Here is a 142174-nt window from a genome sequence, read left to right as displayed (position 1 = left end):
ACACAGGCAAGCAAAACAACAACACGCATGCAATGAAAATAAATTATTTTTAAAAATATAAACTGTTACTATATCCAGTAATATTTGGGAATTTAAAATCAAAAGAGAAATTTAGAAGAGACAGCATAGGAATTAAGAAGCCATCTGGAGGGCTGGAGAGATGGCTCAGCGGTTAAGAGCACCCGACTGCTCTTCCAGAGGTCATGAGTTCAATTCCCAGCAACCACATGGTGGCTCACAACCATCTGTAAAGAGATCCGATGCCCTCTTCTGGTGTATCTGAAGACAGCTACAGTGTACTTATATATAATAAATAAATAAATAAATCTTAAAAAAAAAAAGAAGCCATCTGGAAAAAACTGAAATGGCTAAGGACTAATATTTTAGATGTAATTGAAAATGGAAAAATTTAAACCCAAAAAGTAAGCATTTTCCTGGTCATGGAGGTGCATGCCTTGTAATCCCAGCATTTGGTAGACCAAGGCAGACTCCAGTTTGAGGCCACCCTGGTCTATATAACCTAACTTCATCTCAGAAAAAAAAAAGAAAGAAAGAAAAGTGACCATTTATCCATATGCCAAGTCCTATAGGGTTATAAACATAGGCATAAAGAAATTATAGGCAGATCTTGCTTTTACCATCACACAGTTTAGGGCCATTATAAAAATTACAAGGGTTGGGGATTTAGCTCAGTGGTAGAGCGCTTGCCTAGCAAGTGCAAGGCCCTGGGTTCGGTCCCCAGATCTGAAAAAAAGAAAAGAAAAAAAAAATTACAACAGAAGATAAAGTGTGTCTGCTCATAGAGCATCTCAGAAAAGATTCAACCACGCACTTAATACAGGCACGTGCACAAGTGAGAGGCCGAAAAACTTCTTCAAGGATTGTTAGGAGAATATTTTAGATAAAATACATTGAGTTTAACCTTGAGGAGTAAGTATTTTGGTGGGTAGAAATTTAATGTAGAGAAAGGAAGAAGCCATTATAGGAGCATTCCCAGCTTATGAATGTCAAACAGTGTTGGTCTGAAGGAATAGACATGCGGGAAGAAAGGGTATCTTGTGTGAGTGCTCAGAATCAGGGAACGATATCACAGCCTGGGAGGAGAAACTGCTGGGAACTGCATTGTGGAAGAAGTCGGTCTTGGCTTGAGTTCTAGACGCAATTTTAGCAGAAAAGTAAGAGCAGAAGATAAAAGTATCCCCAAACCACGAAGAAGAGAATTAAGAATTACCGTGCGAGCTGGGCGTGGTGGCGCACCTTTAAGTCCCTCTCTCTCAGGTGGCAGAGGCAGGTGGATCCCTGAGTTTGAAGCCAGCCTGGTCTACAGAGTGAGTCCCAGGAAAGCCAGGGCTACCAGAGAAACTCTGTCTCTTCCTTAAATTAAATGTGTGTAAGGTGGGACTTGAGCCGAAACAGCAAGTTTAGAAAGTACTGTGCCCCAGGCCCATAGCTGCCACCCTGCCACCACCTGCTACAAACCAGAGTTGTCTGGAAAGAGGAAACTCAATTGAGAAAGAGCCTCCGTCACGTTGGCTTGTAGACAAGGCCGTGGGTCATTCCCTTGATTAACATTGACGTGGGAGGGTCCAGCCCACTGTGCTCTCGTGTGAGTAGACATGAGATGCTACCCAGCGAACAGCATTCCTCTGTAGCCTCTGCGGCCATTTCTACCTTTGGGTCCCTCCCTGCCTTGGCTTCCCTCATTGGACGGACTGTGACCTGGAATAGGTAGGAAATAAAACCCTTTCCTATCCAAGTTGTGTTTTGGTCAGTTTTCATCATGGCAATAGAAAGCAGAGAATGTGCTGTTTAAGTGCCCTAAAGGTAAAAGCAATCCAATGGCCACTGCTATATTACTAGATAAACAAAGAGTGCTGCGCACACACTAAAATGTCCATTTCAGCTGGGCAGTGGTGGTGCAGGCCTTTAATCTCAGCCCTCAGGAGGCAGGGGCAGGCAGATATCTCTGAGTCTGGGGCCAGCTTGGTCTACAGAGCAAGTTCTAGGACAGCCAAGGCTACCCAGAGAAACCCTGTCCTGAAAAACAAAACATATATATTATATTATATGTGTGTGTATATATACATACATACATATGCTTTTATTAGATGGGGACATTTTGGAAATTAGTTGTATACAAAGTGACTAAGGCAGGCACTGCTGAACTGTGCACCTGAAACGGTTCATTAGAAAGGTTGACTCTATGCTGTATGTGTATTTTATCACCATCAAATTTTAAAGATGCCTGGCAAAAATTTTTTTTTTTGGTTCTTTTTTTTTCGGAGCTGGGGACCAAACCCAGGGCCTTGCGCTTCCGAGGCAAGCGCTCTACCACTGAGCTAAATCCCCAACCCCACCTGGCAAAATTGAAACCTGTTAAATTTTGTTTTTTAAATGTACATAGACGGGGTTGGGGATTTAGCTCAGTGGTAGAGCGCTTGCCTAGGAAGCGCAAGGCCCTGGGTTCGGTCCCCAGCTCCAAAAAAAAAGAACCAAAATAGACATAAAAAAGATGGAAGGAAGGAGCCCTGAGGGCCAGCTAGTGGGTGCACGCTAGAACTAAGTCCCAAAAGTAGTCCTCTGACCTCCACACACAGGCGCGCACGCACACACACACACATTCACTGAATGAATGAATGAATAAATGAATGAATGGGAATATGCAAATTTCAGCCTTCGTAAGCTACTGTCGGTGTGCTAAAGTTTGTAATGTCCTCCGATGACTCCAGACTGGGGAGAGTCTGCCCACGAGGTCTTGTATATTTACTCATTTAGGCATCTATAAAGTTTGGGCAGCAGACACTGAACAGAACATATCACGGCAATGCTTGGTAACAATGACTATCGGGCCAGCACTCAGAAGACAGAGGCAGGGGGAATCATAGTTTCAAGTCAGTCTGTTCTACAATACAATCAGTTGGAAGTCAGCCAGCTTTTACAACATGGAGACCCCTGTGCCGAAAGCCGCTTGGTAAGCCTGAATCTCAGTAACAGAGCACTGCCCAGCATGTGCACTGGAAAAAAAAAAAAAAAAAACGAAAAGTAGGGAGGTATAACAAAAAAGGAAAATTTAAGTTGATGTGGACTTCCAAATAAAGTTACCGTTTAGGTACACATTTAAATCAATATTATAGACCTTAAACTGTCTATCAGGGAATGCCACTTTGTGTCTATTCTGAGGAAGGCGTGCAAACAAGGCTCTGTGAGGGGGCCTCTGGCTTTGAGAGGATGCACATCACATAGGGACTTTATCTTTATAAACTCACAATGAGCTTTAACACTTTTCTTTATCGTTTCCCAGACTGAGCAATGGAGTCTTTCACTGCTGACACCAACTCAACTGACCTACACTCACGGCCTCTGTTTAAACCCCAAGACATTGCCTCCATGGTCATTCTCAGTCTCACGTGTTTATTGGGACTGCCAGGCAATGGGCTGGTGCTGTGGGTCGCTGGCGTAAAGATGAAGAGGACCGTGAACACAGTCTGGTTCCTCCACCTCACCCTGGCCGATTTCCTCTGCTGCCTCTCCTTGCCCTTCTCCGTGGCTCACCTGATTCTCCGAGGACACTGGCCCTATGGCTTGTTCCTGTGCAAACTTATCCCGTCCGTCATTATCCTCAACATGTTTGCCAGTGTCTTCCTGCTTACTGCCATTAGCCTGGACCGCTGTCTGATGGTGCACAAGCCGATCTGGTGCCAGAACCATCGGAGCGTGAGAACAGCCTTCGCCGTCTGTGGATGCGTCTGGGTGGTAGCCTTTGTGATGTGTATACCGGTATTTGTATACCGTGATCTGCTCGTTGTGGATGATTACAGTGTATGTGGCTATAACTTTGATTCCTCCAGGGCATATGATTATTGGGACTACATGTACAATTCACATCTACCAGAAATCAACCCTCCTGACAACTCCACTGGACATGTGGATGACAGGACAGCTCCTTCCTCTGTACCAGCAAGGGACCTTTGGACAGCTACCACTGCTCTCCAGTCACAAACGTTCCACACATCTCCTGAAGACCCATTCTCTCAAGACTCAGCAAGTCAGCAACCCCATTATGGGGGGAAGCCTCCTACTGTGCTCATAGCCACCATACCCGGCGGGTTTCCTGTTGAAGATCATAAATCCAACACACTGAACACTGGTGCTTTTCTCTCTGCCCACACAGAGCCGTCCCTCACTGCTTCTAGCAGTCCTTTATACGCCCATGATTTCCCGGATGATTATTTTGACCAACTGATGTATGGCAATCACGCGTGGACACCTCAGGTGGCAATCACCATCTCGAGGCTGGTGGTGGGCTTCCTGGTGCCCTTTTTCATCATGATAACCTGTTACAGCCTCATCGTCTTCAGAATGCGAAAAACCAACCTCACCAAGTCGAGGAACAAAACCCTTCGGGTGGCCGTGGCGGTGGTCACCGTCTTTTTTGTCTGCTGGATTCCATACCATATTGTTGGAATCCTGTTAGTGATTACTGACCAAGAAAGCGCCTTGAGAGAAGTTGTGCTACCCTGGGACCACATGTCCATTGCTTTAGCATCTGCCAATAGTTGTTTCAACCCTTTCCTTTATGCCCTCTTGGGAAAAGACTTCAGGAAGAAAGCAAGACAGTCCGTAAAGGGCATTCTGGAAGCAGCCTTCAGCGAAGAGCTCACGCACTCTACCAGTTGTACCCAGGACAAAGCCCCCTCAAAAAGAAACCATATGAGTACGGATGTGTGAAGATGCTGCACTGGGGACCTAAGCAGATGTTCTGAGGTGAATACTGGTGATGGGTGACCTGTGAGCGGGACACCTTAGACAGCCTGGCCACCCTCAGAGAAAGGTCTCTTATTGACATCAGCATCATTTGAAAACACTAAAGGCACAAAATTTCAAGCCCCATCCCAGATGTGTTGACTCCGAATCTCTGGCCCGTGGGGACCAATGTCTTAACAGGCCCCCTTGTTTCCACCAATGTTAAGTTTTATTCAACTCATTCTATTCCCATCCCTGACTCGGCCATGTGCAATGAATAACGTTCTCATCTGTTTCCAGTATTAATCTCTTCTTGCATAGCATCATCTAAATCCTCTAGTTTGTGCGGGAGGCTGCTATTGTCCAGAGTGAAAGATATTTCTTTATTGTACATTTGTGTGGTGGTAGCAGTGATTTTTTAGTGGGGAGGCAGGGGAGAAAGACACAGAAATAAAAGGTCTCTGGAAGCAAGGAGTGATGAGTTAGACTTTGGACAGAACATGGTGCCAAATGCCGCCTACTAGAATCATCCTGAGATCATTTCAGTGTCCATGACTACTCCTAAGTGAGCACAGAGAACACATAAGCCTGTTCCTATCCCTGGAGTGTTTCGGAAGTTGTAGCCTGGAGCGCTCTCTTCCCTGTATATTCTGTGTGTTCATACAACCATCTATGTCTCATCTCCTTTTTGCTTGTTGGTTGGTTTGTTGGTTCATTGTTTTTTTCAAGACAGTAAACCTGGCTGTCCTGAAACTTGTTCTGTAGACCAAGCTGGCCTAAAACTCAGAGATCAGCCTGCCTCTGCCTCCCAGGTGTCTTCTTAAGCTCCTGAATTCCTTCTTTTTGTTTTCTACACAGGATCTTGCCATCTCCTGCTGTGGTTAGGAGTGTGCAGCACATACCCGGCCCCGCCTTCTTCTTCGGCTTTTCCTGCGAGACTTTGTGCCTCACATAAAACAAGACAGTACTCTAAACGTACCTTTCCTTTCTCTCCAAACTCATGTCAAACAGAAGGAGGATGGGATGGGTGAAGCTACAATTCTTCAATTCACTGCACACTCCGACAGCAGTATCAAAGGATTTTAAACCTGAGTCTAGGTATTTTACATGCCAAACGTGTCAGGCACACTCTCTTTGGGATTTTTTTTTTCAAATTAATTTTTTTTCGGGACCATGGTACTATAAAGTACTATATACACCCAATTTTAAAGGAACTAGTTAATAATGAAATGCAGAAGGGCTGGTTCTCCAGCACCCAGTAATTCCCATCTCTCCCTACTTCCAAGAGATAACCTTTGCAAGAATTTTAGCTGTTTCTTCTGATACATGATGTGCCTAAGACATGTGCCCACGCTGCTGGTCACTGTAGATATGAAGAAAAGGTTGTCTCGAAAGATTTTACCTGCTTACCTACTTTCATATTTGCGCCCGGCATCCCAGGGTTGACTGGTATCATGTTTTAATCTGTTCGTGACCGTTCCACTTTTTTTTTCCTTCCTTTTGTTGTCAGGTTTTGCTTGGCTTTGTTCCAGGGTCTCTGGGTAGCACAGTCTAGCCTCAGACTCACAGGTTTCTTGTTACAGTACCAGAGCTGAGCACCGCCACCACCACCACCCCCAGCTGACTACACAATTTTCCTGTCAACACATTTCAATAGCATACAGCTTCTCTTCTGCCCTCTTACTTCGCATGCTAACATATATTCATTGTACATATTAGGAAGGTTCGACATGACTGATCCGTACATGCACACAACATTCACACGTCCACCCCAGACTCTTCCTAATCATTCTTCTTCTTACTGGTTGACTTTTAAAAAAGGGGGTGGGGGGCACTGGAGAGGTGGCTCAGAGGTTAAAAGCACCAACTGTTCTTCCAGAGGTTCTAGTTCAACTCCCAGCAACTACATGGTGGCTCACAACCATCTGTAATGGGAGCCGATGCCCTCTTCTGGTGTGTCTGAAGACAGCTACAATGTTATTCGTGTACATTAAATAAAAATTCTTTAAAAAAAATAGGTCTTAAGAATCCCACACTGGCCTCAAGATTATTATGCAACCAAAAATGACTTTGAAATTCAAATCCCCCTGCCTCCACCTCCTATTGGCTGGGATCATAGGCAGGGAACACTATGCCCAGTCTTATGTGGTACTGGGAATCAAAGCCAGGGCTTCGTGCACGGTAATTAAGCATCCTGTCAACTAAGCTACTACCCTAGCCTGCTCAGGTTGACGTGTCTGGCCCTCAGATATGAGACTGCATGGCACTTCTGCGTCCACTCACATAATGTCCCCGTCATCCACCCAACTATTAACCAACGCCTCAGCAGACTCTGTACCGTAGCTATTATACATAGTACTACACTCAACCCTTGGTTTAAAAAAGGAAAACCAGCAATCTCCCACCATAACCTATCCTCGTGCGTACATGTCCATGTGTTAAATCCCTGAGAAGTCAAGCTTGTTTGCGTAAGTGGGCATGTCCAAGATGAATGAGTTAATCTACATAGACAGAAGATGGAATGTAGATCAGTCTTGTGATACATGCCTTCTGTCGTCGAGGGAAGGACCTTAGGCTACAACTGCTGTACGAACTATTATGCAGAAATTTCAAATCACTAAAAAGATCTTTTTTGTGGTGAGGTATTTTGAGCGTAAGACTGCAGTTCCGCCTTTCCAGTGTAAGCTGTTTATCTATTCCCCATGAATAAATGCTTTTATCTACAAAGCTCAGGAACTCGGAGATCCTTTTCGTTCTTACATTTTATACGTCTGAGCATTTTGCTTATATGTGTGTCTGGACATGACACTGCAAGCCTGGTGCCAATGGAGGTCAGAAGAGGGTATCAGATCCCTTAGAACTGATGGTCACAGACAGTTGTGAACCAATATGTGGGTTCTGGGAACCCAATCCTGGTTCTCTGCAAGAGCAGAAAGTGTTTATAACAACTGATCCATTTCACTACTTGGGTTGTTTTCTGAGCCCTACAGGGGAGTACTACAGGGGAGCACAGAAAACCCAATAGGCAGCAAATAGACTCATGGTGAATTACTGCAGACCTGCTGTGGCAGGCAAGGATGTCAGCCTTCTGGTCCTCCGGGGCTCTGGGTGTCTGGTTACCTGTCCTTGGGTTATATAAAGAGCATCAGTGTGAAGAGTCGGCATGACGTAAAGCCTGAAAGAACATTAACTCTGGCAGTAACTGATTTCTTCCAAGACTTCTACTTACCTGGAAATTCTGCTCTGAGTGAAGCTTCATAACCGCATCTCCTCATTTCAGATTCTAAAACTCTGATGAGTGCCTTCACCAGTTCTGTACTCTCATCTCTAGAAGGTCTGAGGTAAGGGCCCAACCTCTCCCCTACAGTGTAGTGTCCTGAATCCTTTTTTAATTAGATAATGTACACCAAAAGTTTTAAAAATGAAATAAAATTTAGGCAATATATTTTGATCATATCCTCTCTCCTCTCCTAACTCCTCCAAGATCCTCCCCACCTCCCTACCAACCCAACTTCATGGTTTCTCTCAAAAAAAAAAAAAGAAAGAAAGAAAAGAAAAAAGAAAGAAAAAAAGAAAAGCAAAAGACAAAAAAATCAAAACAGACACTCAGATTAAAAAAAGAAAATTAGTCCAAAAAGCCGCATATTATAAAAAAAAAAAAAAAAAAAAAAAAAAAAAAAAAAAAAAAAACGAGGGCTGGAGAGATGGCTCAGGGGTTAAAAGCACTGACTCTTCTTCCAGAGGTCCTGAGTTCAATTCCCAGCAACCACATGGTGGCTCACAACCGTCTGTAATGGGATCCGATGCCCTCTTCTGGTGTGTCTGAAGACAGCAACACTGTACTCATACATAAAGTAAATCCTTAAAAAAAGAATATAAAATAAAGATATTTTAAAAAAATGAAAACCAAAAATTATGAGATCTGTTTTGTGTTGGCCAACTACTCCTCGGCATGGGGACTGCACTGGAGTGTGGTTTATATGCCCAGTGACACTCCATTGAAGAAAAGTCATTTTTTTCCCCTTTTACTAATTACATCTTGGTTAGGGGTGGGACTTTGTGTCCACTCTTTAAACTAACATGCAAATAAGGTGGGCCTGTTCTACCCACTAACCTTCCAATTCTTCCAATGCTACTACATTCCATAGCATTTTAAACACAAAATACTAAATATATATATATATATATATATATATATATATTTCTCTTTTTCCATCACTTAGAAGCTAAGTAAACCCAGTTGTAGGGATGAATGCTTGGCTATAGGGAGTGGCACTATTAGGAGGTGTGGCCTTGTTAGAGGATCTGTGTCACAGTAGAGGCAGGGCTTTGAGGTCCTAAATGCTCAAGCCATGTCCTGTGTGAAACACGCACGGTCTTCTCCTTGCTACATGAGGGTCAAGATGTAGAACTCTGAGTTCCTCCTCCAGCACCATGTCTGCCCGAATGTTGCCATGCTCCCTGACATGACTATAATGGACAGAACCTCTGAACCTGTAAGCCAGCTCCAATTCAATGTTTTCCTTTATAAGAGTTGCTGTGGTCATGGTGTCTGCACAGCAGTAAACCCTAACCATGATGGGTTGATAGAGTACTAACAAGAACACCCTGTTTCACATTTCTCCTCTCCCAACCTGGCAAAAAGTAGTGAGAAGCGCCAAATGAGATAAAAACTAGAAACGTTCTTTTCTTTTTTTATTAAGAAAGCATGCAAAAAAACAAAAACAAAACAAAAATAAAAACAAAACAAAAAAAAAAAAAAACCAAACAAGTTGTGAGCCCATACACCCCCCCTTCCCAGCCTGCACCAATGCAAAGCATTATGGGTGGTGTAAAGAACTCACCAAACCAGAAACATGGGGTTGAGGAGAGGAAGCCTAGGATAGGTGAATCAACACAAATGACTTCTCCTTTGTCCTGCTCCTCTGCTGTCTCCCCTGTTTCCTCTTACAGGCAGTGACCCCTACAACTGTGCACACATCACCCAAGACAACAGCAATGACTATACTTCATGTCCAGCAACATCGGACCAACAAAATAAGTGTAGTTCTCTTTCCATGTCACAGAGGGCATGGGAAACTGAGGCCCAAGGGGGACCAGGTTTGAACTGCCCCATTCTGCAAGCCTGACCCAGGAGAGGCTAGAGCCTCAGGGGGCCCTAAAGCCACCCTCCAGTCTCCAGCCCAAGGCAGCTGCTCAGGCTGCCCACCAGGGAGACTGGCTCTCAAGACATGGAGAAGCCAGGGGCATCTGGAAGTATGACTCAGCCTATGCCCCCCAACCTGGGACAGATCTGACCAGGAAAGGTGCTTAGGAAAAGAGGTGGTACTGTGCAAGGGCAAGACCTTGAGGAAACCAAAGGGAAGCCGTGTAGAATACACCTGAATGGAAGGAACAGCAAGAGATGTCTAGTAGGACACCAGGCAGGGTGTGTGTGGGGAAACACCCCTCTCCCGGGAGGGAAACATTGCGTCTGTCATGCATCGGCCCTACCAGATGCTCTCCAGTACACTGCACACTGTGCTGGAGCGCACTCTTTTTCCTTATACTCCCTTTTATTTTCCTTACAAAGAAATAAAGTGCTCTTCAGTGAACTGCCCCCATCTTGCCCCCTTTACTTCACTGGACTCCACCAGTCTCATACATAAGCCCCCTTCTAAAGAAAGGAAAGGGGTTGATGAGGGGAAGTGAGAATGGGAAGCTCAGTGTCTCGGAAATCGTGGATAAATAAGAGAATATGAACAAAAATCACAGAGGTTGGCCCTGTGGAAGATACAACACATTTTGTCTGTTCCAGAAGGTTTAGTGAAAATACGATGGAAGTGAGACTGGACTTCTCTCTCGCAAGACAGCCACACACGTGCTAAGAACTCTGCAGCCGTAAGTCATGGCTGCTCATTTTAGTGGAGACTCCTCACTCCGAGCCTACGGGTGCGCCTTGCCCTCGCTGAGCCCTGACTCTGTATTAGTCATTTCCGTCTTACAGTTTTCATTGCCTGTCAAAATCAAAAGCTTCCACCCCACCAACAGGAACTTCAAGAGAAGCATCTCCCTGCGCAGTGACAGGTCCCCACCCAGGTCTACGCCAGCTCCCTAACTTCCCCACCCTCCCAGCAGCAGGACCACAGGTCTGCCAAGGCGGGAGGGAAAGAGGTTTCCACAGCATGTCTACGACATGAGGGGACTAGGAGTGAGAATGGCTTCCTTTTGTCTTTTTGAGAATCCCAGAAAATGGGAGAACAAAAGATAAGACAGGTGGATGATTTGGACAAACAGCTTTAGGAAGACAAAATAGTATTTGCTGAAGAAGAAGAGATGATGGAAGGTCATTGATATATGCAGAATAGTCAGTTAACTCTCAGAAAGAATTCCTTTTCCAAAGCCAAAATGCCTTAAATTGAAATTGTTTCCGAGAAGCTAAACTATGATGGACAGTGGTCTTTGTGCCTGAGCAGACAAGCAAACCTCCTAGAGCAACGGCTGGGAGAAGCCAGGGGTGCTTTGGCATGGCAGTGCACACCCAACCTCACGCTGGGTTATACCGACTCCACCGAGCCCAGCTCTCCAAGTCCAGCCGTCATGGCATGAGGACTGCCGAACATAGTAAAGATTGGGTGTTTAATAGGCGAGCTCAGAGGACACAATTAGCACCATTGAGTAAAGCTGCAACATTATGGTTGCCAAGCAGTGTCTTAGACTCCCCTCTACTGACTGAGGCCTCTGCAGGCCAGCCTGAAACAGGCAGGACCAGAACACAATTCAGAGCTGGAAGGTGGGATCAGCACTGAGCTTCTCGGACAGAAAGGTGAACTAGAATGTAAAGCCTTCCTTGACAGCTATCATGGCCTCATCTTGAGGCCTGAAGATTTCAAATGGGCAAAGCCCAGGGTAGGAGGGCAGGAGACTGGGCAGCAGATAACCAATAACAATATAATTAGAATAATAATAAAAGAACTAAAAGGGAACGAAGAATGAGGAGGGAAAGAGGATTATCCTCGGCAGCATCTTGCAGTGGCTTCTCTGACAGAGAGAACAGAAGGAAGCTATATATCTATATACAGGTTTGGGGAGGATGGACAGGACTGTTCTTCCCCCGTGGCTAGAATTCACCACCAGGTCTTAGGCTGATGTCCACTGTGATTTGTTAAGTGATCAAGTCCCAGTCGAAGTCATCAGTGATCTCCTCATTGGCACCAGGAGGTGGGACAGGTGGCCGGGGAACCATGTGGTGTGCTGTCAAGAAGAAAGACAGATCATGAAAGAAGCTGAAGGAGAAGCAAGTTCCATCAGTCTGGATGGGGAGTGAGTGCTCTACCCCAATGACACCATGAAGAAAGCTGGAGATAACACTGGTACAGTCAGCCTACAGTCCAATCAGTCAGCCTACAGTCCAGTCAGTCAGTCTTCAGTTAGCCTACAGTCAGTCAACCTAGAGTCAGTCAGCCTACAGTCAGTCAGTCAGCTTACAGTCAGTCAGTCTACAGTCCAGTCAGACTATAGTCAGTCAGCCTACAGTCAGTCAGTCAGCCTACAGTCAGTCAGCCTACAGTCAGTCAGTCAGCCTACAGTCAGTCAGTCAGCCTACAGTCAGTCAGTCAGCCTACAGTCGGTCAGTCAGCTTACAGTCGGTCAGTCTACAGTCCAGTCAGTCAGCCTATAGTCAGTCAGCCTACAGTCAGTCAGTCAGCTTACAGTCAGTCAGTCTACAGTCCAGTCAGTCAGCCTATAGTCAGTCAGCCTATAGTCAGCCAGTCAGCCTACAGTCAGTCAGTCAGCTTACAGTCAGTCAGTCAGCCTATAGTCCAATTAGCCTACAGTTCTTTTTTTAACTTTAAAGAATTTTTTATTTTATGTGCATGAGCGTTTTTAATGCTTCTCTCATACATTTTATCCTGACTATAGTTATTCTCTCTCCTAATCCCTCCCTCCAACTCCCCTCTCCCCCAGATCAACTCCTCCTATTTCCTTTCAAAAAAAAAAAAAGAAGGAAAGAAAAGAAAGAAAGAAAGGAGAAAAGAAGAGAAGGAAATAAAAGAAAGAAGAAAAGAAAAGAACAGTCCTCCCAGGATATTCATCAAACAAGATACAATAAGACTGGGCTCAAACCTTCATATTAAGGCTGGACATAGAAACCTGGTATGAGGAAAAGTATCCCAAGTACAGGCAAAGGAGTCAGAGATACCACCCCCCCGCTGTTGGAACACCAAGCTACATAAGTATATGCAGAGGACCTAGCTCAGACCCTCTACCCCCTGGCTCCTATGACCCTTCCTCTCCATCTTCACAGGGTTCCCCTGGATCCACATGCCCAGCGTCTGGCAATGGGTCTCTGCTGGATGACACCCCTCTGATGACAGCTGGGTTCCTTCTGTTGCAGACTAACAACTCAGTGACACCCCAGGAAACACACTGGAGCAAGTGGTGATCTGGCACTATCCTGCCATAAACTCTGCATCTGTGAAGGGTACCTCACAGTGATAAAACACCTTAATTAGGTGATAGCATATGAAAGAGCAGTGCAGAAAGTCACATCTGCTGCTCCCGGACAAAGAAACAGACATCACCTTCAAAACTGAAAATACTTGTGACCAGAGAAGATGGCGACGGTGAACCGCCTTTTCAACATGAGGAGTCTGTTCCTCTGCACTGTCTGCAGTGGTTCAGTGCCTCCCTGCACTCAGCATCCCGACCCATCAAAGACGGTTCAAGCCCACGCTGAGGAAGCAACCCAGTGGCACCACGCTTGCCTAGCATGCGAGAGACCCTAAGTTCAGCCCAACAGATGACAATACAGAAACAAAACAATGACAACACAAAACAAACCAAAACCGACGTGTTGGCCCCAGACATCTGACGCTAGTGATCAGGTGACAGGAAACCAGACATGGGTAAAAGCCATTTAGGTGAAGTGTTCACTTCACTTGCCCATCTTCCCTCTTGGTTCCAAAGCTAAATATCCCTCACAGCTGCCCTTCACTTACATTCATAATTTTACTTCCTTTCGATATTGTAGTTGCAGGATTTTTTTTTTAATTTTTTTTTAAAAAATCACTTTGTTGAACGTGTGTGTTTTGCCTGCATGTACATCTGTGCATAACATTCATGAGTGCCAGCAAAGGCCAGAAGAGGGCGCCAGATCCCCTGGAACTAGAGTTACAGACCACTGCAAGCCAGGTAAACCATGTGGGTGCTGGGAATGAAACCCAGGTCCTCTGGAAAAACAGCTGGTGCTCCTGACCACTGAGACATGTCTTCAGCCCCATAAGGTAAATTTAAAGACAAGCTAGCAGGGGGGAGCTCAGAGGTAAAGCCCTTGTATAGTGTGTGTGAGGTCCTGGCTCCATTCCCAGTACCACCAAACAAAGAGAATTTAATTAAGTAAAAGTGCCTTTCTTAGTCGCACCTATGCACACCTCCCTAGAGGGTAGCTCATCTCATCCTGCAGTCTTGGAGACCATGACGCCTCACCCATTCTAGCAGGTACAGACAGAAGGGCAGAGAGATGTCAGAGGAAAACAAAACAACACTGAGAGGTGAGTGTGCTTGTCTGTGAAACACTCCCCAGGGCTTACTTGGGCGACTGTATCCTGCTGAGTCTTGGGTGGAGATTGGGTACATTGGTGCTGGGCCAGGGTAGAGATGAGAGGCTTGCGGGTGCCCATAAGAGTTCACTACCAAAGCAAAACAAGAGTCACTTTAATGGGGGATTACTGTTGTCAACATGACAGGAAGGGAAAACATGTCTCTGTCTCTCTTCTTGTCTTGCTTTATAGATTCTACATGCAGGAAGCATTCTGCAGAAGCCACCGGCCTCAGCTCTTAGGGTGGGAAAGGCTGGATCAAAGGTGAGAGAAAAACCAGACACTTGATCAAGTCTCCATTTTCACTGACTCGAGTGGGATACAGGTGATGGTTATTATGGGGACAATTTAGAATAAGGACTTTCTTTAACAAGTCCCCTTTCCTTTCAAAAAGTAATTCTTATCTTCCAAATTGAGGTGTAAAAGGAACTTAGTCTACGGCTTCTGCAAAAATCCTTTATTCAGTCAACAAGCTGGTCCCGGGACTCAGCCGGATCACTGCCTAGAAAACTGATTGGCATTTCTCTTTCCCTTCCCTTCACCCTTCACTTAGTTCAGTCTCCGCTTCTCTGTCAACTTTGCATCTTACCTTGGTTCATAGATGGCTCCGGTTTGCCACTGGTGAGAGCACAGGAGTCAGTGATCCGGGAAGGGGCAGGTGGTCGGTGGGAGCCCCCTTGCGGGGGCATGTGACCAGTCTGGGTGAGGAAGTGGTTGAGGGAGTCACACAAGTTGGCGATGTGATGCTGATCGAGGGTCCAGTTCCTCTGCTCTGCCTGCCGTAGGCTCTCCATCAGCTCTAGAAACAAGAACGCCAGCCATGGTAACCCCGAGTGAGGCGCTGCCAAAGCCCGCACCACACCCGTCCCTGGTGCACGGTCTCCTCACATCTTGTACCACTAATGTCACGTACTAACGATAATGATTTATACCTTTCTCTTTTTTGCTTCTATAAGCATTTATTGAAATGAGATATGGTAACAAGAATCATTAAACGTGCCAGTTTTTAATTAGAATTTTCTTCTGTACGACTGCTTACATTAACCTTATGCTGCACGACACTTTTAGAATAAAAAACACAGACTAGAAGCAAGTCTACGTTTTGCACTCTAGCTAAGGATGCTTCTTGCAAAACTTGAGACTACTTTCTTTTTTGCTTAACGGGAGTCCTAACGGGAGTCCTCTGGGTAGTCACCCAGAGGCCACAAGTTACTTCTACTATTATTTGTTCCTTGCCAAATTCTTATTTTAATTTGTATCTCCTTGATGAATAAAAATGTTCAAAGTGACTTAATGAACTCACTATCATCTCTCTGCCAAGAAGCAAAACTGCAAAATGGTGGCCCAGAGTCTCTGAATTCCCAGGGGCCTTTCCTCTTCCCCAGAAGACAACTAGCATAAAACATTGCAATATTTGAATAATAGCAAAATTTCCAGTCAAACCTAAAAATATCGATAATATGTCTATCTTGTATAATATGCAAATGAAACTCTGTCCCAAACGCTCTTGGCCAAGCACATGGGTTCTAGCACAACACCCCTCTTCCCTCTCCCGGAAGCGGTCCCCCCTTCCCTCTCTCAGAAGCGGTTCCCCCCCTTCCCTCTCCCAGAAGCGGTCCCCCCTTCCCTCTCCCGGAAGTGGCCCCCCTTCCCTCTCCCGGAAGCGGTCCCCCCTTCCCTCTCTCAGAAGCGGTCCCGTAAGCGCCAACCTGAGAACTGGGATTGCTCGATGCTGGACCAGTTGAGCCGGTTCACCATTTTGAAGCTTTCCTTTAAGGAGTCAATATTGGAGCACCAGTCTGGAGGAAAGGCTGTGAAGAGAGCATGAGGTGGTGAGACAGAGAGAGAAGTCTACGCATGCAAGGTTCTCACGGCGACCCAGCTTAACAGCTGCATCAGCACCAGAGCTGTGCGCACTCCCTCCCTGGAGATGCAGGAACGGAAACGTGCCCTGTCCATTAGGCACCACGGGCAGAGATGTAAAGCCATCCTAGTTCATCTGCGAATATGGACCGGGAACAAGGAAATCCCCAACCTCAATCCTCCAGAGTACAGGGCTTTCGGTAGTGACTTCCATGGGCTGAGATGAGGTAGAAAGGCAAGAGATTGACCCTCAGAGACCAACTGTTAGCTTTTTCACCCATGGTACCTCCATGCCGGTCAGGAAACAGTTCGATCCTGCTCCTCCCAGCTTTCTCTGTACCCTTCTTACTCACCAAAGCCGGTGCTGTTGATGGGTGCCTGGCTCTGTGCCTGCTGCTGTGGTGGCTGCTGGGCAGGGTGGGAGTGGGGATGGTGCTGATGAGGGTGGTAGCCTCCATGCTGCAGTGGGGGAGGGTGCATGGCCATCCCAGTGGGGGGGCCGTAGACTTCAGCTCCTGCCTGTTTTCCCCCTGGTGTAGTACAGCCATCGGGGCTTGGGGTGTGCAGTGGAGGGGCACCCCCTACATTTGAGGGGCCCTGAGTGGGTGCCTGCTGCTGCTGCGGTTGTGGTTGCTGGGGTGGGGGCTGAGGCTGCGGCGGTGGCTGCTGCTGTTGCTGCTGCTGCTGCTGCTGCTGCTGCTGCTGCTGCTGCTGCTGCTGCTGCTGCTGCTGCTGCTGGTACATGTAATAGTTGTTGGAAGGTGGCATGTCTCCAAGGAGTGAGGAAAAGCCTGCAGGGAGAAGAGGAAGCCGGCAAATGATTTGGGCTACACGGTTTCGCTAAATGACATCTTCTCTCAGGATGAGAGCTCAGGCAGGAGAGTTGAAATGACACGAGCTCATTCTCTGACGGCAAGAGAGAACCATGTGTTGCTTCTAGTAGATAAGAGACTGGAAAAAGCAGTTAGGTCTGCCCCACTGGTGACCACGGGAATATTAATAAAAATTTTTAAACTTCACTAGTGACAATTCATACTACTTTTAAGGGATTTCAATGTAGGGCTGGGATTGGTTTCAAAGGAACTCACATAGTAAGTGAAACTTAAAACTTAAACTCTAATTAAAACGCAGCTATTGGGCAGACACTGCTGCACCTGACTGTCCCTCGGTCCCCTACTTGTATTCAGTACCTAGGGAATGCAGCTTGGGTGGGAAGCAGCATGCGGACAGATTAATCTCTCAAGCCAAATGGGCAAGGAAGAGATAACATGCAGGGGTGTCCAACCTTCAGCCCCAGGCCGAATGAATGCAGCTCAGGATAGCTGTGGATACAGCGAACACAAAATCATACTCACTGAATCTCTCTGAATCACTGAGTCTCTTAAGAAATTATGAGGGTTTTTTAAAGATTTATTTATTTATTTATTTACCTATCTATTTATTATGTATACAGTGTTCTGCCTGCATCTACACCTGCAAGCCAGAAGAGGGCACCAGATCCCATTACACATGGTTGTGAGCCACCGTGTGGTTGTGGGAATTAAACTCGGGACCTCTGGAAGAGCACCAGTGTTTTTAACCTCTGAGCCACCCAAGGTGTTTTCTTACATTTTGTTTTCTGTAGCTTAACCACACAGTGCTCATGTGTGAACTCTGAGGGTGACATGCTGTAATGTCAAAATGCTGGACAAACCTGCAGCTGGCTATTGTCGGAAGCCTGAGTAAATGTTCACAATGTCCTCACTGCACACAATCTGATTTCTGACTTGTTTCTGGCAGTCTCTCCAGGTCCCCTCCCTCCAATCCATTTGCAATATGAGTTGTGCTAATCTCAAGCAAATGCTAACACCTTAGGCCACACTCTAGACACTGATCCCTTAGGTTATAAAAGAAGAAGTTAATCGCTGGCCACAGAGCCCAGTGCCCACACTCCCAACTTTAGGAGGCCAAGGTGGGAGGATCATGATGGGCCCAGCACTCCAGAGGCAGAAACAGGAGCCTCTCTGAGGTGGAGGCCAGCCTGTGCTACAGAAGCCTTGTTACAAAGAGAAAAGAGAGACTGAAACAGGAAAGGAGGATGGCAGAAGAGACCTGGGAGGAGGGAGCAGAGGGAAAGGGGAGGAGGAGGGAGCAGAGGGAAAGGGGAGGGAAAGGGGAGGGAAAGGGGGGAGGACCAGGGGGAAGGGGGAGGAGCAGGGAGAGGAGGGAAAGGGGAGGAGGAGGGAGCAGATGGAAAGGGGAGGAGGGAGCAGAGGGAAAGGGGAAGGAAAGGGGAGGGAAAGGGGGGAGGACCAGGGGAAAGGGGGAGGAGCAGGGAGAGGAGGGAAAGGGGAGGAGGAGGGAGCAGATGGAAAGGGGAGGAGGGAGCAGAGGGAAAGGGGAAGGAAAGGGGAGGGAAAGGGGGGAGGACCAGGGGGAAGGGGGAGGAGCAGGGAGAGGAGGGAAAGGGGAGGAGGAGGGAGCAGAGGGAAAGGGGAGGAGGAGAAACTCAAGACAGACCTTATCAGTGTTCACAGTTTCTCTCAGCTGAGATCACAGACCTCAGAGAGAAGAGTTAATGTGACTGAGGCCCTGTGTCCCTCATCACTCTGTGTAGCCCACGCTGCCTACACTGGACTACCAAACAGAACCACAAGGTCCAACAGCTCCCGTGAACTCTCAGCCCCACCACTTCTAACTTCCTTCTTAAGAATTCATGAACCAGGGTTGGAAAGATGGCTCAGTTGGGTAAAGTGCTTGCTATGTGATTGTGAGAACCAATGTTCAGATCCCCAACATTCATGTAAGCAGTAGGAAGGTGTGCAGCCCACCTATAACCCCAGTGCTCAGGGCGGCAGAGACGAGGGGGCTCCAGAGCAAGGTGACTGGACTTGTCTAATGGGCAAGCTCTGCGTTCAATAGAGCAACCCTGCTTTAATACACAAGGTGGGGGACGGCTGAAGAATACACTTGAATTGACCTCAGGCCCCATAGGCATACATATCTACACATTCACACACACAGACACCTGAACATGCAAACACACACACAGGAACATGCAAACACACATGCAAAAATGTGTGCATATGTGAAAGAGCTCGAGTATGCGCATGTGTGTGTGTGGTATGTGTGTGAGCTTAGTTTTTTTGTCAACTTAACACAAGTTAGGATCATCTAGAAAGAAGGAACATCCATTGTTCAACTGAGAAAATGCTTCCATCACACTGGGCAGTAGACGAGTGGGGACATTATCTTGATTAATGATTGATATGGGAGAACCTAGACCACTGTGGGCAATGCCAACCCTGGGCAGGAGGGTAAGAAAGCAAGCTGAAGCCCAGCATGGTGGCACACAGCTTTCCCAGCACTCAGGAGGTGGAGACAGGCAAATCTCTATGAGTTCAAGGCCAGCCTGCTCTGCATAGCAAGTTCCAGGACAGCCAGAGCTACACAGAGAAACCATGAAACTCAAGAAAAGAGAAGAGAGCAGGCTGGGCGAGCCATGAGACAAGGCAGTAAGAGCATCGCCATGGCCTCCGATCAGATCCCGCCTCTCTCCCCTCAAGGCTCTCTCAGTCATGGTGGCTACCACAGCAACAGAAAGCAAACTAGAATACTACACAGATATGGTCATAGGGGAGGGCTGAGCCACGCCATCTCTCCCACCCAATGAGGACTCTAAGTCACTCTCGATAACTGTGGAGTTTGCAAATGGGTAAGATCTTGGCTGCTGTTGGAAAAGTACTTTATTAACTGTGTTGGGTGTGGTGATGGAGTGTAGAAAGGTAAAGGAGAGGCTCGCATTGCTTTGTGATGCAACCACATTTACAGAGTGCAACACGATGCCTGGGAAATCCACTCAACTATTTCCTCTTCGAAACAAGTTCAGTGGTGAGTGAAATAAGTTCAATGAAATAAGGGTAACGGAGGCCAGGGGCTTCCCTCAGCCACCCTGTTGTGGCTTCTATTTGCAATGTTTTACAATAAAAACTAACAGATAAAAAAAACCACACTAGCTTTAATCCCAGCACTCAGGAGGCAGAGACGGCCATCGCTCCAAGTTCAAGGCCAACCTGGTCTACTTAGTGAGGTTCAGGACAGATAACGCTACACAGCAAGACCCCGCCTGGAAGGAAAGAACAAAACAGGATAGGGCAGTAGGCAGAGTGAGGGTCAGTGAGCAGCCTTGGTAGCTAAGCACTTGCTCCCACTGTACAGCCCTGGCTTCACCCCCAGCACATGTAATGGAGGACAACTGTAATCCCAAGCAGTCAGCATAAGAGGAGGAGCAGAAGTTCAAAGTTATCCTTGGCTACATAGCAAACTCGAGGCCAGCCTGGGATATCTGTAATTCTCTCTCACCCTAACTGACTGACTGACTGAAGAAAGTTAAGTCGTTCTTATTACAAAGCGTAAGGATTCTTGAGGAGAGGGCGTCAGCACTGCCCCCTAGTGGTCATACTCTGAATGGCTCCTGAGTGGAGCTGTGGCACTGTGGTAGAGCACTCGCCTAGCACACGCAGCCCCTGGGCGGGATCCCAGAATCCGGGTAGAGGGTGCCGGAGAAATCACTGCCTCTGGATGACCCTCCAGTTCGTTTTCTGAAGGTAATAACCTAGGGAGTCAGCTGCCTGTACCAATAGTTCAGTCCTTGTGTCTCCTCTGACTAGAGACCAGGTCCATGTATTAAAACAAGAAATCGGGGGCTGGAAAGATGGTGTATTCAGGTAAATGCATTCACTGCCAAACGCAATGCAAGTTTGATCCCTGGGACACTATATGGTAGAAGAAGAGAACTGACTCCCACAAGCTGTCCTCTGGCCACTTGTGTGCTATGGCATGTGCAACACACACACACACACACACACACACACACACACACACACACTGTGAAAGGTAATCTCAGAAAACCAATGAAGACAGAAAGCAGGGAGAGAAGAGAATGGTAGCACTTATTTGACAGTATGAGGAACTTTCAGTCCCAGCAACCTGAAGAGGGAGACATGCAATGCAGAACTCTGTAAGTTCAAAGCCAGCCTGATCTACCTAGCAAGTTCCAGACCAGCCATAAAGATGTCACACGCCTGTCCCCCTGCAGACTCACCGTGCTGGGAGGAGGAGGACCGCTCCAGCATGGACTTGTAGAGGTTTCGGAAGGACCAGCTTAGGTCCTGAAAGTTGATCTCGGAGTAGGAGAATTTGAAGTCATGGTTGGTGTTGTAGAGGGGAGGGGCACCCTCTGTGCTCTCCTGGCCTGGGGCCCCTGCTGCCACTGCTCCACCATCCACAGGCCCTGGGCCCTGCAAAGACAGCAAAAAAAGTGACCTATATCCCTTCTGAAGCAGTATAACCTTCCAAAGGCCACAGGGGCTCCAGCCTATGACACAGGATCACCTGCTCTTCCTGATCTTGTTGGCTCACCTTGAACCTGGCCATCACTCTCCACCTCCACGCACCCTTCTCTAGTGCACCCCATGCCTCTCTGTCCCTCCTTCCTTCTGCCTGGCTTTCCCTCTTTTGTTTTTTCCTTCTTTCCCAATCTATCTGCCTAGCATACCACAGGCCCCAAATATGCCATTGTGAACAGAGAGATAGCCCAACCCACTGAACCACCCATCCAGTCACCCTACGCATGTCACCTCAGCTCCCTACCTGGCTGTAGCTGGCCATGGAGGAGGGGCTCTGCAGTGACATCTGAGGATTGCCCTCATGAGAGAGTGAGGCTTCTCCACTCCCTGGAACACCTCCCCGGGGGCTCTTGCTGGCCTCCTGCTCTGGGGAGTCTTGGGATAGCTGAGAATTGTGAAGGAAGAGAACGCTGTATGCAGGGGTGAGACACCCGCCCACGATCCATGCTGCTTCACCTCGCTGGTGTGAACCCACATTTATCACAGAAATGACTAAAACCCAAGACAGGGATCTCCCAAAGAAGAGAGAACTTACGTCATCATCTGGAGGGTGTCTTCTCTTCCGGGAAATGTCAGGGCAGGTGTCAATTGTCCAATAGGAGCCCTGGAAGGGGAAGCCAACCCCAGAGGGAGAGAAGCATTACCTGTACGTTCCTATTGGAAAGTCTCTAATAGCAGTCATGCTGAAGATGGGGTGAGGCTGGGAATGTAACTCAGTGGTAGAGTTTGCCCAGCACAGAAAACGCCTGGTGCTGGATTCCCCAGGACAGAATAGAAGAGAGGAAGAAGGAAATGAGACCAAGCAGGAGAGGACAGAAAAAGGAAAGGGAAGGAGGGGAGAGAGAAGAAGCCGGGCTGGACCTCCTGACAGAATCGGGGGAAGCTGAGTACTAGTTAGGGGTAAATCTGACCTCAAAGGTCCCGGATCAGCAAACACAAGCTTTAAACGTTCAGAAGGGGCAGAAGAACAATGGTAATTAGGTCAAAGAGCTGGGAAAGGCCAGAAAGCCTGTTCCTTTCCCCAATGACCTGAGGCAAAAGTGCCTTGGGTGATAAAATCTGCCACTCAGAGAGAACCTCTCCCTTCTCCCTTTGGAAAGGAAGACATGAGACTGCATAGAAAAGCTTCCAAAAGGTTAGTAAGCAAAATGGGGATGTTGGCACAGACCAGTAACCCAGCACTCAGGAGGGACTAAGGCAGGAAGATGGCAAGTTCAAGGCCAGTCTGGGGTTACAGTAAAACCCTGTCTCCAAAAAAAAAAAAAAAAAGTGACTAAGCCAACATTTTACATGTAGAAACAAGTGTTTCTCAAAAGAAGGGGCCTCAGGAGCCTTGACTACTGAATGTGAGACTCTATCTCAAAAAATAAAAATAAAAAGGCTGGGCATAAGTACATGCTTTGTTATTTGTTTGGTTTTGGTTTTTGTTTTTTTACTTTTTTTGAGACAGAGTCTCTCTCTAAAACCCTGACTGTCTTGGAATGTTCTACATACTCACACAAATTCACTTGTCTCTGCCTCCTGAGTGCTGGGACTAAAGATGTGTAATACCACACCTATTTTGATGCATGCCTTTAATCCTGCCTCTTGAATCTCTGAGTTGGGGTTAGCCTGGTCTACATATTAAGTTCCAGGTCAGCCAGGTCTACATAGTGAGACATTGTCTCAAAACATAGACAGAGAGAGGGGAGAGACAGACAGAGACAGACAGACAGACAGACAGACACACACACACACACACACACACAGAGAGAGAGAGAGAGAGAGAGAGAGAGAGAGAGAGAGAGAAGGAAAGACAGAGAAGAACCTCAAAGACAACTCTATCATAAACATTTCCATTAAAAGAAAAAGATTTCAGAGTCTTCCTTAGTCACCCATTCTAGAGAAGGCCCAGCAGCTTGGCAACCATGCTCTTCCTTTGAGGAAACAACGATGCTTCTAAAGCTAACATGGTTTCCTCCTCCGGTAATTAGAACAGCCACGGGACTCTGAGTGTCAACTCTCCTTCCTCCTCCCTTTGATTCCTGTAGCAGCAGCTCACCTTCCCAGGATCATCCCGAGGTCTGGGCACCTTCCGGAAACACTTGTTAAGGGAAAGGTTGTGTCGAATGGAATTCTGGGGAAGCAAAGAAGCAAGTTAGGTCTGAGCATTGGGTAAACCACAGTTTTCCCCAAAGGGACACAGAAGAACATTCAGTCAAGTTCCAGGGTGCGTGCAGCACCCCAGCACTGTATTGCTGGAGGGAGGAGAACACAGAGAGCGGAGGGGTGAGGGAAGAAAACCACCAAAGTTAGAGGTGATGGTGACCAGATGGTCATGAAAAGTTAACTTTATAGCTTGCAGCCTTCCTACCAAATTGACAACACATATATAAATGCCTCAAGCCAGGAGGATCTCTGAATTAGAGGCTAGCCTGGTGACAGCAAGCTCCAGGATAGCCTGAGGTACATGGTAAGACTCTGTCTCAAAAGACAAACAAAAACAATAATAAAACTGGTCAGAGGTGGTGCCCCATACTCAGGAGACACAAGCAGAGGAAGAACCACGGTCACAGTGAGTTCTAGGGCAGCTGGGACTGCATAAAGACCATTTCTCTAAATAAGCCAGGTGTAGTGCGTGCCTTTAATAATCCCAGCTCCCAGGAACAAGAGGCCAGCGTATCTCTCTGAGCTTAAGTTGAGGCCATTCTGTTTTACACAGTGAGTCCCAGGACAACCAGAGCTACATGGTGAGGTTGGAGGCAGTAGGGAAAGGCTGCTGACGGGTTGATGAGATGATTCAGGGGGCAAAGTGCTTGCCACACAACCCTGGGGTACCCGAGTTCAATCCTTGAAACCCATATGCAGATGGACGGGAAAGAATCAACTCTGACGTTATCATCTGACCTCCACATGCACATCCTGGGGCACGCAGACAGACACACACACACATAATAATCATAAAAATTTTAAGTAGGAGCTGGGGAGATGGTTCAGTGGGTAGAGTTTGGCACCTAAGCGTGAGGACCTAAATTCAAGTCTCCAGAATCCACATTAATCATCCCAGAGGTCTTAGGATTAGATATGAGGTAGAGACATAAGAATCCTGGGAGATCACACTAGCCAGTCTGCCCGGCCTCAAATCAGATGCAAGATAACACTATACACCAGGCTGTCCTCTAACCTCCACAGCCACATGTGGTAAGCATGCACTCACGCTTGCACACACGTCCTAAACACACGCCAACAAATATCACACACCTCAAAGTCACCTCTACCTCATTTCTCAATTCCTTATGAAAAGCAGGAGAGCCTCTACTCTGTGCCTCCCTCTCTCTCTGTCTCTCTCTGTCTCTCTCTCTCTCTGTCTCTCTCTCTCCCTCCCTCCCTCTCTCCCTTCCTCTCTTCCTTTCTCTGACTTTATTACCTTCTTAAATCCCCTCCCCATGCCCTGAATAAACTCTATTCTATACTAAAACAACAGAAAAGCAAGAGAGCAATATTTTATACTGTTTATAAACATTAAACAAGTCAAAAGCCATGCATGTTCTATGGGGAGGTAGTCAGGGAGTAAAGCTCACAGGTGTGCGGAATAAGTTAACCCTTCCAGAGCCCACATAAAGCCAGGAGCGTAGCATGGTCTACAATGCTAAGCACTGGGAATACTGTGTTGTCCTACAGTAGACACGAGACAGTGCCCAGAAGCCAACGGGCCTGCTCTACACAGTGCTTAACAACAGAGACCCTGTCTCAAACAAGGTAGAAGGCAAGGACCAACACCCGAGGTTAGCGGTCGGAAGACGGTGCTGGAGCACACAAGCTTATGGTACTATTGCACCCTCACTAACACGCAAGACACATAAACGCATACAACAAAGACTAAAACAAAACTAATCTCAGGGCTGAAACAAAAGTACAGACAACTTTCATTTTCTCAACAACAGATGGACATGTGGGGACGGAAAAGCCGCAGTGCGCATGTGTCAGTCAGTGAACGACCACATCTGGAGAAAGGAAAAGCCGCAGTGCGCATGTGTCAGAGAACGACCACATCTGGAGAAAGGAAAAGCCGCAGCGCGCATGTGTCGGCGCCCAAAGAGCTGTCGCCTAGAGGGACACATTTACCACCGGAAGACTGAATGCTTTCAACAGCCCCAGTTCATCATCTGGTTTGGAAGTCAACTGGTGATTTATAGAGTGAGAAAACCACATTTAATTCCCATTCCTACTCAACAGTTGGCAAATGAGTGGCTGCTCCAAATGATTACAACGAAGCCTGGCTTAGCAGTACATGCCTGCCATTCCAAGTATACGGAGGTCAAGACAGGAGAATCAGTAGTTCAAGGTCAGCTTCAGCTACATCGTGAGTTCTAGGCCAGACAGCCTGAGCTGTGTCACAAAAGAGAGAGAGAGAGAGAGAGAGAGAGAGAGAGAGAGAGAGAGAGAGAGATATTGATAGCTACATAGACAGATCTATCTTTGTGGTTTGTGTGTTTTGGTTTTGGTTTTTGGTTTTTGGGGGTTTTTTGGTTTGGTGGTGGTGGTGGTGGTGGTGGTGGTGGTGGTGGTGGTGGTGGTAGGGGAAGGTCTCACTATGTAGCCCTGGCTGAACTGGAACTTGCTGTGTAGACCAGACTGGCCTTGAACTCAGAGATCCACTTGCCTATGCTTCCAAAGTGCTGGGGTTAAAGGTGTGTGTCACTACACCTGGCTAAAAAAGATATAGTTGGGCTGGAGAGATGGCTCAGTGGTTAGGAGCACTGACTGCTCTTCCTAGAGGTCCTGAGTTCAATTCCCAGCAACCACATGGTGGCTCACAACCATCTCTGATGGAATCCTGATGGGATCCTGAGCCCTCTTCTGGTGTGTCTGAAGACAGTGACAGCATACTCGCCACATATTTATATATGATATATCATATATAAATAAATTTTATACACACACAGATATATATATATGTGTGTGTGTGTGTGTGTGTGTGTGTGTGTGTGTATAAATGAGATATATACCAGCCTTCTTTCTCCTCTTTAAAGAGGGCTCCTATTGTCTCCACCTAACAGCCTCATTACTTGCCAGTGAACCAGCTACTGGTAAAGACCCTAACTATTCTTTTTTTTCTTTTCCTAAGTACACAATGCTTCAAAAGACGACGATTATCTGCAAGGAAGCTATAGAATTTGATGAGTTTCCTACCAAAGTAGGAGTCATACCTTTCCTTGCTCAATGACTTGAACAGAGCAGAGCGGCAAGAAAGACATGAAATCAAAGACTGCCCTTTTGGGGAATCGGACAATTAGAAGGTGTGGCACACAGCATCCTGCCACTTCCTAACTATATTTAATGGCCTGGCACCCCTAGTGTCTCCATGATAAAGCTTCTGAGGCTGATGAGCTCTACAGTAAGTAGAAGCAAGGGGGGGCTGGGGATTTAGCTCAGCGGAAGAGCGCTTGCCTAGCGAGCCCAAGGCCCTGGGTTCGGTCCCCAGCTCCGAAAAAAAAAAAAAAAAAAAGGAAAAAGTAGAAGCAAGGGTAGGCGATTAGGGATCTTGAGTTCCCGTATCCCTGAGACAGGTCAGAGTGAACCAGACCAGGAAGAGACAAAAGCAGAGAAGGGTGCTAAAGGCTGGGTACAAGCCCTGCTCACAGAAACAGTCCCACCTTCCAGCCGATGCCGGCGTTCTTGTAATAGGGGAAGTTGTCGCAGATCCAGCGGTAAATCTCACTGAGAGTCATCTTCTTAGCTGGAGAGGAATTGATGGCGTAGGTGATGAGGGTGGCATAGCTGTACCGCGGCTTGCCATCTTGGTGGACTGATGCCTCATCTTTGCTGAGGGTGGCGTTTGGATCTGTCGGGGAGCCTGGCGAGCACTTCCGGGTGCCCCCTGGAGGCCCAGCCTGAGAAGCACTCCCAAGCTTCTCAATAGTGGCTCTGAGAGTCAGCTGTGGCAGCCAGTCTATGGAGGTGAGGCTACTCTCCAGGTCGGAGGCCATTGTACTTCCAGGTTCTGCAGAAGGACAAAGTAGGAATGAATTTCCTCTGTTTACTCCATTTCTAACATGGAGGGCAAGCACCCTCTTTCCCTTTTAATTCCCATTTAATAACTCTCTCCTGGGATGACTGAGTGCAAGTACCAACCATCCACAAGATGATTGAGTGCTTCTTTTTTATTCATTCATTCATTTGTTTATTTATTTACTATTGTTATTTGAAACAGGGTTTTCCTGTGCAGCCCTGGCTGTCCTCAAACTCACAGAGATCTGCCATCTTCTGCCTGCTTCTGCCTCCTGAGTTCTGGGATTAAAGGCGTGCACCACTGCTAATGTATGTGAGTACACTGTGGCCGTCTTCAGACACACCAGAAGAGAGTGTCGGATCCCATTACAGATGGTTATGAGCCACCATGTGGTTGCTGGGATTTGAACTCAGGACACCTGGAAGAGCAGTCGGGTGCTCTTAACCGCTGAGCCATCTCTCCAGCCCCTTACCCCACATCTTAATAGAGAGTATGACCATAAGGCCTCTCCCTTCACAAAGGATCAGATATCAAACCCCACAGAAAATGAACTATTCCCTCGATTCTTTTTATAGTCCCGCAACAACAATATTTTTAAACTCAATATAAGAATAATTAAAAAAAAAATCAACCCCACTTAGACGGCAGGTAAAATTAGCCAATATCTGTTCTCTGATTACCTGACACTTGTATGTTATATATAGCATCCACAAGTACAGAGCAATAGCACATGGAAAGAGAGCAAACGAAAGTGTGCACTAATGAAGCCCACGCTGACACCCTTAAAGATGGTTCACACTCAACATCAGCTCTTCATCACACACGTGCCTAACATAACTCGTCCTGAACACAGCCCAAGCGCAGAGTCTAACAAGTGACTGGGCCTGGAAGCACAATCTCAAGGACTCCAGAAGCTGAGGCAGCAGGATAACAAGTTCAAGGTCTGCCTGGGCTACACAGTCAGTTCACTGGCAGCCTGGGCAATTCAGTGAGATCCTGTCTCAAAATAAAAAGTAAAATCGGGGGAAAGAGATAGCTCAGCAGTTTGGAGCACTCTTTGCTCTTGCAGAAGGCTCGGGTTCTATTCCCAGCATCCATATGGTGGCTCACAGCCATGTATACACTCCACTTCTAGGGAATCCAACACCCTCATCTGACCTCCTAGAGCATAATGTGCACACGCATGTACACACACGTGCGCACGATACACATTCATACATAGACACATGCAGGCGAGAGACACACACATACACACACATATAAAATAACTTTAAAAAAAATTTAAAAACCAAAAGTGGGGGGGAGGTTGGGGATTTAGCTCAGTGGTAGAGCGCTTGCCTAGCAAACGCAAGGCCCTGGATTCGGTCCTCAGCTCAAAAAAAAAAAAAAACCAAAAGTGGGACTGCAAGTGTAGCTCAGTATAGATAGAGTACTTGCCTGAGTCCCTGGATTCCATCACCAGCACCACAGTAAATAAATAAATAAATAAACAAACAAACAAACAAATAATTGATGACAACCAGTATCAGCAAGGTACAAGGCTGACGCGTGGGCAATGGCGCACATCCGGAGATCACAACATATACACGGCATACATTACCAACACAGCACAAAGTCACACAGAAGATACAGATCCTAAGTACATCACCGCTGCCCTCACACCTTTAAAGCTCCCGCTAGCAGGTTCCTGCCCACAGACACCAGCACCAGGAAGAAGTCATCAGCAAGGCCCTCCCACCTCCCCGGGCCTGCTGGGCTTTACCGAGTCAGGGAGACACCCAGCTGTGTGCACACCGGCAACAATCAGATAGCCTGGCTAAAAATAGCCTCCGTAGGGCTAAGAGCTGGCTCCCCTTCCCCGCCCTTCTCCTCCCTCCTTCCTTCCCAGTCAGGCACGCAGGCTGGCTGCACCTCCATGCAAACTCCTAGAGCTTCGATTCCGCCCACGCCTGATGTTTGCCAGCCCTGCCGCCAACCAAACCGCCTAGGCTCTCACCACCAGGGAGGTGTGACAAGTTTAGTGGAGGAGGGTGAAGAATAGGGATAGAATATGTTTTGTGGCGGCAGGGTCTGGTGAGGCAAACAGGAACCCTCACGTAGCCATCCGGCACTTCCTCGGAGCTGAAGCCGGCAAGCCCCCCTAAGCCCTTGCTGTCTAACAGGTCTGTGCCTGCACAGCCGCCGGATTCCAGCGAGCATTTCTTGCTTAGTACCACCAGATCAGTGCTCTGCACGAGCCAAGGCTACCCCCTCAGAATGCTTGGAAGGCTGCCAATCAATAGCCAAAAGACCCAGGACCAGACCACACCAGACCAGACACTTGCAAGGATGCAGACTTGCACACTTGGCAGGCCCAAACTGTCTCAACAGGACCCCTACTGTCTCTCTTTACCCCAACACTGCCGACATACCGTTCTCAGGCGCTCACTTTCTCATCCTAAACTGTAGTTTCGACACAGACACTTGCCCTTTTCCTACAGGCCAGAATGCTCATTCACTCCCCTCCTGACCAGGTCCCACCCTTGGAATCGACCTGTGCTCACATGTACCTGGCCCAGTGCGCCCAACCAGCAGCACACCTAGTCTACAGAGCTGAAGAGAACATCTTCCTTGCCTCAAGGGTCGAGGAAGCAAGAGCCTTAACTACACCCCAAGAGTTGTTTGAGCGGAGAAAAACAAAGGGGCCACGTCTGTAGCTGGCACCAAGAAAACCTACCCATTCAGCCTTAGCTCTCTCACCAGTGCCCTCCTTTCCACCCTCATAGCACCACCTCGCCCCAAACCATCAACGTGGAAACTTGGGAAACAATAGGGACACGTCATCTTTCCACGAAGCCACACACCTCCTAGCATTTTGCTGTGTCAAAGCACCCCGGCCTCTGGACTACAGTAGGGAGCCTGAGCAGTGTCAGTTTCATAGGTGGGATCTCCAAAACCAACAGTGAAATACCAATAGGCAAATTCCCAAGGACTGGGCTCATTCCCAGGAAGAAGCCTGGAAAGGCTCGTTACCCTTCTCCCTAGTTAGTCAGCGCTGCCCTCCTCAGCTCTGTGTGTGTGTGTGTGTGTGTGTGTGTGTGTGTGTGTGTGTGTGTGTGTGTGTGTTAATGAGTCTTCACTGCCCATGCTTGTCTCAAACTCCTGGGTTCAAGCAATCCTCCTGCATCAGCTTCCCAAATTGCCAGGTCTACAGACATCAGTTCCCTAACCTCCATTATCTCCCAGTAAAGAACCCCAGAAAATCTCATCTCCAGAGCCAGAAAATTTCAGTTATTCCCTCTGAAATACTCTTGACCCTACCAGGACTGTGGAGATGGATTTGAAGTGTGTAGAGCCTCATAGAGCCCATTTGACATGTGCCAACCACCAGGAATTTCTAAAAGGGAAGCACACACAACACACATACCTGTCTCTTGCCTGCACCCTTGCCCCACAGGACACTGAGATTAGACACTAACCTTTCTCTACCACTCCCTCCCCCAGGGCAGCCCTCCAAATGCAAACCTCAGTGCTCAGAACATATTCCAGCGTACGCCTACAGAGCTCCCAGGGCCTGGTCCTCCTGGTCTCACAGCACTCCTCTGCTCCTTAGCCTGGCCTTACCCCCTCACTTCCCCATTCGTAAAAGGCAGTGGAGATTGACTGAGCTTCCTCTGTCCTATTCCTCACCCCAGCACTGACTCATTAAATGCCTGCCCCCTAGGGATCCCTCGCTCCCTGGTGGAGTCTTGATGCCTCAGTTTCCCCCTCCAGTAAAAGCGATGAAGTCATAGCCCCTACCAAGGCTTCATCCCTGGAGGGACAGGAAGGAAGCTAATCAGCTCGTAGCTGCCACACATTCCATGCTCCCCAAAATAATGGCACAAAGCTAATGTCCAGGGCTATTATTAGAAAAGCAAACGAGAGGTAGTTCCATTTCTCGGGCCAGCCAACCTAGTTACCCAGACCTCTCTCTCCAGGTGGGCCTCGTGCCACTGGCTTGGGCAGAACCTGAGTCAGGCCACATTCTTCTCTGCGTGCTGGAAGACTGGAAGGAAACACAGAATCTGGGAAAGGCAGCCAGAGGGCAGACTCCATCACATCCACCGGACAGCTAATGACGGACTACAGTGCCGGACTACAGTGCTGGGGAAAGGCAACAACCAAAACAGGGCCAAACAAAGTCTTCTTTGGGGTATGTGCAGTCAAGGGGTGGGACCTGTAAGATCCACAAGAACCTGCACGTTTACTGCCCATATTACCCCAACAGCTAGGAACTGCTCTCCACATGGTACCCAAGTCAGGTATCCAGGAGCAAACTTCCCCAGCCAAACTAACCACCTCGCGATCCGGCAGGCTGCCTGGCTTTCAACCCAGCTCTGACAGACAAGTCATTTAACTTCTCCTGTATCCTAATTTCTATCTCCGTAAGAGAAGACAAAAGTTCTAAAAAGTTTGTTCTGGTGGCACTCTGGGAGGTTGAAGCAAGGAGGGTGACCATGAGTTTGAGCGAGCCTGAGCTACCCAATAGTAAGCTTAAGGCTAGCCATGGCTATATAGTGAGACACTATCATGGCTATAGTGCGCACGCGCGCGCGCGCACACACACACACACACACACACACACACACACAACCTAAAAAGTTAAAAAAAATATATTTTTTTCTTTTTGGAGACAAGGTTTCTCTACATCTCCCTGGCTACAAAGATGTCCTGGAACTCACTATGTAGACCAGGCTAGCCCTGAACAAAGAGATCCACCTGCTTCTGCCTCCAAGTGCTGGGATTAAACATGTGTGCTACCACCGCCCAGTTTAAGATTCTTTGAAATAAAGATTAACTTTCCTACAGGAGTTGTGAGGATTATGTACTATGTCTTAGTATGTTTAAAGCACTTAGTAAGTGAGACTTTGCTTTTGAAGGAAGAACAGGAGTATCAGTCGGCCGGGTGTATGTCTCAGTGTGTTTAACACGCAGATGCAGCCCATAGTTCAATGCCAAACACCAAAGAGTTTTAACGAAAAGAGAACAATAGGGCTGGAGAGATGGCTCAGCCGTTAGGGACACTGACTACTCTTCCAGAGGTCCTGAGTTCAATTCCCAGCACCCACACGGTGGCTCACATCCATCCGGAACCTTAGTTCCATGGGTTCTGTTTGATGCCTTCCTCTGGTGTACATATGTGTAGAGAAAATATTCATATACATATCAAACACATGAGAAATAAATCTTTCAAGAAAAGAGAACGTCAAAAATTACAGCGGATCACAGAGCATCAGACGTGCAGCGAGCGTGTTGCCAAGTCTGTTGCCGTGGCTGTCAGGACATCAGAATTTCAAACATTTCCCTTGAGTTCATCAGCCCAGGTCTGATTAAGATCAAGAAGCCTCAGAGGATGTAGGAAGCGGGGAAATATCATCACCTGTCTTTCAGGGGATTTGGGTGCAGTCATAAGATACAGGCTGGGGAAAAAAGCAAGCAGCCCCTCACTGACTACTGAGAGGCAAGAGAGTTACGGAACTTGTAGCAGAGCCAGCTGAATGAGTGGTCTGCCTGGAGTAGCGACACCACAGCCCACACTGTGCCTGCCACTCAGAAGTCGTACTCCAGCATCTGGTAAAGTGCTTTGTAAGAAACAGACCGCTGCTATGGCTGACACATCTCTCAAAAGTAGGAGAGGCCGTTCTAGACATGGAAGTAAAGGATCTCAGGATGAAGCTTTCTTACCAGTCCTGGAAGAAAACAGGTCCAACCTGAGAAAGGCCTGCCAAGCTGCTTGGGATGACTTGGCTGGGGCTGGGGCGGGGGTGGGGTGGGGGTGTCATGGGAATTCCCACTGGTGGGTGAGGGGGACGGCTTTCCTCCCAACTGGTTATCTGCACCCTCACCTCTTCTAGGTTTTGGCAGAGAGTCTCCTGCTTCTACAGGCCTGCCAGAAATGGTTCTAAGGGATCAAAAGCACGGTCTAAAAACCACCAGGATAGCCTTCTCCATGTACATACTCAAAACACAGACACCAAGCCACAGTCACTCCCACTGAGAAATGTGCACATCACTCTACAGCATAGCCATTGAAACTGTGGACTACATCCCTGTTTCATGCATCGCCACTACACAGACCTTCCAAGATCAAGTAGGCAGGCAGAGACTTGGGCAAGCCAGGTAATCCACCCATGGCCCATAAAGGGAGGCAGAGACTGAAAACCCAAGGGGAGGAAGCCCCATACAGAAGATGAGACATGGTCCAACCACCAGACAGGAAGTGCAGAGTGACCTCAGGTGAAAGGTCAGAGCTCTGTTACAAATAAAGCCCTGGCTTTATTTCTTAGCACCCAAGAAGATTTCTTAGCACGTTTTCCCCTTCTTTTTCTAAGGATTCTGAATTTTGAGGATTTCCTATAATAGGGAGAAAAAAATTCAACTCAAGTTTCCTGAGACCCAGAACTAAACAAGGGAGGATGGGGCCAGTAGGTGTTTTCCTGAAGGAAACTCTAAACACCTCAGAGGTCAGACCTTCCTGGTGGTCAGTTGGTGCAGACAGAAGGACAAGTGGAGGGCAGCTGTGAAGCACTGTCCTCTCTTCCTCCAGACATCTGACTTTTTTTCCTGAGGAACTGTCAGCAAATGGCATTAGGTGCTAAGGCAGATTGGGTATCTAGAAAGACTCCAGCCCACCAATGTCATTACCCTGACAGTCTCTTCTCATCCCGGGACATGAGGATTCGCATTTCCCCTTGGCTTTTACACAGAGAGGCAGATATCCAGCCTGAAGTAGGGGCCTCCCTCCTGGCATCCAAGATAGAGTGGGTAGGGACCGGTTGCCAGTCAGTCAGGCAAGCAGTCATTGTGATAGACTGGAAAGAAGGTTCCTGTTGAATATTAAACCGACCTAGGCATGCCCTGGAAAATACAATACAATATATAAAATGTCCGCCACGACTGCAGGTCATTTACTACAGGTCCACTCACCAGAGGGCAAGACCCAAAAATGGACAGTGCTGTGGGATTCTGGCTGTGCTGTGTCCTCAGTTACTAACACCACGGCGTCCTGAAAACGCACCTGTTGTCTGTTCTCAGTTCAGAGCATCAGCTTCTCTAGGGACTGCAAATGACCCATCCCTTTGGACTCCAAAATCTAAAAAGGCCACTTCTCAGAGTCTCTGAAGCAACATGTGGCCTCCAGTGCAATGGCTCCATCAGAAGACATTTCCCCGGGGTCTGGGCTTTTACTCTACCTTCTCTTCCAATGAACCCTAAGATCCACCATTTCAGCTCCCCATACCTACTGGTGTCTAAAGACTACAGAAGAGAAAGCACTAACCTGTCTCCAAGGTTCCCCCGGCCGCTGGAGGAAACCACCTGGTACTGAAGTTTGAGGTTGCAGGGACTCCCCTCTTTAGTGGCAGGTGACAGGTGACATCCTCAGTGACTCTTCCAGTGCCTGGCGGAGCCTCCCAGGCTGGAGCGGGGAACTGAGTCCCCTGAGGACGAGGAATCGAAGGAGGAGGAGGGGGAGAGGGAGGACCTACCTGGGGAAGATGGCACACCCCCCACACCCTGCCTGCTACCCTAGGGAGGAGGGGAGGAGCCTCTCCCAGCCAGGAGTTGTCTCCTCCCCTTTGGGGGAATCCCCCTCCCCCCCAAACTGGATCTTTCAGGGGCTGAGGGCTCTTTCTGTCAGTTGGTGATCTGAGCGGAGGGGCTCGGCCCCGGTCCACTGTCTGGGTGCACGGAAGTTGAGGGGCGAGGTCTTCTACTCTCCAGCAAACTGGAACCAATTCCTGGCGGTTCCCTGGAGGGTCCTGGCTGTGCGTGTCAGGACGCCTCTCCGCGGTGAGTCCCGGGTGGGACGCGGGGTGCCTACTCCACAGGCATGGCTCCCTTTCTCTCTGCCTCAAAAGTCCCGAACTGTCTGGCGTGCGTTGAGGCGTGAGGTCTCACTCCAGGTCCTTCAGGTCCGACTTCTAGGGGTCTCCTCTAGAGCCACCGTGGGAGGGACAGCCGCGTGCCCTGCGGCGGTCTCTTCTGGCTGTCCCGGGAGTGGGGAGGGTCCCCCCTCCCAAGGGAGAGGGGCAGGTCCGGGCACTGGGTGCCCCAAGGGTGGGGTCCTCGCACTCCCGTTCCCGCCCGGCCGGCCGGCCTGGGCAGCAGGGTCCCGGAGGCCGCGGTCCCGGCTCCGGTTACCAGCTGCCGGGCGGCAGCGCCTCCCTGGTCGCGTCCCCTGTCCGCCGCGCTTCCCGGCGCGTGGAACTCCCCGCGCTGCCGCCTCTGAGGCTCCAGCCGGTCGGGGCTCCCAGGAGCCGGCAGGCGGACGGAGCGCGTCGGGGCTCGGCTCGGGCTCGGCTCGGCTCCGCTGCAGGCCCCGGCTCCTCCCCGGCCTCGGCGCCGCGCTCCGCGCCCCTCCCCCTCCCGCCGCCGCGGCCGCCGCCTCCCGGCGCGGGTTAAGGAGGAGCGCAGAGCCCCGCAGCCCGCGGGTCGCCCGCCCTCGGTCCCGGGCACTGGCGGGGCCAGCGTCCACGCTAACTGCCACGCACACCTCTCATTGTGCTGTGGTCCACGCCTAAGACAAGTATTCCCAGTTTTCTTCGAAACGCATTTGATGGTTCCTCTTTCTCTTCCAGACAGCTTATAAAGGGTTATGGAGCCGGGAGTGAAGTTAAAGTTTACTCTTGTCCTGGAGGGTCAGTGAAAGATTGGATCGTAGATATATAAAAAGATAGATGAGTCTGTCATAGGGAAATGAGCATCGGGAAATGGGGTGTTGCGTTAGTTTCGGCTCTGCAAATGTGCAAGGCCCTAGTTTCTGGAAGCATAGTCTCTGAAGAAGGGACTATGATACTCTGGCCTGCCTACTAATATGGATGTCGCAGTCACCAAAGGAAATGATTTGCGAGATGACTTTTTAAAACGGTACAGTGTACGAAGGGTGCATAGCATAATTATTCATTTCCCTCGGCATGCCTATAAAATGTCATTTTTTTACCTTTGTGCCAAAGTCAAGTGATATTTCTGTAGAATATGTTATCCTGAGTGCCACAGGGAGATAGAACGGTCTCTCAGCACATCCCTCTACTTCTTACAGAATAATCTCCATCCCGGGACAGGAAATACAACCAGAGTAGCCCATCTCTTCTTAACCTCTCCAGTCACGCTATTCCGGAACAAACCCTTAGGTATATCACCCTCCGGCTTACTTTTCTCCAATTGTGTTCTATTATAAAATGGTGAGGCAAAAGAAATTGTTCGCTTGATATTTGAATTACTCAAAAAGATTGCAGTTTGACGTCTCCCTTTAGATAGCAATGTCATTTGTCTTCTGGCTAAATATATGCTACTGCCATTTACGTAAGTTCTGTGTACATATAACTACATTACACATACAACGTGCAGGCATAAAGTCTTCACACTCTTCATATGTTCTCACATCTGATTCTTCTGGCCATTCCATGCAGCACTGTCATGCCTTTTAGAGTGTATGTACAGCTCGAAGATATTGTTTGTGTCTGAGTTCATGTAAGTCACACCATTATGTAATTAGTACTGTTACTTTGTATCAGGTGTTGAACCCAAAGGGCCTTAGAACCAGGTTCTAAACCTCTTATATATCATTGGCTTGAACTGGGAAAACATGTTATTCTCAAGTTGCCAGTCAGTGAACACCCCAACAAAGCCGCTTCTCTCCCCACACTTCCAGTGTCCATGTGAAAAGATTCATGGGCTGGAGAGATGGCTCAGTGGTTAAGAGCACTGACTGCTCTGCCAGAGGTCCTGAGTTCAATTCCCAGAAACCACATAGTGGTTCACAACCATCTGTAATGGGGATCTGATGCCCTTTAAAAAAAAAAAAAAGGTTGGGGATTTAGCTCAGCGGTAGAGCGCTTGCCTAGCAAGCGCAAGGCCCTGGGTTCGGTCCCCAGCTCCGAAAAACAGAAAAAAGAAAAAAAAAAAAAAGAAAAGAAAAGAAAAAGATTCATTTTCTCCAGCCTGGTGGCACCCACTTGTGATTACAGAGGAGGATCTTGAGTTCAAGACCAACTAGACTACATCATGAAAAAGATGGGGCTAGGGTTATAGCTCAGTTGGTAGAGTGCTTGCCTGGCAAGCATGAGGCCCTGGGCTCCAACCCTAGTACCACAAAAGCACAAACCCTATATAAGGACAAGTATTTATAGTCCCAACACTGGGGAAGAGGAACCAGGAAGATGAGGAGTTCAAGGCCAGCCTACACTAGGTAATGAGTTAGGGAAGGGGGTCATTGTTATAAAATAGGTCTTCTAGCCCAGTCTAGCCTCAAACTCTCTATGTAGCAAAAGATGACTTTAAACTTTTGATCCTGGGGTGAAGCTTTGGCTTGAAGTTCAGAGCACCTGTTCTTCTGGAAGACCCAGGTTCAATTCCCAGCATCAACATGCAAGCTCACAACCGTCTGTAACAGTCTTAGGGGAACCAATATGCTCTAGTGACCTCCAAAGGCACACGGGTGGTTCACACACACACACACACACACACACACACACACACACACACACACGCACACACTCATGCAGGTAAAACACTCATATAAAAATAAATAAATAGATAAGTTTCCATTTCTGACCTTCTGCCTCCACCTGCCCAAGTGCTGGGATTGCAGGCCTGTGTACACAAGCACTCTGCTGTTACTGGTTTTGTTTGGTTTCAAGATGGCTCTTTGTTTTTTTAGTTATGCATCTCTATGGGGGCTACGGATGTTTTTGTGGGGCAGAAGAGGGTATGGGATCCCCTGGAGCTGGAGTTACAGGCGGTTGTGAGATGCCTGATTGTGGGTGCCAGGAACCGAACCCAGTTCCTCAGCAAGTGCAGCAAATACTGTTAGCTACAGATCGTCACCCTGGGCCTGCACAGTCAAAATACTGAGGCAAACTTTCCACCAGCCGAGCTAACGAGGGGCTTTCTGAGACAGATCAGAAGAGCTGGACGCACAGATGGCCACGCCTATAATTCCCAGCACATCTGAAGCTGAGTTAGAAGGGTCGCCAACATTGAGGCTAGCCCAAGCTACACAGTGAATGCCAGGCCCAGCCTGGGCTTCAGAGTCAGAAGGCATTTGTAAACGTCTCTGGGTCTGTGTTGGATGGTCTGTTTAACTTTCCAACACTTTCTGGTGTTTCTGGTATTTGATATTTGCAGGGCAGGAGCCAGAGGTAGAAATGACATAAAACGGAATGGCGAGGGCCTGGAACACGCCACTCTCACAGAGTGGGGTTTCCAGCACCCAAGTACAGCGCTCACAACTCCCTGTGACTCCAGAAGGACCCGGCACCTCCGAGGGCACAGGCACTCATGTGCAAGACCCACATACGTGCACATAATTGAAATTTTAAATAAAAAATCCTTTTTTAAAAGTGGAAAACTAAAAATTAGAATCTCTTTTTCTAAAAAATTGGCAAAAATTAAAAAGCTCAAATATTGTCTCATATATACAAGACATTGGCTCTAGTATTTTTATAGAAACAAACTAGTCTCCAAAATAAGGCAAATATAGAAGAAGTTATACAATTCCACATAAAAGAATATTGTTTGGTATTTAAAAGAATAATTTTATTTAATTCTATGTGAGCCCAAATAAACCCTTCCCAAAAATAAAGAGTAATTATATTTAATCGTGGAGAGAGAATAATTGAGTTGTTTTTATTTCTATATACCAAGAGCTGGGATCAAAGGCTTGTACCACCATGTCTAGATAGATCATCATTTAAATATTTTGAAGTGGGTATGATAACTTTAACCAGTCATTTTTATATGTCTGTATTTGAGTTAAGAAAATTTCATTTCAGGAGCTGGGGAGATGACTCTTCAGGTAAGAACATTTCTCTTGCAGAGGACCTGGCTTCAGTTCCCAGCACTCACATGACAGCTCAGAACCCTCTCTAACCCCAGCTCCAGGAGATCCAATCTCTCTTCTTCTCTCCTCGGTCACCTATGTGCTTGTAGTGCACATACACTCAGGCACATACACATACAGGTAAAAAATTTAAATAAAATTGCATCATAATGATTCATCTCATTTAATCAACTAGGTGCTTTTTAAAAATATGTATGTGAGCAGCTGTGGCACTAATAGACACGCCATTGGAAGGGACAAAGCTCACAAGGCCTCAACCCTAGACAAAGGACTATAAGCAACCACGGAAAGCTGAGAGCAGGAGAAATGATCTTCCCCAGGGAAGGACACAGTGATGAGTTATCCAAATGGTCAGCTCTGAAAACATGTACATACGAGCTACATTAGATGGACTGAAACTGGGCGTTTGTGTGTGTGTGTGTGTGTGTGTGTGTGTGTGTGTGTGTGTGTAATATATAGGTTATATAATATATATGGGCCATACATTTGAAAGAGATGAGGGAGGAGTGCATATGGGAGCCTCAGAAGAGTGGAAAAGGAAAAGATAAATGGTGTAATTATATAAGCTCAAAACATGTTTAATATGTGATATTTATTTGTGTGCTATCTACACGTGGGTAGAAATGCACTAAATAATTTAGGAGTCATTTTAGTTTTCTTCAGTTTTTTACTGTTGTCTCTAGTTAGTGTTTATGTGGGTTTTGCTTATGTGATTATTTGTAGTTTGGGGGCCAGTGAGGATGGCCCAACAAGAAAAGGCACTTGCCCATAGGTCTGTTGATCCCTGGAATCCGTGTGATAGAAGAGAACCAACTCCCACAGATTGTCCTCTGACCTCCACACACGCATTGAGGCCTGGGCATTGACACACTTACCCACTGAAGAAAAGAATGTAAGAAGAGGAGGAGGAGAAAAAAACACTAAGCCTGGCTTGGTTTGGTTTTGTTTTAGTTTGGTTCGGTTTGACCTAAAACAGGACAAGGTACTTACATTCGTCCTTCCTTTACTTTCTGCTAAAAAATGATGTTGATTAAAACAGAAAATGAGGAAGACATTGAAATGGCTCAGACAGTAGAGGCATTTGCCACAGAAGCCTGGTGACCTGAATTTTGATCTCTGGAAAGAGAACAGACTCCACAAAGCTATCCCCTAACCTCCACATATGTGGCACCCATTCCCCTCTACACACAATAATTCTTTTCTTTTATTTAATTAGGGCCTGGCAGGATTGCTCAGTGGTTAAGGGCACTGGCCACTCTTCCAGAGGCCCAGGATTCAATTCCCAGCACCCACATAGCAGCTTACAACCATCTGTAACTCCAAGGTCTGACAACCTCATGCAGACATATGTGCAGGGAAAACACCAATGCACATAAAGTAAAAAATAAATGAATTTTTAAAAATTAAAATGTGGGAACTCATCCTCTGTGATAAGGCACACATCACATATGTTTAGTTTTAGTTTTGATGATGTGTATGATATGTTGGTCTGTGTACTTGTGTCCAGAAGAGAGCATTTGATTCACTGGAGCTGGAGTTACAGATGGCCGTGAGCCTCTGTGAAGTGAACCCAGGTCCTCTGGAAGAGCAGTACTTCTTCCTAACCACAGAGTCGTCTCTCCAGGTCCTGCAAGTCTTCGTTCATAATTAACATATCACAGACACATTTTACAAGCCTTTTCTTTTTCTTCTTTTGGAAAGGAATTTTTCTGTAGCCTAAACTGTCCTGGAACTTAATTATATAGCAGAGAGTGACTTTGAACTCCTGATCAAATGGTCACTTTTAAAGACGATATATTGCATGAAACATGATAAGTAATGTTTATATACTGAAACATCCGCTTTGAAACGTAATAACTCAATTCATCACTGCTTTTGTAACTGCCTTCCTGTGCAGTTTCCTCATCTGAACTTGAGGGGTAATAATACATATTTCATTGTTTTCAGAAGGCTCGGATGACTTCATCCATGTAACGCCCTTAGATTAGAGGAGTGGGCTAGAGAGCAGGGGGCTTAAAACTGAATGACTGTGGCCCAAGAGGTATGTCCATAAAATACAGGATGGGACCCTTCTTGGGGAATCCTGATCGAATCAACTTGGTAATATCAAGAATTCCAGTTTCTTTTGAGTCTCGCTATGGAGCCCTGGCTTGCATTAAACCCACAGGTATTTCCTGCCTCTGCTTCCCAAATGCAGTCGGTAGAGAGATGAGTACCATTGCACGCTGCTTAGTATCCAGATTTCCTACATTTTTAGAGATGTTAAATGAGCCAGGTCCAACAACACATACTTGTAACCCCAGCTCTCAGGAGGTTCAGGCAAGAGAACCAGTAGTTTAAAATTATTCTCAGTTATGTAGGTAGTAAATTGGAGGCCAGTCTTTCTTAAAAAAAAAAAAAAACCTAGATAAATAAATAATTATGGGGCTGGAGAGATGACTCGGTGATGAAAGAGCACATGGTTTTCCAGAGGACCTGAGCTCCACTGCCAGGACCCATGTTGGACAAACAGGGAATCTGACACTTTTTTTTTTTTTTGCCGGAGCTGGGGACCAAACCCAGGGCCTTGCGCTTGCTAGGCAAGCGCTCTACCACTGAGCTAAATCCCCAACCCCGAATCTGACACTTCTAAACGCCTGCCTCACATGCACAAATCCATATACAAACACATACACGTAATTTAAAATAAAATAGGTCTCTGTCTCTCAGGAGCAGAGGCACACCATCTCTAAGTTCGAGGCCAGCCTGGTCTACAGAGTGAGTTCCAGTACAGCCAAGGCTACACAGAGAAACTCTGTCTTGAAAAACAATCAGAGGTGGATTAATGAAGTTCCATTATTTTAAAGGGTTTTTTTTTGACAATATGTATTAGAGTGCTTAAGCATGAAGTGTCTGAAATTTGTCTCAAAATAATCAAGTGACCAGGAGAAAAGTATAGATGGCAAAACATTGGCCAAATATTGCTTATTGCGACATTTAAGGATACATGTTATTCTCAAGCTGGAGAGATAACTAAGATTACTGCTCTTGCACAGGACCAAATTGAGTTCCCAGCACACAAGTCCAGCCCTACAACCACCTACTGTAACTCCAGCTCCTCCCTCCTCTGGGTGCTGAGGGCATGTGTAGTCACATATGTACTACTCTGTGTCATGCTCACATACATGTACAAGATTGGAAATAAAGTTAGGGCTGGAGAGATAGCTCAGAGATTGAGAGCGTTTGCTGCTCTTCCAGAGGAACCCACCCCAGCCCTGCTGTCCACTGCTCATAACTGCCTGTAAACCCCCAGCTGCAGGAGACTAACTCCCTCTTCCGACCTCTGCTGACTCCTGCATGCACAAAATGTGATCTATACACATACACAATAAATAAATATTAATAGGATTAAAATGTAAGACATCGTTCTCTCTACGTTTGTGTTTGAAATTTTACAACAGAGCTTTAAGATATACTAAAAAAGAAATAAGGTGTTTGCTATCCTGTTTTGTGTGTATATTGTTGCCTCGTAGCTGCACCTTTCATTTACACTACATTCCTTTTTATTATTATTATTATTTTATTTACATTGCAAATGTTGCCCTTTCTTCCTGGTCCCCCTTCCCAGAGTTCTTCACTCATTCCCCCCAACCCTTTGCCTCTTTTTTTTTTTTTTTTCTTTTTTCTTTGTTTCGGAGCTGGGGACCGAACCCAGGGCCTTGCGGTTGCTAGGCAAGCGCTCTACCACTGAGCTAAATCCCCAACCCTAACCCTTTGCCTCTTAAAGGGGCTCCCCACCCACCCCTCTCACTGCCCCCCCTTCCCTGGGGCATGAAGTCTTTACAGGATTAGGTGCATCCTCTCCCATTGAGCCCAGACGAGGCTGTTAGTCTTGTGTTACATATGTGCCATGGACCAGTCTTTGGTTGGTGGCTTAGTCTCTGGGAACTCCCAGGGGTCCCCGTTAGTTTATACTGTTGGTCTTCCTATGGGGTTGCAATTCCCTTCAGCTCCTTCAATCATTTCCCTTACTCTCCCATGGGGGTCGCCAACCTCAGTCCAATGGTTTGTTGGGTGTAAGTATCTGCATCTGTCTCAGTCAGCTGCTGGTAGAACCTCTCAGAAAACAGCCATGCCAGGCTCCTGTGTGCATCCAAGCTCCTGTGTGTAATAATATCGAGGTTTGGTGCCTGCACATGGGATGGACCCCAAGTTGGGCCGGTCACTGGATAACCTTTTCTTCAGTCTCTGCTCCGTTTTCGTTCCTGTATTTCCTTTAGACAGGAACAGTTTGGGTCAAACCAAATCCAGAAAGCAGCAGGTTTTCATCCATTTTACAAAGGCCTTGAGATAGTGACACCTCTGCTCTTTAGCTCCCTCTAGGAACCCTTGGCCAACTACGAGGGATAGCCTACAGCCACCAGACTCAGAGGTTTCTGCTTCTTATTGTATTGGTCCTTGGGGGCGTGTGTGTCGGGGGTCACTAAGCCAACATACAATGATTCTTGTGTATGTTCATACAAGCAAAATGTGAGTTCTTATTTGAACATCTGAAAGAGGGAGAGAAAAAAACTGCTACTTAAAGACTAGTCCCTGTAATAAAGAACACAAGTAATTCAATCACAAAAGTTCTCTGAGTAATTTACAATTCTTGACATGACTTTTTTTAAGTTTATGCATTCATTTTACATCCTGATTAATTTCTAAAGTATGTGGAGAACCGAGGTTCATAGGGGAAACGAGAGCAAGCGTTTGGAGCAAGGCTGGAGGCGGGAGTCGAAGAGCCAGGGAGGCCCAGCAATGGTTCCACCTTAAGAGGCGCCAGCCTCTCCCCTCTCAGAGCAAGCGCTCGGCTCCGCCCACCCCGGTGTCAGCCTGGCCCGGAACGCGAAGGAGAGGAGGGAGGAGAGCGGCGGCGGGTGGAAAGATCCGCGCCCCCGGCTGCGGGCCGAGCGTCCGGGACAGTGAGCGCAGCACCGGCTCAGAGATGGGCCCACGAGCCACTGCAAAGGCGGCTGGGTCGGGGACCGCGGGGTCATCCCGGGTGGGCGCCAGGGGACCAAACTGGATCCGAGATAGACCCGGAGGCTGGACTGTACGAAGTTGTAACTTCCCTGGTGCCCGGCGCCAAGGGTCAAGGCCTTTCCAAAAAAGGGGGGACGTAGGGGGGTGTCCCCATGCCTCTCCTTTGTCCCGATTGGTGGAATTGAGGAGGGGCTGGGCCGTGGAGTTCTCGAGGATTGGCCACCTGGGTAGTCCATCAAAGGATGACGCGATGAAGGGTGGCCATTTGGGGAGGAAGTGAAGATTATTTTGGTACCTCCTCTCCCAGTTACTGATTGGTGGAGGTTTGCAGTGAAGTAAAACAGGACATAAAAATGTCTGTAAAGGTACGGGGCCTATTGGCCAGTCTTTCAGGGAGGAATTCTAGGGTGGACTGTGAAGAACCAGCCGATGCTGTTTTTGTTAAGGGAGGACCAAATGGGTTGACACCCGGAAATGAGTTAGGAAGGAACTCAGGGAAACCGAGGGAAGCCGGCTCACCTACTTTTGCCCTCTCAAAGGTCATTTCCTGCATGGGATCGATAGTTTCCTGTTTACTTACTCCTGGGGAGGGAACGTGTACACTCGCTTCCTGGAATATAACCGGTATTCGCACTTAACTTTTGAACCCAGGCTTCCCTCTTCGTCACGGTAGCGATGAGAATGAATGAGATGGAGAAAAGGAAATCAGGGGATTTAGCTCTATGCGGAGAACGAAAAAGGAGTGGGGCCGGAGATTGTCTTCACGCAGGCAAGAAGACAAAGCTAGACGTGGTAGCGCCCACCTGTTATCCTAGCATTTAAAGAGATGAAAACAGGGTGTTCAAAAGTTCAAAATCATCCTCGACTACATAGAGAAGCAAGTCTGGATTAAATTTGACTTGGGGAGGGAGGGGAGCTGCTGATGGATGAAAGTGAAAAGAGCTGAAAATAACGTAGCTTGGTGACTCACCCCTTTAATCCTGGAGTTTGGGACACAGGCAGGTTAGTGTCTGAATTTGAGGCTAGCTTGTTCTAACAAAACGAGATACAGAGGGGGTTGGGGATTTAGCTCAGTGGTAGAGCGCTTGCCTAGCAAGCGCAAGGCCCTGGGTTCGGTCCCCAGCTCCGGAAAAAAAAAAGAAAGAAAGAAAGAAAAAAAAAAAAAAAAAAAAACGAGATACAGGACAGCCAAGTTAGATTTTTAAAAAGGAAAGAAAAAGAAAAAGATTTGAAAAAAAGCGTTCCTCTGAAACTTTTCTGCATAGGCAGGCACTTTACCCTCTTGTGAGCAGCGACAGGCAGTGAATACACAGGTGGTGTACCCCTGTTGAAGTGAGAAGTCACTGTATAAGGAGGGGGGAATATTTTTAAAGGTGTTTTTGCATATCTTATGAACCCTCCCTCATTTTAAATTCTCACTTAACCACTTGAGCTAATTCAACCATAACTTCAGAAATGGGTCTCTTCCGGAGTCTTCCGGGAAAGCTGGAGGAGAGGGGGGTTGGACAAAATGCTTGTTTTCATGGAAACAGTGTCACCAAAGCCCACAGGTCTGATCTCACTGTGCAAGGGAGGCGGTGTTTCAAGGGGCCACCTCCCTTGTCCACAGTTACAGGCTTATACCTCTGTGCCTCTTTTATTTTTTTTGCTTTTTTTTTTTTTTTTTCAGGGCTGAGGACCGAACCCAGGGCCTTGCACTTGCTAGACAAGCGCGCTACCACTGAGCTAAATCCCCAACCCCCTGTGCCTCTTTTATAAAGTGCTGGAGATGAAACCCGAGGCTCCAAGCATGCCAGGAGGCACTTTACCGATCCAGTCTCAACTGGTTTGGGTTTTGGTTTTCCTTAATACCTAGAATCCTTTAAATTTTGAAGCAAGATTGCCCACCTCCCTCCTTAAGCTACTTTCCCGGAAAAAAATGGAAGGCACAATGTTATGAAAAAGCTGCCCTCTACAGTCAGTAAGGGAATAATAAACATGTTTAACCTGGAAAAGGATAGAAGCTAGAAAGAACTTACCATCTGAGAAAAGTACCCATGCAGTGTTAATATGGGTAAAAGCATGAATGGTCCCAGACACCACCAACTAACTAATGAATAAATATCCACATGTCACAGAACCATAGGACACTGCAAGGGCTATCGGTCGGGACTCTAAAATCGACATTTTCTACTAATCCAAAGGGATCCCATATCTGCACGATTCTTCTAGAATCTTCTAACCCAGGTGGTTTCAAGACTGTATACTGAGACTGGGGAAGTTAGCTCATTCAGTAAAGTGCTTGCCTCAAAAACATGTCTGAGTCTGATATGGAGAATACACATTATAAACCAGCCAAGATGGTGGATGTTTGCAGTCCCCTGCTTGGAGGCAAAGGAATGGAAATACCTACCACTGACTAGAGCTTCAGGCCAATAGTAGACAACATTTCAAAGGAGGTGAGGTGGATGGCATTTCTGAGGATGACACCCAAGAATGTTGTCCAACCTCCACTTGCACACACACACACATACACACACACACACACACTTGTGCACCCTCAGAAACATGCATACACACCCACGCATGTACGTACATTAAACAACTAGAGTATATACTATGCTTTTCTTCAGCATCATTATAAAAGTCGTTTAGAAGCATGGTCATTTCTAATAGCAAAACTGTCCTGGGGAAATTATTATGAGACTACAGATAATTATTGCACATGTTTACGCCAGAAGGAAACAAAAATGTTGGATTTTTTCAAGAATTTTTAAGAAATACTATATTCCTTTTGGGTTAATTATAAATAAACCTGGTCTGGAGAGATGGCTCAGCGGTTAAGGGTACTGACTGTTCTTCCAGAGGTCCTGAGTTCAATTCCCAGTACCCACATGGTGGCTCACAACCATCTGTAATGGGATCTGACGCCCCCTTCTGGTGTGTCTGACACCAGAAGCGACAGCGTACTCTCATATACATTAAATAAATAAATCTTTAAAAAAAAAAAAAAACTACTCCTAAAAGTAAATAGATAAACTCAGCCTAATCACTTTCACTTTCACTTTTACTGGATAAGTAGAAGTGGAAATTTTTTTTTTTTCTTTTTTCTTTTTTTCGGAGCTGGGGACCGAACCCAGGGCCTTGCGGTTGCTAGGCAAGCGCTCTACCACTGAACTAAATCCCCAACCCCCAGAAGTGGAAATTTTTTAAAATGTCAGGACAGAAGAGTAGAGTTAGCAACTCAGAGCCAAGAACCAAGCCTAAGAGAATTGTTCCAATGACAAATCCAAGTCCACCGACATGGGCAGTACTGTCTCATCCCCTGTGGTACTGGGAAGCTAGTCCCAGGGTCTTGAGCATGCTAGACAAGCATTCTCTCGCTGAGCTACACCCTCGGTCCCTAGACAGTACCTTGACTGATACATGAGATCTTGGCCTGAGGAGATAGCTGAGTGGTTCTGTTCCCAGCACCCACGTAACAGTTTACACCTGTCTGTACCTCCAGTTCCAGAGGATTCGATGCTCTCTTCTGGCCAGACATACATGCAAACCAAACACCCATACACATAAAAATAATTACATTATTCATTCATTCATGATTAAGTTTTGAAAAAGAGGTAGTTTGAGATTTTTGAGTCAGATAGAACCTTGGACTCTAGGGAAATCCTTGGTTCACTGAAGTCTGGCTCCCTCTTCTAAAACAGTAGTCGCCAAACTCCTTTATATCTGGAAACCCAAAACCAGCTATAAGACTGCAAAAGGCTAGTGGGGGAGGGGAAGGGAAGGTGTAGTGGCTCAGGCCTTTAATCTCATCACTTAGGGGACAGAGGCAGGCAAATCTGAGTTCGAGGACAGCCTAGTCTACTTGAGTTCTAGGACAGCCAGAGCTTCACTGAGGAACCCTGTCTTCAAAAACCAAAACCAAAAAAATGTATATGTGTGTAATATATATATAATATACATATATATTATATATATAATATATTATTGCAATGGATGTTTATGGGGAGATGTAAGGGAAGTTGCTTAGCCGTGCGTTATATTTGACAGAGTAGGTTACAGTGAACAGAAAGGGCCTTATGTAGAAAAGGTTTAAATGACAGGGACTCAGTGCTTACAAAATTGTTGCAAGCATCTTAGAAATGACTCCAAGAATTCAACGGCTAAACCCATTTACCAGGGAAGCCTTGGAGGATAAGGAATCAGCGCCTTATTGCTGACATTGTTAACTTGATGAACCCACCGAGCTGTATTGTGATCCGGGTCAGAAAGCTACTGTTGTTGCTACCATGGCCTTGATAACCAATCATGCCCATGAAGTAGTAGTGATTAGGTCCTGGAATGGTAGACTAAGGCCTGAAACGGCCCCATAATCACACTGGCTAGCCGTGGGTGTTCTGTTTTACATTCCATATCTGTAAAGTACGCAGGTCATAATTTGTAGCCAAGAATGCTAGCCTCCTTTATGATTCCCGCCTCCCCCCATATAATTCCAATAAGTAGTTTTTGACATTTCTCAGCACCTGCTGTATACCGAACTTCCTGTGAGATACTTCAACAGCTGGAAGGCATGACAGACTACCAGGTCCCTACTACTAAGACCCCAGACCCAGGTTATCCAGGACTGTTCTGTGTAGTGCCAGGGAAATGTTAGTCAGTCACACACACACACACACACACACACACACACACACACACACACAAACAGCTAGGAGTTGATCCAGTGCAACTCACAGTAGGGTTTTTATTCTAGCTAGCTTGGACCCTTGGCCCACCACCATCATGCAGGATGGTTTTTGGTGGAGAGGGAGCCCTGAATGTCTATCAGGACAAGTGCAGGGATGAGGGAGGGGTTTAGTACGCAAGCATCTAATTGGAAAGCTACTATGGCCTTTAACATAATTGGCTGGTGCTGGGAGTCAAATCATAAACTTAATCTCTATTTCCCTGTGCATTGGTGGTCGTTAAGCAGTGGGTGGGATTGTAACCTGGGGATGCTGGTCTTGTTGGGGGCGTAATGGGAGATACAAGTCCTGTTGGGGGTGAGCTTAGAGACTTGAGTTAGGCTTGGGTTTTGTTGGGGGATAACTTGGAAACTAATGCTAGGTACCAGCCTGTTAGTTCAAACTTTGGTCAGGTTTTCTAAAACGGAGTCTGAATTTAAAAGATTTGGCCTCTCGTCTGTACTTAACAATGAAGAGCCGCTCCTCAGTTCTAGGAAAATTGAGATAGTACATCACCCTACTTCCTGCCTACAAGAACCATGAGAAAACCACGATGGTACACAGCTAGTTCTTGGGATGTAGAGGCAAGGATGACCTAGAACTCCTGATGTTCTGCTTCTTCCTCAGAAGGGCTAAGATCATAGGTGCAGGCCCCCATACTTGGCCTTTCGGTTTCTTCTATCAGTGTTCCCCAGCTTCCTTTCAGATAGAGTATTCTGAACTTTCCCTAACAATCTGCCCTATCGTGGGCTGGAGAGGTGGTTTGAAAGGTAAGAGCTCTTACTGCTCTTGAAGGAGACCCAGGTTAGGTTCTCAGCACCCAGGAAGCCATTCACAATCTCCTGTAGCTCCAACCCCAGGGGACTCTTCAGATGTCCTCAGGTTTCTGCATGCATGTGGCACGTGTAAGTACATTCAGGCACATACACATACATGTAAAAATAAATATTTATTTTAATTAGCCATATCAGACTGCTCTCAAGCAATGACTCTTATGTTTAGATCACCTCCTATGCATTCCACAAAGTCAGAGATCTATCCCTCGAAGTACCCTCAGTATTTGCTAGGGTTTTATAGTAGTGATTCTAAAGTGAACTTTATAGTAGTGATTCATTGAACTGAAATCGAGAGAAATCTAATGATTCAGCCTTTTCTCACTTTGATGGAAAAAAAAACCTTTTATTATTTATTTTGAAACAGGGTCTCACCGTGCAGCCCTGGTTGACCTGGGGCTTGCTCTATAGATCAGGCTGGCCTTGAACTCATGGAGATCCACCTGTCTCTACCTCCAAAATGTACGTGAGTACAGATGCCTATGGAGACCAGAGTCTATTGAAGCTATCAGAACCTTCTGCAGCTCGAGTTAAACACAGGTTTGAGCCACACAATGTGGGTATTTGGAAATCAAACTTGGGTCTGGAACCATCTCTCAAATTCCCCTAAAACACTTTTGAAGCACAAGGGACCAGCAGAAAGGGGACCAAGGAAAGGGAGAGGTGGCCCAAGGAAGGGTAAATGAAGAGCATTGACTCTAAGCAAAACACAATATGTATGTTTGAAAATATCCTAAGGTTCACTAACCAATAACCAGCCCAACTTGAGATCCATCCCATGGGGGAGAAACAGTCCCTGACACTATTTTTTTTAATTTTTATTTATTTATTATATATAAGTACACTGTAGCTGTCTTCAGACGCACCAGAAGAGGGCATCGGATCTCTTTACAGATGGTTGTGAGCCACCATGTGGTTGCTGGGAATTGAACTCAGGACCTCTGGAAGAGCAGTCAGGTGCTCTTAACCGCTGAGCCATCTCTCCAGCCCAGTCCCTGACACTATTAATGATGCTCTGTTATGCTTGCACACAGGCAGGAGCCTACCATAACCATCCTCTGAAAGAATCCACCCAGCAGCTGACCAAAACAGATGCAGAGACCCAAAGCCAAACATTAGACCAAAGTCTTATGGAAGGGTTGAGGGGAAGGGTTTGCAGGGGATAGGGACTCTACAAGAAGACCAACAGAGTCCACTAAGTTGAACCCCTGGAGGATCCCAGAGACTAAACACCAACCAATAGGCACACAAGGGTTGGACCTAGACCCCCGCTCCCTGCTACCCTGCACTTGTATAGCATCTATGTGGCTTGACAGTTATCCAAGTCTCCCAACAACCAAGACTTAGCCTGACTCTGTTACCTGCCTACGGTTCCCTTAACTGGGTTGTCTTGTCTGACCTCGGTGGGAGAGGTTGTACCTAGTCCTGCTGTGACTTGAAGTGCCAGGGTGGATTGGTACCCAAGGGGGACCTCCACCTTCTCAGAGGTGAAGGGAAGGGGGAGGAACTGTGTGAGGGAGTACTGGGAGGAGGGCTGGGGCTGGAATTGGGATGTAAAGTGAATAAATAAATGGAAAAACTCCTAAAGAAACTCATAGTTTGCTTACTAATTAAAAAATAAACAGTAACAAGGTTCCTTATGTGAAGGTGCTTGCCACTGAACCTGACAATCTAAGGACAATCCCCAGGACCCATGTGATGGAAAAGAAGTTACTCTTGCAAATTGTCCTCTGACCTCCATCCCCATATCATAAGATCCATGCACTCACACACGTCTAAATGTAATTTTTCCTAAAAAGAAACATTAGGGGAAGCAGATGTAATGGCACTTGGGAAGCAGAGGCAAGCAGATCTCTGAGTTTGAGGACAGCCTTGTCTACACAGAAAGGTCCTAACCAGCCACATCTTTCTATATGAGAGACCTTGTCTCAAAATAATTAGGGGGCCTCAGAGATGACTCAGAGGTTGAGAGCACTTGCTGCTCTTGCAGAGGTCTGGTTCATGGCAGCCACTAGCTGTGACTCTAGTGCACAATCTTGACACCCTCTTCTGGCCTTCTAGGACACCAGACATATATGTGGTGTTCATCCATACAGGGAAGTAAACACTCATACAAATCTTTAAAAAAAAAAAAAACAATCAGGGCCTGGCACTGATGGTATACACTTTTAATCCTAGCACTTAGGAGGCAAAGGCAAGTGGAACTTTGAGTTTGAGGCCAGCCTGGTCTACAAAGCAAGTTCTGGACATGCAGGGCTACACAGAGAAACCTTGTCTAGAAAAAGAGAAGGACTGGAGAGACAGCTGGGCATTTAAGAGGACTGTAAATGTAATTTTTTTATTATTTCAAGTGTTATTCCCTTTCTCGGTTTCTTGTCTATAAGCCCCCCAACCCTCTCCTTCCCCCATATGGGTATCCCCCCATTGATCCCCCTTACTGCCCCCTACCCATATTCCCCTGCACTGGGGGTCCAGCCTTGACAGGACCAAGGGCTTCCCTTTCCACTGGTGCCCAACAAGGCTATTCTCTGCTACATATGCAGTTGGAGCCCTGGGTCAGTCCATGTATAGTCTTTTGGTAGTGGTTTAGTCCCTGGAAGCTCTCGTTGGTTGGCATTGTTGTTCTTATGGGGTTGCAAGCTCCTTCAACTCTTTCAATCCTTCTCTAATTCTCCCAAAGGGGGGGGTCCTATTCTCAGTTCAGTGGTTTGCTGATAGCATTGACCTCTGTATTGGACATGCTCTGGATGTGTCTCTCAGGAGAGATCTATATCCGGTCCCTTTCAGCATGTATTTTCTAGCTTCATCAATCTTATCTAGTTTTGGTGGCTGTATATATATGGGCCGCATGTGGGGCAGGCTCTGAATGGCTGTTCCTTCAGTTTCTGTCTAAACTTTGTCTACACATCCCCTCCTATGGATATTTTTGTTCCCCCTTTTAAGAATGAGTGGGAGCATCCGCATTTTGATCATCCTTCTTCTTGAGCTTCCTGTGGTCTGTGGATTGCATCTTGGGTAGTTACAGCTTTTAGGCTAATATCCACTTATCTATGAGTGTATACCAAGTGTTTTTCTGTGATTGTGTTACCTTACTCAGGATGATTGTAAATGTAATTCTTAGAGGAGAGGCTGTCTTATGTGATTGTCCTCTTTTTTTTTCCCAAATAACTGCAGTGCATGTCTATGCCCACTCTGCCTGGTTTAGCTCCCAAATAAAGACACAGAGAGCTGGTGTTTTTCTTAACAAGACTAAGCTGGGCAGATGCTGAGCTAGTCTAACCCAACCAGGCTACCTCTACCCAGCCAAGTGCCCTGTTACTTAACTTCTGGCCTTGCCTCCGCTCCATCTAGTCCTTGTGTGTCCTTGTGGCTGCTCTCTCATTGGGACTTCATGGTGAGTCCTTCTGGTCCATCCATGCCGTCTCTCCTCCTCTGTTCTACACCCTCAGGTCTCCCTGGGACCTGCCTGACTGGAATGGGAAATCACACCTTATCCTAGTCTGCTCAGCTCATTGGCTGATCAGCTATTTATTAACCAATCAGGATGGAAAACGGTTCTTACATAACATCGAGATTAGAGATGCCTGCCCACGCCATCACCCATCCGGACTGCAGCTAGATGATGCAGCTAGTCTGGGCGTGGAAATCAGATCTGAACACACAGTGCACAGCACCCTCAACAGAGCACTTCCTGGTCTTCCAGGGGACCCAGAACTATCAGCTTACAACTGCCTTTGGGTCCACCTCTCTCCTCTGAAGGCACCCATACCCGCTCAGACACACACATACACGTAATTGTAAAAGCATAAACTTCAAAACACTGGCCCCAGTTTTCATGATAAAGGTTCACTTTTAAAAAAAAAAATAACAAAGGCCAGGCTTGTTGACACAGGCCTTTGATCCCAGCACTCAAGAGACAGAGGCAGAGACAGAGGCAGAATCTCTGTGAGTTAGAGGCCAGCCTGGTCTACAGAGCGAGTTTCAGGACAGCCAGGGCTTGTTACAGAGAAACCCCATCTTGAAAACCCATTAGTAATACTGCGTAGAATGTCTCCACTGACACACCGTAAGTCGTGGAGGACCTTGAAGTCTCAAAAAGGAGTAGAGATGAGGTAAGCAAGAAAGCCACAGCTCTATCTTGGAAGCTGTGTCCCGGATGAGCACAGTGCCTCTCTGTGGTTGATTCTCCTCAGGCTGCAGATAGGCTGTTCTGGGCATATTGAGAACTAAGATATCAGAGCATTTTCAAACAAGTGTGCACCAGCCTCCAAGACCTCAGCCTCATCATACTGTGTGTACATGGAAGTTGTGACCCCCCTGCTTTGTGGCCTCTCCTAGGGGACTGTGAGGGGAGCACCCCAAAGGGTGACACCTTAGCCTGTGAGCATGCCACTTACCTCATATTCATAGAAACTTTTAAATTTTGCCCTCTCTCCTCTCTTCCCAGGCCTTCCTCCGTGATGAAGTACCCACCATGATGCAGTACCCACCATGATGCCTGCAGTACCCACCATGATGCAGTGCCCACCATGATGCAGTACCCACCATGATGCCTGCAGTACCCACCGTGATGCAGTGCCCACCATGATGCAGTACCCACCATGATGCCTGCAGTACCCACCGTGATGCAGTGCCCACCATGATGCAGTACCCACCATGATGCAGTGCCCACCATGATGCAGTGCCCACCATGATGCAGTACCCACCATGATGCCTGCAGTGCCCACCATGATGCCTGCAGTGCCCACCATGATGCCTGCAGTGCCCACCATGATGCAGTACCCACCATGATGCCTGCAGTGCCCACCATGATGCAGTGCCCACCATGATGCAGTACCCACCATGATGCCTGCAGTACCCACCGTGATGCAGTGCCCACCATGATGCAGTACCCACCATGATGCCTGCAGTACCCACCGTGATGCAGTGCCCACCATGATGCAGTGCCCACCATGATGCAGTGCCCACCATGATGCAGTACCCACCATGATGCAGTGCCCACCATGATGCAGTACCCACCATGATGCAGTACCCACCATGATGCAGTGCCCACCATGATGCAGTACCCACCATGATGCAGTGCCCACCATGATGCCTGCAGTGCCCACCATGATGCAGTACCCACCATGATGCCTGCAGTGCCCACCATGATGCAGTACCCACCATGATGCCTGCAGTACCCACCGTGATGCCTGCAGTGCCCACCATGATGCTGTTGGTTCTCCGGTCTCTTCGGTGGTTCTTCCTGGCAGCCCACCCCCATCTCCCATCGGAGTGTCTGCTTGCTTTGCTAGTGAACTTCTGCTTGAATTGTGTCTCTTAATTCTTTCAAGAATGCAAGAACCAAGGCTATGATATGGCTCAGCAGGAAAAGACGCCTACTGCCCTGCCTGATGACTCAGTTCAATACCCCAAACCCATGTGGTATGAGGAGAAAACCAACTCCCACAAGATGTCTTCTGACCTCCACATGCACCTCCTCATAAATGTATTAATGAGAGTCAAGAGCCGGTCGGTGGTGGCACATGCCTTTAATCCCAGCACAAGGGATGTAGAAGCAGGCAGATCTCGGAGTTTGAGGCCAGCCTGGTCTAAGGATACTCAGAGAGCCTAGCCTAGCTCAAAAAAAAAAAAAAAAAAAAAAGCCAAAGTCCTTGTAACAAACATTCTAACACCTTTTTTAATTGTATGGTTTCATAGATATGTAGACCTATGTTTCGATAAATATTTCCAGTTTTCCAAACATTTTTGGGGAGGGGTCCCATTTATCTGTCTACATACCCATTAACAATGTATGGACTATATGTGGTGGTTCTGAGTTTGAGGCCAGCACTTGAGACTGAGACAGGAGGACTGCTACTAGTTCAAGGCTAGTCTGTGGTACACAGTGAGACCCTGTCCAAAAAAAAGCCAAAACCAGGGCTGGAGAGCTGGCTCAGCTGTTCAAAGTGCTTGGTGCCCTTCCAGAGTTGGGGGAGGGGGAGGGATGGAGGGATGGAGGGATGGAGGAGGGAGGAGGGAGGGAGGGAGGGAGAGAGAGAGAGAGAGAGAGAGAGAGAGAGAGAGAGAGATCTTTAAAAAAAAAAAAAAAAAGGCAAACCAAAGTTAAGTGCGGTGGACCATACTTGTTACCCTGGTATTCAGGAAGTGTTGCAGCTCTAAGGGGAAAGGCTTCTCCTACAGAAGTATTACAGATCTGCTCCTGTTTGGGGAGAAAGTTTCCCACAGAAGTGTTACATTTCTGCTCTGGCAAGGGGAGTTTTCCCACAAAAAGTGTTATGCTCTGCTTAGGAAGGTACCCTGGCAATTGGGAGCCAAGGAATGCCACCAAGTTACACTGTACAATGAACCTCACACAGATTTATTGGGAGGTGATAATCCCGGAGGGTGGCTGTCTCTGCTAGGTAGAGAAGCTACAGGGAAGTGAGCAGAAAGCAAGATTTAGCTAGGGATTATGGGGTGGGGGTGGGGCTTTCTAGGATGTAGACTTGATGGGATTTCAATTCCTGAGTTTGGGATTGGTGGGTTTTCCTGTTCACAGATTGATGGGTTTCTTTTTCTTGGCCCTTGCTTGAGCTTGAGGTCCAGGTTGTTTTTTCCTTTGGCCCTTTAATCCTACATGATGATCAGGAATTTAAGGCCAGGCCAGGTTCAACTACACAGCGATTTTGGGGCTACCCTGGGTTATATAAAGTCCCTATCTTAAAAATAAAAAAATAAAAAAGCCAAAATAATGTGTGACGGTCCTGTTCTCCCTCTCTCCTGCTTGGCATTCCTTTCTTTCCCCTCCCTTCTCCCTTGTCTCAGCCTTCCGGTGTGTGCCTACTGGCATTTAAGAGTCCCCTAGCGATGTACTCAGTTACACACCTTTGCACACGCATGTTTGTTCACTGCAATACCCCTTTTGAGAGGTGCAATTCCGACCTTTATTAAAAAAAAAAAAAAAAGACCCTGCCAGCCCCAGCTCCACACGCTCCTCAGAAGCCACGTTATCTTGCAGACTTGGCCCGCAGTCATTGCAAGCCTGGTCTTCCGCCTCCCAAACCTAGCGGTGCTGTCTGCTTGAGCGTTACCCCCACGCACCAACGGGGTATCAGACCTTTATGATACCGAAGCGCCAAACTCGCACCGGAGTCCTTTCGGAGACGAAGGGGAACACTGGGGCTGTGAAGGGGTTCCCCAGCCCCTTCCACGGAGCCCTCTCTGAGCCGTCCTAGGGGCAAAGAGGCGCGAGGGGCATCCGTATCTCTTAAAGCAGCAATGTCAACACCCTTTTAAGGGAGGCGCGGAGGATGGCGGAGCCCAAGATGTGAAGGTTTGGGGAGCTGACACGTTCGGGGACCCCAGAGTACGGCCGGTCGGTTGGTGGCCAGGTGACAAGCAGGACACAGGCGACCGGCCACCCTGGAGGGGACTTTTGCCTCCGCGGTAAGTGGAGCGTGCAGGGCGGACGCAGCGAGCAAGCGGGCGCCCGGCACGTTTTCCTCCGTCAACGGACCCTTCGGAACGGAAAGTGGGCTGGCGACGGCGCGGGGCTAACGGCTGAGACGGTGGCGGCGGTGGTGCTGTCACTCCGGCGCTACGCCCGCCCGGAGCAGAGCGGGGCTGCCAAGCGGGCGGTTGGGCGGAACTCGGCACCGGGCAGCTGCGGGGATGGTGGGTGAGAGGCGGGAAGTCGAGGTGGGTGGAGGGTGGAGGGAGGAGGGTGTTCGGAATCGCCCCTGCGGATGTCCACGGAGCATCTACCCGGTCCCAGGCCCTCGGCCAAGCACATGGCCAAGAGCCCCGCCCTCCTGGACCTCACATGTTAGACAAACCGGTAGAGCATAGATCGTAGCTGGGGAAGTCTTTGTAAGTGAGGATGGAAACCTACCGACTCGGTCACGCCGGAAGGAGCCCCCGCTGAGCTACACTCCCTCCCTTGTTAATTTTTGAGTCAGGGGCTCTCTGGCCTTGAGCTCCCCCTTGTAGCCCAGGCTGGACTGAAACTGTAGATCCTCTTGCATCAGATCCAGAGTACCTAGAACTACAGGCCTGTGCCATCAGGCATGTAAATCTTCTCAAGGGAAATGTAACTAACGGGTGAAGGAATCAGGACAGAACTGTGTGTTCCGCCAGGTGCCGGGTAGAGAAAGTGGCTTATCTGAGAGGATCTTTCTGAGAGTAACTTCACGGAGACTGAGCCTCAAGTGAGTCCAAGCAGAGGTAACTGGACCGCGGACAGGAAGGAACTGTGTTAGCCATGAAAGATGTCTGCTAGGGTCATTTGTTTTTTAAGATTTATTTATTTTAGATTATATGAGAACGTTGTCACTGTCTTCAGAAACACCAGAAGAGGGCATCAAATCCTATTACAGATGATTGTGAGCCACCCTGTTGTTGCTGGGAATGGAACTCGGGACCCTAAACCTCTGAGCCATCTCTCTGGCATGTCCACTAGGGTCTTAAGCCAGAGGAAAATTGACTTAACAAATTTGTGGGTAATTCAGTCATCAAGTGACTTACTCCCTAAGTGTTTGAGAAAGGATGAAAGGCTAACTGCCTTTCAAACTGGTCTTAGTTTCTCCCAGTTTAATCTGTAAGCATGAAGAGCTATTCTGTGAGTTAATCACTTTAACTTTTTTTTCAACAAAGTACTGGGGATTGACCACATGCTAGGCTAGTATTTCCCTACTCAACTATATCTCTACCCTACCCCCACGTAGGGGGGGAGGGTTGTGGGGGGTCTCCCTGTAACTTGTAGGATTTGGTTCCTTCCTTCACTATTGGGTTCCAGGGATCCAATTCAGGTTGTCAGGCTTAGCGGCAAGCACCCTCACCGGTGCACTGAGACAGAACCTCACTTTTAAAGAAAAGCATATTTATTTGAAGTGAAAGGCCACTGTGGGGCTGATGTTTGTTGTGCTTCTCCAAAACGAGAGTGACTCCGAAGGTGATAGGGGGTTCTCAGGAGAAAGAGAAGGGATCAGAAGAAGAGAAAAGGCAAAGAGACCTTTGTCATGGACTGTGGTGGCATCTGCCCTCAGTCCCAGCACCTGGGAAGCTAAAGCCAGATGGCTGCACAACTAGCCATGCACACCAGCTCAGCAAAAGGAGGAAGAAGAGAAGGAGGAGGAAGAAGAGGAGGAGGAAGAGAAGGAGGAGGGAGAGGAAAAGGGGGAGGAGGAGGAAGAGGAGGAGAAGGAAGAAGAGGAAGAAGAAGGGGGAGGAGGAGGAAGAGGAAGAGAAGGAGGAAGAGGAGGAGAAGGAGGAGGAGGAGGAAGAGGAGGAAGATGAGGAAGAGGAGGAGGAGTTATGGAGAGGGTGAGATGGTGTGGCCAAAGTCTCCAACCAAGCTAGTGTTTAAACTTCGCCTCAGGTCGCCTTCAAGGCCACCTGTCCATGTCAGGAGAAGGGTGGAGAAAGCAGACATGGTAATGTTGATAGCTAGCTAAGCAGGATCATGATTCTTGACTACTGTCACTCACTGAAACGGTCTGAAGGGAGGTGAGGGTAAAAGGGGACAGATGCTTTCCAATGTTCTGTTTTGTCATTGTTTCGGATACAGAGTCTCACTGTGGAGTCCTGACCGTCCTGAAACTCTCTATGTAGACCAGGCTGCCCTCCCACTCACCCTTCTCAGTGGTGGGATTAAAGGAGTGTGACACTGGCTATTTCAAATACTTTAAACCTGTTGTTGTTCACAGCTTTATTTGCAACAATTGAAAACTAGAAGCAAGGCAGATGTTCATCAATGAAAAGTGAATGGATAAATAACATATCACAGCCATGTGATAGAACACTCTAGGATTATTCTGTACTGTGGAAGTATTTCTACAAGAAAAGAGGCTAGTGAAGCAGAGCTGGGTTTGTTCGGTTTTTAAGATTTCAGTACAGTTTTAAGCAGTAGGGTTAGGAGAAAGGAGATGCACCTGAAAGTGAGTGTGGGCTCCTCACGGGAGAGGTGCCAACCACAGACCACTGGCCGGATCAGAACATCGCTAAACCCCCAAGTGTGCTGAGGGCTCCAGTTGTAGCTCTTCAAACACTAACTCCTACATGACAAAATAAGCAGTATTCTTTGTGATGGTGGAGAGATGGCTCAGTTCCCAGCACCACATGGTTCCTCACAACCATCCATTGTAACTCCAGTTCTAGATCTGATACCTTTGCACGTTCTTGTGACCTCCCTGGGCACTGACCTGCATACAGTAGAGATACAGACATGTAGGCAAGACTCATATATATATATATATATATATATATATATATATATATATATATATATAGTAACATAAGTCTAAAACAAAAGAAAAATACCACAGAATTGGTGCCAGCAAGGTCACCTAACTCACTTACTGTACATTTTGCAGATGGAGAAACTGCTAGTTGGTGACAGGTCACGACTCAAAATCTAGAGGTTATTTTTTTTTTTTTAGCACGTTCAACTGTCTTTCTTTCCTCCACCCAAGACGCTTCACTTGTTAGCCCTCCCCAGCGATTGAATAAGGATCCCGGAATTGAGTTAATCTAACATATCATTAGCATGGATAAAAAGCTCACCTCCAGTCCAGGTGATGACACACAGGCTCTTCTTTCAGGGAACCCAATTAGAGAGAGCGAGTAACCAAATAACTAACGACCGATTGCAATTTACAGGAAGCTGTGCCTTGAAAAGAAATTTGAAGAAGGATCAAATCTTGCTACGATAGAGAGATGGAGAGCAACAAACAGAACGTGAGTATCAAGATTAATATCAAGATTAATATCAGAGATTAATATCAGATTGGCATCACACTGCTGTGCAACTGTTGATAACCTCGGTGTTTGCCGTCTCCCTGAACTATTTATTTACTTATTTATTTTATTTGGTCTTGCTAATTAAAGACATATAAATGACGACAGGAGAGACCATTACTGCTTTGGCCTAGAGGAGAGACTGTTACTACTACAGCCAATAGACTTAACATGATCCCTTAACATTTTTTTTTCTTTTGGGGGTTTTGGGGAGGTCAGGGTCTTTCCTTATAGCTGTGACTGGCCTAGAACTTCCCTATGTAGGCCAGGCTAGCCTCAAACTCACAACTGCCTCTGCCTCTCAAATGCTGGGATTAAAGGTGTACACCACCATGTCCAGCCTTCCTTTCTTTGTTTCTTCTTCCTTTCCTTCTATCTATCTATCTATCTATCTATCTATCTATCTATCTATCTATCTATCTATCTATCTGTCTATCTAAGGCAGAGATTCTTATGTATCCAAGGTATGCCCCAAAGTTGCTATGCAGTCAAAACTGAACTTGAACTTTTTCTGGTCCTCCAGCCTCCACATCCAGGCTAGGCCACCATGCCTACTTGTAGGAGGGGAGTGCTAGCCATTGGACCCAGGGCTACTTACTACTGGGCAAACACTCCCCCAATGCATTTGACATTCATAGTTATTTTACTTTTAAAAATTACATCCTCGTGTGTGTTTGTGTGTGTACACACCCATGCGTGGATACCAAGGTGCCTGTGTGGGGGAGTCGTCATCTGGCATCGTGGCAGGTCCCTTTACCTTCTGAGCCACCTCGCTGGCCCACTTCATAGTTTCAGTATGTGGGTTGTTTTTTTTTTTTCTTTTCTTTTTTTTTGGAGCTGGGGACCGAACCCAGGGCCTTGGGCTTGCTAGGCAAGTGCTCTACCACTGAGCTAAATCCCCAACCCTCAGTATGTGTTATTCAGAGTGACAAGAATGATGAAATAACTCAAGTTCGGCCCTGTAACAGCATCTGCTGCTCTCGTTAAGGGTTATACACTGTGGTTTTGAGGGAATCTTGAACAGAGCCATGGTGCCATAGATCTGAAAAGCAGTGTAGAACTTTATGAACGTGTACAACCACCACCATTCTTTCAGGAGCATCTCTGATGTGCAACTTAGGCACGTTACTTGCAAAGCACTGTGACAACATGTCCACTAAAGGTAATATGTAAGGCTCGGTCTTTTGGAATGGGGTTAGGGCAGGGCAGACACCCTCTGATGGTTGGTGCATGTTACTAAAGTCAGGGAACACGGGTTATTTCTGGAAAGGAATTTGCATAAAGCTGTTCTCTGGGAATTTGCTGGTTTGTTCGTTTGTTTGTAGGTAGCAGCTTTCTCCTTAGCCCTGGCTGTCCTGGAACTCACTCTGTAAACCAGGCTAGCCTCCAACTCACAGAGATCCCCTTCCACCTCCTGAGTGCTAGGACTGAAGCCATGTGGCACCCTGCTGGGCATTTTCCCCTGCTGAGTGGTTTTCCTGGTATCTTGACTCACATCTGAGAGCCCCAGTTGTTGGGTTTTTTTTGTTTTTGTTTTTGTTTTTTCTGAACATTTTAATGGTCGACCTTAGAGAAACAGTTGTCTCCTTTGGCATGCTTTTCAAACTGAGGAAATCAGTCAGCCATTCTTTCATATCATGCTAGCATATACTATGTGTTAAAAAACAACAACAAAAAAAACCTTGGTTATGTTTCCATTAATTCATTCGATAATATTCACTCCTTTTATCCTTTGTCTTTCTCTCTCCTCCAAGTCTCCCTTTTCTTTTCTTTTCTTTCTCTTTTTTCTTTCTTTCTTTCTTTCTTTTTCTTTTTCTTTTTCTTTTTTTTTCTTTTTGGTTCTTTTTTTCGGAGCTGGGGACCGAACCCAGGGCCTTGTTTTTTTTTTTTTTTTTTTGATAATCGGTTCTTCACAGACTTGCATGCTGTCCTTGCATAGGGGCTAAATCTCAGTCAGCTAAGTATATAAATTACAGAAGTGAGTTAAGTGATCCTCTTTTTTTCCTGCCCCGCCTTTATTAAATATATTGTATGACTTTTCTTAGGAAGACACAAACACCTATTTACTCACCCCAGATAGGGTACCGATGATACACCAAAGAGTTGATTCCAGTCTGATCTGACTGGAACTTAACCGGAGCAGGGATAGGGAATAACTTATCTGCCCACGGGTGACTCAAAGGCAGCAGCTTCGTCATCAAAAGAAGCTCATGGGGATAGGTGAGATTCGTCATTGGATTTCCCTCTACAGCTTGCAGACGTTCCCTCACTCAGCTCCCCACTCGCCAACCTCACCCCCACACCCACACACCCCACACACACCCCACGCCCCCGTGCTAGCAATTGCTTAACCGACCTCCTCAGGGAGGCTCATCTGAGTTTTACGTTTTAAGTTTCCCTTAGCCTCCCATTGGCAAGCTCGGGCCCCTCCCCTCTCAGAAAGGACTGCCTCGAGCTAGAAGAAACAGCTGTACAGCACGTAGCCAGGCGAATTTAACAACCCGTGCTCCCGGATGATCAAACGGTGCTCATTTACCAGATTCGAGAGGCAAAAACTAAGTCTAGTCACAGGACTGAGGAGAAATCAGTGCCTGGAATTTATGGTACAAACAGTACATCGATTCCCCTGGCGAGAGAAAGCGGGTTTGTCCGAGCCAGTGAGATCCAGAAGAGCTGGCAGGGCACATGGGGATGATTAAGTCTGGGTTCTACAGCAAGCTGGGCTTGGTGCCAGGGAAAGGAGTGCTCTGTAGACTGGTCAGGCAGTGCCACGGAGACGAGAGGGTGTTCAGTGACCGTTAGTTGCTTGGACCAGGGCAGACAGGCCAGGAAGGGGGTGCCAGGAGGTTGACTTTCAGTGAGAGACCCCCTTTTTAACGCATCTGTTTGCTTCATCAATCAAAAGCACGGCTGCTCTGTACTCTGCCTACCCCAACTTCCCACCAAGCTCTCCTCACCAAGCTCTCCCTACTGCACATCTTGCGAGTGGCTCACCCTCGCTCTGTTTATTGAATAATTGAGCCTTACTATTTGAGACAAGGGGTTACTCTGTTTCTGTTTCAAAAATTGTAGGCTAACCTGGGCAAAAAGCAAGTCTGAGGCTAGCTTATCCTACCCAGTCTCAGGAAGACAGAAACCATATAGGCTGCCCTTTCTTAATTCTAGGCTTCCTGATTATACCACCCTTACTTTATGTTTTTTTGTATTTTTGGAGCTGAGGACCGAACCCAGGGCCTTGTGCTTGCTAGGCAAGCGCTCTACCACTGAGCTAAATCCCCAACCCCACCACCCTTACTTTATAAGGGTAGCACACATCATTTGTGTTTGTGACAGGATCTCATTATATAGCTCAGGCTGGCCTCAAATCACTAACCCCCTGCCTCAGTTCACAATGCTGAGATGACTAGTGTGTGTGCCATCATGCCCTCCCAATTCTTGTTGTATTTGAAAAGAAATACACATCTATTAAGCTTATAGTATTACAGACATTAACAGAAAATGTTCTCTGAAATTTGGTAGGATTAAGGCTAAGTAAAGGTTAAAATGTGTATTGGTGGTTTTACTAGGAATTAAAAACAGAGGGGTTGGGGATTTAGCTCAGTGGTAGAGCACTTGCCTAGCAAGCGCAAGGTCCTGGGTTCGGTCCCCAGCTCCAAAAAAAAGAAAAAGGAAAAAAAGACAAAAACAAAAACAAAAAATAAGTTAGTAATATGCACCTTGATCAGATGAGCTGTAGTGACAATTTAGGAATTTTGGTGTCCTTGAAAAACACAGAAATAGGGGCTGGAGAGATGGCTCAGAGGCTAAGAGCATTGGCTGTTCTTCTAGAGGTCCTGAGTTCAATTCCCAGCAACTACATGGTGGCTCACAAACCATCTGTAATGAGATCTGGTGCCCTCTTCTGGTGCACCGGCATATATGTAGGCAGAACACTGTAAATAAATAAATCTTTTGGTTTTTTTTGTTTTGTTTTGTTTTGTTTTTTTTCCGGAGCTGGGGACCGAACCCAGGACCTTGCGCTTCCTAGGTAAGCGCTCTACCACTGAGCTAAATCCCCAGCCCCAAATAAATCTTTAAGAAAGGAACAAAGAAACAAAGACACAGATATGAGCATATTTTCATTTTAATCCCGGGGTGGGATGTGGGGCTGCTTCAGATCATCCACAGGAGCCGACTGTGATTTGCCTCGTCCCCTAGCAGGGGTGTCATTTTGCCAGAGACAAATACTTTTTTATGTGACATTTGGAGTTCTGGAGACTTTTCAGAGGATACCAGGGAGTTGGTTGTTGCATTGTTTTTGGTTGTTGGGGTGGTTGTTGATTGGTGGTTAGTTGCTGTTTGTCGTAGGAGGTTTGTTTTGAAGGAGCGCACAAAGAGGAAACAGGAAATTAGATACTCTGACAGCGAAGATCAAATTTGCCCCAACAAACTCAACACTCCTAATCAGCAGGAAGTAGACTAATGATAAAGTCACCCCCTTTCTTCTACCCTTTTTTCTCTCCTATCTAATGTTAGGGGGTTGGAAGGGTGGGAAAGGGTGGGAGAAAGAAGAACCCACGGAGTAGCGAATGCTGGCTAGGATGAGCATCTTACTTGCCCTGGTTTTGAAAACTCAGTAGTAGCTGAAATTGTGTCCAGCATCACAATGACATAAAGGGCAAGATGAATCAAGAAGTGGGTTAAAGGGGTTGGGGATTTAGCTCAGTGGTAGAGCGCTTGCCTAGGAAGCGCAAGGCCCTGGGTTCAATCCCCAGCTCCGAAAAAAAGAACCAAAAAAAAAAAAAAAAAAAAAAAAAAAAAGAAGTGGGTTAAATACATAGTGAGGAAAAAACCTGAAATTCACTCATTGTATTTTCAGTTCATAAAGAAATACTAGGGTTGGGGATTTAGCTCAGTGGTAGAGCGCTTGCCTAGGAAGCGCAAGGCCCTGGGTTCGGTTCCCAGCTCCAAAAAAAAAAAAAAAAAAAAAAAAAGAAATACTAACTTAGAAAAGTTACAGATAAAACAGTCTAAACATTCTCACTCTTCAATTCTCTATAACTCCTTATAGAATGTCGGTTACTAACACGGAAGGACAGTCACTCAGAAACAATCACTTGCATAAATCATGTACGAATCAGATCACTGTTTGGTTTTGCGTTAATTTCCTATCATATTTGCGTATTAATTGTTTGCGCCATGGCGCACTAGTGGACGTCTGAGGACAGCTGTGGAAATCTGTTCTTTCCTTCTACCACTGGGTCCCAGAGATAGGGCTCAGCTGTCATACGCCATGGCAAGCAAGTGCTGAGGATGTCTTTGAACTTTTGATCCTTCTACCTCTACCTCTCCCCAATGCTGGAATCAGAGATGTGAGCAGGCACATCCAGTTCATGTGGTGACGGGGAGTGAACCACAGGCAGAGCAAGCACTCCACAACCACCACCTCCTCCTATTCCTCTTCCTCTTCCTCCTCCTCCTCCTCTTCCTCCTCTTCTTCCTCCTCCTCTCCCTCCTCTTCCTCTTCTCTTCTTCCTCCTTCTCTTCTTCCTCTTCCTCCTTCTTCCTCTCCTCTTCCTCCTCTTCCTTCTTTTTGGTTTTTCGAGGCAGGGTTTCTCTGTGTAGCCCAGGCTGTCCTGAAACTCGCTCAGTACTCACTCAGTAGACCAGGCTGGCCTTGAACTCAGATCTGCCTGCCTCTGCCTTCTGGGCACAAGTTGTGGGATTAAAGGTGTGCACCACCACTCCCTAGGCCATGTTTGTTCAGACATGTTTCCTCTAATAAAAACAGAGAGGATACTGAATACGCTTTCCCCTAGAATCATTTCTTTCAAGGGCTCATTTGTTATTCATCAAGCTGTTTGCACGTGGCTTTTTGTTTGTTTGTTTGTTTGTTTTTATGCTTGGTTTGGTTTGGTTGGGTTTTTTTTTTTTTCATTCATTTGTGTAACAGGCACTACTGATGTCTGGAACGGCTTTCATCCCAGTGCAGATTTACATCCCCATGCAGGAAGGACATGAGGACATGGCAGATGGGATGGAAGGAGGGAGGGGTCTGCTCATTCTGATACTGTGGTCCGGTTGGTGAAAGCCTCTTCAGGAAGGAGTTGAGCAGAAACAGAAGGTTCAGGAGCCAGCCATGAGGCAATATGGAATTATTCACACAAAAGAAACCGTATGCAAAGGGCCTGGGGTATAAATGCTTCTCAGACTCCAGCCCCAGTCACGAAACTCTAATGTCTACAGATCCTGGGAGTGGGGCTGGGTATCCTATGCTCTGTGGGCCAGACAGTCTCTGCTACTACAGTTGTGCCCCCTCGGAGTGCTACAGCCTCAAAAGCAGTCAGACTACTGTGTAGTGAATGAACTCGGCTACAGTACACTGAAATAGCTGAGAGGAGTCAACCAGCCCAGCCAGGGCTCCAGAGTGAGGCCCACATGATGAAAGAAGAGAGCCAGTTTCAAAAGGCAATCCTCGGACCTCCACTTGTGTGCTGGGGTTCTTAAGCACAGAATACAAATGTTTACAAAAACCAGAAAGACGACTGTACCACTCTGAATACACTAAAAACCATTGTGCTGCGCACTGTTTGACAAGAAGCTGAGAGTGTGCATAGAGTAGGAACCAGATTTATTGCTGAAGATGGATAGTTTCTTTCATTTTGTTCTGTTTTCTCAATGAAATAATAGGTTAGGTTATCAGCTGATAGTCAAAAAAGAAAAAGAAATCTTGGAGATTTAGCAGAGAGAAAAGAGTAGAAGGTCTGGGGATGTATGCCAAACCCTTGTTTAGCACGGGTGAGGCTCTAAGTTCAGTCCCAGTGAAAGGAAGGAATTAATGAATTCTAGAGGGTAAAAATAAAATCTTGTAAAGATAATAAGATAATTACAAGGAGAAAAAAAATGCTGGTTTGAAGAAAGTCCTCCTGTTCTCCTAACAACCAGTGCTCTGGGGGTATCCGCCTCCAGGATCTGTTGCTAGGATGCCAAACCTATTTGACAGTCGGCCACCAGGTGGCGGTGTAGATCCCTGCAGCTCCTAGTTCTCAGTGCTTTTATGGCCCAGAATTCACCTTGTGAACTGTTTTTAATTAGTCCTAGAAGACAAAGCCCTGAGAAGATTAGAAGCCATTTGAGACTATTTAGGGAATGGATGATAAAAGGAATGAAAGGAGAGACAGCGGCCTGGGAGTGGAGGAAAGAGGATTATGGGAAGGGTATGGGCTTAGAATTAGAAAACAGAGGTCTATGTGTGCTGAGTTGGGGGTTTAAAGACAAGGAAACCAGAGGTGGTAAGTAACTGAAAATCAGGTTAACCTAACTGACTTTTACATAGACCAGATCAGAGGCGGGAAGGAGAAGGAAGGATCTCAGAGCGCAGGTGCCTTTGAGTTCAGGCGCAGACAAAACCACTGAGGGAGGACCTCTGTTCTGCTGATTGGTGGCTTGCAGATGAGGGCCAACAAATGACTCAAAAGGTGGTTCACCCCTTTCGAGGTTGTTAAACATTTCATCCTTCAGAACGGAGCCAGGGGTTGAGGCTGAAATCACACCACACATACTGGATTAGCCACTCTTTTGTCACAAGAAAAAATCCCAGAAAACTTAAGCAAGGAAGGATTTATTCTCTCACAATTCCAGGATTTCAGTCCATTATCACTTGGCTCCATTGTCTGGGGGCCAGGGTGTGATGAGATGAGGCGCTAGCCGGGAGCCTGGGGAGGAGGAAGGAGGCTCCTCTCAGGTAGAGTGGTGCAGAGAGAAGACAGGTCCAGGGATTAGATATCCTTCCGAGGAATGCCAGCAGCCGGGCCCTCCATTCTCATTCCCACCCACACCATCCACATCACGGGCAAGCTGTGGACCCATCTGTGAGTAGTCTGAGCCTTGGGGGAGGGGGGCTTCGTATCCAAACTGCAACAGATGCTAAAATAAATTGTTTTAATTCATTATCTGTGTTTGGAAAGAAGCTAAAAGGAGGACCCAAATGGAAAGAAAGCAAGAGACTTGCAGGTTGCAGTACAGGGTGGAGACCACATACTGGGTGTCACTGAAGACCAAGTAGGAAAAAGCAATCTTCAAATTGTGAGGCTTCTGCTTTCTTAGTTTTCTAGACCCCTTACACACACACACACACACACACACACACACACACACACACCATACACACACAGCACACATACACACACACCACACACACAGCACACATACACACACACCACACACACACCACACACACACAACACACACACACAACACACACAACACACACAACACACATACATACACACAGCACATACACGCACACACCCCGTACACAGCACACATATACACACACACATATACACATACCATACACACACACCACACATACACACACACACACCACACATACACACACACACCACACACACACCACACACACACCACACATACACACACAGCACACACAGCACACACAGCACACACAGCACACACACACAGCACACACACACCGCACACACCGCACATACACACACACAGCACACACACATCCATACCCCCACACAGAGCACACACAATACACACACACCCCATACACACACACCACACACACACACATACCTCCACACACAGCACACACACACAGCACACACACACAGCACACACACACAGCACACACACAGCACACACACACACACACCGACACACCCATTTTAAATTAGCATCTGTTTCCTTTATGTTTATGTGTATGGATGTTTTTGACTGCATGGATGTCACTGTACCTGTTGCCCCCAAGGCCAGAAGAGGGTGCCATGCCTTCGTGCAAAGTAGGAAAAGGTGCTTTTCTGAGTAGTCAGGGGCGGGGCGGTCTAGGAAGACCTCTTGTGCAAAGAAGCTTCTGGCTGAAGCTAAAAAAAACTACACAAGGCTCGAGCCGCCACTCATTTCCCAAACTAAACTATCATACATAAAGGCCACTGCAGACTTTAATGGGGATGCAGGGATTAAAACCCTTGGAACTCGAGTTTGCGGAGCTATAAACAGACACAAAGCCATTGCTCCTGGGCAAGCCCAGGAGCCAAATTCGACTTCTGAGGAAAGCTGACTTCCATTTTTATTTCAGATATGAATGTCAACATACGTTTCTGTGCTGGCCATCCTACTTCTGCTTCTTGGCTTGTTTATAATGCTGTATCTATGTACTTGTGTGGACAGGCCCCAGGGCACACGTGGTTAGAGGACACCTTTATGAAGTCTGTTCTCGGCTCCTAACTTCATATGGGTTCTGGGAATCAAGTGCAGGTTGGCAGGCTTCCACAGCAGGTACCTTGGCCGCTGACCCTCTCTCCAGTCCCCGACCATCTTAAGTTTGACACAGACAGCTATGCCGTGGAGCCTCTCTACCCGGTGATTCTCCTGACGCTTTAGCGTATATGAGAGTCTCCTGTAAGGCTTATTGAAGGTTGCCGGCCCTGCCCTGACAAGAGTCTGATTCCCTACATCTGGGGTAAAAAAAAAAGTGAGAATTTGCATGTCTCACGGGTCACTGGAGGTGGTGATGTATTCACTAGTACTGGGAAGAGGACATAGTGAGTAGCAGGGACTAAAACAAGTGCTGCCACTTTGCCAGTGTCTGCCAGTGCCGCAACACCCTTCCTACAGTGGTTTGGAGATAAAACTCCTTTCCCCAAGTAAGCAAAGTAGTGAAGGGAAGCAGGGACTAGAGTAGACCAGACATGGCCTCCTGCTGCCCCTGCCTCCAGAGTGCAGGGACTAAAGGCGTGCATGCCATGTCCAGCTACCAGACACTTTCTTAAGAAAAACAATTTTGGGGCTGGGGATTTAGCTCAGTGGTAGAGCGCTTACCTAGGAAGCGCAAGGCCCTGGGTTCGGTCCCCAGCTCCGAAAAAAAGAACCAAAAAAAAAAAAAAGAAAAACAATTTTAAGAAAGAAAGCAATGGGCTGGGCTGTGGAGATATGCCCCTTCAGAGGACCTGAGTCCAGTCCCAGGACCCACTGCAGAGGTCTCTAAAATGCCTATAATTTCAGCTCCCAGCTATCTGATGCCTTCCTCTGGCCTCTGCAGGCATCTGCCCTTGAATGCACAGACACACACTCATACATGCACACACACACACACACACACACACACACACACACACACACTTAAAGTAACATGAATCTTTTAAAATGATAATAAGAAGAACTAGAGATTAGGAGCACTTGTTGCCCTTCCAGAGGACCCAGGTTCAATTCCCAGCATCCACACAGTGATTTAAAAGCAACTTTAATTTCAGTTCCAAAGGATCTGAAACCCTCTTCTGACTTCCAGGCACCAGGAATATATGTAGTGCACAGACAAACACGTAGGCAAAGCATTCATATGCATAAAACAAGATAAATCTAAAGAATAATAAGTCTTGTGCCTTTAATCTCAGCACTTGGGAGGCAAATACAGGCAGATCTATGAGTTCAACACCAGTCTGGTCTACAGATTGAGTCCCAGGACAGCCAGGGGTAAACAGAAATCCTGTCTCAAGCAAAACAACAATAACAGTAATAAATATAATAATAATAAATCTTAAAAAAAAAACCATAAGGCCAGCAAGATGGCTCAAAGTGGTCGCTGCTAATTCTGACAGCCTGACTTTGATCCCTGAGACTCATCTTCTTTCAGGAGAACCAGCTCCTGAAAGTTGTCCCCTGGCCTCTACACACATGCTATACCACATATTAAGCAGTAAGATTCCTGCATTTAAACAGAGAGAGAAAGAGAGAAAGAGAGGGGGGGAGAGAGAGAGAGAGAGAGAGAGAGAGAGAGAGAGAGAGAGAGAGAACAAAAGTAGTCAGAATTCTCTGTGCCAGATTTCATGCTTGAAAAAAAATCAAGATAATATTTTTGTAATGTGCTATGGCTAATTATAATATGGCATGGCTGTTTTGAACTCTCCAGCCCTCACTTTGTACTGAGGATTGAACTTTGCTTGGTGCTTGCCAGCCAAGCTACCACAGAAACTGTTTTGAGGAAGCCCCCTCCCCCCAAAATTGTCCAGACTAGCCTTGAACTCATTATGTAGCTTAGTAGCCTTAAACTTGAGATTCTCTAACCCCAATCTTCCAAGAGGTGGGGATTGACTTTGGGTATCACCATGGCCAGCACTGATTTCTTGGCTTAGCTTTCTTTTTAAATTCCCAGTGTTGCTGCTCCAGCCCCTGAGGATGCAAAAAGAGCAGCCATCAAGAGAGCAAATAGAAACTGAAGTTGACATAAATATCTGCAGAAGAGTGTGGAGATGGATTGCCTAGTGTCTGGGCTGGGAGTCAAAGGGCTTCCCCTCAAAGTGGCGCGGTCTCCGTGCTAGTCAAATGTTGCTCCATTGATTTCCCGAGCTAGCCGGAAAAAAAGAAATGTCTTGAAGGAAGTCTGCTGGTAGGATATGCTATTTCATGACCTCGGATTTCCTGTACTTCGTGAGATTCAGAGCAATAACAACTTTGTTCTTTACACTCTAACACGTAGTATTACTCAATCTCCCTATCAGTGCAATAGCTTTATAGATGACATCACTTTATAGATGACAACGTTAAGGACAGCTTGGCCAAGGTCATGCAGTTTGGAATAGGGCTTGCACTTGATACAGCAATTTCTTCTGGCATGTGAAGCTGCCTGCTCCATGTAAAGCCAGCTGCTGGTACTGGGGGACTGTTGTGTAACTAAACCACAATAGCTTATTACTCTTTGAATATTACTAGGTCATTTCCTTTCTTGGTTACGCTTCGGCTGGCTGTACCGCTTTCTCCTCTCCTTGCCTAAGCCCTGTCCCGGACACCTTGCTTTGACTACACAGGCATTCCGAATCTCTTTTAAGGTGTTATCTGTGGCTCCAACCTGGCTGAGATAAAGGTCAGCAGGAATGGAAAAGCGATATGAAACAATCCAGCAAGCAGATCTGCTGAGATGGTTTCCAAAGGTTTGTCCCTGCAGGAAGGCCAGCAGCCCTCAGCCACCGTTTCTCCAGGTGCAGGCAGCACATTTTAAAAATGTAGCAATCGGGGTTGGGGATTTAGCTCAGTGGTAGAGCACTTGCCTAGCAAGCACAAGGCCCAGGGTTCGGTTCCCAGCTCCAAAAAAAGGAAAAACAAAAAAAACAAAACAAAACAAAAAAAAAAACAAAACAAAACAAAAAAACCCCCAAAAAAACAAAATGTAGCAATCTCTCTCTCTCTTCTCTCTCTCTCTCTCGTTCTCTCTTGCTCTTGCTGTCTCTCTCGCTCTCTCTCGGTCTCGATGTCTCTCTCGCTGGCACTCTCTCTCGCTCTCGTTCTCTCGCTGTCTCACTCTTGTTCTATCACTCTCTCGCTGTCTCTCGCTCTCGCTGTCTCTCTCACTGTCTCTCGCTCTCTCTCGTTCTCTCGCTCTCTCTCTTTCGCTCTTTCTCTCTCTCCTTCTCTCTCTTCCTCTCTCACTCTCGCTCTCGCATTCCACAGTGAATAGTGTCAAGAAAGTCCTTTATACAGTAACTGATGGAAAATTTTACTGAGTAAATACCCCAGTGGAGGCTCTCTGTTGCTCCTGCTCTGTCATGGCTGCCCCTGTCCCTCCTGTTTTCCATCTCTCCTGAGGAAAATGAAACCATGTGATTTTCTCCTTTTTCTTTTTTTTTTTTTTTTTTTTTTTTTTTTTTTTCGGAGCTGGGGACTGAACCCAGGGCCTTGCGCTTGCTAGGCAAGCTCTCTACCACTGAGCTAAATCCCCAACCCCACCATGTGATTTTCTCAAGAAAGTTTGCTTAAGAGCAAATTTGCATTTTATTTTCTTTTTCTTTTTCTTGCTATGTAACCTTAGCTGGCCAGGAACTCACTCTGTAGACCAGGGTACCTCACAGAGATCCTCCCACCTCTTCCTTGAGAGTATCTAAGGCACACTCTACCACGCCCATCACTAAGATAAACTTTTTAAAGATTTTGAGAGCTGATATTCTGAATTTCCTGTCAAATATTTAAGTCCTTTGTCATTGTCTTTTAATAAGCATCTCCTTGGTGGTTTCTACCATGTAGCCAGTAATTTTTCTTTTATTTTTATCACCTTTGAGACTGGGTCTTGCAGTATAGCCTAGCCTGGCTTGATGTTCGCTCTAACCCCTGCTGGCCTCATCTGCTGTTTTAGCCTCCTGGGTCCTTGGCTTAAGGGCCTGTGCCACCATGCCTTATTGTGATCTTTCTAAAGTCCAAATCCAGACACACTTTTGCTGTGCTAGCCTGCCAGATATCTTAGCATTCAGACAGAGCCCAAATGCTCAACCTCCTGCCTAGCTTGGTTAGTGATTTATGATAAATTCCCCTTATCTCTCAGCCTCCCTTGCAGCTGGATCAAAGGTACAGCATCCTGTCCAGTCCTGCAAGCTCTTGCTCCCGCTGCCCCTGCAACCCAGAAAGCTGTTTTCTCCCACCCCACCCGTCCCACTGCATCCCCCTTTGTCAGAGTAACTACCACTGAGCCTGCAGGGCTTTGCAATGTGCAAACACTGCTCCTGAAACACTGTCAGTTACAGCCTCTGCATCTGCCATGCTGGACTATGGACTCAGTTCTGCTTAGCTCCAAAGGGGTACCTACCATCCTGAACTTGGCTGTACTCATACTCAGAGTCTGCAGCCCTATTCGGTATCTTCAAATTTGTTTATACATCTTATAGATCTCCTGTGTAAAGAGAAACCAAACATCCTTAGTTTTATAGTGAAAACAGCAGAGGGTGTCAAAATGGCTCAGCAGGGAAGGACACTTGCTGCCAAACCGGGAGACCTGACTTGGAGCGCTGAGATCGTGGTAGGAGAGAGCAAGCTGTCCTCTGACCTCTCCACAGAAGCCACGGTGTATCCGCACTGCTAAACAAACCAGGAAAGGAAATAAAATAGTTTGCCTTAATCCTCCTCCTTACTCACGTCTATCCAATCTGGTAACACAAACTACCCTTGCGCTCTCTTACTTGTGTGACTGATTTTCCCAGCTTGGAAGATATTTTATTCTGGTTCTCTCTCCTTCTGCCACATGGGTTCCAGGGCTTGAACTCAGGTTGTCAGACAGGATGTAGAGCCCCTTTCCTTACCGACCCATCTCTTCTTTTTGGTATGGGTCTGGTATGGCCCAGGCTGATTTCAAACTTGTTTGGAACTCTTGATCCTCCTGCCTCTACCTCCCAAGTACTAGGGATTGCAGGCCTGTGCCACCATACCTGACTGTTGTGTATGGCTTTTGCCTGAGAACACCCTGTTAGGCACAACTCATACATTCCTGCATTCTTTTTTTCGACCCTTAGGAACACCAGCTCTGTGAGCATGACATCCTTTTTTCCCCTTACCGTTAGCTCCGTGGTAGGTCTCACCGTGATCCTCCTGTGGAACCTGTGTTGTAGTCACTTTACTTTCCTCTAGTGCTCAGCAGAGCGCCTGCCTATACAGGAGGATGCATCACCTTTCTAACTGCAAGTGTACAGGCGCATGAACACGCATGTGAGCATGTGTATGGAGGTCAGAGGTTGACAAATGGGCTGTTTTTCAAATATTTTTTACCTCATTTTTTAACCAGGGGACCCTACATGAACCTAGAGCTCACTGGTTTGCCACAGAGTATTAGTCTAACTCTTATACTACACAATTCATAATGCCAGTGCTGTCTTTTTTTTTTTTTTTTAAGATTTATTTTATTTATATGAGTACACTGTAGCTGTCTTCAGACACACCAGAAGAGGGCATCAGATCCCATTATGGGTGGTTATGAACCACCATGTGGTTGCTGGGAATTGAACTCAGGACCTCTGGAAGAGCTCTTAACCACTGAGCCATCTCTCCAGCCCGAGCACTTAGTTCAAATATACAGAGAGTTGATTTTTCAGCCTTTTGGTTGATACCTTGTGTCCTATCTGTTCTTATCTGTTTAAGACAACACACAGTGAAGAAATATGAGCTGGATGTACTTTCAAGTCATTTATGTAGCTACAGTCATTGCTTTAATGGGTCCATAGTGTTCTGTACATGGCTGTCCATTGTGGGAGGCTGCTTTCTAACAGACACAATACGTGGTATTGAAGGAGACAGTAATCACTTTATATCAAATTAACAGAGTCCTCCTAACAACACGAGTGGTTAGGGAGCCTTTTTCCACACTCACATTACAGCTGGCTTTGAAAAAGAATATATTAGCCACAGGCAAGGAGGGGACAGAAGAAACATGAAGAACACCCTAGTACCCGAGAGCTGGGAGAGCCACTGTGCAAATGTAGGGAAATAAGAGGAAGTGAGACATTCACGGTGAAATATAAATAGCGCTTTAAAAACAAATCCCCCTTGGCATTTATGTTTCTAGACTTTCTCTGTGACATTATGGTATGGTGACCATCTTTGTGCCTTTATCTGTGTGTATTATGGCGATGTTTTATGGAAATTGTGGTGGAAAAATATGAAAATCTCAGCCATTTATTGGCATGAATATGTGTGTGGTATGTGTGTATAGGGATTCACATATGTCTGAATGTGTGTGATATGTGTGTATTAGGGATTCACGTATGTCTGAATGTGTGCAGGTGTGTGTATGTGTGTGTCTCGTATGTGTAGGGGTGTACATGTGTATACACAGGCACATGTGTGTGCATGTGTGTAAAGATGAGAAATTGACAAAGGAGGTATTTCTCAATTCCTTTTCACCTCCTATATCCAAGTCGGGTCCCTGATCTCTGAGTTCGAGGTCAGCCTATTCTACATAGTGAGTTCCAGAACAGCCAGGACTGTTAAACAGAGAAACCCAGTCTGGAAAAAAAAAAAAAAAAAAAAAAACTTTTAAAAGAAAGGCGGGGGTGGCGGGGTGGGGGATCAGGACACTTTGGGACAAGAGTCCAGTTATAGTCTCCTGGCAGTGGGCTTCACCCTTCTGAGTCCCTCAGGTGACTGTGCTGTAGCCTAAGCTGTCCTGTGATGGCTGTGAGGTGGACCAAAAGACTCCAGTGGTAAGGAAATGTACCTCTGTCAATGGCTACCCTTTGGCCTTCGTCTTTAGTGATGTGTGTGTTGCCTTTTCCCAGTTGATTTCTGAGAAGGAAGGAGAAAGACGATACAAATAAGTAGTGTCTGGGAGAAAAACAAAAACCACTTTCATTGACAGCAGAGGAAAACTGATCCGGAATTGAGAAATGGGAATACTAAACAGAATCTTATCCTGAATTGTGAGATGATCAGCTGAACACTGAGATATAAAATGTGTAGGGAAATTCCCAGGCAGGGGATGATTCGGGTGGGAAAGATTCATTATGAAGCAAGCCGAAAGGCTGGAGAGAGCCCAGTGGTTAAGAGCTCTGCCTGTTCTTTAGAGGACCCAGGTCCTGAGAATCAAGCACTAGTTGTCAGCTTGGCGGTGGCTGCCTTGACCTACTGATCCACTGCACAGAAGTATTAAGTTTTTCTCCCCAATCAGTCGGTACATGAATGTGATCTCAGCATTTAAGAGGATCAAGAGTTTGAGGTCATCCTCCACCCACAGAGGGAGTTCAAGGCAGCCTTGGCTAGAAAAATCTGTCTCAAAACCAAAACAGAGAAAAGGGAGGTGGTGCCTGGGTGTCCAGCCTTCTACTTGGTATTTTATTAGAGGTATCCAAGCCAGTGCTGGTTTTTCTCGCCGGGGCACTTGACAGTTTCTCAGGATAGTCTTGTTGTCCTAACTACACTGAAGAGTATGTGAATACAGTGGACAGAGGGGTGGGTAGCTCAGTGGTAGAGCAGCGCTTGCCTAGCACGCCTGAGGCCCTGGGTTTAGTACACAGTGCTCCTGGGAAGGAAACCAGGAGGATTCCAGTGAGTGGAGGCCATACTCAAAACACTGCGTAATTATCCAGCCCAAAAAGTTTCGGCAGCACGTCCTGTGGAATACTGGTCTCCAGTGTCGTCCTGATGTCATTAACTCTGTAAGAAGCAGTTTGTTGTGCTTTAAGCTTCATAAATAATTCTACTTAATACTAATAGTCATTCTCCTTCCTACTAATCACCCTTCTTCCTCTTTGCTGTATCCAACCATCCATTAGTAATCGTTCTAGACTGTAGTGGGAAAACAGGAAGGTCTTAACTTTTTCCACTTCAGTTGGGCATAGTAACACAGCATTTGGTAAACAGAGTCAAGAGGATCTCAAGTCCTAAAGGAGCTGGGTTATATGAGACAAAATGTCTCAACAACAAACGTTGGTCTTCATCTTTTTGCCCTCTGACTTCTTAGAATATTAACAGTGCTGTGTCATTAAGTGCGGGTCATTATCGTCACGTGGCAGCGCGGTATTAAAGGCAAACTAAGCTGCCACTTACCTATCTCATCATCCTTCCTGGCCTTTAGCTGCTTTTCTGTGCCTTCCTCATTCCTTCCCGTGGAAAGGTCGGTTTCCTTAAGAAGGTAAATAATGCTTCTTGTCTTTTGTCTCTCTCTTAACATCGGGTAAACACGACTTAATCCTGGAGATCTGCCCTTATCTTTGGGACCCCCGGTAAGGCAAGGCCAGGGCTGCTTTAGAATGTGGCTCTGTCACTGATGTTAGCCGGTTAGTCATTGGTGAGATAGGAGGGGCAGAAGTCACCACCTGCTCTCGATGGTGCAGAGGTAGAGTTTGAGAGACCCGGAGGAATGCTCTGTGCGCACACTCGCACGTCCTCCGAGGTGAGGAATGTGTCCGCCTTTTCCTGGGGCTTGCTTTCTATTGACTGCAGATGTCAGGATCAAAGAGTCACCAAGAGACAAGAAAATTGCTGTGGTCTAGGTACCTGGAGCAGCCAGGTCCTGGTGGAGATTTAAAGGGTGAACAAGATGAAAATTCTTCACAGTGTTACTTAGAAAACTAGATCGGCTTCTTCAAATGCTTTCAATTTCCCAAATTCCAACTCTATTCCTACCCAAAATTTAATGTGGGGAAGGAGTCTCTCCTCAGTATCTTTAACCTTATAACTAGAGAATCTTTTATTCATTCAGATATTTTAAAAAAAAAAAAATAAATACTGTACACATACGGGAACCAGAGAAAGCTTCCAATGATTTGGAAATTCCAAGTCTGTGTTTGAAAGAAGTGAATACCTATTTAGCAGTTGAAATGTACACAGAAAAAAAAACATTTTGGGGCTGGGGATTTAGCTCAGTGGTAGAGCGCTTACCTAGGAAGCGCAAGGCCCTGGGTTCGGTCCCCAGCTCCAAAAAAAAAAAAAAAAAAAAAAAAACATTTTATTAATCTCTTTTTGGTTTTTCAAGACAGGGCATCCTTTGCATAACCCTGGCTGTCTTGGAACTCTGTAGACCAGGCTGGCCTTGAACTCACAGAGATCCACCTGCCTCTGCTCCCTGCGTGCTGGGACTGAAGGTGTGTGCCAGGGCTGCCCAGTTTGAAATGAATGATATCTCCTGCCTTCCCGGGGCTTAGATTACTATTTGTATAAAGAGTCTCCCTGCAGGGGCGTCAGACTGCAGAGCACAGTCGGAGTTCTTTTTTTTTTTTTTTCCGGAGCTGGGGAGCTGGGGACCGAACCCAGGGCCTTGCGCTTCCTAGGCAAGCACTCTACCACTGAGCTAAATCCCCAACCCCCAGTCGGAGTTCTTTTCCTGTGTGAGTCTGTGAACTCAAACAGCGGCAGCTTAGAGCTGGGGCAGGCCTTTTGCTTGTCCATTTCGTTTAGCACAGCCCGCAGCACAGCAAGTCAATGGCAAGGCCGCAGGGAAGCCTGGTTTGCTGACTCTCAACCTTATTTTTGTTCTAAAAGTAAAAATAAGAAAGACTTGGGGTTCAAAGTTGAGGTCAGAGATGCAATGGGAAGGCAAACAATAAGAGTATTAGATTGGTGCGTGTAGGTCAGTGGTAAGACCCTAGGCCGAATGCTCACCACACACACACACACACACACACACACACACACACACACACACACACACCACGGTGGCCTGGAACAAGCTCGGTAGACCAAGCTGGCCGCCAGCTCACAAAGATCCACCCACATTTAACTTCCGAGTGCTGGGATTGAAGGTGTGTGCCCAGCAGGAGAGATTTTAAACGGAGCACAGCAGATAGTGATGGACCAGACAGAGCAGGAGTAAGAGGTGCGCTGCTGGTGTGAAGAGAAGACGACATGTGAGAAAACCGTACCTCATTCTGCACCTGGTGTAGAACCGGAATAAGCAGCAACACTCTGACTGGAGGTGGGGATGAGTGGGGCTCAGGGAACAGAGCCGAGGGGAAGAATGACACAGATGTCAGAATGTAGCACCTGGGGGCTGGGGATTTAGCTCAGTGGTAGAGCGCTTACCTAGGAAGCGCAAGGCCCTGGGTTCGGTCCCCAGCTCCGAAAAAAAGAACCAAAAAAAAAAGAATGTAGAACCTGGTCCAAAGGTGAGGAGAGCAGAGAAAGACCACGGCGAAGGCTCTGAGATTTAGACATTGAAGGGATAGCAATCAAGGGGTCCGAGGGCTTGCCCAGCAGGCATGAAAGGTGTGGGTCCTGTCCCCCCTGTTATCCCACCACTCAGGAGGCAGAGGCAGCTGGATCTCTGTGGATTGAGGGTCAGCCCAGTCTCTAGGGAGTTCCAGGCCAGTCCAGCACTACATAGTGATTTCTCCATCTCACATGAAACAAGACACAGGGGTGTGCCTAAGGAAAATGTTCTGAGCCTTTCATTGTTTCTGGGAGGTTTCCTTCTGTATGTGTCAAAAGGTCAGAGGCCAGAAAAGGGAAATGGGGGCGGATACAGAAATGAAACCCAGTCCCTAATCACCAGCTGCCCTTTCCTTGGAAGTGGGCTGAGCTCAGGAGTGTGGGTGAGGACAGACACACACTTCCTAGAAAAGTGTTCTTAGCCCTGGTCTATCAGCAGCTTTCAGCAGAGCCCAGCCGAGCCCTGAGCCCGTGGCCATCTGTGTGCTGACGATCAGAGCGTGGTCATCTCTGGTACCCTCCTGGCCCAGGCGGCTTTCGTCTCCATTACTCTGTTCTGTTGTCACTGTGGGCAGCGTGTAAGTCCAGTTGTGTAAGTTAATTTGTTGTGACATCTTGTCACTTCCGAGTCTTACTCTCATCGGTGTCACAGCCCGTTGCTGCCATAGTCTTTTACTCCCTGCAGTCTTCCCCATTTGGCTTCTGGTTTTCTCTGCCAGCTGGTTTACTGTGATGTCACAGTCTCCATGGCAACTCATCTCTGGGGAAAAGAAGGGGACATAGAAAAGTGGGCTAGAATAGATGAGCAAGAAGAGAAGCTGGTCTGGAGACAACCATTTGGATTGAGTCCCGGAACGGAGTTAAAACTAAGTCTGTTGATTACAGCCAAATTACACAAAACCAGGGGACCGGCCCTGCTCAAAAACTAATTCAACGAGTCCTGTCACTTTCTCAGTTTCTAGGGATGTTGTTGTTTTTCTACTTTTCAAGCATGTACTTAATTTACTGTGTGTATAAGCATGTGGTATGAGTGTGAAGATCGATGGAGAACATGCAGTCTCTCCTCCTACCATGTGGGGCCCCGAGGTTCGAACCTGTTTCGTTAGGCTTGGCAGCAAGCACCATTGACCTTCTGAACCATTTCTGGTATACAAAGTAAATGATTTTCAAGATTGGTAAGGTTTTCCCTTAAAAAAAAAAAAGATTTATTATATATAAGTACACTGTAGCTGTCTTCAGACACACCAGAAGAGGGCATCGGATCCCATTACAGATGGTTGTGAGCCACCGTGTGGTTGCTGGGATTTGAACTCAGGACCTCTGGAAGAGCAGTCAGTGCTCTTAACCGCTGAGCCATCTCTCCAGCCCCAAGGTTTTCCTTTTGATATATTTTTTTCTTTAATAATTTTAGACACCACAATTTAAGAAACACATGAAGTACATTTGAAATGACCTCAGGGAAAAAAAAAAAATAGAAATTGGATTTAATCTCAAACAGTACAGAAAAAAAAAACCAAAAAGCAATCAAGCCAGAAGCATTTCCATTCCCACTTAGAACCAGAAAGAGATTTTAATAAGCAAAACCTTTTTTTTTTTTTTAACCAAGAGTAAGATTTACTTCATATAGGAGAAGTACTTGGCTGAGATTATGTTTGATTTTGGTTTTCCCAGGCCGGGTCTCTTGTGTAGCCCAGGCTGTCTGGGAACTGTGTAGACCAGGTTAGTCTGGAACTTTGGATCTGCCTGTCTCTGCTGGGACTAAAGGCATGCACCTCCATACCTGGCTTCTGCCTAGAGACCTTTAAAGCCACACAAGGGCTGCATGTCTGTAAGGGAAAATTGAGAAGTCATTTGTCCTCAGACTTGAGCTTGATTTCCCACTGCCTTTCATTCCAACCTGGTAAGCTTGCCTGTCACAAATCGCCCAACTCTACTGAATTTGATTCCGAAGTCTGGAGAACGAGGTGCTTGACTTTGCCTTTCTAATGGGCTCCCCAGAGAGGCTGGGCTGTAAAGCAGGATTTGAGCAGCAGCAGGTGAGATGCCTCAGATCTCTTTGAGTGCTGTCAATTCCCACAGAGCACAAACTAATCAATCAGTCCCATGAGCACAACCAGGTTTTTGGGGTGTTTGGTTGATTAGTTGTTTTGGTTTGAGACAAAGTCTAACCTTGTAACTAGGCTGGCTTCAAACCCATGGCCCTCACCTTTGGGAGACGGAAGTGGAATTACAGGCATGCACCACCACACCCAGCTTCCCTTTGGGTTTTTCTATGCAAGCCTTGCACCTCTTTGGTCACTGTCCCTGTGGAGAGTGACCAACTGTCCAGTTTTGCCCAGTGCCTTTCAGCACTAAAATAACACAGTCCTGGGCAAAGCAGATGGTTGGGTGGCCTGGCCATTGGCACGGGATCAGTGAGACAGAAAGAGTGGAACGTGGGTTTGAAAGAAGCAGGAGATTGTTCCAGTCTGGATTCTCAGGTGATTAATCTTGTAACTGTCAGCTGGGCATTTAAAGTTTCTTTGTTGCTACACCTGAAGTTGACCAGAGTAATGTCAACTTGGCAAACAGCCAGTGTTCAGAGACTAATTACAGCAAGGTACATAAAAACTGTATTTAAAGCCCAGCTCTGCAGGGGAGGGAGGGGCTGCAGAGAAGGCTCAGCACTAAGAGCACGTCTGATCCTTTCTTCTTATGCTCATGGTACTCACACAGGCACATACACAGAAAAGAAAGGAAGGAAGGAAGGCAAGGGCTGTGTGTGTGGTGCACACCTTTAATCCAGCACTCAGGAAGAAGAGGTAGGCAGATTTCTGTAAGTTACAGGCCACCTTGGAGCATACAGTAAGACTGACTCAAAAAACAAAAAACAAAACAAAAAAAAAACAAAACAAAACAAAAAAAAAACCCCACTACATTCATATAATCTGTAGTTTGCTTATTTTTGTTCAGAAATCATTATTTGGTCTGGGAGGGGAGCTCAGTAATAAACTGCTTGCCTAACAGGATGCTTGGGTTTGATCCCAGCACTGAAAAAAAAAAAAAATCAAAGAGGAGAATGACATTATTCATTAACAAAGAATAGGGCTGGAGAGATGGCTCAGTGGTTAAGAGCACAGACTGCTCTTTCAGAGGTCCTGAGTTCAAATCCCAGCAACCACATGGTGGCCACAACCGTCTATAATGGGATCTGATGCCCTCTATTGGTGTGTCTGGAGACAGCTACAGTGGACTTATATATAATAAATAAATATTAAAAAACAAAACAAAACAAAGAATAGTAATTTAGCCATGTGGTGGTGATGCATGCCTTTAACCCCAGCACTGGGGAGCCAGAAGCAGTCGAATCTCTGAGTTTGAGGCCAGCCTGGTCTATAGAGCAAGTTCTAGGACAGCCAGGGCTTCACAGAGAAATCCAGTCTCAAGAAAAAAAGAAAGAAAAGCAATGTAGTCCTCGTACTTCTAGGAGAAAACATTTGACAGGTGATACATGTTGTTCAAAAGAACCAGCAGTGTCTACCCTGAAGGCTGCGAGTACCACTCCATAGCAGTGCTGTCCAACAGTCCATTCCTTTCCCAGTACTGCACACATCGATAATAAGGATAATAGTGTGTATATCAATGGAAGACTGCACAAACTTAGGCATCTCCATGAGTAGGATGCTAGGATCATAAGCTATTGTCTGGACCTAGCACAGTAAGGGAAGGTGGGTGTGGCAATGTTCTAGAATCCACGTCCTGATCTCAGCGGTGGTTATATAGATGAACACCGGAGAAGAGAATCCATCCATCCAGCTGTGCTCTTAAAATGAGTGCATTTTACCTCCGGTCACTGCGTGTGTGGTTCAGTAATCACCAGCAAAGCTTCTGTCCTCAAAGTTTTTATTCCAACAGCTCCAGGGCTATTAAGGACTTCTGGGGCTGTGGGGGGGGGGGGCTGGGGTGGGATAGGGGGTTTGGAGAGAGGAAATCTGGAAGGGGGATAACAAATAAGATAGCAAAAGTCTGAGACTGGCTTTCTGAGGAGGGGGAAGGTGATAAGCGATCTCCACCTGTGGAGCAATGGTCAGAAAGAGGAAGTGGAAACCCTTTGTCACAGGCTCAGGAAAAGGGCCTGGTGCTTTGCAACAAAATTGCAGCAAGTCTAGCATGTTGTTATTCTCCTGTCTTACTGTAAAACTATGGCTGCCCTGATACTCCTGTGCAGACCAGGCTGGCCTTGAACCTACAGCAACACTCCTGTCTCTGCTTCCCAGGTGTTGATAGGCAAACCCCTACTCAAGAGCGCTCGCGCGCGCACACACACACACCAGTCACACACTCACACACACATACACACCACATACACACACCAGACACATACACACACACCACACACACCACACACACACCACAACACACCAGACACACACACACATACACATACACACACCAGACACACACACATCACCATCACCACCACCACACCAAACCACACACACTGCACCCTTTGTGGGAGGACAGATCTACTGTTCTCAGCTCCCATCTTTCTTTAGGCTCAATGGTCCGAGTTGACATTTTGTTTTATGAGTCTATTGCAAGGAATTTACATCCTGTCTATCCTGCCCAAAGGCAGCCTTCCAGTCGCTTTTACAACCACACCATCAGACTTAGAGTCCCTGGTTTTTGAAACAGGGCCCATAATGTTCCCACCCTTGTCTCTCCCCTTCAAGGCCTTCAGGAAATTCTTCAGTCCCACCTGGCTTTCTCCTCAGCTGCAATTGAGTCTTAAGTGTTTCTTTTCCCTAAAGCTTTCCTCAGGAAGAAAAAAAAAAGAAAGAAAGAAAACAATTACCTCTCAGGAAGGATTAGTCAGTGAACCGAGATGTCTGAAGGGGGTGAAAAGAGTGTGGGGGAGGGGAGCATCCAAACACCGTGCTGAGATGAAAAATAGGTTTAAACTGGTTTGTACTCGTTTGCCATTTTAACCGTGTTTGGTCCATAAGAAAGACTTCCTATTTGCTAATACAAGAAAAAAGTAACTGAGAAAAGTGTCACAGGAAGACATTTAGATCTTAAACCTGGTTTTCTTCTTGTTCTAATTTTTCAAGGTAGGATCTCAATATGTGGCTTCAGATGTCCTGTAATTCACCACATAGACCAAGCTAACCTCTATCTAACTCATAGATCCTCCTGCTTCTGTCTCCAGAGTGCTGGGATTAAACGTTTGTGTCAGCACGCCCAGCTACCTGATACAATTTAAAAGACATTAGGAAGCACAATTTAAGGAAAATGGATTTCTGTAGCAGAGAACGATGCCTAGTTTTTCTCCGCCATTTCTGTAACAGGTGTAAATTTTGCAGAAATAATAAAACAAGATCAGGAAATAAGGGTATGAGAAAGTTAAGAGCCCTGTGAAATCTTTCCCGGTAGGCAAAGTGCCCCATCCCAACCCCTGCCCCACCCCCAACTCGGTCCCTTAATTCTCCTCACCAGGGAATCAGCACCCCACCTCCACCCTCAACCGCTTGGGAATCCTGGGGAAATTTTAATTCTTTGGTCCATTGTTTCAGTAGGTTGATAGCTGAGGGGAGGAGTTCGTGTCTCTCTCAGATTATCTCCTGCTGGGGCCCATTACAAAAGCCTAACGTCGCTCGAATGCCTCCGAACAATGATCCCGTAGCCTCAGCGAGCAGCGTGCTGTAGGACAAGGTTCTAAGAGTAAATTTGCACGCCGATGCGAGCAGTGGGGGTGGGACCAGAGACGGACTGCAGGCATCAAATATTAGTCATCTACCCGAACAGCTGGGATGGGTGATTGCTTTTGCACACATAGTATATGTAAAGCTGAAATAAAAAGACGCAGGCAGCGTGGGAAACGTGAGCGATGTGGTGCGCAAAAAGAGGCCGAATGGCCTGCGGCTGCGAAGCTGTGCGAAGTAGATGGACAGGTGGGCAGACCGTCCTGCCCAGAGCTGACAATGAGATGAGCAGGTGGGGGGATCCGCCATCGCCCTGGGGGCAGACTCTGGCATAACCTTCTGCTGCTCCCCAGAGATGCCTCGGATTCCTGACAACTGCACTTTCTCAGCCCCATCCGGTGGGCGTTGGCCGACCCCACCCGGCGGAGGGGACGTGCGCGTTGGCACGGCGCCCGGCAGCCCCCGCAGTCTGAGTCGCCTGGATCTGCCTCCCCCAGCTCGCTGACTCATTCGCGCATCGCGCAGTGTTCTGCTTCTCCCCTCGGTCCCCACATCCAGGCATTTTTGGTTGAAGTGTCCGGAGGAGGCCAGAGTTGGGTCCAAGACAGAAACGGACCCGGAAAGGCGGAGGATGAATTTAGACGTAAAAGGCAGAATGGGCTGCAGACCACCAGGAAGAATGGGAAAGGGTGGGCCTGAGAAGGGCCAGATGAGTGTGAGCATGCGCAGAGCGTCGGCTCACCCTGCACCATCCGCAGTGAACTGCGCCGCTGTAGCAAGATCGCCGGAAAATACAGTTGCGGGCAAATCAGGGTTACACGTTTTGTGCTGGTTGCTATGTAGGCGTGCGTCGGGGTCAAAATAATAAGACAGTAGAAAGGGCTTCCCTTAATGCTTTATTCCTATGGCGTTTACCTTCCTCCTGCTCCCCAAGTCAAGGAAACACATGAACGCTGCTTGTATGCATTTAGCCCTTAATGCCATTTTAGGACTTTGGATAGATGTGATCATCATAACACCAGCCGTGGGACATGATCAGACATGTAAATTAACATTAGAAAATCTAAGTATTTATCCTTTAAACACATCTTGAGCTGGGATGTTTAATCCCCAGCACCACATAAAACCCGGAGTGAAAGAACACATCCGTAATCCCAGCACGTGGGAAGTGAAAACAGGAGGATCGGAAATCCGTGGTTGGTTTTGGTGAAGTACCAGTGTGGACTGCACGAGACACTTACCAACAGAAACAACCCAAAAAGGCCCAAAAGCCCAGTTTAATAATGGAATGATCCAGGGAGTAATTTCCCTGGGTCGTTATTGATTTGCTAAAGATCCACACCCCGTTTGCATCACTAAACTTTAAGGATGTTGATAACCTAGGTGCTTCAGTCTCTGCCCCTAACTCCTCCAGCCTGAAAAGGGAATATTGCCCATGAGAAAATGAGAAACTCACTTCCAGTCCCAGCCGCCGCGGGAGCCACGGGTTTCCGCGCAGACATGGCCAAGTCCAAGAACCACACCACACACAACCAGTCCCGCATATGGCACAGAAATGACATCAAGAAACCACGATCACAAAGATCTCTCAAGGGGATTGATCACAAGTTCCTGAGGAACATGCGCTTTGCCAAGAAGCACAAGGAGAAAGGCCTGAAGAAGATGCAGGCCAACAACACCAAGGCAGTGAGTACATGCGCAGAGGCCATCAAGGCTCTTGTGAAGCCTCAGTCCATCAAGCCCAAGATGCTCCAGCCGCAAACTCAGCCGTCTGGCTTCCATCGCTCACCCCAAGCTTGGGAAGAAGATTCTAAGCTACATGGCCAAGGGTTGGAGGCTCTGCCAACCAAAGCCCAAGGTTCGAACCAAGGCACGGCCAAAGCCTCAGCTAAGGCCCAGGCTCCAGTTCTAGCTCAGGCTCTGGAAGGGGCCCAGGTCCCTGTGAAGGCCCCATAGAAAAGGGTCCTGCCAGTGTGAAGACAGAAGGACGGCTGTGACACACCTGCCTACACACTATTTGCAGATGACCAGTGTCCTGTGCTGTTTTTACAAACAAACTTGAGATAAGAAAGAAAAGAAAACCGTGTGAAGCCCCCTGCCACATCTGTGCAAATGTGCTCAGCAGCTGTCTGCCTACCTGGTCTTTGGCCCGTCTATGCAGACTGCTTGCTGCCTCTTAAGGGAGTCACAAAAAATGACCATGGAGCTAAAGTAGGTGGAGAGAAAACCTAAGGACAACCCATCAACCACCTTCAGCCACCTCCTGTCCAATCCCAGGATTTCCTGTCCCTAATAACATGGATGACAGGCGTATGCTCAAAGTGACTCCCTCTCTGTGCTTATTTCAAGTAAAAAATGAAGAAAGCTCATAGGCCTGGCCGGTGCCCTTAAGTAGGGCACTTTCAAGGTGGTAACCTCCTCTGGTTTCCTGTTGCACTGAATGGGGGTGGGGAGGCTTTCCTGGTGAGAATTCTCGGTTGTCAGTCTTGGTTGGACCACCTTTTCATTTCTTCACAGGAAGCTCTCAAGAGTTTCCCAGCCAGAGGCATGTTCATTGTCTCCAGCCTCTGCCACCACAGACCGTGCCTCCTTCCTTCCTCTCACCGCAGGCCAGGGCCCTGTGATCTCACAGCTCTAAGATTCCATTTCATTTGACTCATCTATGGTAACACTTGGGAGTTGGCAACTTTTACTGCAAAGGGTCGGATTATGTAAGTGTTTTAGGGTTTGTGGACCACAGTGTCCTAAGAGCCTTGTTGCCTCACAGGCCTCACTTTGTGTCCTCTCCATCTTCTCTGTCCTGAGAGGCTGTCCAAGCAGCCTGGGAATGGGACCCTCACTGAGCACCAGGAGGACGGCTCTTCTCCTAGAACTCTGCATCTGCTGTTTATCTGCAGCCTCCAGATTCCTTGCATTGGACCATGCTTCCTGTGGGAGTGGGAGGGATCGGGAGAGGGTGAGGGTGAGGAAACATGATCAAACTACATTATCTTCATAGATAGATGTCAAGGTGAGGCCTGGGATGCTGATAACCGCTGGTAATAATAATGTGGATTTAGCCTGGCAGTGGTGGCACAGGCCTTTAATCCTAGTATTGGGGAGGCAGAGGCAGGCAGATCTCTAGGAGTTCGAGGCCAGCTTGGTCTACAGCATGAGTTCTAGGACAGCCAGGGCTACACAGAGAAACCTTGTCTCAAAAAACAATAATACTAATAACTTTTATTTGTTCGTTTGTTTGAGGGTGTGCATGCCACATCACTGAAAGCGTTTATTTAATAGCACACACACATATGTGCCCACACACATCAGAATGCCATGCTAAAGGTGTTTTGTACCAGGTGGGATAACCTGAATTAGATCCCCAGGACTCAAATGGTAGAGGGAGAAAACTCACTCTTGAAAGCTGAAAGTTGTCCTTTGACCTCTATCTACATGCAGACTGTGACACACACACACACACACACACACACACACACACACGGAGAGACAGACAGACAGAGGGAGGGAGAAGAGCACTCTGTGTCTCTTAAAAAAAAAAAAACGCATGGTGGCTTTTAATCCCAGCGCTCAGGAAGCAGAGGCAGCCTGGTCTACAAACTGAGTTCCAGATGCAGATAGATTTCTGTGAATTTAGTGTTAACTTGGACTAGATTATATCAAGCCCAGGCTAGCCAGAAATACAGAAAGAACCCTATCTGAGGGGGAGTAAAAAGAGGAAGGCAAATGGAGAAGAAAAGTTAAATTGTGCTGAACATGATCGCAACATGTCTGTGTCCCCAGCACATGGGAAGTGCAGGTGAGAAGGCCAGTTTGGTCACACAGTAAGTCCCAGACTTGTCTGGGATGCAGAAAGTCCTGGGTTCAGTCCCAGCGTACGTGTGTTGGGGGTAGGGGAAGATGAAACAACAATAACAACAACAGCAGCAGCAGCAACAACAACAACAACAACATAAACCAGGAAAAATGTGTTCAAATGTGACTTCGGCACTGCGCTGGAACTGTGCAACGTTAACCTTTCTTCTCCGTTTGCCTTTGCTCCTGGCGTTTTCTTACAGCAAGTCGCCCTGGCTCAGACTCTTGTCTTCCTTTCTCTCTGGCCATGATCTGTTGGTGTCTGTTAGTGAATTCCATGGAGGTGTGGCAGTCAGGAGGTAGAACTAGGAGGATAAGAAGGGAGTTCAAGGCCATCCTTAGCTACTTACCTAGTTCTAGGCCAGGCTGGGAAGTATGAGACCCTTCTTAAAAACAAGCAAACACAAAAGGCCTTCCCGTGAAAGGGCATTGACGAGAGAGTATCAAGGTAAGGTCTAAAAGGCCTTCGAGAGCCACTGGTCAGGGTGTGGGATCGAAGATCACTTCTTTCCCATGAACTCTGTAAAGAAAACCCTGAAAACCCTGTATGGTACTCAAATCTTTAATCCCAGCCCTTGGGAGGCAGAGATAGGCCGATCTCTGCAAGTTCGTTGAGGCCAGCCTAGTCTGTGTGGTTCCAGACCTGTTTCAATAAAACAATAACAAGGAAAAACTAGATTGAAGCAGACACTTAGGTATAATTGGAATAATACTGGATTTGACAGCTGGCCTGTAAGCCCAGCTATAAGAGACTGGGGCAGAAGAGCAGTTCAAAGTCTGCCTAGGCCCCATAGTGAGACCCCATTTCAAAAATAACAGTAAGTCTGGGAGTCTGGCACTGTGCACTTCTGTAATCCCAGTGTTCAGGAGGCTGAGCTGGGAGGATTATGATGGATGATGTCATGAGTTTGGGGCTAGCTTTGGCTACATAGTGAGTTCAAGGTCACCCTGAACCACGTGAGACCTTGTCTTATAAAAACAAATTTAAAAAAGGTTGGTCAGGGTGGTGCTGTTTCTTACTTGTCTTCAACCTTAGCACTTGGGAGGCAGAAGCAGGTGGATCTCTGGGGGTTCGAGGCTAGCCAGGGTTACATAGTGAGACCCTGCCTCAAACACACACAAAAGCATCAAAGAAAAAAGATCTTAGGAGATCTACTGCTGTGGGAGGTTTCCCAGTTATGTTCAAGAGCCTGGCTTCGAGCCCATTACTAGGGAGAAAAGAAAAACCCTACCTGAAAGCTAACTTAAAATGTGGTTGTAAGCAAAGGAGTTTATCTGCATTTGAACATTTAAAGAATCGCAGGACCCACCAAAGGCAGGGAGTATTCCACACACTTCTTGTTACACACATTTCCAAAATCATTCCATAGTCATTCGATAAGTCTGCATATAAACCATTCCATAAATGCTCAGGATCTTATCACACACCCGGGAAATTTTGCAGATTTCTTTCTTTTTTTTTTTTTTGGTTCTTTTTTTTGGAGCTGGGGACCGAACCCAGGGCCTTGCGCTTCCTAGGCAAGCACTCTACCACTGAGCTAAATCCCCAACCCCAATTTTGCAGATTTCTATCCAAAGAGAGAGAGAGAGAGAGAGAGAGAGAGAGAGAGAGAGAGAGAGAGAGAGAGAAACAGGATGATGAAGAAAACCAGGGCACCGAGGAGATGATGGTTGCATCTCTCGGCAACATACCAAGAAAACAAATTCCATAGGAGGGGAGGAGTAGAGTGAGGGAGAGACAGGAGTGAGTGATGGAGCAGGTCGCTCGGGAGATTCAGCTGACCAGCTGAACGGTCCTCTTCGCACGTCTGCATTACGCAGCCCACCCCCAAAAAAGAGAGAGAGACGTCAGCAGGCGGGGCTTAACCTACTGGGAAGACTACCAGAGGAGAGATACTTTGGTTTCTGAGCCCGCCTCATCCAAATATTCCTGTGACTGGCAAGTTCTATAGAGGCAATGGCTTGGGTCACTTGTGAGAAAGATGTTTCCATTAAACAGGCTGATCTGCAACACAAAGTTCAGGGAGCTTGTAAATGGAGTATATTCAGTAGGAATGCATCAAATCATACAGTCATTCCTAGCACAGTGGCTGTCGTATACGGCACACAATCTGCAAAAAAAAAAAAAAAAAAAAAAAATGCGTGGAGGGTTTTGTGTTGTTTGTTTTTTGACGCAGACTGTCACTCTGGAGTCTTGGCTGGCCTGGAACTTACCAAGTGGATCCAGCTGTCCCGGAATTTACAGAGATAATCTTCCTCTGCTAGATTAAAGGCATGTGCCAGCCACCACGCCCAAGTCAAACTTGGTCAATGCACAAAGCGCACAGCGTGGAAGGTTTGGGTGAGAAAAACCCAGCGGTTTAGCTTAGGAGAACCTTGACTCTGCTGCTCCACAGTCGAGCACCTAAAGGAGAACAAAATAATGCACCACTCACCTGAAGGAATGAGATGAAACTCCTAGTCCCGTGCGTGCCTCTGCTGCTGCTGCTGCTGCTGCTGCTGCTGCCGCTGCCGCCGCAGCTGCCACTCATTATCACTTTTATTTACTTTAAGAAATTTGTTTTTTTGAGACAGGGTCTCATACGTAACTCTGATTATCCCAGAATTTACTACGCAGACCAAACTGGCCTTGAACTCACAGAGATCCACTTGCCTTCTGCCTCCCAAATGCTGGAATTAAAGGGTCGCATCACTATATCTGGCTAAAGAATTATTTTTCTGTGTGTAAAGCTGAGAGGAGTTGTCGAAGGAGACCAGGGCCTGTGGATCCCTGAAGCTGCAGTTAGCATATATTTGTGAGCTATCTAAGGTGGGTGCTGGGAATTGAACTCTCGTTCTCTGCTAGACTAGTACTCACTCTTAGCAGCTGAGCCATTTCTCTAACCCGAAATATATCAGAGAAGACACTTTCTCTCAGTGCCTTAGATGACTTCCAAGGCCTTGTGCATGCACTTGTGCAAGTACTCTGACATTTGTAGACCCTATGAACTTTGTTTGGAATACCCATGTCAAAAGTTGCCATCAACAATGCATTAATGAGTAAATCTGGGTGTGGTGGCACACGCCTTTGAGCCTCAAGAAGCAGAGGCGGGGGCTGGAGAGATGGCTCAGCCGGTTAAGAGCACCGACTGGGGGTTGGGGATTTAGCTCAGTGGTAGAGCGCTTGCCTAGCAAGCGCAAGGCCCTGGGTTCGGTTCTCAGCTCTGGAAAAAAAAAAAAAAAGAGCACCGACTGCTCTTCCAGAGGTCATGAGTTCAATTCCCAGCAACCACATGGTGGCTCACAACCATCTGTAATGGGATCACATGCCCTCTTCTGGTGTGTCTGAAGACAGCTACAGTGTACTTGTATATGATAAATAAATAAATCTTTAAAAAAAAAAGAAGAAGAAGAAGCAGAGGCAGGTGAATCTCTGAGTTTGAGGCCAGCCTGCTCTACACAGAGACACTGTCTCAAACATATATAATATTTATATATATATATATGAGGGGTTGGGGATTTAGCTCAGTGGTAGAGCACTTGCCTAGCAAGCACAAGGCCCTGGGTTCGGTCCCCAGCTCCGAAAAAAAAGAAAAAAGAAAAAAGAAAAAAAAAAACATATGATATTATATATAAAACATATAATAATTATATATATATATATAATTTGAGACCAGGTTTCTTTGTGTAGCCCTAGGTGTCCTGGAGACTAGGCTGATCTCACTCACAAAAGATCCATCAGCTTCCCAAGTGCTGGAATTCAAGGCATGTGCCACCACTGCCCAAATGTTAACATTTTTATTTAGTGTGTGTGTGTGTGTGAGAGAGAGAGAGAGAGAGAGAGAGAGAGAGAGAGAGAGAGAATGACTGAGTTAGTTGTGGTGTGTTGAAGTAAATTTTTATTTCTGGAACAAATTTGTGTAATTAATGAATCACTAGGTAGCCCAGGCTGGCCACAGATTCAAAGGGGGTCATCAGTCCGGAGTGCTGGGAATAGATGTTAAGAGGACAGGATGGTTTCTCTGAGTGTCCCCATGCGAGGAAGAAATTAGCTGGAGCTCTGGTTTGCTCAGGGCTTGTTCTTTGAGATTCCAGCAGAGTCAGACAATGACTTCAACATCTCTACTGTGGTCCCTGTGGGCCCAGGGAGAGGGCCCTCCCTAGATCCCTGCAGTTCTCAGCAGCTCCTCTAGGAATCTTCATTTGAACCGTGACCCTATCTCCTCTGTGACTGTTCCCAAGTCCAGCATTTCATTGACTTTCTGGCAGTTTGTGCAGGGGTCCAGTCCATCACAGAATCACTAAATCCATCCACGTTGATAAACAGTGCCTCAGAGCACTGAGTAGAAGTCAGGCTCTGCCACCAAAATTAGGCAGGAAACTTGCTCAAAGAACACAGCCCTTCAATATGACACATCTCACTGAAAAGTGGCCACAGACTGACATGTGGTTATGTTATTGGAAAGGGGGGGGGTGTGAGTCAGCGTGAGCTGTCGCTGTCATCTTGCTGTTTTCCTGTAGCAGGCAGGGGTGTCCTAGTGATAACACCGCCGGACAGCTCTAGAGAGAAGCAAAGACAGCTATACGGGGAAGAGTAGTTCAGGCTGGCAGGCCAGATGAAGAGATGGTTCAGCAGGTGAGAGCACAAAACCATCTGTAACAGCAAGGATCAGACACCCCCTTCTCGCCTCCTGGGTACCAGGCAAACATTAAGGCATGTTAAAAAGAAAATAAAGAAAGAAAAAAGAAAAGAAGGCTGATGGTATTATGCATAAGGGAGTCGCAGGTTTGATTCCTCATACAAACCCAGCATGCTCTTGGAAGTTGGAGATGGAGGGTCAGATCAAGGTTGACCTTGAACTACATGGGGAGCTTGAGCCCAGCCTCGCCAGAGAGCCTGTCTCAAATAGTAATTAACCAATTACACACAAAAACATGTTCACAGATGCTCATAGCAATTCATTCATACTTTCTAAGATTGGAGGCAACCAAGATGTCCTCATGTAGGCAAATGGGTAAACTGAGGTACACCGATGTACTGTGATGCACTTTAGCCATAAAAGGAATTGAGTGCTTGGTCAGGCAGGGTGGGGGCATGGCTCTGCAACTAAGGGCACTTGCTGTGCAAGTGTGAAGACCTGAGTTCAAACCCTGGTTCTTTTTGAGTGAGCGTGAGGCAAGGTTTCTCTGCGTAGTCCTGATTTTTCTGAAAAATTTTTTTTTTTTTTTTTTGGTTCTATTTTTCGGAGCTGGGGACCGAACCCAGGGCCTTGCGCTTCCTAGGCAAGTGCTCTACCACTGAGCTAAATCCCCAACCCCGATTTTTCTGAAATTAATAGACCAGGCTGGCCTTGAACTCAGTGATCTGCCTGCCTCTGCCTCCCAAGTGCTGGGATCAAAGTCCTGTCCACCACTATTTGGCTTATTTTTACTTATTTTTGAAACAGAGATGCTTATAGCCCAGGCTGGCCTCTGACTGATCTCACCCAACACACACTTACCACCCTGAGACCTTTATGCTGGGATTATGGGCTCTTGCCACTTCTCCAGGTTTATGTGGTGCCGGGGTTCAAACCCAGGTCCTTGTGAATAGAACTGGCTGAGCTATACACCTGTGCTTCCAGTCTAGACATTAAGGCTAAGCTCTAATGGCCAAAACCCATGAAAATTCACTTCATATTTTTCTTTTTGAGGAAAAGTGGGAGTGAGGCAAGATCTCATGTAGCCCAGGATGGCCTTGAACTGCTGTGTAGCTGAGGGTAACCTTGAACTCCTAGTCCTCCTACTTGAGTCCTCCTACTTGAGTCAAATGAAGTTTTTCTCCCTTACAGCTTGATTATTTTAGACTGTTTGTCAGTGGTACAAAGTTGACTGGTGAAACAAATTGGTCATTTTAAGTTCATCCATGTTAGGCATTGATACTATTCTAAAACAGATCTCCAAAGACTTTTCTATTTAATGGGGGTGGTTTTTGAGACAGGGTTTCTCTATAGCCCTGGCTGTTCCAGGAACTGGATCTGTAGACTAGGCAGGCCTTAAACTCATGGAGATCCACCTGTCTCTGCCTCCCCAGTGCTGTGCTGGGGTTAAAGACATGGGCCACCATCACCTGCCCTCCCAAGGCTTTTCATCTTGTACATCTGAAAACCCTGTACCCAACAAGCCACTTCCCCTAGCCTCTAAAGCAGTGTCTGTCTTCTGTTCCTGTGAATTGGACCTCCTTATAGACCTTACCCGAGTGGAAACACGGAGGAGCTGAATGTCCACGAAGGTGTTAGTTCTCTTAGCAAAGAGCCCTCAACTTTCAGCCATGTCATACAGATTTGAGAAGGCTACTCAAAATCATATTTATTATCTACATGTATGTGTGCACCAGTGTGTGTGTGGAACTTGGCATGTAAACCAGGTTGGCCTCAAATTCAGATATCCTCCTGCCTCAGATGCTCCTTCAGAGTGCTGGGATCAAAGATGGACCCCACCATGCCCAGAAGTTTGAGTGTTTGGTCTGCATGTATGTATGAGTTCAGGCCTGGTGCCCCTGAAGCCATAGAGAGTGTCAAATTATCTGGAACTGCAGTTAGAGACAGTTGCGAGCTGTCATGGTCTTAAGTGCTGAGCCATACTCCAGCACCACTCGCCACCCCCAACTTCCTTTTTTTTTACCTCAAACTGGTCTTGAACTTGGAATTTATCTCAGGCTGGTCTTGAACTCCTGCATCCATCTTACAAGGGCTGGGATTAAGTTTTGGGCTAACAAGCCTAACTTGAGTCACATTTATTTATTTATTTTTTGTGGGTATGTAAATAGAAAACAAAGTTACCTTTCTTTTTTCTTTCTTTTTTTGGAGGGTGAGGGTAGGGTAACCCTCGCTTTGAAATCAGGCTATGGAATTTTTAGTTTTTTGGTTTCTGAGACGGGCTTTCTCTGGGTAGCTCTGGCTGTCCTGGAACTTGTTCTGTAGACCAGACTGGCCTAGAACTCACAGAAAGTATTCACTACAACTCTCTAGCTTCTATTCTGGACTTTTTTTTTTTTTTTGGAGCCGAGGACCGAACCCAGGGCCTTGTGCTTGCTAGGCAAGTGTTCTACCACTGAGCTAAATCCCCAACCCCTGATTTCGCCTATGATATAGAAGTGTCACTGAGTTGGATGGAGGCCATTTGTTCATTTTTTATTTAGCTCCCTGTGCTTTTGATGACATAGGTAAGAAGTTAATATTCTGTTAGGGTTAAGGGTCAAGATGACCCTCTGAGGCGGGGTGGAGCTCAGTGGTAGATGATTTGACCTATGTGTGAGGCCCTGGGTTCAATCCCAGGAACCTTCAAAGAAAAAAGCCTCAAACCAAAAGAAGCATCATCCTCTTGGCTCTCTGTAATGGCTGCTATCCTAGAGCTGCTGGCCCACTGCACCTGAGGAGACAGCATTGCCCTATGGACCTTTGTGCCCAGCTGGGCCTGTGGTGGGGGTGGTAAGGCCAGTCATACGTCACTTTGGAAGTCATCCTTGTCTGTCCTTGGGTGTTATTGTCCCTTTCTGTAGAATTCTAGACATTTGATGTTAATCTTGACATAGTCCAGAGAAAGACCAATTCCACAATTTTGAGCCAAATTTTTAAAGATTTATTTATTTATTATATATAAGTACACTGTAGCTGTCTTCAGACACACCAGAAGAGGGCATCGGATCTCTTTACAGATGGTTGTGAGCCACCATGTGGTTGCTGGGAATTGAACTCATGACCTCTGGAAGAGCAGTCGGGTGCTCTTAACCGCTGAGCCATCTCTCCAGCCCTTGAGCCAAATTTGAAACAAACTTTAATTAAGTACTGGCCAGGATGATGGACTCTGGCCAGCTCCATTCTCAGGTTCCCAGGCAATGGCCAAGGATCATGTTCTGTAGAGGTATAAAACAAAAAAACCACAGGGCCACCATATTTTCTGTCAAGTCCAATCAGGGGCCAAGCATATATCCTGACATATTTCCTGACTTCATCCAATCAAGCAGTTGGGTCAAATGAACTCATTTAGGGGGATGAAGCCATAATCAATGGACTAACTTTGGCTCTCACATCGATGGTCCCACATCATCTTATCCCATCTCTAGTCCTTCCGGCGCAGGGTGGCCCAGTTTACTTGGGGATTCTGCTAAATTAATGGCTTGTCAGATCTGTGGCTGCACCTGTAAACTTTTTACAAAAATTTTTAAAAATCCTTTGGGATGGGGGGGAGGGGGTCTTACTGTGTGGTCCATCTGGCCTTAAACTAAAACTCCTCCTGCCCACCTCCCAAGTACCGAGATTACAGTATCTGCCAATACAGCAGAAAGTTGTTTCAACAGACTGACAAGGGAAGAGTCACAAAATTCCCCAAGCACCTAGAGGATTCCTATCCCCATCCCCAAGATCCGGCATGATGGAGAAGGTGAGCCGTCTGCAAGACAGACACAGCCACGAGCTACTGAACCCAGGTGCTCTACCTGCTTGTGGGTCTCTGAGGAACCAATTGGATTGCCAAACTCTTCATTTTGCCCTGGAATATTATGATTAATATGATTTTTTTTTTTGGTTCTTTTTTTCGGAATTGGGGACCGAACCCAGGGCCTTGCGCTTCCTAGGCAAGCGCTCTACCACTGAGCTAAATCCCCAACCCCTTGTTGTCCATTTCTACCTGAGAATTTGACAGGACCATTTTATTAAAATAGACATAAATATGTGTATACATTTTAAATTATTATTATTATTATTATTATTATTATTATTATTATTATTACATTTACCTGTGTATGTGTGGGACTTGAACAAGGCTGTGGGAATCCCTTGTATTCCACCACGTATGTCCCAGGAGTCAGACTCAGGCCATCAGGAGCAGCCACAAGAGGCCTTACCCACTGAGTCATCTCTCTTGTCCCAGAATCACCTTAAACGCCATATTCCTACCCACAGTGTCTTCAAGGTGAGCTTGGCTTTCCCATGTTACCACAGTTTTTCCTCATCTCTCCCATTGCCGTTTGTAGGATTTTTTGTTATTGTTTGTTTGTTTTGTGTTTAAGATAGGGTCTCCCTGTAGGCCTGGCTGTCCTTGAACCCACAGATTCATATAGGCCTTTATAAATTCTCACCCTACTTCTTGGAACTAGTTTATCATTCTCCAGACAGACCAATAGGTTCTGTGAGTTAATCACAATGTCCTAGGGGCTGGTGCATCTGCTGTGTAAACAGTGTGTGAGCGGGCTGGAGACCCAGCAGAAGACCTGTGCCCAGGTTGGCTGGTACAAGTCTTTTTGCTCCCGAAAGGCCAGTCTCTGTTTTCCTCAAGCCTAGCTGAGTTTTACATTGTAGAGAACAATCTGTTCTAGTCAAAGCCACTGATTTAAATCAAATCTCATTCCAAATAGTGTCATAGAAACAGCCAGAGTGATGGTTGAACAAATACCTGTTCTTTGTTTTTTTCTCTAACTTGTATTGTCATAGTCCTTTAGTAACCCTACGCAGGTGGGCATCATAGCCTTCAGTATAAACACTGGCTGTCTGGCCTGTGGGGTGCCCAGCAGGTAAAGGCATTTGCTGCTGTGCCCTAGGACCTGACTCCAGTCTCTAGGACCTATGTGTATATGCAAACAAAGTAATTAAATAACATTTAATAGAGATTAAAAAAATACTAAGTCTAGGAGAAGCGCTATTTACAGAAAGCATCTCAGTAATGCAAAGGAAGAGGCAGGAGGATGGCTACAAGGCCAAGCCCTATAGATACACAGAATAAATTCCATGCTATCCAGGACTAGATAGCAAGACCCCGTGATGCACTTGGGTTCCACAGCTAAGTTAATGTCCTGTCCTGCAGAGGACTTGTTCAGTTCCCAGGATGTTAGGTGGCTCTCCACCACATGACTCAAGTTCCAGGAAATTTGATGAACATCGGCACTCTACATTCATACACACACACACACACACACACACACACACACACACACACACTCTCTCTCTCTCTCTCTCTCTCTCTCTCTCTCTCTCTCTCTCTCTCTCTCATATACCTTAAAATGTTAAAAACAAAACATTGAGTGAGTCTTTAGAAAGCCAACCCAGGGCTGGAGAGATGACTTGGTGGTTAAGAACACTGACTGCTCTTCCAGAGGTCCTGAGTTCAAATCCCAGCAACCACATGGTGGCTCAAAACCATCTGTAATGGGATCTGATGCCCTCTTCTGGTGTGTCTGAAGATAGCGACAGTGTACTCATATACAATTAATAAATACATCTTAAAAAAAATAAAAGAGGGGTTGGGGATTTAGCTCAGTGGTAGAGCGCTTGCCTACCAAGCGCAAGGCCCTGGGTTCGGTCCCCAGCTCCGAAAAATAGAAAAGAAAAAAAAATAAATAAAAGAAAGAAAGCCAACCCAAAGGTTTCTTGTTCTGCTAATTTCCTGGAGCTTGGGGCACAGTGGGAAAGGGATCAGCAGGAAAGTTAAACCACTAATGAGATGTCCTCGAAAAGTAATGGATTTTAATTTGCATTATGATAAAATGCCCACTTCCCCCTCAGAGAACCATCCTTTGTTTTCTTTCAGATCTCCCTTTGTCTGTCTGAGTAATCTTATCTTTTTCCCCTAGAGACCCGAGTTTCTCTTTGTAGACCTGATTGTCCTGGAATTCACTCTGTAGACCAGGCTGGTCCCGAACTCGTAGAGATCCACTTGCCTCTGCATTCCAACTGCTGGGATTAAAGTTTCATGCCATCATTGCCCGGCAATCTTATCTTTCTTTCTGGAGATGTTTAGGCTAGATTTTACTTTGGTGTGTTATAGTGATGCCATAGTGTGATAGAATCAGTTTGATTCTGCCAACTATTTTTTTTTCTTTTTTTCGGTGCTGGGGACCGAACCCAGGGCCTTGTGCTTGCTAGGCAAGCGCTCTACCACTGAGCTAAATCCCCAACCCTTCTGCCAACTATTAAAAGGCAGCCCTAGTCCAGGAACAAAGAGGTGGCTCAGTGGGCAGGGGCACTTGCAACTAAGATTGAAGACCTGACCTTGCATGGTAAAAGGAGAGAACAGACTCCCGAATTGTCCTCTGACCTCTACACACATTCCATAGCATGAGTGCTCCAACCCCTATTAATTCATATGGGGAAAAATGTAGTCAGTGATAACTCACAATTGTAAACATATGCTAAGCCCATGTTCTCTGAGGCAGAACCCTGGGGCAAGCTCCTCATTCCTAATGATAAGCTGGAATGCCAATTTAAGTACAATACTATCTTACCATCACTTCTTTTATGTGCATGAGTGTTTGCCTTCAGGTATATATGTGCACCCCATAAATATCTACAGGTTCTAAGCCACTATAGGGGTGCTGGGAACCAAACCCAGATCCTTGGCAAGAATAATGTGCTCTTGACTGCTAAACCGTTTCTCTGGTCCACTCGAAGATCAGTTTAAAATGTACTGTCTGTCTTTTGTAAAGTTTACTAACAGAACCGATCTTTTTAAAAGAGGTATTTATAAGCCAGATGGTGGTGGCAGCGACAGTGGCACACACATTTGATCTCAGCTCCGGGCAGCCGAGGCAGGCAGATCGCTCTGACTTGGAGTCTAGTCTGGTCTACAGAGTGAGTTCTAGGACAGCCAGAGCTACAGACTGAGGTGCTGATTTGAAAAACCAAAATAACAAGGAAAAGACCTCTAGCTGGCAGATTTAAAGTCCTACAACCCACTACAGCAAGGAGAAACAACAAGGGATGTGGTGGTGCACACCTGAAATTCCTGAACGGGGAGGTAGAGGCAAGAGGTTCAAGGTTTCAAAATGAGCCCAGTTACACAGTGGGTTCGAAGACAGCCCGTGCTGTGTGTGTATGTCTGTGTGCTGTGTGTGTGTGTGTGTGTGTGTGTGTGTGTGTGTGTGTGTTGTGTGTGTGTGTGTGTATGTGTGTCTGTATGTGTGTTGCTCTCTGTAGCATGAATCTCTAACAAATTCAACAGCCATCAAAGTGTTTCATGTGCCAGATACTTACACACTTAGAAACTGCTTTCAAATCACAACCATTTTTACTGCAAAAGGCCTATCCATGTATCCACATGTCCCACGTGTCAATCCTACTGCTTGAATAACTGTCCAGCCAGTCAACCAGTCATGAACACACAGGAGCATGCATCATAAAAAGCCAGAAAGGCCACCCGTCTCGTCAGCACATTGGAACTTCTCGGTGCTGAGACAAACACTCCCACCCATGAGGTGTGTGCGGTCCCTTCCAGTGGATGACTTAGTACAGGAAAGATGGAGTGACAAGTACAGATTCAATGATTTCTGCAGGGCCTGGTGGCGCATTCCTGTCATCCCAGCACTGGAAGCAGAGGCAGAGGCAGAGGCAGAGGCAGAGGCAGAGGCAGAGGAGGCAGAGGAGGCAGAGGAGGCAGAGGCAGAGGCAGAGGCAGAGGAGGCAGAGGCAGAGGAGGCAGAGAGGCAGAGGAGGCAGAGAGGCAGAGGAGGCAGAGAGGCAGAGGAGGCAGAGAGGCAGAGGAGGCAGAGAGGCAGAGGAGGCAGAGGCAGAGGAGGCAGAGAGGCAGAGGCAGAGGAGGCAGAGGCAGAGGCAGAGGAGGCAGAGGCAGAGGCAGAGGCAGAGGAGGCAGAGGCAGAGGAGGCAGAGAGGCAGAGGCAGAGGCAGAGGAGGCAGAGGCAGAGGAGGCAGAGGCAGAGGAGGCAGAGGAGGCAGAGGAGGCAGAGGCAGAGGCAGAGGAGGCAGAGGCAGAGGCAGAGGAGGCAGAGGCAGAGGAGGCAGAGGCAGAGGAGGCAGAGGAGGCAGAGGCAGAGAGGCAGAGGAGGCAGAGGAGGCAGAGGCAGAGAGGCAGAGGAGGCAGAGAGGCAGAGGCAGAGGAGGCAGAGGAGGCAGAGGAGGCAGAGGAGGCAGAGGCAGAGGAGGCAGAGGCAGAGGAGGCAGAGAGGCAGAGGAGGCAGAGGCAGAGGAGGCAGAGAGGCAGAGGAGGCAGAGGAGGCAGAGGCAGAGGAGGCAGAGAGGCAGAGGAGGCAGAGGCAGAGGAGGCAGAGGAGGCAGAGGCAGAGGAGGCAGAGGCAGAGGCAGAGGCAGAGGAGGCAGAGGAGGCAGAGGCAGAGGAGGCAGAGGCAGAGGAGGCAGAGGCAGAGGCAGAGGAGGCAGAGGCAGAGGAGGCAGAGAGGCAGAGGCAGAGGCAGAGGAGGCAGAGAGGCAGAGGCAGAGGCAGAGGAGGCAGAGAGGCAGAGGCAGAGGCAGAGGAGGCAGAGAGGCAGAGGAGGCAGAGGCAGAGGAGGCAGAGGCAGAGGCAGAGGCAGAGGCAGGTTGATCTTTGTCAGTTCAGGCTCAATCTGGTCTACATTGTAAGTTCCAGGACAACCTGAGCTACACAGTGAGACCCTGTGTCAAATAAACAAACAAAATCATGTATTATAAAGAAATTAAACCAAAATGTTTTACCAAGTCTACTACAAAATGCTAAGAAACTGCCCTTACTTCTGTTCTCAAATCTGGTATTCAGCAAGCCAGGCAGGCATCATGATGGTGACCTGGTGAGGGTGTCATGGTGTCTTCCCTCCTTACTTCATCCTGCTCTTTGTCTCGTCCTGTTTTTGTCCTCTGTACCCAAGCTCTTGAGGACCCAGTGAGCCACCACGCTTGGCTGAAGCTTGGTTTTGTCCTGTTTTATTGTTGTTGTATGTATGAGCATGGATGTGCATATGGAGGCCAGAGGATGGCTTTCAGGAGTGATTTCTCTTCTCCACCCTGTCGAGGCAGGGGCTCCTTGACTTTCGCTGCTCTACACGCTTAGGGTCTCTTGAGCCTCCGGGCAATTCTCCTCTTGTCCCCTTCCCATCTCACTTAGGAGTGCTAGGATTGCAGATGTGAACCATAGCATTTGGCTTTTTCTTTTGAGACTTAGTTTTATTTGTGTTTGTCTGTGTCTGAGTGTCTGTGCACACGTGGGTGTCTGCCGAAAGCAGAAGATAACAGATGCTCCGGGGAGCTGAGTTAGAGGCAGCCGTGAACCGCGTCCTGTGTGTGCTGGAACGGAACTACAGCCCTCTGGAGGAGCAGCAGCCACTCTTGCCGCAAAGCCATCTCCAGCATTTGGCATTGTGGGTCTGGGAATGGGAGTCATGTCGTGAAACTTGTACACTAAGGACTTTTGTCCACAGAGTCATTCTGCGGGTCTGGACTTGGATTCAAGCTTGAAAACGTGACACAGAGACGAGAACACTGTTTAACGGGATCCGTCCATTTTCTGTTGCTATACTAAAATACTTGATCGTTGATTCACGTAGAGCCAGGACTGAAAGCATACGGCTGTCTGACTGCAAAGAGCCTGGAAAGAGATTTAGGGGCTCTTGACATGGCTCAGAGAATAAAGGCACTTGCTTCCAAGCCTGACAACAGAGTTCAGCTCCTGGGGTCACGTTGTAGAAAGAGAATCATCAGGCTCCCAAAAGTTGTCCTCTGACCCATGAATGATGTGTGTGCTGAGCACCCCCTACATACACACTTAAACACGCACATACACACACACTAATAAAGTGCTGGCCCAGACCTTACTGCTTAAAGGCTTTACTTCCTTTTAGCACGGCTACCCTGGACCTGGCGTCTAGCACAGGAACCTTTGGAGAATCACGTATCCATCCATGGCATACGGTAGCTAAATTTGCAGAATTCCAGGGCAGTCTTGGTTGATTTTGGTGTTCTGTATAGGTTTCGCTGCACAGGGTGACTTTAACCTGTTAACTGTGAATGTGATGAGTGGGACCAGAGTCTTCCAGGAGCACCACTAGCGTTTCGTTGCTAGCTAGCACTGCCGACATGTAGAATTAAAGAAAAGCCGGTATATTTTGATATGGGTAACGACACTACCTCCTCAGCCAGCCTCACCTGTGGGGATGCCCCAGAAGCACGGCTGCACCACACGTTGCCAAGCCAATTGTGTGCATACAGTCTTGGGTGGCTGCTATATAAACTTGCTTGTTCGTTCTCTTTGCAGTCCATCCATACATGCTAGTACTGTGTAAAGTAACTAAGGACAGATAAAAGGCCCCAAGTCCCCTGCTTGGAAAGTGAATTAGGGAGAGCTGATGGAGAAATAGGCTTCCTAAAGGAGGTAACATCTCCAAAACGTGGGGTAGCACACCTCTGCACTCCCAGCTTCTCAGGGAGTCGATCCGTTTGAAAGGATGTACTAGCCTCTGATGGTCGCCGGATGTTTGCGACCGAGTGACTTCTTAAGTTCATTCAGTCATTACGTTCATTGTTAAAAACTCAAAGTCAGTTTGGTGGGAGAACCTAAAGCAGTGTATAGAAGAGAAGTGGCTGGGCACGCACACATGTAATCCTACAACTAAGGAGGAATCCTGTGGAATCCAGGCCAGCCAAGGCTACATATACATAGTGAGACTCTGACTTGGGGGTGGGGGTGGAGTGTCTCCAGTAATGGAAAACATTCTTGTAACACAATTGTTACTACTAGCATTACCATCACATTGAATTATTTACCTTTGGGGTGACACACTCGTGTGGGTGGTGTGTTTGTGTGTGATCGAACTCGGGTCATTGGGTTCAAAATTACAGTTTCATTTTATTTATTTATTTATTTATTTATTTATTTATTTATTTATTTTTACAGTTTCATTTTAAAAGAGCAGTTCAGGCTGGGAATACGGCTCAGTAGTAGAGTACATGCCTACCATGTATTCAAAAGGACCTGTGTTCAGTACCCAGCATGGGGGGGGGGGATTGGAAAAAAAAAAAAGGTTATCTCGTCTTGGTACCTGAAAATTGAGCCTTCCATCTGAGGTGCACGTAAGTATGAGATGCATGCACAACGGATTCTGAAAGCCTGGTACAAAAATAACAGAATAGGTTCTTAATGATTTTTATGTTGGTTAATATTGAGAATTTTGAGACCTGAGACTGGTGTGGCTCAGCCCTGAGTTGAACCCCCAGCACTGCAAACAGAAAAAAAGACAGCAAAGTGAAACAGAGAATTTGGGACACATCAGATGGGCTAAATATTATATAATAAAATGAGCGTGCGTGCTTTAGTTTTCTGTTAACGCGGCTGGAATGTTTTAAACTGCGACCCACGTGTCTGAGTCAAAGGTGCTTTGAACCAGGGCTTAAGGAGGCACCAGTGAAGATCTCTGAGTAGATAGCTGGGCTTTGAATTTTAACTTAGGGTCAACACTACTTTGGAATTTGCTCCTGGAGACTTTGGGACAGGCAAGATCAGCCACAGTGATGAGAAGCCCGGAGCTGGAATCCTGTTTTTAGGACCAGCCGCGGTAAGGAATGGCTTAAAGGCAGTGTAAACAGGAGAAACTGCATTTCTCAGATTTTTCCTTTCTTCACCCCAGGGCTGCTGCTGCCTTTTTTTTTTTTTTTTTTTTTTACAGTGTTTTCAGACTCAAAGTGAGTTATGGGACACCTCACCTGTTAGGGAAAGATTAAAATCAGACACACGGTCCCGTGCAAGTTACTGTTTGTGAGGACCAGTACGAATGTAAAACACAGAGTCTGAGCGGGCGTAACACAACCACAGTCTTCTGTGTGTGCTTCCCCAGGCCTGAGCGCTCTTTTGTAGGATCCTTTGTCCTCGGCTAAGTTGTCACACTAGCAAACCTCAACAGAGGTTAGCTAGCAGGAGGCCAGACTGAGGCTCCCATTGTGCAGGTGTGTGCATTGGGGACCAGTGTCGCGGGCTATTGTTCCCACTGTTCCCTCTCTCCTAAGCACACCTGCTTTGCTCTTAGCTCCCGACTGGGCACATTTATTAAAGTCCCCTTCACGCTTCCGCCCTTTGACACTCAGCTTGCAAGCAATCTAAGGACGGGCAGTAGAGAGGTGTTGTTACTGCATCTCAGCCCCGAGGCCACTGTTGAGTGTTTTGTCCCTCACTGGGACTTGGACTTTTCAGTCAATTGGCATCCACTCCCATAATGCACCATGCTCCCCAGGGAACCAGTCACATCGGCTCCCACAGTGCACCGAGGCCTCCCGGCACCTGTAACAGCAACTCAGCGACAGCTAATGTGTTGCTCTGTCTTGGACTCTGCTGCTAAGACCACAGTAGCATGAGGCTTCGTGGCTTGAGCATCAGATGAGCTACTGCTTCAGAGAGCATTGGTTTGTTTAGCACATTTTAGATTCTCGGGATTCAGCTAAATTCCAGCTGTAATCTTTCAAACTCATACATTGCTGCAAGCAGAGCCTTCTTCGTTACCTCCTGGTAGATTGCCTCTTCCAGAACTAATCTTTGGCTTTGGAGCATCTGTCTTTCCCAGATCGCTGGCCCACTTCCACCCTCCGAGTGCCTTTTAAAAAGAAAAAAAAAAACGCTATTTTTTTATGCATCGTGGGTGTTTGGCCTACACGTTTGTCTGTGCACCAAGTGTGTGCAGTACCCGGAAAGGTAGAAGGCATCGGATCTTGGTCTACAGAACAAGTTCCAGTACAGCCAGGGCCACACATAGAAACGCTGTCTCAAAATCAAAACAAAATCAAAACAAAAACAAAATGTGGACACCTTTGTGGACTTGGTTGGGATGGAACTCAGGTCGCCAGACTTGGTAGCAAGTGCCCTTACCTGCTGAGTCACCTTGACAACCTTCATTATTTCTAACGTGGCTACAAAAAAAATGGAGTGTTACACCAAGTGGCTTGGACACCATTTCCACTGGCTGGCACTAGCCTTGGGACATTGTTATTCCTTTGGTTGCTAAATTCAGTTGCTGTGGTAATTAAACGGGGCTTCCCACTCAGTGCTTCTAGGAAAGAAAAAAACCGAGCGGGGTGCAGCCACAGGTTTCTCGGTTCACTCCACCTCAGTTTTCTCAGCAAGCATCCGTATTGGGAAAGACCCTCATTTAAGGAGAGAGGGACCAGGCTTGCTTCAGTTCAGCCCATCTTTGGCCAAGATGCCTTTCCTTCCTCGTGCCTACACCAACCCACCCTTCGGGGGAGGGGTGGCCTCTCCTCCCCCCACCAGGAGTCAGACAGAGCAGAGAGCCTGGGTCTCACGGGTTTGTCACATGCTCAGCTGCTGCTCCACTCTGGAACTCACCTGAAATCGCGCCTGCCTCCTGCAGGCCGTCACTGGCCTCTCCAAGCTCTCATTTCACCTACCTAATTTTTGAGGTTTCTTGTACAATGTGGTAGTCAGATATTCGTCTCAAGTTTGTCTTTCGAGAAACACACAACCTACAGCTAATAGTATTTTAGCAAACATTCCTTACGTTACAATCAGTTGCCCTAGATTGTCGTGGGCGTTTCACCTAGAGCCTAAGCAAATGCTATCTATACCACTCCCTGCGCTACGCCTCCACACCACCTCTTTTCTTTTTCTCTTGAGAGGTGTGCACTCAGCAAATATCTGGAAGTTGAATTTGGTATTTATTGTGTTTCTAGATGCTGTTAACCTCAAAACAGAGGTGAGAGTGGCAGAATTGACGACGGGTGGGGTGGCACATGCTGTGGTGAGGAATTGGCACTGTGTGCCTCACTTGATTATTCTTCTGGGAGCGTTGGTCAGGCTCCAATCATCCAATTCTGCCTTCACACCCGGATAAGTTTTCTTGAGCTGCCTTGCCTTTCCCTCCTTCAAAACGGGCACACCCAGCCTATAAGGAAAACGCATTCTAAATCTTCTGCTTTCTGCTCCTGGGATGGCTTTAAAGCAGCACTCACTCAAATCTGCCTTACATAGATTATCCCCTCCGAACGCCTTCAAATTTGCCCGCCCTCCAAACTTTTTTTAGTAATTTTTTCTGTGAAACAAAAAGGTTGTCGGCTCTTGAAAAAGGGAAGGAATTTGGAAGCGCTTTGAGGGGGGAAAAAAAAAAAACCACGGGGAGGATGTGGTAAAAAGCAGGAGGGGTGATGGCGGTTGATTGCCTGCAAAGACGAGGGCCCTGGGGGGTGGAGCGGTGAAGATCAGATAACAGAGGTCACTGAATTCCAGAGGTTATAGGTTAAAGATTGGAGTGGGCTGCTGGCTCCACCCCTTGCAGAGATTATAAATAGGTAGGCTGGGCTCCGGCTTGTGATGATGGTCCTCAATCCTTCTGAGAGCCGCTGCTGAGGACCTGAAGGAAACTTGCTGCGGAGGAAAGACATTGGCTGGATACCTCTAGATCTACCTTAAGACTTGAGAGCTAGGTTGGGACCATGGGGACAGCGAAGGTAAGAGCTGGCTGTTTCTTTTTGCTGGTTTGGGGTCCTCACCGAGACAGGTCTTGGTGCGGACGGCCACGCTCCGGTTTCTCCTAAGTCACCGCGCCATCCAAACGGAGGCCTTTTCAGATCAGCTCCAGCAGTCGGTACTAGTGTTACAGTTCCAGGCATCCCAATACCTGATGAGGATCCTTCCCGACACCTTGCTGTCATGTGAAAGTCACTTAAGCTGTTTGCCTCTCGGGTGTGTTTGAGGTAGCTGAGATGAGAGCGAAGAGGGCAGGGACTTGGCCGCGGGGATGAGCAGTGGGTCTCGGAGCCAGCTGGAAGGCTTGGGAAAGCATTAGACCTTGAGAAGACCTGGGGTTGGCTTGGGTTTGCAGTTCGGCATCCAGCCATCGGTCCTTGGGATCTCCGGTACTGTGGAGAGGGAAGTCCAATTGTCCTTACTGTGGTTGTGAGTGCAGGATGTGTCTGTTAGTGTGGGCGGAGGACGCAGTATTTCTAAGGGAAAGGGCATTTCCATGAAGATTAACTTGCAAATAAAGTAAATTAAGAGACCGTGAAAAAAAATCAGGAGAAAAGAGGGAATCTTTGGAAAAGAGGCTTTTACTACAAGGAAGGGCTTTTAACAGAACGCCTGGAAGGGACAGCACTTACCACCGGGAGGGTGGGAAGCTTCTGGGAAGGTCAGCTCCCTGGTAGACGCTCCCAGCCTGCCACCCGAGTGACCTTAAGAGGTTGTGGCAAGTCAAAGAGCTCGGCCTCAGACTCCAGTTTTGAGTTGCCTTGCCCACTTGAGTGATTTCCCAGCAAGGTGAGAGAGCTGTCTTCCTGATTCTGCTCCGCTAAAAATGGCTCCTAATATTGTGTTCAAAATAAGCAGGCACTCTACTTTGCCCAGCCGGGTGGAGAATAGTACCATATTTAGAGAACAGGAAGACTCTCAAGAGGGCCCAGGATGTTGCTGGAAGGTTGGGTAGTCTAGAGATACGAAAAAAATAAAATCTGGGCACAGCAGCTCACACTTATGATCTAACACTTGAGGAGCTGAATTTGAGCTTAGTTTAGGATACAGAGTGTGGAACCTTGTCTCAGAGGAGGGGAAAATGACTGAAAGTAGAAGTGGGTGGTGGGAGAGGAGAGAAAGCAGGAATTCATGGTGTTTGCCCGGGGACTGGGGGTTAGGGGGTGGGGGGTTGAGCATCCCAGTCACCATGCTGTTGCGGCTGCTCTGGCCTCCACAGTCTGTGAGACGTGCTGAATGAACCACATGGAGTCTGGCCCTGCCCTCTATGCTTTGGGGGGTTGAGTCTGTTATGTTTTGAGACAAGGTCTCATGGTAGCCCAGGCAGGCCATGAACTCCTCCTATCCTCTATCCTCCTGCTTCAGCCTGGTATCGTGGGCATGAGCCACCACACCCTGCATTTACTGTTCCCTAGTGCAGTCAGGTACCTGTTCCTATCTGGTGAGGCTTTTGGACGCCTTTTCTTTAGAGAAATTGAGTTCAGGCAGACTTTGAACTCAAGTTCCTATGGTGTTGGTCTCGTGAGTGCCGAGATTACAGTTGTGCACTACCCTGGCCCGGCTGGTGATTTTTTTTTTTTTTTTTTAAACAGGGTCTCATAGTGTAACCTGGCTGGCCTGGTACTAGCTATGTAGACCAGGCCAAAAGAATTGACTTAAATTCCTCATGAGGTCTTTCTCTCCAAATGTGCCTGAAATCCTGGCATTCTAAGCAAAGGCCGGAGGAGCGCCTTAAGATGGACGCCAACCAGGCATCACTGGAAAGAGGAAGAAAGTCACTAGTCTAAGTTTCTGAGCTATTTCCCCTTGTCTTCTCTCTAGGTGACCCCATCTCTGGTGTTCGCTGTTACTGTTGCCACAATCGGTTCTTTCCAGTTTGGCTACAACACCGGAGTCATCAATGCGCCTGAGACAGTGAGTGTCGGGAGGGGACCTGGATGAAAAGGAATACCAAACTTATTTTTAAGTAGGATTGCAACTTTAAGATGCCTGGTTAAGATGGGGGAGGGCTAGTATACTGCAGAAGAAGCTCTGCCCTCTCACCAAGTTGTGATCCATTTCCTATATTATTCCTCAGGGATTACTAAGAATGTGGGAAGTCGGGACTGGGTGGGGTGCCCCTTCGAACATCTGTGCTGCCACCTACTGGATATTTAGGGTGATGCCCTTTTCCAAGCACGTGCCTCTCCTCCCTCCTGTTCCTGTCCTCTGAAGAACCCATCCTCGAATTTTTAGCCTCATCCAGATTTAATGGTCTGTCCTCACTGTGCATTTTCTCATGCAGATCATTAAGGACTTTCTTAACTACACGTTGGAAGAGCGGTTGGAAGACCTACCAAGCGAGGGGCTGCTGACCACGCTCTGGTCGTTATGTGTGGCCATCTTCTCCGTTGGGGGCATGATTGGCTCTTTTTCTGTCGGACTCTTTGTCAACCGCTTTGGCAGGTACTGGTCACACACTGGGCAAGGAATGTACTGGTTACGTGGGACACAGCATGGAACTCGTGCAAATATATTGATTTATACTCAGAGAAAGCTAGCCCGCCTAGCCTAGAGACCTGCTGTGTGAGCCCTTGTTTCCAAAGTTCCCATTTTAGTTCCTAGGCTACATTAATCTTGCTAGAGTGGGGTCAGCTATGGAGTTTCTTAAACTTCTTTTAAGGTCAGGTTGCTTCTTTCCCCTCTCTGAGGCAGAGCCACTGGCTAACTGTGTAGACCAGGCTGGTCTCTATCAGAGGTCCAACCGCCTGCCTCTGCTTCCTGGGTGCCATGGCACCCAGCCAGAAGTTATGTTCATTTCTGAATATTTTTGGAGGTATCTTGGAAGTTTTTTCATTGTTTTATAAAACAAATACTTTTTGTAGTCCTTGCCTTGTGGAAAAAACGTGAACAATGGCTAAATAACTCGATTTCCCTCCCCAAAGAGAAATTGATTGAAATAATAAAATGTCTTAAGGATCATATATTTTCAGAAATGACTGGTGATGGAATCAGGTTAAGAACGCTGACTTTTTCCAGAGGTCTTGAGTTCAAATCCCAGGAACCAAATGGTGGCTCACAACCATCTGTAATGGGATCTGATGCCCTCTTCTGGTGTGTCTGAAGACAGCTACAGTGTACTCACATACATAAAATAAATAAATCTTAAAGAAAAAAAAAAAAAGATAACTGCTCAACTCATGGAGACAGGTTCTTTCCTTCCACTCAGGCTGGCCCCAGCCCATGATCCCTATGCCTGAGCCCTAGTCTCTGGGGTGCGAGGACTGTGTGCTTGGGCCACCATGCCAGCTGTGTGTCTTATTTGATTTGAGACCATCTGGTCTCTCTTGACTCAGAGTCCCTGACTTTTTTTTCCTATAGACAAAGAACCACATCAAGGAAGAAAGTGGAGGAGGAGGGGTTTGGAGTTTTTTTTTGTTTGTTTTCATGTTTTGTTTTGGGGGGTTTTGTTTTTTGTATTTTTGAGACAAGTCTTCTCTGTGTAGCCATGGCTGTCCTTGAACTCGGAAATAAATCTGCCTCTGCCTCCCGAGTGCTGGGACCACAACCTGTCATAACTTTTTTTTTTTTTACCCAAGATTTTTAAATTTTTTTTTCCCTCTTATGGTATTTGTGCACCTTGACTGCACACTTAGGATTCCCTAGGGGGACTTTTAGGAAGCCCAGTGATACATCATACTAAAAGCCAATTAAGTGAGCCTCTAGGGATGAGAACCATGTATCGTTTTTCCCAGCTCCCCTTATAACTTATTGGTCTATTGGAGCAAAGGGCAAAGGTGCACAGGCCTGGTGGTGCTCAGGGGGCCAAGCAGGTGGATCTGGGTGTGGGGCTGACCGGGGCTGCACGATGGGACCTTTTTAACTGCCAGAATTCCGAGGTGCCTCGGCCTGCCTCAGCCTGCCTCAGCCGCTGACGATTCTTGGGGCTAGTCTTTCTGTCTCTAAGCTGTGTCAGTGACTTTGGTGCCACCTTAGCTTGTAAAGCATTAGTCACAGCAGTTTTCAGTAACTAACTACTAGTACTAATTAGCCCTTAACTACTGATACAGCTGATGTTGCCCTAAATCTCCTACCATCTTGGCAGTATGAGTTCTATAATGAAATGTGAGAAAATGGGGCTCGAACGGTAGCTCAGTGCGGAGAAGCATGTGTTATGACGCCAGATGAGGGGAGACCTTGGAATCCACGGAAAAGTGGAGAGAGAACTAGCTCCAGCCGGCCTCAAAGTTGTCCTCTGAGCACCACTTATGCTTCGTAGCACACTGGCACCTGGACACACAACGCAGTGCTTTTTTTTTTTTTTTTTTTTTAAATAAAAAGAAGCCCTGAGGTATAGTACAGTGTTGAGGTGGTCCCCTCAAATCCACAGCAGCAAAAGGGAGAGAGATTTAAAGCTACAGAGGTTGGGTTGGGGATTTGATTTAGCTCAGTGGTAGAGCGCTTGCCTAGCAAGTGCAAGGCCCTGGGTTCGGTCCCCAGCTCCAAAAAAAAAAAAAAAGTTTCAAAAAAAAAAAAAAAAAGCTACAGAGGCCTCAGAAGAGCGGAAGGATGAGGAAAGACAAGGACTTTCTTGTGTTTCTAACCACTTTGTCTTTAACCTTGCAGACGCAACTCCATGCTTCTAGTCAACCTGATTGCCATCCTTGGGGGTTGCCTTATGGGCTTCGCCAAGATAGCGGAGTCGGTTGAAATGCTGATCCTGGGCCGCCTGATTATTGGCATCTTCTGTGGTCTGTGCACGGGCTTTGTGCCGATGTACATTGGAGAGGTGTCTCCCACTGCCCTACGGGGTGCATTTGGCACGCTAAACCAGCTGGGCATCGTTGTTGGGATCCTTGTGGCTCAGGTACCCTACAGTTTTACATATTTAATGGACGTCAGCTCTGTGCTCCATGAATGAGCTGACACACATGAAACCGTCTACTAGATCTAGCATGTGTTCAGTTGTGTGTTTATACGTATGTTTCAGACATTAGTAGTTCATATGGTACCTAATGATGTAGGCAGGACTCAGAAAGGAATAGAAACAATTTGTTTTCTCTTTCCTATTTATAGTAAAAGGATAAGTGATTTTTTTTTTAAACACTGCATTTATGGCATAGAAATGTAATTGGAGTTAAGCATTCTCTTTGTCTGGATTCAAGGTCTTTGGTTTGGACTTTATTCTGGGCTCTGAGGAGCTGTGGCCTGGACTACTGGGCTTAACCATCATTCCAGCTATCCTACAGAGCGCAGCCCTTCCGTTTTGCCCCGAGAGTCCAAGGTTCTTGCTCATTAACAGAAAGGAGGAAGACCAAGCGACGGAGAGTGAGTGCTGCTTGTGTGTCCCCTCGAGCTTGGTTTTGTGGGTGGTTAAGGGTGGAGTACATTGGGTGTGTTTCTTGTCACCTCCCCTTCCTGGATCTCTGTGTGCATGAAGAGTTTTCCGATTATGAACTTTTGCTGACCTGGCCAGATCTGTGACTGAGACAGCAGGGATTTGAAGACTTGAAAGAATGGGGTGGACTATAGTCTAATGCTGTGGACAACCTTACTTCAGTCTCAGTGTACTTTTGTATACAACTGTGGCAAAGAAAGCAGTGATCCAATTGAGTTCAGACAAACATGTAAATAAACACCAGGAAGCACATACAAATATTAACAGCGCAGCCCTTTCTCAGGGCAGACCAGTTTAAACACTATTGCCTGGCACGGGCTATAGATTATATCTGGGAAAGCATGAAAGCAAGGCAGAGGCCAAGCCCAGACTCTGGGCACACTGACCAGATTGGGTCCTGTAGCTATGATCTGACATCCAACAAGAGTAGGCACGTCTTGTAAATTCATTGTAAATGTCACAGGAGGCACAAAGTCACGTCCAAGAACAATCCAGGAACAAAATGCACCTGAGTACAAGACACTCTGCCTTTTTTCCTGGCGCCTCTTCTCACAGCTCCCCAAGGCATTGTTGACCATGGTCATTCATTTGACCATGTTCTGACACTGATGTCTGAGTCAGAACCTGAGAATGAAGTAGGAAGACAAGCAAAGATGGATGCTCTAGGTGCCGGCTGACTGACAGGAAACAATTTGATGGCAGGGGTGGGGAACACACAGTACCTTATTCTTTTTGCCTCTTTCCCCCAGTCCTCCAGCGGTTGTGGGGCACCCCGGATGTGATCCAGGAGATCCAGGAGATGAAAGACGAGAGTATCAGGATGTCACAGGAGAAGCAGGTCACTGTGCTGGAGCTCTTCAAGTCTCCTAGCTACTTCCAGCCCCTTCTCATCTCCGTTGTCCTCCAGTTGTCTCAGCAGTTCTCTGGGATCAATGCTGTGAGTATCTGCCCTGGGCCCGGCCTGGAGACGCCCAGCAGTATTCTCCTGAAATCACTTGCTGTTGTAGGCAGGTTGGCATGTGTCTGTAGACTGGAGTTACTCCAGAAGCTGGAACAGGAGGGTCATTAGTTAGTGCCCACACCCAGGAATGCGAGGTCAGTGGCAGGAGCTACAATAGAGTAATAGCAACAGCAATAGTCAGAACCCCATGACAATAGGAAAGCCGGAAGTAGCAGTCCATGTTTTGTAATTTCAGAGCTTGAGACAGGATCACCCAGGCCAGCTGGAGCTAAAAAAAAAAAAAAACAAAGACAAAAAAACAATGTAGATGAGTTGGCAGGGTGCTTTCCTAGCAAGCACGAGCCCTTTGGTTTGATCCTTGGCACTATGTAAATCTGGTGTGGTAGGGCCCCATGGCTACAGTCCCAGCACTCAGAAGGTAGGGGCAGGAAGATGAGGAGTTCGAGATCACTCTCAAATATAGAGTTGAGGACCAGCCTTGGCTGTGTGAGACTCTCTCCAAGGAAAGAGGTGTGGGGGGCAGGACCCAAATCTGAGCATTAGTTTGAAAAGCTTCCTACAGGACTCCTCCTCACCTTTACTCTCCCAAGGAATTTTGACAGACCCCACTCATTTCCTTATTTGAAAATGATAGCATAGTCACATGTTACTAAAGTAAAACGAATAATGCTGAGCACAGCCGGGGACCTGCAGGGCTGGGATGGGTGTGAAAGCTAGGATGCACACAGCCTCGGGAATGTGCACTCTTCCTGGTACAGCACCAGACACAGCTCCAGGCTGCCCCACACTGATCCTGCAAAACAGGACCCAAAAGACCGCAAACTGCCCCTGTCCCACCTCACTGAATTCATTATTGGACTAACTCCCACTTTATTCAACCAGCAGAGTTTGGCCTGGGTATATATACTCTACCCCAAACTTGCAGGGTAGTATTTTTCCTGAGTCTCTTAGGAAAGTGGTTTGGATTTAACTTCTTAAAAAGTAAAGCCAGGGCTGGAGAGATGGCTCAACGGTTAAGAGCACCCGACTGCTCTTCCAGAGGTTATGAGTTCAATTCCCAGCAACCACATGGTGGCTCACAACCATCTGTAAAGAGATCTGATGCCCTCTTCTGGTGTATCTGAAGACAGCTACAGTGTGTACTTATATATAATAAATAAATCTTTAAAAAATGCATAAGTTATCATCATGAACAATTTGACATCAAAATAAATAAAAGTGAGGGCTCGTTTAAAAAAAAAAAAAAAGTAAAGCCAGCTGGGCATGGTGACTGACACCTTTAATCCCAACAGGGGGAAGGTCTACAAAGTGAGTTCTTTGACAGGACTCCATAGAGAGCCCTTGTCTCAAAAGCAACAACCAATAGGAGACAAGAGAAAGAAAGACTAAGACTTTAATGTCTGATTAGCAAAGTAGACATAAGAAAGTGATGGGGCTGGGTGGGCGTGGTGACGGGTCTCGTAATTCCTGCACTAGAGAGGCAGAGGCTACAAAGTAACATTTGTTACCCCTGCTCCTACCCCAGCCCCCAAAGAAAAAAGTCCACTAAAGAGTGGAACAATGGGAGGGAAGGAGAGGGTGCAGAGGTCATGCGCTGGCCAAGGACTCCAGCGTTCCTGGGGTGCGGTCCATCGGTGATGCCGCTTCTGTTTCCTTCTAGGTGTTCTATTACTCGACGGGAATCTTCCAGGATGCGGGTGTCCAGGAGCCCATCTATGCCACGATTGGAGCGGGTGTGGTCAACACTATCTTCACTGTAGTCTCTGTAAGTTAGTTGGACAGTTTGCATGGGGCACGGGGACTAGAAACAAGAATTCCTTCAAGTTCAAACACAGACTGCCTATCTTTGAACTTCTCACGTCTAGTTAAAGCCATTGTATTGTTTTCCCCTGGGAAAAATGCTATTGGATGGCGGGTGTACGTGATCTTCACTCACCCAGCAGACATGGAAAGGGGAAGTGTGGGGAGACTAGGTGTGCCTGAAGACGAGTAAGGCAGTCGTAGCCTCCTGCTCACTTCGTGTTTGTGGAGTCAGACATGTCTTGCCTTCTAGCTGTTCCTGGTGGAGCGGGCAGGAAGGAGAACCCTGCACATGATAGGCCTGGGAGGCATGGCTGTTTGCTCCGTTTTCATGACGATTTCTCTGTTACTGAAGGTGAGTGCTCTAGGAGTGGAGGAAGGGATGGGGCTGGTGAGGCCAGTTTACTCTCTGTGGCAGGGTCTGGGGTATTGACCTTCGTGGTCATCAATAAAGTCAAATTTATTGAAGGTGTGCCTTGAGAGATGGTAAATGGGTATTGTGGCGGTGCATGTAATCCCACTCGTAAGACGCATTGTTGATTTCAGTTCTAAGGCAAAGGCGTACGCAGCCTAGGATGACCTTGAGTGTCTCCTCTCCCAGCTGCTTTGTACCATGTGGGTCTGGGTCACCTGAGCAGTGTCCTCCGGCTTGGTGACGAGCACCTTTATCTGCTGAGCCATCTTGCAAGCCATATCTCATTTAATTCCTAACAGTCATCTTGAAGGCCAGACTTTGGCTGTATAGTACACACCTTGTAATCTCAATCTTAGCAAAGGCAGGCGGTGCTCTACATGTTTGAAGCCAGCCAGGGCTACTTGGCAAGTTTGAGGACAGCCAGGGCCACACAGAGAAACCCTGTCTCGAAAAACCAACAAACCAGAAATCCCTTTGAGAGAGTTCCATTTCACAGATGTTGAAATGGTCTTGGTGCGGAGTGAGAAGGCAGGTCTTACAGCTTGGATTCCGAAGCGCTGGGCTTTTGACTCCCAAGTTGAGTGACTGTTTTAGACCACAGCTCTGAAAATGGACCCCTATGTCATGCTGCATTTAAACGGGCTTTGCTTTTGCTTCCTTTTGCAGGATGAATATGAAGCCATGAGCTTTGTCTGTATTGTGGCTATCTTGGTCTACGTGGCCTTCTTTGAGATTGGCCCTGGCCCCATTCCCTGGTTTATTGTGGCTGAACTCTTCAGCCAGGGCCCCCGACCAGCTGCCATGGCTGTGGCTGGCTGTTCTAACTGGACCTCCAACTTTTTGGTGGGAATGTTCTTCCCCTCGGCTGCGGTAAGTAAACTTAAAATTAAACATGGTCTCTCACAAACCAGCAGACTTAGTCCAACACAAGTAAGATTCACCTTGGTAGGGGGCACCTTGGTAGGGGTCACGCTCCAGGGGAAGTGATTGTGTGGAGCACCTTAAATAAATACTTGCTGCTTCGTTCTCAAGAAAACAGGAGAGAGGAAGGATGAGCCGGGCAGGGCTCATGGCTGCCATCCCAGAGCTTGGGAGGCTGTGGCAAGAGGAGTGATTATGAGGTTTGAGGCCAGCCTGGGCTACAGTTGAGACCCTGTATCAAAAAAGAAAAAAAGAGGGAAACCTGGAAACTGGGCCTGAGACAGTGTAGGAACAGAAGGGCAGTACCAGGTACCCAAACTTCTCAGACCAATGTTGAAATCATCATTTCAGTCAGCACTGAGAACCAAGTGCTCCTGGGTGCTCCTAAGTGCTAGGTAGGCAGTCTTCAGGATTTCCTGTTAGAAAATGACCTGGGGCTGATTTCTTTTTTTTTTTTTTTTTTTTTGGTTCTTTTTTTCGGAGCTGGGGACCGAACCCAGGGCCTTGCGCTTCCTAGGTAAGCGCTCTACCACTGAGCTAAATCCCCAGCCCCCTGGGGCTGATTTCTTATAGAACCATTTCCTATTCCCATGAGTCTTTTCTACACAGCTGTATTTTAAACATTGTGGATCATTTGTCTTATTATCAAAGATCCCCAGAAGGACCAGAAGTGGTGACAACACATTTTTTTTTCTTATGTGTTTTGCCTGTGTGTGTCTGTGCACCACTTTAGTGCCTGGGTTGCCTTGTGGATGCAGGGAATAACAGAGCCTGGGTCCTCTGGAAGAGCGCTCGGCTATCATAACCACTGAGACATACATCTCTCCAGTCCTAGCACTCAGGAAGCAGAGGCAGATCTCTTGAGTTCAAGGGCAGTATAGTCCCATAGTGAGTTCCAGGACACCCAGCGCTAAAAACATGAGGCCCTACCTCAAAAACCAGAAGCACAGCCGAAGAGAGATCCACAGGAAGTGTTTGGGAGCAGTTGGTTCTGGTGACTAGAAAGAAGAATGACATATTCATTGTAGAGATGCATAGTGGCATCGTAAGTGAACCAGCCAATGGTGCTGTTCATTGTGGAAGACTTGTAGCTTAAGGCCAGTCAGATAGAAATGTGAGTCTCCGGGTTGGGGATTTAGCTCAGCGGTAGAGCGCTTGTTTAGCGAGCGCAAGGCCCTGGGTTCAGTCCCCAGCTCCGGAAAAAAAAGAAAAAAGAAAAAAAGAGAAAAAAAAATGTGAGTCTCCCTCATACTGATGAACACACAATGTGGATATGTTTGTATGAAACAGTCAACCACCAGTGAGCAGCCTTCTTTGTCCCTTCTCCTAGGCCTACTTGGGAGCCTACGTTTTTATCATCTTCGCTGCCTTCCTCGTTTTCTTCCTAATCTTCACCTTCTTCAAAGTCCCAGAGACCAAAGGCAGGACTTTCGAGGATATTACCCGGGCCTTCGAGGGGCAGGCGCAGTCTGGGAAAGGCTCTGCTGGTGTGGAGTTGAACAGCATGCAGCCTGTCAAGGAGACCCCTGGCAATGCCTGAGCCGGACCTCCTCCCTCACCTCCCTCCACTGTGGAAAGCAACCTCCCCTGAAGTGGGGAGACCTCATCAGGATGAACCAGGACTGCTTCTGAGCGCTGCTATTCACACCCCACACACTCCATGAAAACTCAGCTGCACCCAATGCTGGGGTTGGTCAAATCGCCAATGGCTTTTAAGTGTTTGATCTGGGGGATACTTCTCTTGTAATCGGGAGAGACCAAGTAAGCCTACCTTCATATTGGGAGGGGAGGGGCCACAGCTCCCCTTAGGTTCTAAAACCTGCTCATTAAGACAACTAGGGAGTAGGAGGGGGGGCAGCACTCCCCCCACCACCACCTTAGCTTGCCAGGAAACAGATCTTCATAACCAGTGTGGAGGGCCCTGGGGATTGAACAAGGGAGCCCTCCTCACTTGATACAGCTCTGCACAGCAAAATAACTTGAGTTTTATTTATTTTATCTTCAGGTTGAATTGCATAAATATTTATTTTTTTAAGTGTAATTTTACCAAATAATGAAAGAGTGACGAAATTGAGGTTGGAGGGAGGTGTTTTAAAGGAGGTTCTGGAGGAAAGAAAGTTTGGTGCTGGAGAGAGAGAGAGAGAGAGGGTACAACAGGGAGGGAGGATGGATGTTTACTGGTGGCCTGTGAGCCACCACCATTGTTAATGGAGGGAGGCTCTCCCTTGTTATTTCTCAGAAGACTGAATGTCTGTACCAAAAGGCTCATGGCTTTCTCTGGGCCTTTCCATTTAAGGTTATAGTTTTTTATGTAGTGTTACTAAAATCTAGGCTTGTTACTAAAGTGGGCTTTGTAGTTATTGGTATCGGTGGATTTTTATGTTACTTGGAGTCCAGAACAGGGAGAGCTCACCACAAACCTCTCCTTTCCCTGGACCAAACACCCTCTCTGTCCTGTGAACTCACCTTTTCTTCTCTGTGGGTCACTCCCATTACCACACTGGTGAGCGAGCCAAATGGATGAGAGACACAAAGACCGTAGTTCTTGAGAGACATTATTTTTTTCAACTTTGTTTTTTAAGAGATTTTATGTGTTGATTTGTTTTGGTTTGGTTTAAAGGGATTCATAGCTAACTTGGATTTTTGTTACCTCAGCTCTGGGAGAGGATTTTTGCTGAATGACTATTAATTACCTGAGCATTGTTGCTCTGAGGTCATGGCATGCTAGCCTATGTCTGTTACAGTCTCAGGCTGCCCTTGTTTCCTCGTTCCTGTGCTATTGTGCTACACGCTCAAGGGGCCTTGACTCTGCTTACACACATTAGGGGCAGTGTGAGTAAATGTGCAGTGTCCACACTTGAGGACATGAATGTCTGCACTGTCACTTTGCTCTGGGTGTGAAGTCCCTGGTCCCCTTGCTCCTGTAGCTTTCTTTTGATCGACTACTGGAACTCAACCCTGTGTACAAGAGCAGCACTGCCTCTGGTGGGTGGTGTTTGCAGCCAGGATTAGATGCCAGTCCTCGGGTTCCCTGGCCTTGTTGGAAAGGTGTGCTTCCTTGAGGTCTGAGAATGGAAGGCTCTGCCTCACTCTAGCTAGGAGGCGCAATGGGAAAGTATGAGTTCAGGGCGTCAGGGCAGTGGCTCCTGAAGAGCCAGCTGTGGACAGAGGGAGTGAGGCTTTATTTAAAGTGACAGGAAGAAACATGGCGTTTTGGTATATTGGGAGCAATGCCAAGATTCCCTCCTGCCCTACATAGGTCACAGACACCTTCCCAACCATCCCCTCCTCCACTTCCATAAATGAAGACAGCCCTGATGACCCTCACCCCTTTTGCATAGGTCACTGGATCCCACTGTCCTTCCTCGGTGCTTACACACTTTACAGACCCTTTAGGCGAGCCCTTGCATAGAGCGTTATCTCAGTGCTCCATTCCAGTCCTGACTCCCTGTGGCCATTGAGACTTTGGATTTAAGAACTCACATTGCTAGGGAGAGGGGCTTTGCTGGGAAAGGTGACTCCTCTGTAACCTAGCCTCTTGTGCTCCTCCATGACAGAAATGCTGGGTGGAGTTTTACATTTGCCAATGGCCAGCTTGTGAATATCTTCATATACACTTTCTATTCATGTTACTGTAGTTTCTGTTTTGAAATAAAACTTCTGAATGTATGTGTCGTGTCATGAGCTTAATTTCCCCTATCTTGATCTTTCTCATTGGGCTTTAAATAAACAAAAAACCACTTTTAAATCATGGCTGTGGGGCTTGGAATATACTCAGTTGGTAGAATATCCTTTGGGCTCAGAGTCCTGAGTTCAAACCCCAAACCCACAGCACTGCACAGACCAGATTGATTGTAGAGCAAGCACTCATGGGGTGGATGGAGCCAGGGACATAAGTAAAGGTTGGCCCTCTGATAGACAGCAAGTTTGAGACCCAACTACAAACCACCAGTCGATTAGCAGTGCTTCCTACATGGGCTAGCAGGAGAGGGCTTTCCACGTTGCTCTTGGCTCTCCCTGTTTTTCTCCATATCTTTCTCAGGCTTTTCCACAGACCCACCATCTCCTAGAGGTGCACAGGCAGCTAATTCCCTCTCAGCCTGCAGTGCAGAGTTGCTGCCCTTGGGTTGGTTTACCCTCTGTTCCCAGCCCTTGTTCTGATGCACCTATTCCCACCCCATACCTTCATCCGTGAATGCCGCTGACTGTGGGCTACGAATATTGACTGGGTCTCCTTGGCTTGGAGCCCCTCAGTGTAAAGATTAAAGGGTGCATCATCGTGTCCAGTGGGCTTCATTGACTTTGGAGGGGACATACCAGTCTAAGTTCACTAAGACCAAGCTGGCCACCCAGAACCTGGCAGTCCTGCCTCTGCCTTTTCAGCGCTGGAATTAGAGGAGTGTGCTCCTACACTTGGCTTTCAAATAAAGACTTCTCATTCCAGAACTTTCCTTAGATCGTGGTTCTGTGAAGGAGAGGAGGAGGATCCTTCCCTGCCTATCAGAAAAGCTTAGTTGCAGCTGGGAGCTGGTGGCAGGTAATTTTAATCCCAGCACTCGGGGCAGAGGTAAGCAGATCTCTGAGTCTGAGTCCAGTCTGGTCTGCAAAGTGTTTCCAGAACAACCAGGACTACTCAGAGAAACCCTGTCTCAAGAATAAAAGAATAAATTAAAGAAATAAATTAATAAATAATTGGAATTTCACGTCCCCATCCTCATTGGAACCCACCACATATATGAGAACAGCGATGTATTAGTGTTCTTTACAGTAACAGAACCAATAGAATGCATCTCTCTATAAAAAAAGGGATTTGTTAGAATGACCTAAAGGTTGCAGGCCAGCTAATCCAAAATGATTGGCTGTGAACAGAAAGTCCAAAACTCCAGTAGTTGCTTGTAGACTTAAAAAGGCTGGATGTCTCTGCTAATCTTCTGTATATGCTGACTGAAGATTTAGGCTGTGATGCGGTAAAGGAATCGATGTATGTACTGGCATGGTGAGGACAAACAGGCAATATGCAAAAGCTTCCTTCTTCCCTGTCCTTATATAGGCTTCCAGCAGAAGGTGTGCCCAGATTGGATTTGTAACTTCCTGCCTCAGCACTCAGGAGGCAGAGAGCAGGCAGGTGGATCTTCTCGAGTTCAAGGCTACCTTGGTCTACAGAGTGAGTTCCATAACAACCAGAGCTATACAGAGAAACCCTATCTTGAAAAACAAAACAAAATAATAAAAAATTATCACAGGACTGATGAAATGTCTCAGACAGTTATGACTACCGGCTGCCCTTTCGGAGACCCAAGAAGCTCACATCTGCCTGTAACTCCAGTTCCAGGGGATCTGACACCCTCATAGAGACATACATGCAGGCAAAACACCAACACATAAGATAGGAATAAATCATTAAAAATGTTTTAGGGGGTTGGCGATTTAGCTCAGTGGTAGAGCGCTTGCCTAGCAAGCGCAAGGCCCTGGGTTCGGTCCCCAGCTCCTGAAAAAAAAAAAAGAAAAGAAAGAAAAAAATGTTTTAAAAGCTGGACATGGTGATACAGGCCTTTAATCCAAGCACTTGTATTGAAGAGGGAAGGGAGATGTCTGAGGTTGAGGGCATCCTAGTCTTCAGAGCGAGTTCCAGGACTGCCAAGGCTAACTAGGGTAAGCCTGTCTCAAAATAGCAAAACAAATGAAAAAGTTTAAAAACAAAAACACTGATGAAAGTAGCTTCCCTGCCCTGCCTCCCTGGCATAATGGTAGCCATTTTGCTTCTTGTCTGCCAGCCATGCCATATTACTGACGCAAAATGCAGCTTGGCTATAAGCACAAAAAAATAGTTTGGCTTAGAGCAAGGTCAAATTGACTCTATACCCGTTTATGCTCAGAGGTTTGCTATCATGTTTTGAGGACTGTGCTTGGAAATTTCCCAGCCATAGCCTTCACTCAGGGTCAAGCAAGATAGAGGTCAGGTTGAACTGTTATGTCTAAAGAAACTTGGAATTATGCCAACCAATCCGTGGCCTCCTCTGTATCTGCTTATGAGCTCATTATGGTTTTTCTCCCTATATAAACTGACCCTAGACAACATCCGTGGTTGCAACTTCCAGCTCCCACATCTGAGCTGTGTCCCTGATAGATCAGTCTTGGGGTGTGCATTCAGTAAACCATCCCTGTCTAACTGAGCTTGGTGTTTGAGTGGATTGTGGGGTGACTCCTGGACCCTAACAAAACAAAAAGGGCAGGACAATTTCTCTACTTTTACAGTCAAAGCAAGAATTAAAAAGTCAAGTTGGAAGGATTAAGTGACATCATTGATCTAAGGATTGTTTTTTAAAAAAAAAAATCAGGGCCAGAGAGATGTCTCAGTGGTTAAGAGCATGGGCTGCTCCTTCAGAGGTCCTGAGTTCAATTCCCAGCAACCACATGGTGGCTCACAATCATCTGTAATGGGATCCGATGCCCTCTTCTGGTGCATAGGTGTACATGCAAACAGAGTGCTCACATACATAAAATAAATCTTTATTTTTTTTTTTTAAAACCTGGATCAAAGATTCGTGACTTCCTACTTCAAAATTTGGGTAACATGCTCTCTATTTCTGGATTGTGGTTCATTCCAGATGTAATCAAGTTGATAACCAGGAATAGGCATCACAACATTCAACCTAGCACAATGTTTGAGAACTGCCTCGGGCAGTCCTCCAGCACTTTAAATGAAAGACTAGATTGTTGCACTAGAACACACAGAGACTACTCTAAGATCAATAGTTATGAGTGAAGGGAGGCTTCCGGACACTCAGAGTGGGAGTTTCGCCTTCTGGTGCTTAGCGGAAAGGTGGGCCTTCTCATAAGTGGCTAACACTAGAAAGGTTACAGACAAAAGATGCTGATGATATACTTGGAGCAGGAGAAGTCTAATGTCCTCGTAAATCCAGAAACAGGAGCCTTCAGAAGAACAGAGTTACACTAACATCTATAAAGAGGGTATGTTTCCCCAAGGGAGTTAAACATTAACCCTCTTTGCAGCTAATAGATTTTTTTTTTCTTTCTCTTTTTTTCGGAGCTGGGGACCGAACCCAGGGCCTTGCGGTTGCTAGGCAAGCGCTCTACCACTGAGCTAAATCCCCAACCCCCAGCTAATTGATTTTTTATCTTAGTGCCTGAATCAGAATTGTTTTCATTATGGAGTGACTGATTTCCTCAGGCTGAAAAGGTTTGTCACTGGACTCAGCTGTGTGGGGATAATGAGTGATTTTTGTCTCATTAGTGATTATTCTTGTCTTTTCCTTTGTGCATGCATGTGTGTGTGTATGTGTGTGTGTGTGTGTGTGTGTGTGTGTGTGTATGTGTGTATGTCATGTATCACAAGTTGGTCTCAAATTAGTTATGCAGCAAAGAATACCCTTGAACCCTTGACTTTCCTGCTTCTATCTCCCAAATGGTCTTACAGGTTATAGGACCAGTATTTTATGTATCACATATGTGTGTACATATATACACACATATGAATATATACACATATATTTTACAACTATACATATATACCTATACATATATACATGCAGACATGCAAAATGCTCATACACAGAAAATAAAAATGATTTATTTTTAATCTGAGAATTGGTTTTTTTCTGTTAAGCTTTTCATTCCTTTCTCCTTTGCTCTCTGACTCTTGAGAAGACCCTTCAGATCACCAAGTATGTCTGTCCAGCCCACCTTTGTCACTGATTGCCACCTGAAACCACACGTAGTTGAGGAATATGTGGGTATCTCTACACTCAAGTTACAGTTGGAAGACAATGTAGAGACTGGTGAGCAAGAGGGGACCAGTAGGGGGAGCTGCTATCCTCCTGTAAGTGTAAGATTACTTCTGTAGTTCTGCCCAAGGCAAGACAGTCTAATCTGGTTCAGGATCCAGATCTCAGGATTGGAGGAGTAGTTTGGGGGTGGGTTGGGAGCATGTGTGGGGCCCCGGGTTCCAGCCTGAATTCTGCAATAAGAACAAGCTAATTTAGCCTTTGAAACTGTTCATGGAAACCAAGGAATAGTGGCTAACACCTGTAGTCTTGGCTACAGGAAGGATGGAGGCGGGAGGCTCCTTGAGCTCAACATAAAGGACCAATCAAGGCAATATAATGAGATCCCCATAACTTTTCTCTTTGAAGTACTTTGGCATTTAATGGTATTTTATTGTTTATTTTGTTTTAAGACAAGGTCTTTTATAGAACCTTGGATGGCCTGAAACTCAGAGATTCTCATGCTTCTGGTTCCTGAGTGCTGGATTTAAAAGCATGTGTTACCAGGAATAAAGATTTGTTTATTGGTTGGTTGTTTGGTTTGAATTTCAAGACAGGGTTTCTCTGTATAACCCTGGCTGTCCTGGAACTCACTTTGTAGACCAGGCTGGCCTCAACCCTGCATCTGTCTCCTAAGTGCTGGGATTAAAGGCATTAGGGACATCACCCAACATCAAAGATTTTTTTTTTTTTTTTGGTTCTTTTTTTTTTTTTTTTTTTTTTCCGGAGCTGGGGACCGAACCCAGGGCCTTGCGCTTCCTAGGTAAGCGCTCTACCACTGAGCTAAATCCCCAGCCCCAACATCAAAGATTTTAGCATAAGCCTGAGCATGTGGGTTAAGAGAAGAGAGCGATGACCACATCCACTGAGAAAATGAGTGTGGGCTTACAAAGACCCTATGTCAACCAGGTTTCATGGTGTAAGTCTTTAAGATTAGCACTCACTCAGGAGGCAAAGGCAGGAGGATCTCTGTGAGTTCAAGGCCAGACTGGTCCACAGAGTGAGTTCAAGAGGAACCTTGTAGAGGGTCCAAGTCCATTGGCTCACAAACACTTGTAAGCCCAATTCTAAAGAATCTGATGTTTCTTCCACACACCCACACGCACACATACACACACACTAATAGTAATATTATGATATAAATCTTTTTAAAAAGCAAGACGGTATCTAAAGTCTAAGTATTTAATTATTCATCATGGTGTCTCCATGAAAATGTGCACCAGGCCCAGCCTAAGCACAGTCAGTCAACTCTGAGGGGAGTTTGTTTGCTTTAGTTATTTAGGCAAAGCCTAAAAGAAAAAGAAAGATTAAAACTTAGGATCAATCATATTTCATTCTATCCATGGATGATTTAGCAGACATTTTAGGTGGCCTTGGTGGCACAGGCCTTTAATCCCAGCGCTAGAGAGGCAGAGGTTGGGCAGATCTCTGTAGTTTGAGGCCAGCTGGGTCTACACCGTGAGTTCCAAGACAGCAACCGCAACAAAAATAACCAGGAGAAAGGAGGAAATCCAGGTAGCTGAGCAGGACGTTGATTAAAGAGGGTTGCTGTGTTTGAGGGGTTACTGCTGTGATGATTACATTCATTTACTTTGGGAAGTCGAGGAGAGGTGTATGCCCCTGCCTGTGTGCAAAGGTCAGACAGAGGGCAGCTCTGTGGAGTTTTTTCTCTCTCTCCACCTTGTGGACCCAAGAGATTGGACTCAAGTCCACAAGCTAGGCTTGTAGCAAGCACTTCTACCCATGAGACATCTTGTAGGCCCAGTTTTTGTTTTGGTGTTGCTGAGGCAGAGTCTCACCATGCAGCCCTGGTTAGCCTGAAACTCGCTGTACAGAGCAAGTAGGCCTTGATCTCACTGGCATTCGCTTACCCAAAGATTAAGGGGTTTTTTTTGTTTTGATTTGATTTGTTTTGCTTTGTTTTTTCTTTTGTTGTTGTTGTCGTTCCTGTTCTTCTCAACTTAAAGCTACAATGAAAGCCATAAAATATTACAGAAAATTAAGAGGCAATTGGAGCTAGAGAGATGGCTCAGCGGTTTAGAGCTCTGATTGCTCTTCCAGAGGTCCTGAGTTCAATTCCCAGCAACCACATGGTGGCTCACAACCATCTGCAATGGGATCCGATGCCCTCTTCTGGTGTGTCTGAAGACAGCGACAGTATATTCTTTTTTTTTTTTTCTTTTTTTCGGAGCTGGGGACCGAACTCAGGGCCTTGTGCTTGCTAGGCAAGCGCTCTACCACTGAGCTAAATCCCCAACCCCGACAGTATATTCTTATACATAAAATAAACAATTCTTGAGAGAGAGAGAAAGAGAGAGAGAGAGAGAGAGAGAGAGAGAGAGAGAGAGAGGGAGAGAGAATATCTCCTGCTAACCCCCAGTTATCCTTTTTAGTGATAGAGATGTAGATGGTTTATAGGGAAATGAAAATGGCTGGCGAGCTTCAAAGACACTCGACAGCCTCTGTGCTGTCTTTACCACCATTTTTTTCTGGGTATTTTTTTTGTTTTTTTATTTATGTTATCATAATTTATCAAGTAATAATAATAAATAATAAATTTGTGTTATTTAGCAATTCGTTGTGTATAAGTGTGTGTGTAAGTGTGTGCATGTGCGAGTGTGTGTGAGTGTGTGTGTGAGTATGTGTATGTGTGAGTATGTGTGTGTGTGTGTATTGAGCACACGTAGATACATACAGGAGCCTAAGCAAGCCAGGGGTGAGGCAACCAAGTGGGGTGAAGCCAACGGCTCTGACTACAGGGGATTGAGCTCTGGAAGAACAGAGTGCTTTTTTTTTTTTTTAATATTTTATTTATTTAATGTATATGAGTACACTGTAGCTGTCTTCAGATACACCAGAATCCGTTACAGATGGTTGTGAGCCACCATATGGTTGCTGGGAATTGAACTCAGGACCTCTGGAAGAGCAGTCAGTGCTCCCAACCACTGAGCCATCTCCCAGCCCCCGAACAGAGTGCTTTTAACTGCTGAGCCATTCCTCCAGCCCCTAAATAACTTATTTTTTTTTTTTTTTGGTTCTTTTTTTTTTCGGAGCTGGGGACCGAACCCAGGGCCTTGCGCTTCCTAGGTAAGCGCTCTACCACTGAGCTAAATCCCCAGCCCAAATAACTTATTTTTATTTACTGTAATAAGTCACCTTAAGAGCTTGAAACAGATACCACAAAGACTAGGAAATGTGCGAACCCAAGGATTTTCTTCTCTCCCTCGCAGACTCGCTGAGCATAAACGCCATCTTCGCGAGAAAGTGAAAGAAAACGAATCCACAGGCCAGCCTGCCTCTCCCCACCTTTCTTTCCTTAGAAACTCTTGCTTTCTCGGTCTCTCCTCCCAGACAAGGGTATCACTCCAGTTTGTGTCTGAGTGTAAAAGTTAAATCTACCTTGATTTTCTGGTTTTTATTATCCCTTTCATTTTGAACCCAAGGGAGTAAATGTTAATCCCAAAGATGAGAGAAGGAAGATCACTAACAAAAACCACCGTGGCCTAATTAATTTTTTTTTCTTTTTTCTTTTTTTTCGGAGCTGGGGGCCGAACCCAGGGCCTTGGGCTACCGCTGAGCTAAATCCCCAACCCCAGCCTAATTAATTTAATCAAGCTTGTTTTACTCAAGTACGTGGGCTGGACAGTTCCCGGTGTACCTCTAAATAAAGTTTGCTTTAATTGGGCAGTCTTGGGACTGGCTTTTTTCCTTAGGTGTAACACAAGCACCCTGGATTGACTTTGCCTGGGTCTTTGGAATTGGACAGTACCAACTCCAAGCTCAGAAGCACAGACCTTGCTCAGTGAATTGCAAGGACTTGCTTCTTCGGGTAAAGGAAAAGGTTAATTCTGCGGTGAATAAACTCGATCTTCGAAAACCCGGTGATAGTGTCGAGAAAACAGGTTCTGGTGGTGAACTACAAAGAGGAGGCAGAGAGTTGCCAGACAGAGGAGGGAGAGGAGCCCTAGCCTGAGAAAGAGAATTTGTTAAATAAAGAAGTCAGCTGGGGTCCTTCGACAGCTTGGGACTCAGAAACCAGTTGACTAAGGCATTTGAATAGGTCCCTGGGTGGGAGCCTCAAGCAACGGGTCAAGGAAAAGCGGCAGCTGGAGGCCTCTTGAGCTGTCCCCACTCCTGGGGATTGGTGTCATCCCTTCCGCCCTGAAAACCAAAGATAAGCGTCTCACACCAAGGACTGAGCGGAGCTCAACAGTAGAGCACGTACTCAGGGCTTTGATCCCCGCAACCACACACACACACACACACACACACACAAAATTTAGAGTCCTATCAATGAAGCCCATAAGACTTTAAAGCAAAGTGGTCTCTGTGTAAGGGTAGTTAGGGTTTGTGGAGGTGGCGGTGACCATCTCTGACACGCCAGCCACCTCCACTGATGCCGATGGCCCCAAGAACTAAGAGCAGAAAACAGATGAGAATTCTGGATGGAATTTGTCTAGTCTGGCCTTTGCCAAGGAAGGTGTCCTAACCTTTGTGATAATGTGCCCTCTATGACACAATGGGGGACAATTTTTCTGACTGCCAAAATAGCCTTCTCTTTAGCTGAGCAGCAGCTACGGAACCTGCTTGGGCTGGAATGGGTACCCCTGAGTGGTCATGAGTTACTGGTGTGATTGACAGTTAGGGCTGTTTATTCCTGGCAGTTACTAGGTGTTGCTTGCTTCTGCCGTGTTTTTCTGTATTACAATGCTTTAGCTAAATAAAACTGATCGGGGCTGGGGATTTAGCTCAGTGGTAGAGCGCTTACCTAGGAAGCGCAAGGCCCTGGGTTCGGTCCCCAGCTCCGGAAAAAAAAAAAAAAAAAAAGAACCAAAAATAAAACTGATCAACAACTACTACAACATCTATAATTAACGCACTAGAAGTTACATTAACTTCATTTCCTTCGTATCCCACAGTAAACCAGAATGTTTGCACACAACTATACCACATGCACATATCTGTGTCTTTTCAGCAAATTTAAGTCTTCTCCAACTCACCCTTAAACCCCAAACTCACTTCTGAACCCACAGGGCCTCTCAGTCCCCTGTGATAACACTTGACATCTCCCCCCACCAAGTAGGTTGGGGGTTAAGCTCAGGGAAGAAGAGCCTCCATCTGGAATCAGGAAGTCCCAGATTAATCTCCAATGTGACACAAAAATAAGAGACAGTGGTTCCTCCTCTTTCCTAGAAGGGCTAGGTGTGACCTCAGGGGCTCGCTCTCTCCACAAGTTCTATTTCACGGGAATAAAAACTACTCTCCAGGCTCACCGGTCAAGTATCTGTTCTTCCAGAGAACTACAGCTCGTTTTCCAGCAGACGAGTCAGGTGGCTTCACGTAGCATCATCTCTAGGGGACCTAATGCTTCTGGCCTCCTCAGGGCACTAAACACACACGCGCGCGCACGCGCACACACACACACACACAATTGGAAAAATATAAGTTTTTAAAACATCTATTTCTTATTCGTGGCTATCCAGTTCTTGGCTGTGCACGCAGCTGACCTGCTCTGGTTACCATGTTATTCCAACTCTTTCAGTATAAGCTCCCAAACTATAAGCCGAAACAACCCATTTTCCCTTAAGGTTAGCCTGGACCGAGTTAGACCCTCCCTCATATACCAAAATAAATAAATAAATTAATTAATTAATTAATTAATTTAAAAAAAAGGTATAGTGACCCCACTGGATAAGACATAAGACCACTATGGGTAAAATTAGTGTTTTATTTAAACTAGTCCAGCTGGCACTGGTTTATCATGGTACAGTCAAATATAAACATCTTTCTACAGATATTAACATAGAAGCCTCTTGGCGGAACTGCAAAGACACGGAGGAAATCAAAGAACTGTAACAGGCGAGATCTTGTATTTTGTTGAGACTTTACTTTTATCTCCTTACCTTAGTTTTATTATTTTGTTGAGATGCTGTCTTACTATTTAGACATAGTACAGGCTGGTCTTGAACTTATTTTATATCTGAGATAGCCTCAAACTGGTGATCCTTCTGTCTCGTCCTTGAGAGGAGCCACCATATCTGCATGAATCTTTATAATTTGTATACTTTTAAACCTCACCCCTCAAAACGATACACAGTGCACACCAAGACCCAAGCTTCTAAAAAGACAGACAAGGGTTGGGGATTTAGCTCAGAGGTAGAGCGCTTGCCTAGAAAGCGCAAGGCCCTGGGTTCAGTCCTCAGCTCCAAAAAAAAAAAAGACAGACAAGCCTGGGTTGGTATGGAGTAGGGTGGGTGTGTGAGACCTGGGGGAGGATAGAGTGTATAGTGCACTGTCTCCGAAGCCCATCGTTAACACGGAAAAAAAGACAAGTTACCCAGCTCAGACAAATGCAGCCAACACGGGGGTCGCAAACAGAGCTCAGTGGTTGAGTGGGTGCCCAGCTCAAAGTCCTAGGTTTGCTTTCTGGCACCAAAAGAATAAAAATAAAAACAATGTGCCAGGTGGTTATATACTGCCTTTAGTCCCCGCAGTCCGGAGGCAAAGGCAGATTTCTGAGTTCAAGGACAGCCTGGTCTACAGAGCCAGTTTCCGGGACTACTAGAGCCACACAGAGAAACCCTATCTTGATAAACAAAAACAAAAACAAAAACAAAACAAAAAAACACAAACATGAAAACAGATAATAATTAAAAAAATAAAAACTATGAAAATCTTTAGAAAATCTTTAGCCCTAGCCTTCAGGAGGCAAAAGTAGGCAGATCTCTGAGTACGAGGCCAGCCTGGTCTACAGAGTGAATTCCAGGACAGCCAGAACCACACAGAGAAACCCTACCTTGATAAACAAAAAACAAAAACAAAATAATAATTAAAAAAAAAATAAGAACAATATAAAACTCTTTGGAAGAAGGAAGAAAGCTGACCCTGGCCCTGCCCTGACTTTAAGCCCAGTTGTTGTGTAAACCTCATATTTCGCCTGGAGAATTCACGGAGTAGTTCAGGAACAATTCCAAGGCTTGCGGGGTACTAAAATGCGCCTGGCTTTCCCTAGTGGCTTCCAAATTCGCCTCCAAATCACTGGCGGAGAAGTTTTGCTGCAACGGCACATAAGGCTGCAGGGAGTCCTCCCCGAAGTTATGGAGCGGAGCAGCGTTCCAAGTCTGGCTGTTCCAGGCCTGAGTACACCAGGACTGAGTGCTCCAGGCCTGGTTGCTCCAAGTTGGGTTGGTCCAGGTCTGGTTGCTCCAGGTTGGGTTGGTCCAGGTCTGGTTGTTCCAAGTTGGGTTGGTCCAGGTCTGACTGCCCCATACTGGAAGGTTTCCAGACGCGTTCATCAGATAGCCCTGAGAATAGCTGCAATGGATGCTGGGATACTCCACCGGCGCTGAGCCCTTCTGAGAGAGGTGAGTAATGAATGCAGTGAGTGAAAAGGGAAATCGAAAGCTGTAAGCTGCAGAAATGTGAAAAGAAAAGATTAGCACGGTGGAACAACAGGTCATCAGTCCCAGCACTCGTGAGACTAGGCAGGCAGATCTCTCACTGCCAGGGCTACGTAGAGAGACCCTGCCTCAGAGAACAAAAGGTCACAAGAAAGAGTGCTTGGGTGAAGAGGGATGGGAAGGTTTCAGGACAGATGAACAATTTATACCCAACACCCGCAGGTCAGCGGCGCATACATGGTGCTCACACACATGAAATAAGACGGAGGGGGGAAAGGATAGCATAGAAAGTGTCTTGTTACCTGAGTCAGGCCGTTGCTAGTCTTCAACCATTGGTTTTTCTGCCACCTCTTGCACTTCATTCTTTGGTTTTGGAACCAGGTCTTCACCTTCAGAGTGACAAGACATTTGAACAAGCTTAACAGACAGAATGGGGACAGGAGCACTGGCTGCTCCTCTAGAGGACCCAGGTTCAATTCCCAACACTTACACAGTGGCTTCCTAACTATTTGTAACTCTAGTCCCAGGAGGCCTGATGCCCTCTTCTGACCTCCCTGGAGCACTGCACACATATGATACCCAGACATAAATGCCCATACATGAAAATAGCATGCAGATGAGCCCAGCTTCATAAATGTTTGAAAAACATTTTTTTAAATTTATTAGCAATGTAGGAGGCACATGGAGATCAGAGGACAAATTTCAAGCTGTTTTGGGGCTGTAGGTTGTGGGGGAGGAACACTAGGGATTGATTTTAGGGTCTTGTATATGTTACTGACAAGTTAGGTACATACACGCCCCATTTCTGTTTTCCTTTTTTTTTTTTTTTTAACTTGACAGCTAGTATTTTATTCAGATAGCAGTCTCATTACACTTGGTCCAAGAACATTCAAATAAGAACTCAAATTGGAAGTTAAAGATTGGCCTTCAAACATCATAGCCAACAATGCCACGTTTGATCTCTGATATAGAACCACATCCACACCTCAGTGGCCTCCAAACCGTTCGTTCAGCACAGCTTCCTTAACTGTAAGGTGTTTGAAGCCACCGGTTTTAGCACTTCAAATTTTTATCTTTTTCACACTCTCAATAGCTGGAGGGATTTCCCCCCGGGGTTGGGGGAACCAGCTCGACCTTGCCGTAGTACCAAAATGTGGCCAATGAGGCTTTGAGTAAGTCGTGGCAGCAGCCAGGATCGACAGTACCTTCTCCAAGAGGTTACGGATAAACTTGGCCATGGTCTAAGGTGGAAGGTTCTTCTCCCCGAACCACAGATTGAAGTTGTCCCCCCATGTTCCCCAAGGATCCACGGCAGGACCACAAGCCCCATTTCTATGTTTGTTTTGCTGACTGAGTTCCAAGCTGCCCTGGACTCCTGATAATCCTGTCTCTGCCTTTGGTGCTGAGTGTTTAGCTGTGAACCACCAAGCACAGTGGACTGCCTTTCAATCCAGAATTTTACAATCAAAGATAGACAGCCAGAGCCCAACATGGTGGTATAGGCCTTTATCCCAGCACTTGGGAGGCCCAGGCAAGCAGATCTCTGAGTTTTAAGGTCAGCCTGGTCTACAGTGTGACCTCCATGACAGCCAGGTCTTCAAAGTGAAGCCAGGTAGGTGCTGGGGAGAAGATGGCTCATCTGTTAAGAGCAATAGTTGTTCTTCCAGAGGACCCAGGTTCAATTCTCAGGACCCACATGACAACTCACGACTGTCTGTAACTCCAGTTCCAGGAGACCTGATACTATCATAAAGACAAACATGCAAGCAAAACACCAATGGACAGAAGAAAATTAAAAGTGAATAAATTATTTAAAAGGGGGGGGGGCGGCTGGAGAGATGGCTCAGCGGTTAAGAGCACTGACTGCTCTTCCAGAGGTCCTGAGTTCAATTCCCAGCAACCACATGGTGGCTCACAACCATCTGTAATGGGATCAGATGCCCTCTTCTGGTGTGTCTGAAGACAGCTACAGTGTACTCATATAAATAAAGTAAATAAAAAAAAAAAAGAAGAAGAAGAAAAGAAAGGAAAGAAAAGTAAAAAAAAAAAAAAAAAAAACAGGCACACCTTTAGTCCCAGCACTCTGGAGACAGAGGCAGGTGGACCTCTTGAGTTTGAGGTCAGCCTGGTCTACAGAGATCAGTCAAGTCTACTCAGGGAGACCCTGATTTGGTAGAAAAAGTAACTGATAAAACAAAGTGGACAGGGGTTGGGGATTTAGCTCAGTGGTAGAGCGCTTGCCTAGGAAGCGCAAGGCCCTGGGTTCGGTCCCCAGCTCCCAAAAAAAGAACCAAAAAAAAAAAAAAAAAAGAACCAAAAAAAAAAAAAAACAAAGTGGACAATATATATATCACACGGTTATGATGATTTTGACAGAATAGGATAGGTCTTAGAGTAGAGAGGCATCCAGATGTTAGCTCTATTCATTAGCAAATCAGCCTCATTTTGTTACATTACAGCGACAGCCAAGCAACCTACCTGCTTATAGCTCAGGTTCAGAATGGTAGAGAGATCTTGCATCTGCTGGAGGCTGAGGTACCTTTGCCTCTGAAACCTATCCTTGAGTGCACACAACTGGGCCTGAGAGAACACAGTCCGCATCTTCTGCTTCTTGGTGAGGACCTTGTTCTCTTCTTTCTTCTCAGGGCCCTCGTCAGCCTCGGGACCAGACAGCTTTAGCTTGGGATTGCTAGAAGAATCAGGGCTATCTTGAAGAGGTAGGTCCCCAGAGGAAGGCGGAGGAGAGGCTGTTAGGAATAAACAGATAGATAACTTGTTAATGAATAAGACATCCTCAGCCTGGCGTGGTGGTTCATGCCTTTAGTCCCAGCACTTGAGAGGCTCAGGCAGGCGGATTGCCTGATTTAAGACCAGCTTGTTCAACAGAGTGGATTCCAGAACGTCCAAGGTCACGCCTTAGAGAAACCCTGCCTCAAAAAAAACCCAACCCAAATCAACCAACCAAACAAACCATTGTCCCAGATTCTTAAATATTATGTTTAATGAATTTACTTTCAAAGCAGTTATCTTCAGAGCTGAAGATCTAAGTAACAAGAAAAACTTAATTTTTTATTATAATCAACCTGGAATACCATGGTACCGTTCTGCATAGATCTCTGTTTTACATCCGTGTTCTAAGTTACAATCCGTGTATCATTAGATACACTTAGACCCTGGAAATCCTATTAAAAACAAAGTAAACTAATCAACAAAGAGTTCAATGTGAGGATGGAAAGCATGAATTTGTAGTCTGTTCTTTCCGATCCCTTCGCCCCTGCTCCCCCCCCCCCCCCCCCCCCGTGATTAGAGCCGTGAGCAAATCTACACTATAAACTTCTGGTCGTGACAGGAGGCAGGTAGCACAAACTGGAGCCTCACTGCTACAGTAGCTGAGATGGGAGAGTTTGGGACCAGCCTGCCTCAACAAGTGGATAGGTAGATGAGAGAGAGAGAGAGAGAGAGAGAGAGAGAGAGAGAGAGAGAGTGCAAAAGTGCTTAGGCAGCAGAAGGTCTAGCCTATTTTTGTTTTTTTTCTTTCTGAGGGATAGGGTCTCAGGTAGCCTCAGGCTGGCCTGCCCTCTGGGTCCTACTTTTCTCCCTTCTGAGTGCAGGTTTATCCCAGGACTCAGGTTTTGGGGATTTTTATCTCCCCTAGTTTTTTGCATGGTGCTAGGAGATCGAACCCTGTTGTAACCTTTCATACTCTACCACTGAGCAAGCCATATCTCAGTCATACAACAAATATGTGTGTGTGTATATACACTACACATGTATGTGTATGTACATATATATTACATACACACTAACTTTAGGTATGAATATATATATGTATATATATATGGAAATGTCATTATGAAATCCATTGTACTGAATGTTACCTAAGGAAATTTCCAGAGTTAAATCACTTGCTGTTAGCAATGTTCAGCCCCGAGTTTAGACCCCCCTCAATTTTTTTTTAAAAAGGTTTATTTCAAAATAGTCGTCCCACAGTCTTTTCTGCTGGTAGCAGCCAGCCAGAGGGTCAGTTAAATTACCAGTACTGGAATAAAATCCCAATTATAACCAAATTTGTTTCTCTTATCCTTGACCCTCTAGCTCTTCAGTTGGCTTTTTTTTTCTAGAAGACGAAATCTTCCAATTCTCCTGCCTCAGTGCTAGACTTCTGTGTGTCTCTTTTGTTCTTCTGAGAAGACAGGGGTTGAACCCAGAGCCTCAGGCAAGAGACTTCGCCAACAGTTCCTAGACTGCGCCGTCTGGAAGACACCTCCTGCACAGAAGTATTCCTCCACGCAGAAGGCAACATGAGGATGTTAGCTTGCAATCTGGCAGTAAGTAAACCGCCCTTAAAGCAGCTCCTAAATGAAAAGTTATGCCATCTACTGGCACTAGGAGCATGCACACATCTGCACTTAACGTGTAAAGAATATCCCCACCCATTCATTCTCAACCCAGCACTTTTCCCACCTCAAAAATCAAAAATGGAAAACCACAAATAAAAAAAAAAATCAAGAAGACAGACATTAACTTAAAGCTCAGAAAAGACGGTGACGTTAAACTATACTAAACAGCAAACACAGCAGCCCTCTGCCTGAATGTTCTGCTGTGGTAGAGTGTGTGCACTGCTCACACTACTCTAGCGCTGCGCACACCGGAGCACCACAGCACACACAACCTAGCAGCCACTTGGTTCTACCACTACAAGCCCGAGTACTGGGCTGACTCTGTGCAGACAAAATGAGTTTCAGACCTTGGCTCCAGCAGCTAGCTATAAGGAGCGCTCTTTACGGTGCACTTGTTTGGGGTTTAGGAGGTGCGCTCAGCTCACGATCCCAGAAATGCTAAGCGACACCCGCATCCCCAAAGGTTGAAAGAAAAGCCAACGGCTCCTGCTGGAACAAAAGGACAACTGGATAAATTGCTAACTCTAGCTGTATAACCTTACCAAAAACGGGGTGCTTGTCCCAAGCTAGGATGTTAGGTCTCCCTGCTACTGGGGATACCACTCTCTACCCCTGGACGCCCAAGTGCTGTGTGGACAGCGTTGCCCCCCCTTTTAACTACTGTAATATATTCCAAAGACCCCAAATGTTTAGCTTCTCAAATACACACAAGAGCCTCAAATTGCTCCATTCTGTGTTCCTGTTCTCTATTACAGGTCTAGGCTAGAAGACCAATGTGCCACCAGGAAAACGCAGAGGCGTACCCCGAAGACTGGTGAAGATACCTGGTTATGTTAGTGACTACAACTCATAGAGGCAACAACCCTTCACCCCATTTTTCCAACTCTTACCCTAGTTAATTTGGTTCTTCCGGGACCGAGTTCCTTACCAGTCTCTGTGCAGAGCATCTCAGTAGCAGACACTTGTAAGCAAGAATAATTTTCCTCAGGAAGATGAACGGCAGGCATCGGCGAGGAATCCCCAGAGTTCGATGCTTCCTCACAACTAGGCAGACTGTGGGGACCAGAAAGATCCACGCTCATGTCAGCCCAACGGCAAGGGAAGGGACTTTAAAAAAAAAAAAGTTTTTAACAACCAAAAAGTTAAGACTTTAAAACTCAGTGTCTAGAGGGAAAGATCTTAAAAGTAAGAGTTAAATGTCCAGATGTAAAAGAGTCAACAAGCCAAAAAGAAGCGAGCCTCGGTCTTCCCACAAAAGAGAAAGACTCGAAATCAGCCTATCTGAAGGCCAACAGCTCAAGGCGATAAATTTAAAAGGTAGGTCCCAGCGCCCAGGCTTACTCCTCCCCCTCAAGCCCCCTACCTGTACCACCCCTTACTCCCCTGCCCCTTCTACCCTGGCGGCACCCACGCCCCACCAGCCCTGCGAATTCACAGTTAATCCCTCCTGCCAGGCCCACCAAGGACATTGTAATGCAAAAGAAGCTGTAAAGTGACCCAGACTGAGAGGGAGGAAAAGTGTGGGGCATCCGATCTAAAGAAAGGGGTGTGTGTATGTGTGTGTGTGTGTGTGTGTGTGTGTGTGTGTGTGTGTTCCTCTTCTATGATAATATATTCTATAGAACAAATATATACTTCGTAATATATTTATTTATTTATTTATTTGAGACTGAGTTTCTCTATGTAGCCCTGGCTATCCTGGAATTCAATCTGTAGGCCAGGCTGGCCTGGAACTCAAAGGCCCACCTGCCTCTGTCTCCCAGAATGCTGGGATTGAAGGCATGGCCAGCACTGGGTGAAATATGGCTATTTCAAACAATAAACTATAAGCCCTTAAGTAGAAATCATAGAACAAAAGGATACCTGTTCTACCTTCTGCTTATTTGCTGGACCAGTACAATACGGCCCTCCTGATTCCTGTCGTTAAGCACAGAATGGACAGAATGTTCAAAATATCATGGTTCACACAGCATTTAGTAAAAAAGACAATATTCTTTCTATGTCTGCTCCAGAATGTAGACATCCCCAAAGTCAGTTTCAGACTTCCAATACTCAGTGCGAGGTCGTTCACTTTGTTTAAAGGGAGAATGGTATGTTGAGTTAAGTACCAGGAGCCACTGGACTGACCAATAGCTAGAGTAATATCTGTAGCCAATTTTTAAAATAAATCTTTTTTTAAAGCTTTATTTATTATATGTAAATACACTGTAGCTGTTCAGACACACCAGAAGAGGGCATCAGATCCCATTTACAGATGGTTGTGAGCCACCATGTGGTTGCTGGGATTTGAACTCAGGACCTCTGGAAGAGCGGTCAGTGCTCTTAACCTCTGAGCCATCTCTCCAGCCCCTGTAGCCAATTTTTAATTTTGAGTCAGAATCTCACTATGTTAGTCCTGACTGTGCAGACTAGGCTGGCTAATGTGTTTCTTCCCCTCTCTTCCAAGTGCTGGGACAGAGGAAAATGTCTTCACACTTCTTTTTTTAAAGACAGCATCTCGATGTGTATTCCTGGCTGGCCTGTAACTAACTCACCGTATAATTCCATGTATGGGGATCAAAGATGTGGCACCTTAATTGTGTGTGTGTGCGTGTGTGTGTGTGTGTGTGTGTGTGTGTGTGTGTGTGTGTGTGTGAGAGAGAGAGAGAGAGAGAGAGAGAGAGAGAGAGAGAGAGAGAGAGAACGAGCTATGAGTGCTGTGGTGTGCCTGAGGGGAGGTAGTCATCAGAGGACAATGAATGTTTGGAACTTGGTTCTCTCTCTGCACTGTAGGGTCAAAACGCAAGTGTTTTTTTTTTTTTTTTTTTTTTTTTTTGTTTTTTTTTTGGTTTTTTTTTTAAACCTGCTGAACATTCTACCAATCACACCTCAGGAGAGGTAGGGGGATCACTGAGAGTTGAAAGCTGGCCTGGTCTTCAGACTGCCTAAAAAGAAAAAAACAGAAACAACAACAAAACAAACAAACAAAAAAAAATGCAAGCCTAAAATACTGGGCTCCTCACTGACACTGAAGGGCAATAGACATTCTGGATGGTTCCTCTATGCCTCCCTATCCCTAAACCCAACATCCGAGGGCTCTAAGGTCCTCTCTCACCATCTTTCCCAGTCTCACTAAAGAAAGAGATGCTTAGTAATCCCAGTTACATATTTTTGCAGCACTCAAGTGTTTGAAATACAACTTCTTCTCATTCTACTTAGCGGGTGGGGTGGGGGCTGCTAGTTCAGAATCCTCCCTTCACTGGACCGTAGTTGTCCTCTCAGCTACCAACTCTGTCCCCACAAAAAAAATGTACTCCTGTTTATAATGCAAAAAGAGATGTCTCTAGGGAACCCTAGGTGTGTCCCAAGGGAGATATAATTTGGGTAAACACACCTTTGTCTTCTACAAACCTTCCTCCCTCCCGGAGGGGAACTTTAAGAGACGAGCTGGGTGGAGTCCTGAGATCTGGTTGATTCCAGCCCCAAGCCAGTTCTCATCAAATTAGAAACAAAATAAAAATCCTCTAGAGGGGGAAACTTTTGACCCCTGCCTCTGGGTCCCTGGAGTCAAGGACACCACATCCAGGAGTTTACCCCAAGTTCTGCACAGGTATTGGGTACACAGCTCACAGTCTGCTTAGGAGACTGCAATGAATTCCTCCTCAACCCCCATTTCTGTCCTGCCTCTTAGTGTCTTTGGTGAGGGTCTCTGGGGTGAAAGAACCAAGCAAGAAGGAGGCTGGTAGCCAGAAGGCTGGTTTGCTACATTCCCTACCCTGGGAAGCAATTTGAATAGAGTAGAGAATGTCTTGAAGCCTTAGACCTGGTTGGAACTAGCTGTGTGGGTGGAGAAAGGATATGTTAAGTGGGCCCAAAATGTGGTGAAGCACTTCAAAGCAAAAGTAAAAGAGGAATGTAGTGTAGTCTGGCTGGTACGGAAAAAAGGGAACAGTGTGTAGTGTCTGGAAAGAGCAGGGAATAGCGAAAGGTGGGGGAGGAGGAGTGAATCGAAAACCTTGCAGCCCTCCAGGCGAGCCAAGCTGCAGAGAAATAAATGCCAGGGCACAAACCGGGGAAGAAAATTCCAGCAAGTTAACAATTTGAGAGAATTACAGATCCCAACACTACTGGTTTTTGTATTTGTTTGTTTGTTTGTTTGTTTGAGACAAGGTTTCTCTATGCCCTGGCTGTCCTGGAACTCACTCTGTAGGCCAGGCTGGCCACGAACTCCTGGAGATCCACCTACCTCTGGCGTATATACTTTTGAAGCACT

At 46.7% G+C, this 142174-nt stretch overlaps 4 protein-coding genes across 13 annotated transcripts in view; 2 read left to right on the top strand and 2 right to left on the bottom strand.

Annotated features, from left to right (window-relative positions):
• C3ar1 (complement C3a receptor 1) overlaps positions 1-7475 on the top strand; it is a 9191-nt gene extending 1716 nt beyond the window's left edge. Inside the window, exons 2-3 of one of the 2 annotated variants that reach the window (XM_006237314.5) lie at positions 3302-4764; positions 5602-7475. In XM_006237314.5, the coding sequence (XP_006237376.1) occupies positions 3310-4728 (1419 nt within the window). In that variant the 5' untranslated portion in view covers positions 3302-3309 and the 3' untranslated portion in view covers positions 4729-4764; positions 5602-7475. Of the gene's footprint in view, positions 1-3301; positions 5211-5601 lie in introns of those variants that run through there. The other variant, NM_032060.2, reaches the window with a different exon arrangement.
• A 1950-nt stretch (positions 7476-9425) lies between these two features.
• On the bottom strand, positions 9426-35904 carry Foxj2 (forkhead box J2). 3 transcript variants are annotated; one of them, XM_006237311.5, is made up of 12 exons: positions 34867-35902; positions 34233-34445; positions 27211-27557; positions 23616-23690; positions 22110-22178; positions 21819-21959; positions 21271-21466; positions 16541-16978; positions 16034-16135; positions 14914-15123; positions 14316-14414; positions 9426-11976 (listed from the first exon to the last, which is right to left on the bottom strand). In XM_006237311.5, exons 2-12 carry the CDS (start codon positions 34336-34338, stop codon positions 11888-11890), a joined length of 1872 nt encoding a protein of 623 aa, XP_006237373.1. In that variant the 5' UTR covers positions 34339-34445; positions 34867-35902; the 3' UTR covers positions 9426-11887. The 3 variants fall into 3 exon arrangements, with proteins under 3 accessions (XP_006237373.1, XP_038964185.1, NP_001102822.1); XM_039108257.2 differs by lacking the exon at positions 23616-23690 and having other exon boundaries at positions 34867-35904; NM_001109352.2 differs by lacking the exon at positions 34233-34445 and having other exon boundaries at positions 9444-11976; positions 34867-35635.
• A 20955-nt stretch (positions 35905-56859) lies between these two features.
• Slc2a3 (solute carrier family 2 member 3) lies at positions 56860-122007 on the top strand. Of its 6 annotated transcripts, XM_063285612.1 has the most exons (12): positions 57486-57628; positions 58091-58161; positions 60611-60688; positions 110686-110778; positions 111149-111309; positions 113470-113710; positions 114009-114171; positions 114991-115178; positions 116863-116967; positions 117256-117357; positions 118084-118287; positions 119669-122007. In XM_063285612.1, exons 3-12 carry the CDS (start codon positions 60668-60670, stop codon positions 119876-119878), a joined length of 1488 nt encoding a protein of 495 aa, XP_063141682.1. In that variant the 5' UTR covers positions 57486-57628; positions 58091-58161; positions 60611-60667; the 3' UTR covers positions 119879-122007. The 6 variants fall into 6 exon arrangements, with proteins under 6 accessions (XP_006237358.1, NP_001399481.1, XP_063141682.1 ...); XM_006237296.5 differs by lacking the exons at positions 57486-57628; positions 58091-58161 and adding an exon at positions 56860-57400; NM_001412552.1 differs by lacking the exon at positions 58091-58161 and having other exon boundaries at positions 57481-57628.
• A 9825-nt stretch (positions 122008-131832) lies between these two features.
• Positions 131833-139207, bottom strand: Nanog (Nanog homeobox). 2 transcript variants are annotated; one of them, NM_001100781.1, is made up of 4 exons: positions 138851-139207; positions 136001-136269; positions 133825-133911; positions 131833-133477 (listed from the first exon to the last, which is right to left on the bottom strand). In NM_001100781.1, exons 1-4 carry the CDS (start codon positions 139002-139004, stop codon positions 133049-133051), a joined length of 939 nt encoding a protein of 312 aa, NP_001094251.1. In that variant the 5' UTR covers positions 139005-139207; the 3' UTR covers positions 131833-133048. The 2 variants fall into 2 exon arrangements, with proteins under 2 accessions (NP_001094251.1, XP_006237372.1); XM_006237310.4 differs by having other exon boundaries at positions 132872-133474; positions 138851-139113.
• Between the last annotated feature and the right edge of the window lie 2967 nt (positions 139208-142174).

Source organism: Rattus norvegicus, chromosome 4, assembly GCF_036323735.1.
Source record: "Rattus norvegicus strain BN/NHsdMcwi chromosome 4, GRCr8, whole genome shotgun sequence".
NCBI lineage: Eukaryota > Metazoa > Chordata > Mammalia > Rodentia > Muridae > Rattus > Rattus norvegicus.
This window is presented reverse-complemented; position numbering and strand designations above follow the sequence as displayed.

Bases quoted from the DNA above. Each gene is read 5' to 3' on its own strand.
- Foxj2 (XM_006237311.5), bottom strand. From the start codon at position 34,338: ATGCCAGGAGGGAGGCCCCTACTTCAGGCTGGATATCTGCCTCTCTGT. The intron at 27,558-34,232 runs GTAATGACATTG...GTCCTTCTGCAG, and splicing joins GATGAGAAGAGACTGTCAGG to AACCTGGAAGTACAATGGCC. The intron at 14,415-14,913 runs GTAAGATGCAAA...TTGCTTTGGTAG, and splicing joins GGAGCCATCTATGAACCAAG to TGAACTCTTATGGGCACCCG.
- Slc2a3 (XM_006237296.5), top strand. From the start codon at position 60,668: ATGGAGAGCAACAAACAGAAC. The intron at 60,689-110,685 runs GTGAGTATCAAG...TCTTCTCTCTAG, and splicing joins TGGAGAGCAACAAACAGAAC to GTGACCCCATCTCTGGTGTT. The intron at 116,968-117,255 runs GTAAGTTAGTTG...CTTGCCTTCTAG, and splicing joins CTATCTTCACTGTAGTCTCT to CTGTTCCTGGTGGAGCGGGC.
- Nanog (NM_001100781.1), bottom strand. From the start codon at position 139,004: ATGAGCGTGGATCTTTCTGGTCCCCACAGTCTGCCTAGTTGTGAGGAA. The intron at 136,270-138,850 runs GTAAGGAACTCG...TATTCCTAACAG, and splicing joins GATGCTCTGCACAGAGACTG to CCTCTCCTCCGCCTTCCTCT. The intron at 133,478-133,824 runs GTAACAAGACAC...CACCTCTCTCAG, and splicing joins CTAGCAACGGCCTGACTCAG to AAGGGCTCAGCGCCGGTGGA.